This window comes from Neovison vison, chromosome 2, assembly GCF_020171115.1.
Source record: "Neovison vison isolate M4711 chromosome 2, ASM_NN_V1, whole genome shotgun sequence".
Lineage (NCBI taxonomy): Eukaryota > Metazoa > Chordata > Mammalia > Carnivora > Mustelidae > Neogale > Neogale vison.
Genome location: NC_058092.1, coordinates 31,240,501 through 31,384,679, shown reverse-complemented (window position 1 = coordinate 31,384,679; position 144,179 = coordinate 31,240,501). Strand labels below are relative to the sequence as shown.

Sequence of the window (144,179 nt, the reverse complement as noted above, 5' to 3'; positions counted from 1 at the left end):
GATGGATCCAAGCATAGTTTTATTTTTCTTCTTGCCAGAATCTTGTACAGCCCAACAATGAGGTCAGTAACAAAAGCTCTCTAGGAAAGAGTTTATATTTGCCCAGTACTGGAAATAATTTTATCTTCTACTCATCATCCTACTTCCACTTAAAGGAGGGAACAAAATAATTCATGAAACCCAGATTACATGCGCCCTGATATATTACAGTCAAAACTCCTTTGTTTTATTCCCTTATTTCCAGAGCAGACCATTGCACACTTCTTGCCACCTTGACCTACACATCAGCTCTTTTAAGGGGCCTCACATAATACTGGCAAAGAAACCCCTACTTCCTCTCTTCCTGTAGCTTTAAGTAGTTTGGGGTTTCTCAGATGAGAAAGGCATAGGCTTGGGAAAGGGAGATAAGATGGAATGGCAGAACTAAGTAGGACAAAATGAGGATTTCATGTAGGACATAAGAAAAACAGTTGAGCTGGCAAGTCCTATGATTAAATACCTAAAGAATTTCCTGCATGGCTGTCAAACTGATTTTTGAGGACAATTCTGAAAGAATGAGGTTCCAGAAATTTTTGGAACTGCAAGAGTGAAACCACCATGTAGCCTCCCGAAATACTTGGGGAGTGTTGAAGAAGATACTCAGGGACACTTGTTAAAGATGGCAAGGTGGACTTTATTCAGGACCATCGCAATAGGTATATGGACCACTGTAATGGGATTTTAGTCAGGTAGGGAGATTGGGCTCAACTGTGAATACAGCATGGCAAGTGGGAATTTATAGCAAAGGAGTGGGGAGGGGAGGAATGGTCAATTGATGGAAAATTACTAAGAGAAAACATCACAGGTAAGGAGGGTTCTGGCTAAATCCACCTAAAAGGAGTCCTTTCTTTTTAAAAGGTATTTATTTATTTATTTGAGAGTGAACATGCATGTGTGAGGAAGGAGAAGGAGGGAGTGCGTGCGTGTGTGAGCAAGAGCAGGGAAAGGGACAGAGGGAGAGGGAGAAGCAGACTCCCTGCTGAGCACAGAGCCCAACGTGGGGCTCTATCGCAGGACCCTGAGATCGTGGCTGGAGTGGAAGGCAGCCCCTTGACCTAACAGGAGTCTTGCTGAAGAAAGGCCAGGGTGATCAGACCTCACCTGATGGACTGTAGAGGGTGAAGAACTAGATCAGGTATCGGGGGTAGCAAATTCTGGTTAAATTGACTTAATGAGATTCTTGCTAAACCTAGATTTTATAAGAAAACAGAAGAGAAGGCCTAGGAGAAAGTTTGGGACCCTGACTAAAGTTTGGTGAAGCAAAGGACTTTTGTCAGTAGACATTATTTAATTCAGTTCCTTAAATTCTAATATTCTTGTTCAAAAAAGTACTATCATTCACTTATAGTCAATACACAATACGTTCTTCAAAAATGGCTAATGGAAGAAAAACAATGCAGAGTTGTAAATCAGCTTAAACTTGAAAAGGCTTGATTTCCAAATTCAGGTCCAGGTTGTTTTGTCACTGCTCAAGAAGGCATAAAGGTTTTTGACATTATCGAGGAACACTGTGGACAGCAATAAAAACTCTAGCCTGAATAAAAACTCTAGCAATAAAAACTCACCCTTTTAAGGGAATATGTGTAACTTACATAATGTCACATTCCAGAGTGAAGTCCCTAAGCAGAGAAACTTGCTCTTTTCAACTTGATTAATGCTCCCTGTGCTGTCACAGGAACAATTCCAGGTACCCCAAGAGCTAAACCTGTATCAATTTCTTACAAGAAAACAAATATAGACCCAAAAACTCACTCCCCCAAAGCTGCAAAGTATCAGGACACCCTATTTATTAAAATCCTATAGAGATGGTGCCCCTGTGGACACAGTCACATCTTATGTAGATGCACCAATGAAAAAGAACAGGAATATTTGAAGTGCAAATGTTTTATTTACCAACTTATTTCAATACTTATTCTCCCCAACTGAATACTTATTGTAATACAGAATACAACTGCTTTTCCCTCGCAAATCATGTCTTAAATTGTTTGTTTTGCTGTTTACATACATAAGGAAAACATCTCTGTAACAAGTTTTATAACTAAAAAGGAGACAGATCAATAACATTGTCTTGCCCATTAAAAGTGCCAGCAAATGGATAAAAGTATTACTGAAATGCATATTTCATATTAAACCACATTTTTTTCACTTGCATGTTGTTAGGATTGGAAGAAAAAATGATAGGTATCTCATTCTTGATATAATTTAATGTAATAAACATTTTATACTCACACTTGTGTAATTCTATAATATTATAAAAATAAAAATCAGAGATAATAAGTATAATTTTCATTGATTCCTTGACTAATTTATGCTTACTTTCTAAGCGCTGTTATTTATAAATGTTTTCTGTGACCTTTTTCTGTAAAAATTTTATTATCATTTCTAAAACATGGTGGCACTGATTCTTTTTTGTGGGACTCTACTCTTCCAAATCCATTCAAATTGGCGGATTTCTCCCCATGAATTCTGTTTTAATAACATTTATCTAATATTTAAGGCTTTGTCGTATTCAACATGAATATTATGTATGAATTTTCTGATGTACGATAAGATTTGACTTCTGGGAAAAGGCTTTCCCACATCTGTTACATTCATAGGGTTTCTCTCCTGTATGAGTTATCTGATGTCTAAGCAGATGAGACTTCTTGATGAAGGCTTTGCCACATTCGATGCACCCATATGGTTTCTCTCCTGTATGAATTCTCTGATGTGTAACAAGCACAGATGTGTTACCAAAGGCTTTGCCACATACAATACATTGGTAGGGTTTCTCTCCTGTATGAAATCGAGAATGTTTATAAAGGGATGAGCTATACCTGAAGGTTTTCCCACATTCCTTACATTCAAATGAGTTCTCAAGTGTATGGGATTTCACATGCTGGGTAAAGGAGGAGTTCCAAGTGAATGACTTCCCACACTGATGGCATTCGTAAGGTTTCTCTCCCGTGTGGAGTCTCTGATGGACCACCAGTTGTGCTTTATGCATAAATGCTTTCCCACAGTCATTGCACACAAAAGGTCTCTCTCCGTTATGGATTTTCTGATGAGTTGCAAGGTGTGCCTTCCTGCTATAGGCTTTCCCACAGTCACTGCATTCAAAAGGTTTTTTTCTTGTATGATTTTTTTCATGTCTAATGAAATGAAATTTCTTTTTGAAGGCTTTCCCACATTCAGTGCATTCATATGAGTTTTTTCCAGTATAAAATCTATCGTAACTAAGTAAGTCTAAAGTAGGTTGCAAACTCTTCCCATATAATTTACATTTATATGATTTTTTTCTTGTAGGATTAAGACTTGTGCTCATGTTATAACCATGGAGTCTGTCCATAGTCAGAATTTTATTGAATGTGAACAAAACTGAATTCAAAAAGTTGTCTTTGCTTTCCTGGTGCTTCTCTGATTCATCAACAAGTAGGCAATCAGCTTCTAAAAAGGAGTACAATAAAATATGTCTAGTTAATTTTTTCCAGGCCAGTTATAGAAAGAAACATTATTTCAAATCCAGTATCTAATTATGAAACAAATCCTATATTTGCTTTGCTTTTGAGCTTTAAGAATAAAACTGCTGAAGAGGAAATGGGAGCAGATGAATGACATTAAAGAGAACAGATGGCTTAACTTGGGACCTATGAAAAGACCGTGAAATAGGCACAAATTACATTGAACAGGGTACAGACATCGAGGCATGGTTACCTCACATGAAGACAGCCCACTGAGGAGATATGACCAGTGGATGAGGTGACCCAAGGAACAAGACACTGGGGAGCTAAGGGAAGATATCAGAGGAAAAACTAGATCTGGAGATGGCAGGTCTAGAGTCCCCATTACTCCAGTCCTAGGTTACCCTGGTGGAAGGGCTCCCCATTTCCCTCATTCACATCTCTTTTTCCTCTTCATCACCTGGCACAATGGCAGTTGCCTTCAGGAACATTCTTATGTGTCCAGTCCTCTAACTTCATCCATATCACAGGTGAGACGGGCCTGCAGCTACCACCGCTGGGATATATTCTCCCATGTTCTTGTAAGCCGAGCCACGGATTCTGCCCGTTTGCTATTATTGCTTTTATTCTGGCTGCATTTCTTTTTTTTTTAGGGCGAAGCCCTATATATGACCATTTGTTATATTTGTATTTGACAAGTACTGTTTTTACATTTTCTTTCAATCTACATAAAAATTTAATCCCCAGAAAGCTGGTGAAGTCACTTTTTTTTATCCTGAAATCACATTTTTTTTTTCATTCCTATCCTCAAAACCCTAAAATCTCCAATCCATTTCTCCATTAAAAAGGGGGCACCTGCTGGCTCAGAGGAGCATGAGGCTCTTGATCTCGAGGTCATGAGCTCAAGCCCCACACTGGGTGCAGAGATTGCTTAAATTAAAAGAAAGAAAGAAAGAAAACTCAGGAAAAGGGGCTATATTGCCATTCCTAAGGTTCCCTCCTTGTGGAATGTTAGTACCACACCCCAAATTCTTCCTTCATGCCTCATTCTTCTCTGTGGAGCTGCCCCGAGTACTGGGCTACAGCCATTAGTACACATCACTTTATAGGGATTAGAGTTCCTGTCTTTTTTCCTTTCTACTTCAACTAATGGGAAGCAGTATCCTGTGTTACCTCAACTAGCAGTAACCAACTGAAAAATGCAAGGCACTCAGCCTGGTGAACAAAACTATACATTATAATGAATTCGCTCATGGTATCTAAGCATGCATTCTTCTCGTCCTGAACAAATACCTTCTGTTCTAAGAATTCTAGACTCTAAATAACTACAATAGTTTGCTCATTTCTCTTTCCCCACCTTAACATCCCCTACCACATCCTATCTAGTCCTTAGATATTCTTTAGGGAAGAACCATTGTTTCATGATCTCAAAAAAAGACTCCTCTAATCTTCATATACTTTTAATTTTAAGCTCCATTTTCTCTGTATTTCCAAGATAGTCACCACTGCTCCCCAATACCATTCATTCTGACAATTAACTAGAACAGCAATGTTACTGTGCACTGAACAAATATTCCACACTCCTAAAACTTTAAAATGTTTTATATGGTTGTTTTGCCTTTTACACACCGAAAAACATGGCAATGGGTTGTTTTTTGTTTTTGTTTTTTGCTTTCTTTGAATCTTTCTCAGGAAACATAAAAAAGCCTCACTGAAAGAATAAGAAACACTGCCCACAATGCCTGACTTTACAACAGTGAATTAACAAAATGTTCACTAAATATCCATTGTGTGCTCAGCAATGGTAGAACAATAAAAAATGGTACAGGACTTTTTCTTCAGGGCATTATCATAAAAAATATGCTTTATAAGCCATAGGGTTAAAAAAAACCACAAAACTGGGACGCTTGGGTGGCGCAGTTGGTTGGACGACTGCCTCCGGCTCAGGGCGTGATCCTGGAGTCCCGGGATCGAGTCCCACATCAGGCTCCCAGCTCCATGGGGAGTCTGCTTCGCTCTCTGACCTTCTCCTCGCTCATTCTCTCTCTCACTCTCTCTCTCTCTCAAATAAATAAAATAAAATCTTGAAAAAAAAAAAAACCACAAAACTAAGAGAATATATGTCAAGTTTTCACGGTGGAGTCATAAGAGAGCTAGGATGGGAGTTCCAAGAAGATAGAGAGCAACTAGGCTGGAGTTACCATGAAAGAGGAGAATAAATGAATTCAGACTTACTGGCATGCTGGGCTTAGTTAGGCAGAGCACATCAGCTTCCAAAGAACTGAGGCACAGAAGAAAATCATGTACAAAGTTCACTAAAGAGCCCAACTGTCACGGCATAGGGAAAAGATGGACCATGCTGGGCAAATAAAATGGGATCACATTAAAGAGGGCCTTAAAAGCCTTTTAAATATCACAGTACAAGTTATGAAGAAATAATCTGTGTTTATCTGTCAGGAGAGTGACAAGGAAAATGTAATGATTTGGATACATCTTGCAGGAACATCTAAGATAAACCAGAAAATAGGATGAAATTGGCAATATAGAATCATGAACAGCCTAGACACAGTATTGGGAGTTCAAATTCACTTGGTTCATTAGGTTATTTGCTATGTCATTCAAATTTGGAGTCCTAGGGGATCTAAAAATACACTTAATTGGTGTCTCAATCATTTAAAGTCTTTTATGGGCTCTGTGAAAAAAGGAAATTTTATTTTAAATCAGCCTTGAATGAACTAATAATTGAAATCACAGGTAATAAGTCATAATAGTATTTAAGGAGACACTCTTGAGAGAAAAAAGCTAAGCTGCTTACCACAGTGTTGTGGAGATGGCCAAGCAGCAGGCCAGCCATTATCCTTTATTACAACGTAAACAGAAAGGTGAAGGCTAAAGAATACGACATAGTGGTTACTATGAGCAAACAGAGATGGAGGCCAGGTGGGAAAAACGGGGAGCTGGAGAACGGGGAGTTGGGAAAATGGGGATGGGGAGTTGGGAGACACACAGATGCCACAGATAGGACAAAGAAAATCAAATTAGTTCTTCAGAGGGATGCGGTTTCTGAAGGAGTTGCCATGAGAGAAGTTGTGAAGATGGACAGGAAAGCAAGCAGCCATGGTGGAGAAGCAGTAAGTGAGGGTGAGGACAGATTAGCAAGGAACCAACTCAAAGGAAGCTGGGGAACTTCCCAACGATGTCAGTATGACCAGGCGAAGCAGAGGGCTGCACGACAAGGTTAATACTGCCAGTTAGCAGTGAGAGTGCAGACGAGCAAGGTGGCACGCACAGGTGGGGGTATGCCACAAGAAAAGGAAGAGGTTTTTTTGAAAAGCGGAAATGATTAGAAAGAGCATAATGTTACCAAAAGTTTTTAAATAAATCAACCAACATATACTGAACACATACTCTATATCAACTATTTGAAAGATTTTATGTGGATTAACTCATATGATCTTTAAAAGAAACTTGAAGTGAGGATTAATATTATATCTGTTTTATAAATAAAGTTGTGCTACAAAATAATTAGGTTAGAGAATGACTGATGGAGTAAGACTTTAAATCCACACAATCTGAGTACCTTGTAAGAACTAGATATATGGAAGAGATGTGTGCCCATGCCAACGATAAAAGAATGAAGATTTTAGGAATTAAGAGCACAAAGCAAGGGCCTCCATGGAACAGGCAGTGCAGGGGGCCAGGGCAGAGAGGAGAGGGACCTCCCTCCAGACAAAAGCTGAGCAAAGAGAAAGAGAGCAAGGGGGTCAAGGTGTCATCTGGGGATCTGACGATGTTATGTCAAGGGCCCCAAAGCTGTGTGGCTTTTAAGAAGGCCTTCCTCTAAGAGCTGCTTCCAAGCTACCTGTCCCTCACTGAACTGAATCTCAACTCCAAAGACTTCCATCTGCCTGGTTTTCTTTCACTCACCTGGACAGCACAAGCGTGGGTTCTCTCCCTCCCCCAGCCATGGCTCTTGTCCTTGCTCTGCCTTGAAGATGCCTTTTGTTTTGGTACCGGGGCCCCCTGTTCATGGGAAACAACACAGAACTGGAGACAAAGTGCTGGAGACAAATGACTACCTCACAGTTCAGGCTGCCTCTGAGTCTCAGGGCCTGGAAAGGATGACAGACAGGCTTTCGAACAGAAAAGACCCTTCTCCTCCACCTGGGAGCTAGAAGCATAAACACTCTATCTGTTTATGCGTCATCTCAAAGGGGATGAAGAATCTGTGACCACTAACGTTCAGGGCCAAACTTAGGAATGCTTCAGAACGTCCACAGCTTCCACAAGTCCTAGAGGAAGGGCACTAAGAGTATATTCTTAGTTCCACTGAGGAGTCACCACCCACTGTCCTTACCCACTGAGATGAGGTTTCTAAAGTTCTCCAACATCACATTCCAATACAAGGTTCTCTGATCACAGTCAAGCAGCTGCCACTCCTCTGGGGTGAAGTCCACAGCCACATCCTGGAATGTCATTGATCCCTGTAACAGCACATTCATCTTCAAACTAAAGTGTGCATCATCTGGGGACTTGCAAGAGAATCAAGGCAGCCTCTTATGATCATATCATATTCATTGTTGAGTTTTCAGAAAATATAACTACGGTATGCTTGACTCAGAATTATATTTTGTGATAGAAACAAAAATCATATTAAAAATATTCACTAGTGTCAGGACAGTTCAATCGGGTACAGAATAGTCTTTTTAACAAATGGTGGTGTGACAGCTAAACATCCACATGCAAAAAAATGAGCTGGACTCCCTTCATGCCCACACAAACACCTTATATCATATGGAAAAATGAACTAAAAATGGATCAGAGACCTAAATGCAAGAGCTAAAACTATAAAATTCTTAGAATACATAGAAGTAAATCTTTCTGACCTTCGATTAGGCAGTGGTTTCTTAGATATGACAAGAAGTGTAAGTGACCAAAGGAAAAAAATAGATAAAATGGAAATCATCAAAATTTAAATTCTGTGCTTCAAAAGACACCATCAAGAAAATGAAAGATGGGGTGCCTGGGTGGTTCAGTCATTAAGTGTCTGCCTTCAGTTCAGGTCATGGTCCCGCGGTCCTGGGATCAAGTCCCGCTTTGGGCTCCCTGGTTGGCAGGAAGCCTGCTTCTCCCTCTCCCACTCCCCCTGCTTGCGTTCCCTCTCTCGCTGTGTCTCTCTCTGTCAAATAAATAAATAAAATCTTAAAAAAAAAAAGAAAGAAAATGAAAGACAACCCACAGAATGGGATAAAATATGTGCAAATCATACACCTTGATAAGAAACTTGTATCTAGAATATAAAAAGAATTCTTACAACCCAACTTAAAAATGGACAAAGAGGGGCGCCTGGGTGGCTCAGTGGGTTAAGCCGCTGCCTTCGGCTCAGGTCATGATCTCAGGGTCCTGGGATCGAGCCTCACATCGGGCTCTCTGCTCAGCAGGGAGCCTGCTTCCCCCTCTTTCTCTGCCTGCCTCTCTGCCTACTTGTGATCTAATTCTCAGTCAAACAAATAAATAAAATCTTTAAAAAAAAAAATGGACAAAGAATTTGGAGAGGCTTTCTCCAAAGACACACATGGTCCACAAGCCACGAAAAGATGATCAACAGCATTAGTAAATACAAATAAAAATTAAATGAGATATCACTTCGCACCCACTACGATGGTTAAAATCAAAGATAGACGATGATAAGAAGTGACAAAGATGTGGAAAAACTGGAACTCTCATATATTGCTACTGGGGTTGTAAAATGATGCAACAACTATGGAAAACTATGACCCAGCAATTCCTCCTAAGTATATACCCAAGAAAACCGAAAATATATGCCTACATAAAAACCTATACACAAATCTTCACAAGAAGTATTCACCCAAGAATGAAAACAGTAAGTACCCATTAGCTGATGAATAGATGGATAAACAAAATGAGGTATATCCATATAATGCAATATTTTTTGGCATACATGTAACATTGATGACCCTTGAAAAAGGTGGAAGAAGCTAGTCAAAGAAAATCACACACTGTATTGTCTTAGCTATATTAATTGTTCAGAAAAGGCAAATCCATAGAAACAGAAAACAAATTAGGGCTGGGAGATGAGAGGAATGGGGAATGACTGCTAATATGGGGTTTCTTTTAAGGTAATGAAAATATTCTAAAGTTAGATAATGGAGACAGTTTCAGTGACTAGACTGAAGACCACTGAGTTGTACATATTTTAAATGGGTCAATCTGTAATACCTGAATTATGTCTCAATAAAATAATTTAAAATACTGCTAATATGTCCTTCACTCACTCACTCATAAAATGTTTAATAAGGACCTACCAGACACTGTAGTAGTGATACAAAAAAGACTAAAGACTAAAGGTATTACTGGTCTCAGAGATCTTACAATATATTAGACGCAACAAAGTAAAAATATAGGTTAGAAGGCTAACATGTCAGACTCACATGACCATAATTAAATAGAAAATAAGGACTCTTTTTTACATGATAAAATATATCCTCTCAACTGTAAGGCCAAAATCATGGTTAACTAACTTAAGCTGAAATTTAAAAAGCATGTAGCTACATACATATTACAAAGAGATAGTTAAGACCATATAGAACAGGGGTCAGCAAACTACCCATACATTGGCCTGCTGTTTTGTAAATACAATGTTACTGGAACATTTACACCCATTCATTTACTTCAGCTGCAGAGTTGAGTAGTTGCACAGAGTCTGTATGGTTTCTAAGATTAAAATATTTCCATCTGGCCCTTTAAAAAGTTAGGAGACTAGCTAGGGTTTGTCCTATGAATGCATAGATAGTTCAGTATTAAAAAGTGTATTAGAAATTCTCTAAATTGAGGTACTAAAGATGACAAAATATATTATTTTATCAACAGGTATTTTTAAAAACACACAAGGGGAAAAGTTTTCAACTTGTGAAATTTTTTTTTTTAAAAGATTTTATTTATTTATTTGACAGAGAGAAATCACAAGTAGACAGAGAGGCAGGCAGAGAGAGAGAGAGAGGGAAGCAGGCTCCCTGCTGAGCAGAGAGCCCGATGTGGGACTCGATCCCAGGACCCTGAAATCATGACCTGAGCCGAAGGCAGCGGCTTAACCCACTGAGCCACCCAGGCGCCCTCAACTTGTGAAATTTTAACAAGCTAAAATTTCTTTTATTTTAACAAGCTAAAAGTCTTTAACTTGATTAAAAACAACAACAACAAAAACAAAAACAAAAAAACCCCCCACTATCTACTAAAATACAAGAGGAAACAATGAAACCCTGGAACCATCCCATTAAAATTGGAACAAAAAAGATATTGGCTAGTAATTACATTGAAAATTATAGTTCCTAGCAATCCTGTCCATTGCAATAAGACAAGAAAAAAAATTGAAGACATACATATTGACCAGTAAGGCATAATACTCCATTTGAAGAATATATGACTGTCTACTTAAAAAATCTAAAAACCAACTAAAAAATTCTTGTACTTAATAAGACTCCTGTAAGTTGACATAAAGTCAAATAGATAAATGCACATTTCCCAAACACCAAAATAGCCAATTAGAATATATAATGAAAAAAGATCCATCCCATTCTCAAGAGCAACCTAAATCATATGTAAGAATAAACATTACAAGAAATGTACAAGAATTAAAATAATAAACCTATAAAAATGTAAAGAAGGGGGAAAAAAAAAATGTAAAGAAGGGGGGACACCTGGGTGGCTCAGTGGGTTAAGCCTCTGCCTTTAGCTCAGGTCATGATCTCAGGGTCCTGGGATCGAGCCCCGCATCTGGCTCTCTGCTCAGTAGGGAGCCTGCTTCCCCCTCTCTCTGCCTGCTGCTCTGCCTATTTGTGATCTCTCTCTGTCAAATAAATAAATAAAATCTTTAAAAAAATGTAAAGAAGAATATGTATTCTGTGTTCAATAAGAAAAATTGAACACAGAATACATTACTGAAGTTAGGAATTCTATACAAGTCAGTGTAAAAGTATACTGCAATCACAATTAAAACACCTTATAGGGGCGCCTGGGTGGCTCAGTGGGTTAAAGCCTCTGCCTTCCACTCAGGTCATGATCCCGGAGTCCTGGGATCGAGCCCTGCATCAGGCTCCCTGCTCATTGGGGAGTCTGCTTCCCCCTCTCTCTCTCCCTGCCTCTCTGCCTACTTGTGATCTCTGTCTATCAAATAAATAAATAAAATCCTAAAAAAAAGAAAAATTAAAAAAAAAACACCTTATATACTCCTTTATAGAGTCTGACAAGTTGATTCTAAAATTCACATGGAAGAGAAAATGCTCAGGAGTACCAGGAGACTCTGGAAAAGGGTACAAGGTTTACTTATGGTTACAGAAGAATATTAGAAAGGCTATGTACTTGAACTTACAAATTGAGTTCATATAGTCCTGCTTACTGGCACTATGTTCTCTACTTACTATGGGAAACACCCTAAGAAAGTCATAGGAAATGTGATGTTATATTTATCACAGGGTTGTTGCTGTGAATGTTATTTCTAACATTATCTCTATGAAAATCCATTACAGTATTTTTTTTTCAGAGAACTGAATCAGGAATATATTTACTTATCTGAGGAATTATTTTGCTTCATCCTCACAGATAATACCAATACTTTAACTGGCTGGCTAGCCATTTTCTATGATTGCTATAAGGACTGGGTATACATATGCAGCTCAAATTTATTCCAATTACGTGCAGACCCTGTGACCTGGATATCAACTTACCAATTTTCTAAATTTTTTTGGACTTGACCTATTCAATCCACATTTTCCCTATCTATACATTTCCTTTTTATATGGATTTTCGAGAGATTTAAGTGACTGAATAAATGGATACCTTACCTGGAAGTTGATCATTTTCTGCAGCTCTTACACAGAGATCTATGAATGTAAAAATGGGAAAAGAAAAATAGAAAGGTATAAAAAAACAAGAAGCAATGTAGAAAAGAAAAGAGCACTATCAGAACAGAAGGACTCACATTCCAGCTTCAGTAAATGTCACCCAGTGGGAGAATGATTCTAGATGTCAGAAAAATCCATATTTTATAAGCACCAAACTCTACTGGTGGTTCTGTTATGAATATATGAAGGTTAGACAAGTATGTTCTACATTTCTGTCCTGCTGATCTAACAGCAAGTTGTTAATCTTTGAATCAGTGACATTTTTTTCTCCCAAAATTTATCCCAAGAAAATTTAAATGAATTAAAAGACTAACTAAAAGCCTGGTCTCTAAAACTCTGGAATATCTGCTCTGAAACTGGGATAAGAGAACTCAAACTTAAGTTGGGTTTTCTTGAGAAGGTTGGACCCAGGAATTTTTTTTTTTTTTTTTTAAGCTGGAGCACCCTTCAGTTTAAAGTCTAAATCAGCCTCTCTCTCTCTCTCTCTCTCGATCTCTCTGGAAATTCGCCATCTCCTATGAGCCCAGTATCGGTTTTTAAAAATTCCAACCAGCAAAGCTGGGGCCATAGAAAGGCTAAAATATGCAAAGGGGACTCACAGCTTTATTTACAGACTTCCCTGGAAGATCTGCAGTTTCAACAGAGAACCTTAAAAAAAAAAAAAAAAAAAAAAAAAAAAACTACAAATAGAAATTTACTCAGCAGTCACTGCTCAAATATTTCAAAAGGAGAATAAATTCAACTCTTTGTTTTTTTTTTCCACAGGATGCTATCTTGCAAAAAAAAAAAAAAGAAGAATAAAATTTGGGGCACAGCATAAGGAATACAGTCAATGATACTGTAACTGTCATATAAGGGGTACAAATGGTAACCATACTTGTGGTGAAATCGGCATAATGTCAAATCACTAAGCTGTACATCTGAAACTAATGTAACACTGTGTGTCAACTATACTCAGAATTAGAGGAGGATGAGGAGGAGAAAGAGAAGGAAGAAAAACTGGTGAAAACTCATCTGGGTTTGAATCTCAGCTCTTCCACTTTCTAAACTGTCAGTCTAAAGCAAATAACAAACCCCCTATCTCAGCTTCAGTTAATTCACATGCAAAATGGAGAGAATACTTACTTCAGATTATTGTTGTGAAAATACACTAAAAAGAGAACATAGCAGTTTCTCTAGAAATGCTTTCTTCCTAGATCCCTTTGAATGGTTTAATATTACCTTTTGCAGGCTCTGGTAGGGCCAATGGTGTTCTTGTAACCAGGAAAGGTACAGCTGATGCACATACTCCTACACCGAGATCTCCTACAAGAGCAGCAATGCAAACCGAGCCTGCCCCAGCCCCACCCGGAATCTGGGAACCCACTGAGGGGTAGTCAGACCCTTCTCTTGCTCTCTCTGAACTACTCCAGAATCGGACAGGACTCACACACCCAAAAACCAAATCACGCACGTAGGAGCTATGAAGTATTATCTTCTGCTGGGTATGCCAATAAACTGGTCCCGCCCGTCCCTTACGTCCCCAGGCTCCACAGAGTCATACCTACCAGCCTTTCACCGCCAAGCTCCCAGCTTTGCTTGTAAGAGATCAGGTTACAGAGCTCTCCTAGAGACTCCGGGCGAACGCCGCGCGCTCACTTCATTCGGCGCAGGTTGGAAGATTACGAATACCGGCTGGCGACCCACTGCGCGTGTGCGGAAGTAACTGACGCCCAGGTTCCCAGGTCCCTCCGCGATGCAGGCTGTTCATAGTGGACTACATTTCCCATAAGGCCTGTGGAGGTCGTTTCCGGAAGGCATAGGAAGCCTCTGCCTCTTTGGGGGTTGGTATCTCTGTGGCTTCCCTGAGAGCTGCGCCCGTTTGTAAAAAAAGAGGTGTAAAAATCATTTTCGTTAAAAAATATAAAAGACATCAGGATTTTTAAAAACTGGAAAATCCAAATCAGCGGTGTAAGATAATAATCTACCCTTAGTTCAGTTTCTTCTAGCAATGCGCCAGCTTAGGTCCCAGCAAAGGAGATGAAGAGGACCCAAGAAAGAAGACTAAGAGATAATGAGTGAGACAGACTTAAATGCAGAAGAGTTTGGACGTGCAAAATCAGGAGAAGAAAATGTTTCAAGACGTGGAGAATGATACACTGTATAAATGCTAATGAGAAGTAGGATGATAACTAAGAATTGATCATTGGATTTAGCATTGTGGAAGTTGTGAAAATATGCCATTTTGGTCTAGTGGTAGAAGTTTGATTAAATTTAACAGGAATTTGATAAGAGTGGGATGAAAGAATGGGAAGAGAGGAAGTGTAGAAAGCAAATAAAGACTGTACTTTTAAGAAATTTGGTTTTATAAAGATGAGTAGAAAAAGAAGATAGGGAAAATGTATTGGAGGTTTGAGGAGAGAAAAGGAATACTGTATTGCATTGATTCTAATACACTTTTTTGTATTTTAGCATCCTTGATTCCTTTTCCTTTCTCTTTGTCTCATGGTATGTTCTATGAAAGCACATATTTTTGTTTTTGCGATACTGTGACCTGTAATAAGAAATATATATTTAATCCTCAACCCCATTTCTGGCAGAGTTCCTAAAACTCTTGGAATTTCCTAAATTATAATGGTGTCCTTGTTATATTAATGAAGTGCTTTTGGACTGTACCTAAGGATGGGAGCTGGCTACCAGGAGAACCAGCCATATGGTAAGAAAGTTGGAACTTTGTCCCAACTCCCTTACTTCTGAGGAGGGGAGAGAGGCTGGTGGTTGAAATCAATTGCCAGTGACCATTAATTTAATCAATCATGCCTATGTAATGACATCTCCATAAGAACTCAAAGGATGGGATTCAGACACTTTCTGGGTTGGTGAATACATGGAGGTACAGGGAGAGTGATGACCCAGAAAGGGCATGGAAGCTCTTTACCCCTTTCCCATACTTTGCCTTATGCATCTCTTCCATCTGGATGTCCCTGAGTTGTAGATCCTTTTCTAATAAACTGGTAATCTAGAAAATAAAGTCATTTCTCCAAGTTCTATAAGCTGCATAGCAAGTTGGTCAAACCCAAGGAGGGGTTGTTGGAACCTCCAATCTATAGCCAGTAGGTCAAAAGCACAGGTGACAACCTGGACTTGTGATTGGCTTCTGAAGCTGGGGGAGAGGACCAAGCACGTCTATAGTTTTATCTCCATAAATAGGTTATGGAATGTGTGTTGTTTCCCATAACTATGAATCTGTTTCTGTTCTGATTGCTCCTTTGTTTTGTTTTTCAGATTCCACATTTAAGTGAAATCATATAGTATTTGTCTTTCTCTGGCTGATTTAACTTAGCATAATACTGTCTAGGTCCATTCATGTTGTCACAAATGGCAAGATTTCATTCTTTTTAATGACAAATATTCCATATTCCTCTGTGTGTGTGTGTGTGTGTACATGCACACAATACATTTTCTTTATCCATTCACCTGTTGGGCACTTAGGTTGCTTCCATATCTTGGCTATTGTAAACAATGTTGCAGTGAATCTTGGGGTGCATATGTCTCTTCAAATTGGGGTTTGTGTTTTGGTTTTTGTTTCAGGTAAGTACCTAGATGTAGTATTGCTGGATCACATAGTAGTTCTATTCTTAATTTTTGACGAATCTCCATATTGTTTTCCACTGTGGCTGCACCACTTTACATTCCCACCAATTGTGTATAAAGGTTCCATTTTCTCTGCATTCTTGCCAACACTTGTTATTTATTTTTTTAATAATATCTAATCCACAGGTGTGAGGTGATCTCATTGTGGTTTTGATTTGCATTTCTCTGATGATTGGTGATGTTGAGCCTATATTCATGTACTTGTTGGCCTCATGAGTTTGGAAATGTTCCTTCCTCTTTAATTTTTTGGAATAATCTGAAAAGGAGAAGTACTAACTTCTCTTTAAATGTTTGGTAGATTTCACCTATGAAGCTATTTGGTCCTAGAATTTTGGGGGGGTTTTTGGTGGGGGGTAAAAATAGTGATTCAATTACATTACTTATATTTGTCTATTCAGATTTTCTATTTATCCATGAATCAGTTTTGGAAAGTTTTATGTTCCTAGGAATTTATCTGTTTCTTCCAAGTTTTCCAATTTGTTGGCAATAATTGTTCTTGGTAAGTCCCTTATAATCCTTTGTATTTATGTACTGTCAGTTACAACTTCTTTTTCATTTCTGGTTTTATTTTGGCTCTCTCTTTTTTTTTTTTTTCTTGATGAGTCTGCATAGAGGTTTATCAATTATGTTTATCTTTTCAAAGAACCAGGTTTTCATTTCAGTGATCTTTGCTATTTTTTAATCTCTATTTCATTTATTTTGGCCCTTAGGTCCTTTATTCTTCTAAATTTGGGTTTTGCTTATTCTTCTTTTTCTAGTTCCTTTAGGTGTAAAGTTGTTTCAGATTTTTTGTTTCTTTGTTTCTTGAGGTATGCCTGTATCAACATGAACTCCCCTTTTAGAACAATTACCACATGTGTAAGGTTTTTCTCCAGTGTGGATTCTGATGTACATGATGATTTGCATTTTGGCTGAAGCTCTTACCATGCACAACATTCTTATTGGGTTCCTTTCTTTCCTGCACTCTGATGGATGTGAAGTTTTGAGTTATCACTAAAACCTTTACCTCTCTTCATACATTTAGAGGGCCTTTCTCCTATGTAATCTCTCTGAAGAACTTGAAAACCTATATTCTACCTGAGGCTCTTGTCACAGGTTTCTAACCATATGGATTCTCTGATGAATATGAAAATTTGAGTTAGCACTGAATCTTTTCTGCATCCCTCACCTTTAAATTTTTTTTTCTTCTCAGGAGAACATGAAGAATTATGTTACAACTGAAGCATTTACCATATGTATCATATTTCTAGTTTCTTCACTGTGTGAATTCTCTCATTATAGCAAAGATCTATGCCCTGTTTGAATCCCCAACATGTTAATCAGACTTTAAGGTTTCTGTGTGACCTTTCTAATGAGCTCAATACTCACTGAAGCATTTACCACATTTGCTACACTAATACCTATTCCCTGTGTGGAAAGAGGGGAAAATCAGAGAACAGCAAAATTGGGGGTGGGAATGAAAAATAAAATCACTGGGCAAAATGCTTCAGTGGCTACTTGAATAGCAGAAGAGAAGAGTGGGAAAATGCTAGGATCTCAGTTAATTAGATTACCAGGTCAAAGAAGTCTTAGAATGTAAAGATAGAAAACAAAAAGAGTGAAATATGGAAGAGAAGATAACAGATGTAGAAGGCAAGTCAAGGAAATTTTACACATAACAGGCACTCCAGAAGAAAATACTGGAATACTAAGCAAAGAAATCTTTCCAAGTTGAGCAGTCGAAGAAAAGCACAAAAATTATCTCAGTATTGAAAGAAAATAACAGAGAATAAAATAATGAGGAAAATTAGGGGAATCAGAGAGTGTATATAATAGAAATACATGTAACAGTTTCCAAAAAGAGAAAATAGAGAAGCAATAACCCAGAGAAGCAATAAATAAAGCAATAGTTGAAAAAATATTGGTGGAAGTCCTTTCTTCCTTTCATTTTAATGTATTTTATAATGAGCATGTATTATTTATTCAGAAAAATCCACCACAGAGGAAATTAAACAATATGCTGGCTTTTCAGATTTTAGAAGATTAAAATCCTCATTAAAAATGGGCAATGAATATAAGCAGTCATTTCTTAGAGGAAATACAAATTACCAATAAGTAACAGATACTCAGCTTCCCAGCTTATTGAATAGCGCAATTTAAAACAAAAGTAAAGTTGGGGCACCTGGACAGCTCCAACAGCTGATCGTCTGCCTTCAGCTCAGTTCATGATCCCAGGGTCCTGGGATCAATCCCTATATCTGGCTCCCTGCTCAATGGAGAGCCTTCTTCTCTACCTCGCTCTCTGCCCCTCCCCCACTCACTCTCACTCTAAAATAAATAATTTTTAAAATTTTATTCCTACTATTAAGTAGGAAGATACCTGTTGATGTTAAAGAAACAAGAGAGAAGAACTTAGGTTCCTGACACCATGGAGTACAACATCAAACCTAGACTAACTATTATTTAGGGTTTTTGTCATATAAGAAATAAATTTCTATTTTGTTTGGTTAAACAAAACAAAAATTGTTTTGGCAATTTCTACTATAAACAGTTGGAACTAGTCCTAATTAAAATATTCAACCTATTCTCTGGCCCAGGAAGCAAATTTTTAAATAATCAAGAAACAGCTTTGTTATGTCTCTTTTCATTTACCCACTCATGGGACAAATATCCAAGAGGTCCATAATTTAGAGTTCAGATAACTTTGAGCAGAATTTCCAAGGGAGAGATGACATTATTAACCATGTGGAAGCTGCAAACCAGGGAAGCATTTGCTGTAGAGAATAGCACCAGTGATCCTGGGGTGATCCCTAAAGATGTCTCAACTTATCTTGTGAGAAACCATAAGACGATGACAAGGAGATGTTAATGTAAGGATTTGAGAGCTCAGGGTATTACTGAATTACAGAACTATTGAATTCTGACAATGTCATTGTCTGAAACCAACTGATTTTTCCTTTTCCTCTTTTAAAACTTCTAGTATAACTAAAATGATGCCAACAGAACTCTGAGCAAGCTGTTTTCTTGAAGACTGTTAGCTTAATACTGTTTATCCCATAAAGTCCAGTTTTTTAACTATGACCCCAGTTTGATTCCAAACTTCCTAGGGCCTAGAATAAGATACAGTGTAGGAGGCTTAACAACAGCAAGAAATACGTAATAGCATAATGGTTGAGCTTAATAAGCACTGCAATCAGACATATCTAGCTTGGAGCCTACCATTTTCAAACTGTAGGATCTCAGACAAGTTTTAGAAGCCTCCTAAGCCTCAATTCCCTCATCAGGGATAATAATGGATATATAGATTTAATCAAAGTGCTTAGCTCAATACCTGGCACATAACACTCACTCAGTAAATGAGAAAAGAGTTATTATTAAGATTCCCATTGTCCATAAGAAAATTTTATGTGTAGCTTAGAACACCTCCAGAGGTAATCTACCATAACTCCAAAAAAATGTCCAGGTTTTACCAGTTCATGTAGAACATGGAGTCACATTTACAATATTCACCATTCTGCTGGTTCATATGGAAACCCCACCCCTGCCAACTCTTCTCCCCCTTCCATCTAATTATGCAAATTCTCTGGCAGTGTTTGCATAAACAAGCCTTTTCCTTCCAGATGATATCCATATCATTCTTCCCTCTGGCCTCTTTGGTGATGTTTGCAATTAAGGGCTCCACTGCCTTCTTAAATACATGGCGATTCCTCTCCATTATTTTCACATTTTCCTTAAAATGTATTTAATTTTTTGATTCTCCCTTTATAAAAAGGGCACCATACCGTATGTAAGCTGTGGGGACTTATCTTTTCACGTAATATTGTGCTAAGAGTCACCCAAGTTGCACGTCATTGTGGCTCATTTCTTTTGGCTGTTATACATTGTCCACACTCTTCTGATGATGGGCACCTGGATACTTTCTAGGTTTAGGTTTTGCTATTGTGAAAGTACTAGAAAGTATACTCTTCCTCAAATGTGTGAGAGCTTCTCTTGACCTATCCCTAGGAGTGGTATAGTTAGGTGTGAATGTTACATGTTACTTCATCTATCCTATTTTTTTATATCTAATGTTTTCATTTTTTAATGATCTCCTCTCCTGCTTCATTTTCCCTTATTTCAGCATATTTATCATGCTTATTTTAAATTCTTGGTGTGTTCATCCCACTAATTCTGCTTTAGAAATATGTTTATGTTATGTACTTAAAGGCTTGAATTACATACGCACAACTATTTATAGTGGTCATCTCTGAATGATTCAGATTATTAAAAAAAAAAAAATCAGTTCAACTGACCTGGACAGCATTTCATTTTATTTTATTATATAAAATGTAGAAAGCCTTGACCTAGAAAAAAAGGAGAAGAGACTTAATAGAAACTTTAGAATCTTCTTAAGAAAGCAATGATTGCTGAAAGATACCTTTTGCTCCAGCCACGCTGAGCACGTGTCTTCTGGGCAATTCGCAGCACAGTTCCAGAGATCATCTAATCCCAGATTTCTCCCACTCACCCCTGAATGATTTGAGTGGTAAGAATTTGAGGAAATATGGAAAGAACCAAAGTAAGAACATTCTCCATGAAAGCCAAGCTCAAAGACGGGTCCTCTTTCATTCTGCTGAGTACATTAGGAGCAGGAAGGCTCAAAGTTCCTGAAGAAGGCATACCCTTCTGTTCATTCCACTCTTTTGGCCTGGTGCTCTAGAACGGAGCTGGGCATCCCACCGCCCTTCCTCCACTCACAGATATCTGCATAGCTGCATGTCCGGCATTTCCAAGCCTCCTCCACATCAACCCCTTGAGGCTCTCGGTGGCCCATCCAGTAGGCCATATAGTGCTGCACTTTGCTTTTCACCTCGTTCTCTTCAAAAGCCACCATCTCTGTACCCAGCACAGTGGCAGTCTCTTGGTGGATATAGTCAATCTTCAGGATATCAATAACTGGGAGGTCAGACAGGGTTAGAGCCAAGAAGACTAACTCCATGAGGTCGCCCAGGGACTTCACAGAGAAGCCTCCCTGCCGGGCGTGCTTCAGCACTGACGGTCCCAGTGGCTTGTCTGGACATAATTTTGTATGGTGGATTAGGCTAGTGCTGGTCACTTTCCCTTGAACCATGGCATCAAAGATATATTTGTACAGGCTGACTTGAAAATAGTCTTTTCTTTTCTGGGCTTCCAGAGGGAGCATAGGGCGCCTGCGTGTCTTCAGTTCAGCCAGTTCCAGTTCCCCCTTGGCTGTATAGCGCAGCTCATCAATTACTCCAACGAGCAGCACACCTGCCACTTCTCCAAACACTGGAAACTCTCTGACACGTCCCTCTGACTGCAAGACAGGAATCATTGATAATATATTCAGAAATTTAACTGCCCAAGCATCTTCTTTAGTAGTGATGGGGAGAGTCACAAGATCGTGGACTTCTAGTTCTCTAGCTAGGTGGATGCTGGCACCAGTGTCCAAAACAGCTGCCTTCTCAGGAGCCAAGAAACCAGGAAGCTCCTTCTCATATACCATTTGCTGTTCACACCAATCCTGAGTAGACAGGTCAGTGACATACAAATATTTAAGGTGGAATCGCTCCATTGGTGATGAGACATCCAATCTTCTTTTCCACGTTGGTAAGCTTATGAGCTTGCTATCCTTCCCAGGGAGTTCGGAAGAAGGGCCAGGCTTGCTAAGTGAAGCACTTGACTCTTGAGTATCTTCCAGATCCAGATACTCTAGAAACTCTGAGTCACTCATGTCTGAGAACCCTGAGGCCTCTCCTGACCCCTCTTCCCCAGTCTCTGCCATGGCACAAAGTCCTGCATATCCTGTTAAAGAAATGTATTATCCAAATAAATAATTTCTCCAAAGTACTGTCAAATTCTAATAAGGTTAAAAGAATGTGGCTATTCACATTCTTTAAAGAAGCTTATCTTTTTTATAATTTAAATTCAATTAGCCAACATATAGTATATCAGTAGTTGCAGATGTAGTATTCAGTAACAGAAGGCTATCTATTTATGATCAACTAGTAATGTAACAGAGTTGCCTTGGCCTCAATTTCTTCACTTAAGAGATTTGAGGGGGCACCTGGGTGGCTCAGTGGGTTAAGCCTCTGCCTTCGGGCTCAGGTCCTGATCTCAAGGTCCTGGGATCAAACCCCGAATCAGGCTCTCTGCTCAGCAGGGAGCCTGCTTCCTACCTGCCTCTCTCTGCCTGCCTCTCTGCCTACTTGTGATCTGTCAAATAAATAAATAAAATCTTTAAAAAAAAAAAAAGAGGAGATTTGAGGTCTGCCTTTTCTGCTGCAAAATTCTACTGACTTGGGACATTATTTCATTATTTTAAGTGAGTATAGATCTTTGTATGTAAATGTTGGGGTAATGTTGGTAAAACCATATCCACTTCTTTGATTCCTTCGATACAAAGTCCTTGACTAGGAAACTCAATTAGAAACTGTTCTTTAAGAAAAATCAGCTCTTTTTAAATGTAGCTCTCAGGAACACAATATGGCAAAATTCAAAGATTAAGTATAGATAAATACAAATAGATCTGCTCACACACAATGACATGAAGTAATGAGAGAGGATGTTCACAGCAACATGTGGACATTAGTGGCTTTTTATATTTGAGATATATCAAGGAAATGGCAAAAAAGAAAATCTCTTGCTGGGTTCTACTTTACCCTACAGACTTTGTAAATTACCCTCCCAGCATCACAGAAATTGGTGTTTCCCACTAGGTTTATTTTTTACTTCCACAAGAAATTAGCTTATGATTAAAAATATCTGTCGGGCACCTGGGTGGCTCAGTGGGTTAAAGCCTCTGCCTTCAGCTCCAGTCATGGTCCCAGGGTCCTGGAATCGAGCCCCGCATCAGGCTCCCTGCTTCCCCCTCTCTCTCTGCCTGCCTCTCTGCCTACTTGTGATCTCTGTCTGTCAAATAAATAAATAAAATCTTTAAAAAAAAACCCATGTCAATAACCACTATACAATACCACTATATCTGCTATACCAGTGAATGTTTTATTGCACAGTTACTGAGCGCTAGCCACCGAGTGCTTTACATCCAAGGCCTCACTACTCTACTGTGGGACAGGTACTCTTTAAAAATTTGCTGCAAAGGGGGCACCTGGGTGGCTCAGTGGGTTAAAGCCTCTGCCTTCAGCTCAGGTCATGATCCCAGTGTCCTGGGATCGAGCCCCACATCGGGCTGTCTGCTCCGCAGAGAGCCTGCTTCCTCCTCTCTCTCTCTCTGCCTGTCTCTCTGCCTACTTGTGATCTCTGTCTGTCAAAAAAAAAAAAAAATTTTTGCTGCAAATAATTGCACATATACAGAGAAATAGAACAAGGGACACCTATACACATACCACGCAGACAAACAACTGTTGACATGTTGCTGTATTTGCATCTTTCATGTGTGCATTTTCTTTGGCGATTTTACTTTGGCTATTTTAAAGTAAATCGCAGATATCACAACATATCATTTATAGATATAAGTGCTTCAGCATACATTTCTAGACAAGGACAACCTCCTACATTAACTGCAATGTTGTTATCACATCTAACTAAATTATTAATTCCCTAATACTACCACCGATACTCAAATTTCCCCAACTGCCTTATAATGTCTTGGATAACTTTTCTTTAAACCAGGGAACAAAGAACACACATTATGTTTGATTTGCTTTGTCTCTCAAACATTTTTAATCTTAAGAAAGTAGGCAAATTACCTTGTAAAGATACTCTTCTTAAGCCTTATTCCCAACCTCACATATCTAATTTAGCACAGAGATAAGACAAAACAAAACGAGGTATGACCAGTCCACCAGTATTTGACTCTGGGTGCCAGTAAAATAATCTGACACAGAATTTAAACTGATTGAGGTAACTATGAGCTAAGTTTTCTCTTTGCTAATCTAATAAGCAATGAATAAACTGAATGCACCAATTCCCATATTAAAAGCTTAAGAACTGATACCTTGAAAATGGTATTATTAGTTATGGTTGTACCTAACTCATTTTTAAATAGTCGGAATGTCCCTAATGAAAGGAAACATAGATATAGCTGGAAGAGAAGTTATTTGCAATGAACAAAAGTAATACAATGTGAAGACTTCTGCTTCTATCCTATACAGTTATTGCTTTATAAGATACTTTAATAGAAATAAAACACAGAATCTACACATTTGTACAAGTGTCTTAAATTATAAATGTGCCTTAGGTGATGACTATTTCAAAATGAGTAATGTTAGTTGGACTATGAAGTCCCTGGAAGTTGGGAGAGAATCGACCCTCTGTCAAGAAACTGAAGTTAGGGCTCCTGGGTGGCTCAGTGGGTTAAGCCGCTGCCTTCGGCTCAGGTCATGATCTCAGGGTCCTGGGATCGAGGCCCGCATCGGGCTCTCTGCTCAGCAGGAAGCCTGCTTCCCTCTCTCTCTCTCTGCCTGCCTCTCCATCTACTTGTGATTTCTCTCTGTCAAATAAATAAATAAAATCTTAAAAAAAAAAAAAAAAAAAGAAACTGAAGTTAAATGGCAATTAACATGTACACCTGGGGTGTTTTCCTCCCTAGTGGGAGGGCACTAAATCCCAATCAACTAACCTTGAAAGGTTTTGTTTGTTTGTTTGTTTTTCAAATATTTAGACCTGGGCTGTCCAATATGTAGCCATCAGCCACATGTGGCTTTTTTTTTTTAATATTTTATTTACTTATTTGACAGAGATCATAAGTAGGCAGAGAGGCAGGCAGAGGGGAGGGAGGGAAGCAGGCTCCCTGCTGAGCAGAGAGCCTGATGCAGGGCTCAATCCCACGATCCTGAGCTCATGACCCGAGATCATGACCTGAGCCAAAGGCAGAAACTTAACCCACTGAGCCACCTAGGTGCCCCACATGTGGCTATTTAAATTAAGTAAAATAACATAAAGTTTATGTATTTATTTTTAAGACTTTATTTACTTATTTGACAGAGAGAGAGAACGAACACAAGCAGAGAGAGCAGCAGGCAGAGGAAGAGGGAGAAGCAGCCCTCCACTGAGCCCCATGTAGGACTCAACCTGAGCCGAAGGCAGCCACTTAACTGACTGAGCCACTCAGGTGTCCCTAAAATAAAATAAAATTTAAAACCCCATTTTTCTGTTGCATTAGGCACATCTCAAGTGCTCAAAAGCTACATGTGGCTAGTGGGTACTACATCATAAGGCAAAGATACACATTACCCTGACCACAGAAAGTTCTATTGAACAGTACTGTTGTAGATTAATTCATGTGTGAGTATTAACTGCCAAAGAGAGAGTAAGCTCCTGGAAGGTATGGACTTTGTATTTACTTTACATACTGAGAATAGGGTAGCCCTGAACAGGTTAAGCGAAATGTTTCGTAGAGAAGACACAAAAAGGGGGCATTCTCTGTGGAATTATTCATCTCAAAGAAGAAAACAATTCACTGGTGATGGACAATTTAGACTCAGATGTGTTGCCTGGACTTTCCTATGCAGAAAAAAATCCAGGCAATGCAGTACACTGTGTCCCTAATGTAAGTTTGTATCTTTCTGACATGAGATGATTTTACATGGCACAAAGGTCAACATTTTTAGACTTATCTCAGAATATAAAACTATTAGAGTTTCCATCAAATCATAATTTCATAGAGAGTATTTCTTAGGACAAATCTGGTTTTTAAATAAATGAAAGTATAAAATTTAAAATATGAAAATAACAATACAGGTAGTACATAGGAATGGTAACAATTATTAGGTGGTAAGTGAATGAAACGAAATGTTCAGGAAATAGAACAATGGCAAGAGTCTGGAGTCCTATGGATCTACATTCTAAATCCTATCCCGACTAGGTCAGTAGTATTTAGTAAGATGCTCTTGCCTTATGAGTATTCTTCGGCAAGTTTTTCCTTTTCCTGAAGCTACTGACACTTTGGAGCACTCCTTCTGACCCTACTCAGCTACCCAAAATAATGATAAAACATTATATACATACTAACATTCAACAAATGTGGAGCTCCCTTCCCTCCCCAAGGAAGAGATGATTATCTATTCCCTCTGACAAATAAAATTAAACTTTAGGAAAGAGGAAACTTCTACTACCCTGGGAGGTGGCTGATCTTTCTCCCCACCAGGAAGTGCAAAATGCTAAAATGACACGGCCAAGGGAGGAGAAAAGAGCTCTGAAAAACCAGGGCTGCATTGAAGAATCCAGATCAGCAACTCTGCGCATACTGTGGTAGAACGGAGACTTTTGGTCCTTTCTCACCTGACCAGTCCCTCACAGTGCGGCGTTTCCTCCTCTCTGATCTACTCGACACAGGCTGTTGCCCATCCCAGATGAGAGGTAACGCTTGCCTCTCTCCTGGATCAAATTCTCCATGACTTCGTTTTCCCCGCAACCCGGATGTAGTTACTTAATCCAATCTTTGCTCCCTGCAAGCAAGAGTCAAAAATAACCAAAGTCCCCCAACAGCTCCAAAATCAGGTCCCTCTTCCAGCCCCAAACCTCAGCCCAGGTGCTCCGCAGACCTCAGGTGAAAGGCTTTTCTTCTCTGATGGGTTCCTGGCTGCCTGAGGGGCTGCCACGACCTTCACCCTCAACATCCTGACTTGTGGGCTCCGAGAGTGCTTACCTTCAGCCCGGACCTTTCTAACAGCCCCAAACCACTGTCAGCCCAGGAATTCCACGCCTACCCTGAAGTTGACTGAGCACTCCCTACAATGTCTTGGGGGAGTCGGAAATGACAGCAAGGGGTCGCCGGCTTGGCAAGGGGTTCCAGTGGACCTCCATGAAAGGTCCAGAAGCCTGGCCTGCGAAGGCAAACACGACAAGCCGCTGCCCGGGCAGCTCCCAGCTGGGGGCCGCGGCGACAGACCCCTGCGCTCCACACCGCATCCCCTGAGTTCCCCACCCCCATTCCTCGGCCTTGTCCTATCCTTGTCTACTCCTCCGAACCCCGGACTCTTCCCGGCTCCTCCGCGGCCTCGGAACTGCTCCCGGGCGCTGCCCCTTACCTGCCCGCAGAGCTTGAGCAGCCGAGTACGCACAGCTCCCGGGAACAAGACACACCCAGAATGCTCAGCGGCCGCCCGAGACCCGCCCCCTCCCAGAGGCCTCAGCGGCGGCTCCTGGTTGTAGCGAGTGCCAGAGCGCCCCGGACTCCCTCTCGCGGCGGGGTAGAGTAGGGGGCTAAGGTGAGCGGCCGCTTTGGGGCGGGCGGTCCCCGCGCGCCGCTGGCTGTGCGTCTGGCTTAAATCCGGACGGAACGGCGCTGTCGTCTGACCCGGAAGCCCTCACTGCGGCGGGGCTCCCGGCTACCTCCTAGCCAGGGTCCGAGAGACGTATGCGCGCGTCCCTGTACCCCCGCGCACCGGCCTCTGTCCGTTCAGTGCTGCGGTCTTGGCTTTGTCTCCTGGGTTCCGCACCGCCTTTGCTCCTCGCGCCGGCGTTTCCTGCTGAGAACGGCCACGAGCTCCCTTTGCAAAGATGCTGGCGCCCATCTTGCAACCCTTTAACACAGCTATATTCTGAAATAGAAAATAAAGGTAAATATTAAGTATTGAAAAGATACGTCATCCTTAGATCAAAAATAGAAAAGTGACTGTTGCTTTCCAAATACACCCCCAACGCCCCTTCCTGAGGAAACGCACTAGTCTGACTTTTAGGACAGTCACTTCCTTGCTTTACAGTTTTATCACACGTGGGAAACTTGATTTACAATAAAGGTGGCATCGCATAGCAAAGGATAAAAAAGATGGTCTTTTCAATGAACGTTCTGTGACAATAGGGTATCCTTATTAAAAAATACATATGCAATGAGACCTCTTATCTTACTTCCTCACCAAAATCATTTCCAGGAGTATTAAAGTCCTAAATGTGAAAAACTAAACAAGAAAGCTTTTATTTTTTTCGGATCTTATTTATTTTATTTGAGGGAGAGACAGATTGAGAAAAGGAGTGAGAGGAGTGGCAGAGGGAGACAGACTCCCTGCTGAGCAGAGACAACCCCCCCTCCCCCGGGGACTGGATCCTAGTACCCTGGGATCAGGACCTGAGCCCAAGGGAGACGCTTAACCAACTAAGCTACCCAGGCACCCTAAAGCTTATATTATATTACAATATAATACAGTACACTATTGTTTGGACTTCAAAATAGGAAAGATTTCTTAAAAATAAAATAAAGAAGGGGCGTCTGGGGGGCTCAGCGGGTTAAAGCCTCTGACTTTGGCTCAGGACCGAACCTGCATCGGCATCGGGCTCTCTGCTCAGCGGCGAGCCTGCTTCCTCCTTTCTCCCTCTTTGCCTACTTGTGATCTCTGTCAAATAAATAAAATCTTTTTAAAAACTAAAAAATAAAGAATACTAGAAAGGACAGTTGGGTAAATTAAATGTGATTTGTATATTAGATAATAGTTATCTATCAATTATGAGTACCCTGGGTGTGATAATGATTTTGTGGTTGTGTAGAAAAACATCCTTGACCTCAGAAATGTGACAGTTGAGGACAATCTTTTTTTTTCTTAAAGATTTTATTTATTTATTTGTCAGAGACAGAGGGAGAGAGAGCAAGCGAGCACAGACAGAGAGGCAGGCAGAGGCAGAGGGAGAAGCAGGCTCCCTGCTGAGCAAGGATTCCCGATGTGGGACTCGATCCCATGATCCTGGGATCATGACCTGAGCCGAAGGCAGCTGCTTAACCAACTGAGCCACCCAGGCATCCTGAGGACAATCTTTTTAATCAAGTGAAATGAGCAGGTATTGCTGGGTTGAGGCTGGAGAAGGTTTTTGCCTCCTCCCCAGTATAATCTTCTGTAGCCAAAATGTAACTTCCAAAGTCAGGAAAGTCTCTCTCAACCCTTTCACACATGGATATATCTTCAAACGAAGTTTGCAGTGCAGGGTATGCTGCTTGGGGGAGTGAAGCAGAAGAGATTCCCAAGGCAGGAGGAACATGTTCCCCAAAGCTTTCATTCTCAGCACTGTGGGACTCAAATTTTAGAAAGTGATAACCTTTTCCCCAAAAGGCTATTCTAAGAAGTGTGGGCATTTAAGGCCCATTCCTATACAAAACTCACTGATACAGTTCATCCATCTCCAAGGATATCTGTAACCATGGGAATACTGTTAGACACAAATGATCTGTTTGTCTCTCTTTCAATCTCTCCTTCCTTCCTCTTTCAGAGCACAGGATTTGTACCTCTAACATTTGGTAGATTATAATCTACCAAATAAGAGTCTATGATAAAAGTGTTTCTCTGTATGGTTACTCTCTAGAGCTGCACTGTCAAGTGAAGTAACCACTAGCCACATGAGGTTCTCTTGAGCACTGGAAATGTGGCTAGCCCAGAAAGATCTACTCTAACTACAAAATACTAGATTTTGAAGACTTAGTACCAAAAAAAAAAGAGACAATAACATGATTTTTATATTAATTATATGTTGAAATTATAACATTTTTGATATATTGGGTCCAAATGAATATATTTTTAATTTTACTTATTTTTATTATATTAATGTAGCTGCCAGAAAATTTTAAATTACCTATGTGGTTCACATTTGTGTTGTGGCTCACACTGTATTTCTCTTGGACGTGCTGCTCTAGGGCATCAGAGCCTAAGGGCAGGGAATTTATTTTGCTCGTTTGTGTTCCTCACAGGTGCTAGAACAGTTATTAATATAATTTTTATATGCTCAAGAGAAGCCCATTGACAATATTCTGTATTTGAAAATCTTTTCTTCCACATATTAAGATCAGCCTCTCTTTGGCCAAACACCTATTTCTGGTAATTCAAAAGGGCATTGCTTGCTTGGAGAGCCAGAGGAGATGGCCCTAAGTAATGAGGTTTAGGGAGGTGGAAATGAGTTAAGGATGTCAGACTGCACTAAGGATGTAAGACTGAGGCATGGTTCTAAAAATAGGCAGCTTCTGATAAAGCCTGAATCAATTAGGACTTATTCATTTCTAAGAGATTGAAAACCCAGGGTTCTACCTTCAGGTGAGGCTTGATCTAGGGATCAAATAGTGTGACCAGAACTGAGTTGTCTGTCTCCATTTCTTGGATCTCCTATGTTTGCTTCATTTCCAAGTAGCCTCCCTCCTTTTCCACTGCCAATAGCTTCCAGGAATATAACCTTCCAGATTTGTGTCTAGTGGAAAAGAAGGAAGCCTCTTTCTCTGATATCTCAAAGATAAATCCAAAAATTGTCCCCTTGACCCTGATTAATCGAACCAGGGTTATAACCTTACCTTAGCCAGAGTCTTCCAGAAAACAGAGCCTAGAGCGAAGATTAGATGTTTTATTTTTTTTTCTTTTTCTTTTTGGAAGTGCAAGCCCACAGTAGCAAAAATAAGAAAAGGAAGTGAAACAAGCAACAACTTAAAGTAAATTGAAGTGGTGCACTATTTATGGCTCTTGCTTCATGTTGATCCCATGGTCTTATATGCTGATTCCAGAGTAATATTATAAAATTAAAACTCCATGTTGTCAGTCTTTGATTTTAAAAATCCTGTAAGATAAGGCCTATCTCTTTATTTAGTAAATTCAGCCAAAAATTCAAGTGTTGATCCGAGAAGGCATAAATTGTGTGCAGTATTCCCTGATGATATAACACAAATTTAATCTGGGAGGATAAGTAGGAGCTAACTGAACAAAGAAATTAGGCAGAAGGAAGAAAAATAGCATAATTGAGGACCAGAAACCATGTAATTATTGAATGGAATATTTATAGGACTATAAGATCTTAATAACTGGAGCAAAGTATGCTTGAGGGGAAATTCGGGAGCCACTGCCAGAAAAATAGGTAATGCTCTATGCCAGGTGTTCTGTATTAAGAATACAGAAGGAGCATCTGGGTCACTCAACTGGTTGAGTGTAAGCCTTTGGCTCAGGTCATGATGCTCCTGGGATGGAGCCCTGCATCCAGCTCCCTGCTCTGCAGGAAGCCTGTTCTCCCTCTCCCACTCCCCTTGCTTGTGTTCCCCCTCTTGCTGTGTCTCTCACTATCAAATAAATAAGTAAAATCTTGGGAAAAAAAGAATACAGAAGATGAAGTTTATCTTCAAGTTGTGAGAACTCATTGAGGGATTTTAAGCAATGTGATGCAATTAGATTAAGTTTGATTCAATATGTGTTTTGGAATGATCACTCTAGCAGCAGTGGGGAGGAGAGGAAAGTGAGTCCAAGTCTGGAAGTGAGGCAGAACTCTGGGAAGGTGGTATGCTGTGGCTGACATGCAAAATCTGGTAGAAAGAATGGAGGGCAGTGGACCTCCTGGAGGCAGAATCCCATGGCTCTGACGTGCACTATGGGTACGGAGGCAGTTCTCCCAAAGCAGAAGCCACTCCATATGTGCAACTATTTGACTCACTGCCTGCCAGGTCTGTGGCGGAGTACCTGTGGATCAGTAAAGAAACTGGGGGAGATGTGTAGAAACACGCAGAGATGGTCCACACAGGGCTGAAGTTGGAGCAGACTCTCTTGGTCACAGTCTATCAGCACCAGCAGCCGGCAGGCAATAAGCTTTCTGATTTGTTGGCACCCAGCTCAGAGCAGATCCAGGAACCTTTCTGGAGATGAACCAAGGCAGCAAGTTGTTAATCACCTGTCAGCCATCAGGAAAAATATCCAGGCTCTAGGTTGGGTGGCTGTGGCTCCCAAGCCTGGTCCCTACGTGAAAGAAATGAATGATGCAGCCATATTTTATACAAACCTGGTCCTCAAGGAGTACAAAGATGTCAATGAGAAGCATGTGCACTGGATCAAATCTTACTTGAGGATATGGACAGAGCTACAGGCTTACATTAAGGAGTTATGTCCCACTGGACTGGCCTGGACCAAAACAGAGCCTGTGACAGAAGAACTGAGTGGATTGCCATCTGGCCCCTCTGCTGGATTGGCTCTTCCTCCTCCCCCACAAGATCCTCTACCACCCAGTTCCCCCAGTTCAGGCTCAGATGAGTCTGCTTCCCACTCAGCAAACAAGGGGGAGAGCATCACACATTCCTTGAAAGCTGTACCTGATGACACAAAGACACAGGAACAGAATCCTGTGTACAGATGACAGGAACCCTGCCCTGAAGGCTCACAGTGGTCCAGTACTAAATGGCCCCAAACTGTTCTCTGCACCTAAACCAGGAGTCAGCCCATTCCCCCAGACCAACCACAAAGAAGGAGCCAGCTGTACTGGAACTGAAGGGCAAGAAGTGGAGAGTGGAAAATCACGAGAACATTCCCAACCTGGTGACTGATGACACAGAGCTGAAACAGGTGTCTTACATATACAAGTGTGTCAACACGACATTGCAAATCAAGGGCAAACTAAACTCCATTACAGTAGATAACTAAGAAACTTGGTCTGGTGTTTGAGGACTTGGCAGGCATTATGGGTACAATCAATAGTAGGATGTCAAAGTTCAGGTAATGCGTAAAGGGCCAACAATTTTCATCAACAAAACAGATGACTGCCCATTTACCTGAGCAAGGATTCCCTGGATTGCAAGATAGTTATTGCCAAACCTTCTTTTTCAAAGATTGATTTTATTTATTTATTTATTTATCTATTTAAGAGACAGAAGAGGAGAGAGAGAGGAGGGAATGAGCAGGGGATTGGGGCAGAGAGAGAGGGAGAAGCAGGCTCCCCACTGGGCAGGACCCTGGGATCATGACCTGAGCTGAAGATAGATGCTTAACTGACTGAGCCACCCAGGCACGCCCCAGTGCCAAATCTTCAGAGATGAATGTCCTCATTCCTGCAGAAGGCCATGACTTTAATAAATTCCCAGTCCCTGAGCAGTTCAAGACCCTATGGAATGGGCAGAAGTTGTTCACCACAGTGACAAATTGCTGGATAAGCGAAGTGCACCATCTTCTTTGCCCTCTCCCTCACACCATGGGATAAACATGTATCAAGACGGTTCTTTTCTAGGTTTCCTCTACCTTTCTGCTCTTAAACTGCTTCTCTGCTTTGAGAAGCACAGCTACCTGCCTTCACTGAAATATACCTCAGGCTGAGATTTGGGGCGGGGAGAGCAGGTCAGTTCATCTTCTGCAGGAAGGTGCGGCTTTTCCCTATCGGCTCAACCACACCGCCAGTCCCTCCTTAAGGAACCGCACACCAGCACTGGTGTGTCTAAGCTCTCGGCCTTTGCAGGCTATTTGACCAACAGTCTTTGGGAAGACTAAAGCAGTCCCCGGGGATTAACAGATCAGAATGTTCACACAAGTTCACCTTTTTCTAACAGTGAGCGTGAAGGTAGTAGAGGCAGTGTGATTCTGGCAGATTCTTCTAACCAAACTAATTTTTTACTATTGACGAGTGAGGTAGGGGTTACATCAGACCAAAGGCTGAAGCTGGTCAGCTAGCATTCCAAGCAGAATTGTTTCCCATAAGCATTCCTTTCATTCTGCATTCCATCCTGGCTCTGCCTGAACCTGGGAGAGTAGGTTCTCCCTGTCAGCTGCTGTGGCAGTGCCCCGCACCCAGGCCAGTTAAGGGAGTCTTGGCCCCTTCCTTTCACTGGGATCCCTGCCCAGCACCTTCCTACAGAGACAATTTAAACAAGAAAAAACCAAAAAGCAAAACAAAACAAAACAAAACAAAACAAAACAAAAAAACCACACACACACAAAAAACAGAAAACACACCATTCCAAGGGATCTGGAATTCCTTCCTCTTTCTGTGCTGGGTGCCTGTCCTCCACCTTCACTGCCTCCTTTGCCCTGTCATGCTCAACTGCTTCTGGCTTCTGCCTGGGCACCTGAATGAAGGACTAAAATCTCTACCACAGCCTGGTTTTAGGCCTTATGTAAGAATCTTGCACAGCACCGCTAATGTAAATTACAGTTTTTCTCTCTAGACACTTACCAAAATACGCAACTTTTTTGGTGGGAAGATAGATTGTCCTGTGACTTCTACCCATTTCCTGAGGCCTGTGGAAATAAACCTTTACGTACTTAAAGTTATACAGAAAATTGAATAAAATTAATACCAACCTTGAAAAAAAATGATGAGTCCAGATTATAGAAAAACCAGTTGAAATCCCATTTAAGCAGTTAGGACATGCTAACAGCCTAATTAGAGAAATGACAATGGGAACAGAGAGGAAGATGGTGAAGAGATCCCAAATAGAATATATAGGACTTAGTGACTGAGAGAGGTGATGGATGAGGAGGAAGTTTAAACTGGAGAACTGGAAAGAGGGTGGTACCACTCACTGGACTGAGGATACAGATTTTATTGAGATTATGAGTTGGGTTTTGGACATACTTTGAGGGGACTATGGGATATCCAAATGGAGATATTCAGTAGGATGAGGACTATGATGTTCTGGAGTTCAGGAGACATTCCTAAGATACAGATGTAGATTTAAAAAGTGTTGAGATGTTAACAAAATCAGTTAGACAAAATGTTTAGCTTGGGGGAAAGAACATGACTAAAGGACTCAGGCCCAGGGAAGAGCATTTATGTGATCAGCCTGTAAGATAACCAGAAAGGAAGACAGGCAAAAATAGGCAAAACCAATGGACAGGCTCTAAAGTTATTAAGATCTCCTGAAGCAGTAGCAGATCTAAGAAATAAAACTCAGAATGGCAAAGAACAGTTTCGTATAGCCATTAAGGGTGGGTGTTTGGAAAGCTAGGCTAAACCTGGAGAAAAAATGCTCAAAACACAAGTAAAGGACATGAATAATTAAAGGACACTCTCTGTTTCTTCATCTATAAAGTGGGTTTTTTTTTAAAAGATTTTATTTATTTGTGTGAAAGAGGGAGCACAAGCAGGGGGAGTGGCAGGCAGAGGAAGAAGCAGGATCCCTGCTGAGCAAGGAGTAAATCAAGGATTCAATCTCAGGACCCTGGGACCATGACCTATGCCAAAAGCAGACACTTAAACTGCCTGAACCACCCAGGCATCCCTAAAGTGAGGAGTTCTAATTAAGTGAATTCCTAGACCCTTCCCAGGTCTAAAAATCTGATCCTATGTACTGGTATCAAAGAGTGAGTTAGGATCTGGAATTCTATGAACAGTAACCCTTTCCGCTCTCTTGCCCCTCCAGACAACCCCCCCCAAACCACCCACCCAATTCACACCATCCACACGGTTCCCATAGAAGTTCTCTGCCTACCTAGAGGTGGGCACCTGACCTGGCTGGGCCAATACGAGACTTTCCCTAGGATTTTAAAGTTGGAAAGAAGAAAAAGAAGACAGTTATCTTTTTTCTGGATGATGGAAACAATATATATAAAATCTGGAGCTGATGGTAACTGTGATTTGCTACAGGTGTTTAAAAAAAAAAAAAAGACATAAAAAGCTCCTGTGAGAGGTGGAGAGAAAGCTGCCTCGGTTTTCTCAAGTGCTTCAGGTCCTAGTTCAAGTCTGCTGTTAGAATGTGTTGCAGCCCATGAATTACAGGATACCCCAATAGCTTTCTAACAATACTCTCACTTTAAGACTTAAATCACCCCCAAATGATGTGTTATTTGATCAAAGAGTCTCAAGTAATCTGTTTAGCCAGAGCCCACATGGGAAAGAGGAAAATAGGAGATGGAACTATAAAGTAGCACTAGTTACAAAGGAGGGCCCAAGTGCCAGGCTTTGGTTTATCACGAGTAGTGGCAGTGGGATGGAGATAAGGGGAACTTCATTACTATTTCACAGAATCACTGAAACTGTAATACATTTGGTAAACGTTTACCAAATTGAAAAATGAACATGTACAAAACCATGTGGTCCTAATCTTGGTGCTCAGTTTTCTCGGACATTAGCAATGTTAATTAATGCTCTCATTCATTCATTAATGCTTATTAGAAAGTCACACCCTACCTCTTTCCTGTCTTCCTCCGTGTGTTAACTGTAACTTGCTAACATAACCATCCTGTAAAAGGGTGTGGTTGATCATCCGTGGTACACCCTGCCATCCTGAGTACCCTGACTCAATTGTCCGTGTTCCTCCATCCCATCAGAAGGGCTGCAGCCACAATTTTACTTGCTATGACAAATGTATTGGCCTCCTCAAAGGGACTCTCACTGATCAGGCAGATCCAGCCTCAGAATTAGGGACTGGAATAGTTGGTGGAGAAAGGTTTCTCCTCCAGCTGAGATTTTGGTGGGCTTGGCTTCAGGAAGATGCAGATTCTTCTCTGGCTCCAGGAATGGCAAGCACCACTCTCCCTGGGGCTGCAGCTCAGCTGGTACTTCTGGGCTAAGTTACTGAGACAAACGGTTACTTCTTTGACGATTAAAAGGGCAGATGGTCCAGGACATGCTTCAGCATCAAGTGGGTCCTACAGTTCTCTATCTTGCTGGTAGGAAAATAGATCAGTCCAACCTCTCTATGAAGGCCAGTTTGGCAATATCATCATAAAAATGCACATGCCCTCTAGTAAGAGATTCCAGTTCTCAAAATTTACCCTACATGTCTACTTATGTGTCTGAGAAATTTAAAAAATGTTTAAGACTATTCATTGCAATAAAAGAATGGAAATCCAAAAGTCCATCCATAGTGGACTGGCTAAATAAAGTATATCCAAACCACAGAATACTAAGCAGTTGTAAAAAGGAACTGTTAGGCACTTTATCCACTAATATGGAATGACTTTCGTGATAAATGGTTAAATGATCAAAGTAAAGTGCAGATGTGTTATGCTTAAAAAGAAAAACTCTTCATTTGTATTCTCTTGGATACAAATACAAAAATCTCTGGAAGGGTGCACAAAAAAAAAATTAGTTATAAAAAATGGTTGCCTCTATAAAAAATTTGGGGATGTAGGAAAAGGACTTCCCTTATATGACTGTCTATGCCTTTTGAGCCTTACCCCATTTTTAAGTTTCCCCATTGAAAAAATAAAAGCTTACTTAAAAAATAGGGGTGGTGACATTTTCAACAGTTCATCCCAATTGTTAGTCTATAAATCAGTGAATGGCCATGGAGAACAACTGATCCACCATGAAATCAGTAAGATAACAATTATGTGTGCACTCTCCATAATGCTGAATTTAATTTGAAGGACATCCTTTATTCTTGATTAAGTACTTTGTATGGAGGGGTTAGTAGATAGTAGTTATTGGTGTACTGTTTATTTACATAATGGGCAAAATTAAAAGCTGGCATCATGATACCAATTACTCAAATTCAGAATCCTGGAATTTAAAAACACAGAATCATTGATTTAGAGCTGGCTTTTGTTCTCATGTTGAGTAATCTATTTTCACACGTTATTTCGAAAGGCATTCCTCCTGTGTATCTCATGGTGTCGGCTAAGTGATGAGTTATAGCTGAAGGCTTTTCCACACTCATTACACTCATAAGGTTTTTCTCCAGTGTGGTGTCTCTGATGTTTCTTAAAGGAGGAATCATGCCGGTAGGCTTTCCCACAGCGGCTGCATTCATATGCTTTCACTCCTGTATGAACAGTTTTATGGTTGCTAAGGTGTATCCTCTGCCTAAAGGCTTTCCCACATTCCTTGCATTTGTAGGGTCTCTCCCCAGTATGGATTCTCTGGTGATGTGTGAGATACGCTCTATGACTAAAGGTTTTACAACACGCGGTGCATGCGTAGGGCTTCTCCCCAGTGTGAATTCTTATGTGTTCACTAAGGTGCCTGACCTGCCGGAAGGTTTTCCCACATTCATTGCACGTAAAGGGTTTCTCTCCAGAATGAGTTCTCAGATGCTGGATCAAGCTGATGTTCTGGCTGAAAGCTTTCTGACATTTATCGCACACGTAGGGTTTCTCTCCAGTGTGAGTTCTGTGATGCTGATTAAGAGATGAGCGATGTCGGAAAGCTTTGCCACATTCTTCACATTCAAAGGGTTTCTCACCAGTATGGATCCTCTGGTGCGTAGTCAGGGATGCACTTTGACTGAAGGCCCTTCCACACTCCTTACACCTGAAAGGCTTTTCACCAGTATGAATTCTCATGTGTTCAGTGAGATGAATGGGTTGTTTGAAGTTTTTTTCACATATATTACATTCATAGGTTTTTGTTCTTATGTAACTCGGATGACTGATCAGGTCTAACTTGTATTTGTTCCTCTTTCTAGGTGTATCACATTTACGGTGCCTCTGCTCTATAATAACGTTTGAACTGACAATATTTTCCCCAAATTTGTTAGTTTCTTGGCCACTATTCTTGTGGGTCAGGATGGCTTGTCTTCCATCTCTCCCATGGGTTTCCTGGTGGCTTTCTAAGTCACCAGCATATTTAGAGACTTTTCTCAGTTTGGAATAAATGCCATCATCTCTCAGGAACCCTTCCATCATAATGCCATGATAAAACTGTTCCTGTAAAATGCTGTTCTTTGCAGTTGATGCATCGGTTTCTGTTTTAGTCCTCGAGTCTGAAAGAAAGGGAAAGAAATGCAAGTAACCCCTATTCATTATGCTTTGAAAAATCAATTATTGCAATGAGTAGGAAATAGAAATTAGGGTAACTACAATATTACGTACGAGGTTCTGATTACACTTGACCCTTAAACAACATGGGGGTTGGGATACCTACCCCAACACAGTAAAAAAAAATCCAAGTATAACTCTTGACTCCCCCCCCAGAACTTAACAACTAATAGTCTACTGTTGCCTAGAAGCCTTACTGATAAGTCAATTAATAAATTTTTTTATGTTATATGTATCATACACTACAGTCTTACAATAAGGAGAAAATGTTAAATTATAAGGAAGAAAAAATACATTTACAGTGCTGTGAAAAATCCACATAAAAGTGGACCCACGTAGTATAAACCAGTGTTGTTCAAGGGTCAACTGCACAATTGAATATGGTGATGCAATCATGGAAGGTAATGGGAAGTTAAGAAACAGTAAATATGAAAAATGTGTGATTTAATATACAGAGTAAAATTTGAGCACATTAGACCTATTCTTTCTAATATTAAATTATGAAATTTCAGAGTGATGGCTTGTGAGTATCTTTTTCATTGACAACTACTGTTAGAAAACCATCTCCCCACATGAGCAGCAGCAGGAGAAGCTCGTTCAAAAAATAAGGTCTGAACTAAGAACTTTCATAAAAACATTAAGCTTTTAGTGAATTGTATTAATATTTACATTGTTCTACTTTCTGTGGTTATTAGTCTGTCCCTAGAAAGGAGATTTGTAAGAAACCCTGACTATGTTGCTATTATTGCTATGTTCTATGAAAACATCTTTTATCTTTTTTGAGGGGGGAGGGGAGTAACAGAGGGGGAGGGAGAGACAGAATCTTAAGAAGGCTCTACTCCATGCCCAGCGGAACTCAACCTCACAACCCTGAGATCATGACCTAAGCCAAAATCAAGAGTCAAACACTTAACTGAACCACCCAGGTTCCCCTGAAAGTATCTTTTAACCTTAAAATTCTGCCTAGCTTTTTTACCTGATAATTTGTTTATATTACCAATGTTTCAACTGACAGATCTGTATCCTGAAAGGTATAACTTCTTTTAAGATTTTTTTGTTCAACACAAAAGGATCATTAGTACTTCCAAATTCTTTTTTAAAAGATTTTATTTATTTGAGAGAGAGAGAGAGTAAGAGAGCATGAGAGGGGAGAAGGTCAGAGGGAGAAGTACACTCCCCATGGAGCTGGGAGCCCAATGCGGGATTCAATCCCGGGACTCCAGGATCATGACCTGAGCCAAAGGGAGTCACTTAACCAACTGAGCCACCCAGGCGCCCCAGTACTTCCAAATTCTTAATGACTAAAGGCAATAATAGAGTCTATGTTCTGTAGGCTTCTTTTTTTTTTTTTTTAAGATTTTATTTATTTGACAGAGATCAGTGATCTCTGTCACTGAGCCACCCAGGTGCCCTTCTGTAGGCTTCTTATTCTAGTCCTGAATATGGGAGGCAGAAGAGAAGAGGACAGGGAAAGAGAGACGTTGAAAAAAAGAAAACCCAAGAGAATATATAAACAAATTATTAGAATTAATAATGGAGGAAAACAAGGTGGCTAGCTATAAGATCAATATATAACATCAAATATGCTATTACACACCAACAACAAACAGAAAACATAATTTAAAAATATACTATCAGGGCACCTTGGTGGCTCAGTTGTTCAAGCATCTGCCTTCGGCTCAGGTCCTGATCCCAGGGTTCTGGGACAGAGCCCACATCGGATTCCCTGCTCGGCAGAGAGCCTGTTTCTACCTCTCCCACTGTCTGCCACTCCACCTCCTTGTGCTCTCTTTACCTCTCTATCAAATAAGCAAATAAAATACTTAAAATAAGTAAATATATTTTAAAAATATAATATACACATTATCTATGATAGCAAAATATAAGGTCTTCAAGATGAACCCAAAAGATGTAATTTGAAGGAAAACCTTCATAGGGAAAATACTGAAACTTTATTTTTAAAAACGTTAGGAAATACCAATAAATGGAGCAATATACCATGTTTCTGGAATAATAAAACTCAGTTATCATAATATTAATTCCCCCCAAAGTTGATCTATAAATCCACTTCTATTCCAATCAAAATACCACTGGAGTATTTGTGCACATGCACATACTGTGTGTGTGTGTGTGAAATCTGATGCACTCATTTATATGGAAAAAGCAAGAGGCTAAGAATAACCTGGACAACTTTGAAGAACAAAATGGGAGAACTAATTCTATCAAATATGCAATTTCACAATGAAATACAGTAATTAGCTTGCCATTAGAGTAGGGCTAGGATAGAAAAACAGAACAGAATACAGAGTGCCTACAACAGAACCAAGTATATAAGGAAGCTTGAGAGGTAACAGAGTGTCATTAACTATTAAATAAATAGTTCCTGGACTGACCATCCATGTGGAAAAAGTCAAAGAAGATCCTCACCTCATACTACATATAAAATGATTCCAGGTGAATTAATTCCGAATATGAATATCCAAATTTTTAAAATTTAAGACAATAAATATTACATCATTTTTCTATGATCCAGAAAAGAGATAATAATAGAACAATTGGCAAAGGACATAAACAATTTACATACGAGAATTCTGGATGGTCAATAAACATGAAAAGTAAGCTCCTCTTACTAGTAATCAGGAAAATGAAAGACACAACAAGATACCATACTCATCTGTAAATTCACAATAATTTTATTTATTTATTTATTTTTAAAAAACTACTTATTTGAGGGGTGCGGTCAGAGGGGAGAAAGAATCTGGAGCAGATTCCACGCTGAGTGTTGAGTCTGGGATGGGCCTGATTCCACGGCCCTGAGATCCTGACCTGAGCTGAAATCAAGAGTCGGATGTTCAACTGACTGAGCCGCCCAGGCACCCTTACGATAATTTTTAAATTTGCTCTGGAAACTCTTAAAGCTTGCTGATGGGAGTACAAATTGATGCAGCTGCTTTGTAGCGCAACAAAATGAAGGTGCATATATACCATGACCCAACCATTTTGCTCCCATCAGACATCTCAGAAATCCTTGCCTATGTACACAGGAAGACACTGCATCTTGGTAACCCTCAATCTCAGAAACAATATAAATGCATATTAATAGGAAAATGGCTAAATAAATTGTGGTTTAGTGATTCAACGGAAAAAAAGAACTAGAGCAACACAAATAGTAACCATGTTGAATGAGAGAAGTAAGTAGAAGTATATACACGATTCATTGAAAGAATAAGAACATGCAAAACAAAATTATATATTGTTTTGGGATATACACATGTAATAAAAGTATGAAGACACGTGTGAAAATGACTGTATTTAAACTCTGAAGAGCTAGTTATTTGAAAAGGTAGGAGGGTCACAGCAGGGCTTCAACTCTTTTTTATCTTAATCTAGTTGGAAGCTACATAGAAGTTTGTTACAATGTTCTCTATCCCTTACTGAACACCTAAAATATTTCATAGTAAAACAAAATTTAAGGAGATGGTTAAGGACCACTGAATTTGGGGAGAAAGTATCCTACGGGAATTTCCCTTGCAAGAATTTTCATACAGTAGTTACAAAAATACAAAAGATACATGAGTTTAAAAGAGAGTGAGAATCAAAGCTGAAATTGTAAAATGGAAGTTAGCAAAAAGTGGAAATAGAATGCAAGAGAGAAAATTAAAGAACTGTCAAATGCAGTGAGACTACTGAAAAGAGGTGTTTCCTGTGAGGAGAGACCATGCACAATTTACTGCTTAGAAAAAGGAGATTTCAATTCAGAGGTCAGGATACTAAAGAAAAGAGGGAAAGTCAATTTAACCTTAATGAAGACAAGATTCCCTTCCCTCCAACTGCGAAGAGACTGTTGCAAGGTCAGGGGAAGGAAACGGAGGGCGGGGTGAAGTCAGGTTTAGCGCATGTCCTGTCCAGGGGCTGTGGGAAGAATTCAGAGAGTTGGGCCTACATATTAAAATGTACTACCTGTCTTAGTCTCAGCAGAACTGGGATCTTCTGGGCCTTCTTTCTCTGTCATCCATGGTTCTTGTCCTTTCTCCAACTGGGATATCACACTAGGTTTGGAAAGTTGATATCCTGCTTATAAAGTAAAAAAAAGAAGAAGAAGCATGAATGCTTATGTTGGGTTCTAAGAACCATCCCCAGAATGTCATTCTAGTCCTCTGATATTCAGGGTCTCTAAAGATGGAAAGGGGCACCACAGAATGTCTTTCTATTCTAGCTCTACCAAGTAAAGTTGTTTCCCCAAGGAATGAGACATCTCTAATACAAAACCCAAGGCCAGGGGCTCCTGGGTGGCTCAGTGGTTTGGAGCCTCTGCCTTCGGCTCAGGTCATGATCCCTGGGATCAAGCCCCACATTGGGCTCTCTGGTCAGCGGGGATCCTGCTTCCTCTCTCTCTCTCTGCCCACTTCTCTGCCTACTTGTGATCTCTGCCTGTCAAATAAATAAATAAAATATTTTTAAAAAAAAGAAAAGAAAGAAACCCAAGGCCAAACTCCAGGGAATCCACAACATTTGATAATTTAGAAATAATGACTCTCCTATAATGGGCAGGTTTTCTGGGTGACTGTCTCACCCGTCCTTACCCACTGAGACCAAGTTCCCATAGTTCTCCAGCATCACCTCCCGGTACAGATTCCGGTGAGCAAGGGGCAGTTGTCCCCATTCCTCCTGGGTGAAGTCCACGGATATGTCCTTGAAGGTCAACAGTTCCTAGAATATTGAATATATTCCTTTTCAGAGTCCATCTCCATCAAGGTCCAAGGAGTTCTCAGAGAATTCTAAGTTCTGAGAGATTCTAAACTAGTTCTACTGAAAGCCTCCTCTGGAAGTGGTTGAAAATCCTCTAGAGATTATCATCAATAAATACTTAGAAAAACAGATGGTCATACGTGCCTTCGAAAAAAATTAAGCAGGATAAGGGAGGAACATGGAGAACATGGTGAGGGGAGAGGACGATTTTCTATGCAGGATGGTAGGGGAAAGTCTCTCAAAAAAGGTGGTATCTGATCAGAGACATGAATTCAGTGAGGGAGAGCTCTGTGGAGATCTGAGGGGACAGCATTCCAGGCAGGTACAAAGGACCTAAAATGAGAGCATCCTTGGCTTGTCTCAGGAATAGGAGAGTGAGCATCAATGGCGGAGGGTGGTGAAGGAAGGATTTGGAGATGAGATTAGAGAGGCTTCGGAGGGGGGAGGGAAGGAGAGAGAGGCTTTCAACCCTTATTGTCATGAAACCAATGCATTCCTACTGAGCTTACATTCTGGGGCCCCACTGGAGTTTATGCAAAGATGAACAAAGCCATCTGGAACTGCGGTCTGACCCCTTCCTAGCTCAAATACTCGAAGATCTAAAAAAGATCAGTGCCCCTCCACCCCAGCTGTGGTGGCATGGGCTTTTATAGTTGGGGTTAATCGGAAGCGAGCTCACCAAATAAAAGTTATCTCAGCCAGAGCTCTAGGGGGAATATGAATAATCAGGCCCTCACCTTAACCACCAGACAGAGGAAAGGGCTTAGTCTCCTGGAAATAAACAGAACTAAACAAACTATATTTCATCCCCCACTGTCCTTTAGTACCCAATATCTGAACTACTAAAAAAAAACAAAAAACAAAACAAAAAAAACCTGTTACACATGTGAAGGAGGAAGAAATCTGATCTAGAATCAAGAAAACAAAAATCAATAGAAGTAAACTCACAGGTGACCAAGTCATTGGAATTAGCAGACAAGAAGTTTAAAGCAATTATTAAAATATATGTTAAAAATTTACAGTAAAGTATGGATAGAGGGGCACCTGGGTGGCTCAGTTGGTTAAACATCCGACTCTTGATTTTATTTTTATTTTTATTTTTTTTTTAAAGATTTTATTTATTTATTTGAGAGAGAGAGCATGAGCGAGGAGAAGGTCAGAGAGCGAAGCAGACTCCCCATGGAGCTGGGAGCCTGATGTGGGACTCGATCCCGGGACTCCAGGATCACGCCCTGAGCCGAAGGCAGTCGTCCAGCCAACTGCGCCACCCAGGCGTCCCCCGACTCTTGATTTTAGTTCATCATGATCTCAGGGTCGTGAGATCATGCCCAATGTCAGGCTCTGTGCTGGGCGTGGAGCCTGCCTGAGAGCCTCTGAGATCTCTCCCTTTTCCTCTGCCCCTTCCTGCCCCTGCTTGCTCTCTCACTCAAAATAAATAAATGAATAAATAAAGGTTAGAATAGCTGAAAACACAGGAAATTGAGGAAGAGAAAGAAATGCTAAAGAATTAAATGAAAATTCTACAAATGAGAAAAATCCACTGAATGGACTTAGTGGCAGACTGAACCCTGACAAAGACGAGATCTGTGAAACTTGAAACTCAAGAGGTCAATAGATATTATCCAAACTGAAGCAAGAGGAAAAAACAAATAACCCAGGATAATACCAAGTGGTTTAATATACATGTAATTAGAACCTCAGGAGACAAAAGAATGGGCAGAAAAAATACTAAGAAACAAAGGCTGAAAATTTTCCAAATTTGACAGAAAAAAAAAAATCTAGCCACAGATCCAAGAAGTTCAGAAAACCCCCAAAAGAATAAATTCAAAGAAAATCATCCCTAGGCACATCGTAGAAAAACTGCTGAAAGGCAAAGACAAAAGGGAAGATCAGAAGAAGGCAGGAAAGGAGGAACAGAAAAACAAGAGAAGTTGGTATAAACGAACAGAAAGGCATGTCACCTAAAGGGAGAGAATAGTAACAGCTGACTTTTTATTCAAAACAATATAAGCTAAAGGATCGTGGAACACTTTTAAGTGCTGAAAAGAAAAAAAAAGGCACCCTAGAGTTCTATATCCAGCAAAATATTCTCAAGGAGGAAGACAACAGGAAAAGACAACCGGGCTTTTTTTCCCTTTACTTAATTTCTTTTTCCTTTAAAGATTTTATTTATTTGAGAGAGAGAGAGTGAGTGCACGTGAGCATGAGTGCGGAGGAAGTGCAGAGAGCAAGGGAGAAGCAGACTCCCTGCAGAGCAAGAAGCGCAACATGGGGCTCAATCCCAGGATCCTGGGTCCATGACCTGTGCTGAGGGCAGACGCTTAACTGACTGAGCTACCCAGGCACCCCTTCTTTTCTTAATATCTTAAGAACAATTTACTATTAAAAATAAAAATAAGAGGGGAATGTGCTCTCAGTGGGGAGCCTACCTGATTCTCTCTCTCCCTCTGCCCCTCCTCTCCGCTTGCATGCACACGTGTAATCTCTAACATAAAAAAATAAATCTTTTTGGGCGCCTGGGTGGCTCAGTGGGTTAAGCCGCTGCCTTCGGCTCAGGTCATGATCTCAGGGTCCTGGGATCGAGTCCCGCATTGGGCTCTTTGCTCAGCGGGGAGCCTGTTTCCCTCTACCTCTCTTTCTGCCTGTCTCTCTGTCTACTTGTGATCTCTCTCTGTCAAATAAATAAATAAAATCTTTAAATAAATAAATAAATAAATCTTTTTTAAAAATAAAAATAAGAACAATGTACTGTGGAGCTTATAACATATGAAGTGAAATGTATAACAATATACAAAGAATGGGAACGAGTAATTGGAAATACGAGGTTTTCATACCGTATGTGAAATAGTGTAATAGTAATTCAACTGTGACATGTTAATAATGTGTATTGCAATGGCCAGGACAACCACTAAACGCAAATCAAACAAGTATAGCTAAAAAGCATTCAGAGGACATAAAGTGGAATACTAAAAAACTATGCAATCCAAGAGGATGCAGAAGAGGATCAAAGAAACAAAGATGCGTGAACAGCAAACGAAGACCAAGAATAACACTTAAATCCAACCATATCAAGGATTATGGTAACTGTAAATGCATGAAACAAGCAAGACATGGCTATGTGGAAGGTCGCACTCTAAATAATAAGATGCAGATAAGGTTAAAAGCAAAAGAATTGAAAAAGCTATGCCCTACAAGCAGTAACTAAAGGAACACTGGAGGAAGTATAGTTAAATTAGACAAAGCGGACTTAGGAGAAGGAATATTATGAGCCATACAGAAGACACAGCTTATAAACTGTCAGTTCATCAAGGAGGCAACCATTGGGGCACCTGGGTGGCTCAATGGGTTAAGACTCTACCTTCGGCTCAGGTCATGATCTCAGGGTCCTGGGATCAAACCCCATATCAGGCTCTCTGCTCAGCAGGGAGCCTGCTTCCCCCACCCCTGCCTGCCTCTCTGCCTACTTGTGATCTTTCTCTGTCAAATAAATAAATAAAATTAAAAAAAAAAAGGCAACCATCCTAGGCATTAATGCATCTGATAACAGAACCCAAAACAGAGCTGACAGAACTAAAGGGAGATAGAGACAAAACCACAATATAGATTTTTTTTTTAAGATTTATTTATTTATTTGACAGAGAGAGAGAGATCATAAGCAGACAGGGAGGCAGGCAGAGAGAGGAGGAAGCAGACTCTCTGCAGAGCAGAGAGCCCGATGCGGGGCTCGATCCCAGGACGCTGGGATCATGACCTGAGCCGAAGGCAGAGGCTTTAACCCACTGAGCCACCCAGGCGCCCCCACAATATAGATTTTAATACTCCTTTCTCAGTAACTGATACAAGTGGGCAGAAATGTATCAAGGATTCAGATTGGAACAACCTATTTAGCCAACTTAAACTAACAGACATTTATAGAACACTATAACTATCAACCGCACAATATAAATTCTTTTTTAAACTTTTTATTTTGAGATATAGATTCCCATAGAGTTGTAAGAAATAACACAGACACACATAGTGAAAAGAAGGGGAACAAGAACGCCAATGTTCATAGCAGCAATGTCCACAATAGCCAAACTGTGGAAGGAGCTGAGATGCCCTTCAACAGATGAATGGATAGAGAAGATGTGGTCCATATACACACTAGAATATTACTCTGTCATTAGAAAGGATGAATACCTACCATTTGTATCAACATGGATGGAACTGGAGGGTATTATGCTAAGTGAATGAGTCAAGCCAAGAAAGACAGTTATCATATGGTTGAACTCATATGTGGAACATAAGGAATAGCACAGAGGACAACAGGGGAAGGGAGAGAAAACTGAATGGGAAGAAATCAGAGAGGGAGACAAACCATGAAAGACTCTGGACTCTGGGAAACAAGCTGAGGGTTGCAGAAGGGACGGAGGGGTGGGGGATGGTGTAAGGTGATGGGCATGAAGAAAGGCACGTGATCTGATGAGCAATGGCTGTTATACACAACTAATGAATCAGTGAACACTACATCAAAAACTAGTGATGTACTATACGTTGGCTAATCGAACTTAATAAAAAATAAATAAATAAATAAATAAAAATATAAAATATATATATATATATTATTCTGGGTGAAAAAAAAAACACAGAGATCCCATGTACTCTCTACTCAGAATGAAGCAAAGGTTTGATTGGAAAGGGGCATGAGGGAACTTCCTGAGATGATGGAAATGGTCTATATTTTGGTTACAGGGTATATACATATGCCCAAATAGAACTATACACTTTCTTAACTATATTTTCCTATACTTAAATTGTAGCTCAATTTTTTAAAAATTTCATCTTTTCCTAGCACTAAGAATCCCATCAGTTTTTTGATAAATGTCAAGAGGCAAGGAATTTCAGACTGTACAATGTAAAGATACTCTTTAAACAATTAGATTATTGTAACTTCTTCCTTATTGCTGTAAATAACTCTGAAATGCATTTCAATCCTAGAAGGAATCAGCATCTGAATCAATTGAGGAAACTGGGAATGTAAACAGCTAGAAAAAATTGCTCCTGATCGCCAAGCAAATAAATACAAGAGAAAAGTTCAAATCCTGTACCATCTAACTTCAGAACCCAAGTTCTTTCCACTTAAAACTCTTCTGTCATTGAAAAACATCTGATCTTTAACAGTCTTCCTTTCTCATTCATTCTACAATTTTCCTCCTGTTTCTCCTATCCTTCCAGGAGGCAGTGAGGACAGCCCCATGAGAACTGCCCATCCTGTCTAAAGTGTGCGCTGTGTGGCCAGACCACTTCTTCCCCATTCACTTCTCCTTTGGTTGAAGTCTGACCTCTGTTCCTAATAATCAAGTTCACCAGTGACATGTGTTTGGCACTTAAGAATGTCAGAACCTGTTTCTCCCTTAGCAAAGTTTGTTTCTGAATAAATACTCAAAATACTCCAAAAACACTGAATATGAAATATTGAATATTAAATACTCAAAAAAATTGATGTACATCTTAGACTCCAAGTAATATCTGTTCTTTTTTTTTTTTAAAGATTTTATTTATTTATTTGACAGAGATAGATCACAAGTAGGCAGAGGCAGGCAGAGAGAGAGAGGAGGAAGCAGGCTCCCTGCTTAGCAGAGAGCCCGATGCGGGACTCGATCCCAGGACCCTGAGATCATGACCCGAGCCGAAGGCAGCGGCTTAACCCACTGAGCCACCCAGGCGCCCCAATATCTGTTCATTTTTAGGGGCTAGAATTTTATCACTCATTTTGCTTTCTCTACAGAAATCAGCACAGCGTTAAATCTAGATGTTGGTCACAAACAAGAGTTAATAGGAGGGAAGTGGGGCGCCTGGGTGGCTCAGTGGGTTAAAGCCTCTGCCTTCGGCTCGGCTCAGGTCATAATCCCAGGTCCTGGGATCTAGCCCAGTGTTGGGCTCTCTGCTCAGCAGGGAGCCTGTTTCCTCCTCTCTCTCTGCCTGCCTCTGTGCTTACTTGTGATCTGTCAAATAAATGAATAAAATCTTAAAAAAAAAAAATAGGGGGCACCTGGGTGGCTCAGTGGGTTAAGCCTCTACCTTCGGCTCAGGTCATGATCTCAGGGTCCTGGGATCGAGTCCCACATCGGGCTCTCTGCTCAGCAGGGAGCCTGCTTCCCTCTCTCTCTCTCTCTCTGCCTGCCTCTCTGCCTACTTGTGATCTCTTTCTGTCAAATAAATAAAAATAAAATCTTTAAAAAAAAAAAAAAAGGAGGGAACCTACCATGAGTAGGGGAATGGCCACCATTGCAGCCCAATTTTCTGTATAAGAGCTCCCTATGTTGAATCTGTTAGCCTCAACACCCTCTCACACTCAAAAAAAAAAAAAAAAAAAAGTGGCAAGTTAAAGCCCTAAAAACCAAACAGCATGTCAAGAAAATGAAAGGAAACCAACCCACCTGGGATTCTGTTGCTCGGGACCCAGATGTGACTTCATCCTTCAAACTTTCTTCCTGGGTCTCATCGGCATCCTGAGACAGCAGCGCTAAAGAAGGGAAGGAGCTATGAGGCATGCATCTCCCCATAGCTCCCAAATAGAAAAACTGCCTCCAGATCTGCTGAACATGGCTTTTCTCTCAAAACATTCACAAAGAGGGACACTTAGGGCAACTCAGAGCAGTTGGAGCCTCCTTAACGAGGAGGGTCCACAGTGCGTTGCTTTGGGCATTAACATGTCTCAGTGGTCAACGCTGGTCCCAAAAGCACAGATCTATCAGGCCACTCCTGTTTCAAAGGTTTCTGACAAGAAAGAAAAATCCAAACACTTCCCATCGCCTTTAAGGTGCTCTACGACTCACCAGAAGCATCCTTTCCCAGCGTGTTTCTGCTATCCACCATCCTTCATCCACCATACACATACGCTGACCACATTCTTGGCCCTCAGTCAGACTAGGACAGTACCCACTCTCTGAACCACTCTTTAAGGCAGTCATTTCTGTACCCTTCCCCAAATCGTCCACAAGAAATTTAGACATCTTTCAAGGCCCAAGTCAATTCTACCTGCTTTGTGAAAATTTCTCCAATAAATACAATCAAAAGTATGTTTCCCATCTCTTGTCTTCCAAAAGAAGTTTACCATAGCACTTTCTTAGGCTACTTTCTATTATTTTGACCTGGATATATGTCCATCTCCATCAATTAATAATAAGCATTGGAAATCATTATTCATTTTGCCATCGGTCAAGATCCTTAGCAAGGTCCCTGCCTGCTGCAGCGAGAATCGGTATCAGTTGGACTTGAAGTGTTAAAGGCATGAACTAGGAGACCACGTGAGACACATAAATTCCTGTGTCCATGTATCTGTCCTGACCAGACCACCAGATAATGTGTAACCTTGGACTTGTTTCCCACTGACCTCCTATAAATTGAGAATCATCAAGCATGTCATTCCTTCCTCTCAGAAGAAAAGAAAGGCTCCTTTTGAAAAACATTGGCTTTGGGCCAGAATGACCAAAACTTATGAAGGAAGACTTTGGGAGGGCATTAGGGAGTGGAAACCTTTGACCCCACTGTCTGGGAATCCTATATACTTGGGAGCCACTGTTGTGTGCTGGATCTGAGGACTGGAGACGGGAGCAGCATGGAGCACATGGAACAAGGAGCCCATGCTGAGAGCCCCACATTTCCTCTCATAGTGATCCCCTTCCCAAAAGTCACAAGCATGAACCCCAAAGACCTGCTTTCCCCCAATTTTCTCCCCAAGAGACCACCTCAGCGAAGTGTGTACCTATCTTTTCACACACAAAATGTGAATTCTTCTTTCCCCATTCCCCTCCATCAGTCTATTCTCACCTTCTCCTTCAAACATCTTAGTCACGTCCTCCCACAAGGGTGCCACCTCCTTGGCCTTCTTTGGATGGCGCAGCTTCACCCAGGTGCTGGCCTCTGTGGGCAGGGTGATCAGGAGCTGCTGTAGCATGATGCTGCCCACCCGACAGAACTTGTCCACTTCTGGTGAGAAAAACCGCCAGAACCTCTACTGAAAGGCTTCACAGGTGTGTCATCTCCTCTGAGCACAATCTCCTGCCCTTGGAACTTTGGTGTGTCCCTGTGGCACCAGAGGCTGTGGGCTCCTAGAGGCTCAGGTGACTTTAACTCTGAAAAACTGACTTCTCTCTTAGATTAAGTACAGCCACCCTAGGAGGCAGCCATTTGAGTAGGTTTGAGTGCATGCCTCTATATTCTTCGAGAGGAGCAAAAGGCAGAAGAGGAATCCAGAAGCACCCAACACACAGTCAGAATTCCAGAACGTGCGAAAATATATTTCAAACTGCAAAAGATCCAAAAACAAAGATTTGGCATCAATGTGGGAATAAGTATGATCAATGCTCTTGGATGCGGCTGTCTCCCAGTTCCATATGCACATACAAGCGTAGACGCTGCCTTGACGTCCCTCTTTGTGAGCTGCATGCATCTTCTGCCTGGATACAGGTTTTGGAGTTAAGAGAGCAAGCTTTGAAATCAGACAGCGTGGGCTAGCATCCTGACACTTGGACTTAAAAGCTCTAAGGCATTTCAACTCTCTGAGCTTCAGTTTCTTCATCTATAAAATGGGGATAACAATTCTACTTTATAGCGCTGTAATACTAATTGTAACAATGTCAGGCATGCAGAAAACCCGTAATAAATATTACTATAAACCTTTTGTTTTAATACTGCATCACAGCATTATCTTTTCAAGCTACATTTTAAAAACAACTAGAGACTTCAATTTAAAGTTCAAGTGTGATAAGGCTGGAATAATCACACAGCTGCATGTTCACATGCCCAAAAAGCGCCAGACATATCCCCACCCACGCAGATGGCCCGCAGCTGGCAAGTCCTTCTAACCTGTTAAGATGCCTCCTGGTTTCAGACATGTTAAAATGGGGGAGGGGGATGTGTTCAGACGGAGGAAGTACAGTACACTGAATATCATGAGGACTACTGCAGAACTGTTTGCAACAGGAAAATCTGGAAACAACTCAAATCTATCATCCCAACCAACGCCCCGTGGTTCGAGCAGATGCCTCCGCAGCGACCTGGTCCAGCACATTTGGCTCCCCACACAGTCCGAGTTCCGAGCAAAGGGAGCCGGCCCAACTTTTTGAAGTTTGTGAGGAAGGGTACGTACTTTACGGGCCCCCCCACTCGGCCCCAAGCTGAGCCCGCTCGATGCACAGAAAGGAGCTGCATCCCGCGGGCTGGAGCACGTGGAAATATCCTGCCCCGAATACAGAAAAGTAAACGTCTAGTTACCGAAGTGGGGAAACTTTCCAAGCATCATTTGGAAGCTGGCCCTCCTCACTGCTCCTGGCCGTGTCTCCCCGGGACAGAGGCTGCGGCCCCGCGAAGCCTCAGCAGCTCGGTCCTGGACGCTGCTGGGATCAGGGACACAGCCGCAAGAGCGCTCTCTCCCGAAGCTTTCCGCGCCACAGGGTGTCTCTTCGGTGGATCCCGAGGTAGCAGATTTTGTTCTTCCCCAGCCCTCCTAGACCACATGTCCCCGCTCACCAACGATTCTCCAAAACACGCCCCCACGTTCCCGCGGGCTCCCAAAGGAAGCCCGCGGGACCTCGGCCTCCGCCCCGGACGCGGGGTTTCTCCCGGCTGCCCGCGGAGCCTGCCTAAGGCCGGCCGCCGCACCGCATCGCGCCGCCGCCCTCCCAGGAGGCCTTCCGCGGCCGCGCGCCGGGGAGCGGGGCTCCGCGGGCCGCAGTGGGAGGGCTGCCCGGACCCGGCTTCTCCCAGATGCGGGCGAGGTTACACCTCGCGGGCTGTCGCTCTGACGCCGGGCCGGTGGCGGCCGACTCCACCCGCCGCCCCGCCTCGTGGGCCGCAGCCCCGGGTGGCCGGGCGCCTTCGTCCTCCCGCCGCGCCCTGCCGTCGCCAGCGGACCAATTGCCCCCGCGCCGCCCCGCTCGCCCCGGGTCCGGCCACCACAAGCAGCTGCGCAGCCACCCTCTCTGTGCGCGCGTCTTCCGGCGGCTCTGCACGCCCCACCGCGGGCTCCGCCCACGAGGGGCCGCCCCGAGACCGCCCTCTCCCGGGAAGCCGGCGCGCCCGAAAACACGGAGCCGGAGCGACGGAGCGCGCCCGGGGAACCCAGACCCAAGGGCTATCGCCAGCCCTCCCACTGTGGGCGGGGCCAGCCGGCAGCCGGAGGGACCACGTGGCCCGCCCGCTCCTCCGGTGGGCGGAATCCCTTCTTTGTCATTCTGTCATTCATTCGTTCAGCAACTATCTGGAGTGTCTACCATCCGCCCCGCATTGTCACGGGTTCTGAGCATAGCGCAGTTATCAAAATGGTCCCTGTTCTCTTGGTTCTTCATTCGTGAGGAGTTAAATAGATAATAATGTTGAGCAGAAATTCAACCCAGTGCAGCTGAAGATCTAACTGGCTTTATTGATTCGTGATGGGGTAGCATCCCATCTAGCAAGTAGAGGGGAGCACTATGAGTTGTATGAAATAGAAGGTTTTTGGTGGGGGGGAGGGGAACACAAGGAAGTTATTAGCAAAAGAAAAGAAAGGATATTTCCAGGTAAGGTCACCTTCTTTTAAGGGTTAGAGCTGGGGGTCTAATTAGGTGTATTACCTCATTTACCTTTGGGGGTTGGAGAGGGCCCATGTGTCATATTAGCTCAGTGGTGCCCCGTCACAAAATTCCTGGATGACTTGTTAAAACTATATTTGGGGGGGGGTGATTGGAATTGAAATTAGCTTAGCTATTAAGTCCTGGTTTAATGACTTGACCTCAGTGGCCCCATTTTGAGCCTGTGGTTTTCTTTTTAACAATAAAAACTAGAAAAATCAATATCATCCCAGCTGATGGTAAGGGCTATGAGGGAGCAGCCTGTGGAAATAGGATAATGAGGACTTTGTCTTTCTGATAATAGTGGAGCTAGAATATTTATATTAACCCATCTCAGAAAACAATAACATAAAAACTGAAGTCTGGGGGCGCCTAGGTGGCTCACTCAATTAAACATCCGATTCAAGGTTTTGGCTCTGGTCATGATCTCAGGGTTGTGAGATCAAGCCCCACATCAGGCTTGGAATCTGCTTGACTCTCTCTCTCTCTCTCTCGTTGTCTCTCTCCCTCTCAGAAAAAAAAAAAAGAAAAAGAAAGTAAAAGCCTGGAATACATATTTTTAAATGTTCTTAAAGGAGTGCACTGGTTTACTAGGACTGCCACAACAAAATACCACAGACTGGGTGGCTTTAAACAACAGACATGTATTTTCTCACAGTTCTGGAGGCTTGAAGTCCAGGATCCAGGTGTCAGCAGAGATAAGGAAACTGAAGGGGCTCCATTTTAGGAAGGCTCTATCTCTGATGTTTCTTTGCTAGGCCCCATGTACTCGTGGTTTCATATTTCACCTTGCATCTGAGTAAACCAAAGAAGCTACATGTTCCCACTCCGAGGGGGAGAAGCGAGAAAGTTAATCATTCCCTGAGTTTCATCCTAGGCTCCCACATACCTGATAACATCAAAGAAGAACCGGATCCTGAGCTCCACGACATTAGGCTTTGAACAAATCTCTGCCAACACTGGCACCCATACCCCCTATTTTCAGTGATGTATAGGACAACGGCTATTGTTCACCTGACACCTTTAATCAAACCTGGATTCCTAAAGGAACACACATCCTGGACCTCTTTCCAGTATAAACACTTAACTGCAAGCAACACAGAGACTTGCTTCTCCTTTTCTGAGTCTCCCAGACACTCCGTCTACTACGCTCTATCACTTCCATTATTCAATAAACTCTGCTCTCCCTTCCTCCTGGCTTGAGTCTGATTTCTATCCTGTGCAAAGCGGAAGGCTCTCTTGGCTGGTCCTGCAAGGACCCCTCTGGGTCCTCAGACCAGGCCTGCCTACGTCAGCAGAGTAGGTTTCTCCTGAGGCCTTGGCTGCAGATGGCAGCAGATGCAGATGGCAGCCTCACTCTGTGTCCTCACATGGTCTTTCCTCTGTGTGCTTACAGGCCCCTGGTGTCTCTCCGTGTGTCCAAATTTGCTCTTATAAGGACCCAGGTCAGGTTGGATTACAGCATACCCTAATGACTCACTTTCTCTTAATCACGTATTTAAAGTGATTAATACATTTAATCAGTTACATTCTAACGTACTAGAGATTAGGGTTTCAGCATATGAATTTGACAGGCGTGGGGGAGGACACAGTTCTACCCATAACAAGGTGTCTAAGGGATGGGGAAAAAGAGAAAGTCAGGATCCAGGAGGTAATCCAACTTGTGAAATGATCTTTTACCCTGAGGAAAGTTGTTAACGACATATGTATATGGAGTGGAGGGTGTTTGCAGCTGCATGACTAAAAGCTGGGTAGAGGGGTGCCTGGGTGGCTCAGTGGGTTAAAGCCTCTGCCTTCGGCTCAGGTCATGATCCCAGGGTTCCTGGGATCGAGCCCCGCATCCGGCTCTCTGCTCAGCAGAGAGTCTGCTTCCCCTCCTTCTCTCTCTGCCTGCCTCTCTGTCTGCTTGTGATGTCTGTCTGTCAAATAAATAAATAAAATCTTTAAAAAATAAAAATAAAAGCTGGGTAGCGAGGGACAGAAGGACGTGACCAGTAAAGGTCAGTGAAGAAGTGATATATCATTGGTACAACTGGGTTGGAAGAATTTTTCCAACTGTGTACAAGAGTGTTTCCACTGGGAAAACACACACACACACACACACACACACACACACACACACACACACACAAATGTTGGGGGGGGTGTAAAAAACACATAACATAAAACTTACCATCTTAACCACTTTTAAGTGTACAGTTCCATAGCATTAACTATACTCATATTGCAAAACAGACGTCCAGAACTTTTTCAGACTTTTGAAAATCCAAAACTCTATACCCATTACACAAGAACTCCCCCTGTCTCCCTTCCCCTAGTCTCTGGGGATGTCCATTGCACCTTATGTTTCTATGAACTGGGCTACTTTTGATATGTTATATAAACAAAATCATATGATGTTGTCTTTTTTAAAGACTTATTTATTTTAGACAGAGAAAAAGAGAAAAATCATGGTGAGTGGAGTGGGGAGAAGTGGAGGGGGAAGAAGAGAGAGAAAGAATCACAAGCAGACTCTCCACTGAGCACGGATCCCAACGCAGGGCTCGGTCCTATGACCCTGAGATCAGGACATGAGCCAAAACAAAGAGTCAGACACTTAACCGACTCGGCCACCCAGGCACCCCACAATGCTGTCTTTTTACATCAACGTTTTAATATTGGTGTATCTGTCTGGGTTCTGTCATGTTTGTTTTCTTTATACATCTCTATGATTTCATAAATGAGCATTTTTTTAATAAGAAGCAGAAAAACCATAAAATGCAATATGAATAGTTTCTGGGCTTGAGCGGTTACGTGTACCTAGCATAATAAACCTGTTGTGTAGTGTCTATTACAAATGCCTCTTGACAGATGAAAAAATAGGATGAAGTTTGACTAAGATCACAAAGCTAGGGATGGTAGAGCTGGAATTTAAATACATATTTTTAGGATTCCTGAAAACAAACTCTACCACTCTGCTATGAAGGCTTAGGATCTGAGCACAACATAATTCTGGTGAAAAACAATTCCAGTTCCAAAGGCAGGTAAACCACGATTCTAATTACATAAAAGCACACACAAAGAAGACTCAAGATAACAAAAATAATCCTCCATGTTATCCCTGTAATGAAGGAGGGTGAAACATTATTTGAGCTCTATAGTATTACATATTGAGTGGTCCAGGTTGGTGCTCCCCCCACAACCTCCAAACACCAACCATGAGTAAATATTACATTTTCAGTATTCTGAGTAAATATTACATTTTCAGTATTCTGAGAAAATTAGTGAAACCTGTAACCAATGTGTTAATGGGACTAATTGTAGCTGCAGATTTATGTGTGCAACTGCAACTTTTTACCCTTTTTGTTTGCCTTTAAATTTTCTGGACTCTCCTGGGAGAGGCAGATTTGAAATGTGCCTCTCATTCTGCCCCCTCTAGAATAACCCTTTTCTCACTGCATACTCAATGCCTGATTGTCTTTGCTATCCATTAGGTGGATGAACTTGGGCTTGGTTACAAATTTGGCGAGGAGCTATTTGTGTATGTTTCATTGGCCCTCAGCCTGTAACATGATGAGTCCTAGCCCTTACCTAAGTTCTTTGTCCTGGGGAACACCCCCAGGCACTCCCCGCCCCCACGGGGCACCTCCTGCTTAATTTAACTCATGTGGCAAGGAGACAGTTTGGGGTTTGGTTTGGACAGAGGGGTGAGTATTATATGGAGGGCATGTGAGCTTCTTTCTTTCTCCCATTTGGTTTAAATCTTAGATCTCTTCCTCCCATTCAGATGCCTCCAAACAGGGTGTTTGGGCTCTCTTGGCCTCCTTTTCTAAAATGTTGATGAGGAAGCTGTTTGGTTGGGTCGGTGAAGCCCTGACTTTTGGGGAGGAACCAACGTTCACAGAGGTTGGGCCTCATTTGTTTGGTTTGTTGTTGCATATTTTGGTGTCTTTGGATAACACTTGCTATGTTCTCATTGGAAAATGGGAAATGACAATTTGACCCCACATGCAGACCTCTGGTCTGTATTCTCCAAAACTGGGCATTTTTTCGTAATGCTGCTTGGCTACATACAGAGAAAAATGACCAATGAATGGATCTATCCATTATAATCTCGTCTTACCACTAGATTTGTTTTGCAAAAAGGAGACATCTGGAAATTAGGCCTTTAAGATTTTGCTTGCATCTTGTGTACTTGTGTGTCCATGAATACTATAAATGTGAGATATTTTCTCTACCCCAGGGTGGTATTGCTAAAATTAACTTATAAAAGAGCTTTATTTAGCTGGCTTAAAGTAAGTGCTTGTAGGAGTTGGGCATTCTAAAACTCAAAGATAAAAACTAACCCAAATGTTTTATAAGTTCAAATGATTTCGGAAAATATTCAGTATTTTTTAAAAAAATTTATTTTTTTAAATTTCTTTTCAGTGTTCCAGAGTTCATTGTGTATGCACCATACCCACTGCTCCCTGCAATATGTACCCTCCACAATACCCACCTCCAGGCTCATCCCACCTCCCACCCTTCTCCCCTCCAAAACCCTTAGTTAGTTCCTCAGAGTCCACACCCCAATGTTCATAGTAGCAATGGCCACAGTTGCCAAACTGTGGAAAGAACCAAGAGGCCCTTCAACGGACGAATGGATAAAGAAGATGTGGTCCATATATACTATGGAGTATTATGCCTCCATCAGAAAGGATGAATACCCAACCTTTGTATCAACATGGATGGGTCTGGAAGAAATTATGCTGAGTAAAAATATTCAGTATTAAAGCTAATTTAAGGTTGTTAGCTTAATCAAATGGACATGTCTTTAGAATTATCAGCATTATATATTATATACAATTTCCATTCTGCCTGTGTTTACTGAAATTCAAATAAGTTCATGTTATCTGCATTGCAAAATGTGTCAAGAAAGGGGAAAAAAGACTTGGAACTTCGTCTGATGCCTCATGAAGTTTTATGGGTGATTTAAGAACAAATAAACAGATGTGATGCAAGGAAAGTGAGACTGGTTATTTAAAAAGAGAGGAAACTTAGGATAAATATCTGAACATAAAAAGTTAAGTTGTATGTTTGTGAGAAGGGACTCTGGAAAGGAATTTTGCATGTGGTCAGGACTAAGATTGTGGAGATTAAAATGTAAGAAAGTTTACTAGGGAGTGATCACCACGTGGAGAAGAGAAGGGGGAGTAGGAGAGCAAGATGAGGCAGAAGTTGAGTGGTCATACAATATCAACGAAGCCTTCACTGGCGCTGAGGAGTTCTAAAAGTTGGATCACCCTTCAGAACCATCCTGAATTGGGGCCAAGGAGCTGGACTTTTATAATACTCATTGGATATAACAACCTGGGCAAAGGGTATTATTCCCTTTGACAAGGCAGGTGTCTTCAGTTAAGTAAACCCCCCCTTTTTTAAAAAAGATTTCATTTATTTGACATACAGAGATCACAAGTAGGCAGGGAGGCAGGCAGAGAGAGAGAGAGGAGGAAGCAGGCTCCCCACTGAGCAGAGAGCCCAATGCGGGGCTCAATCCCAGGACCCTGGGATCATGACCTGAGCCGAAGGCAGAGGCTTTAACCCACGGAGCCACCCAGCCACCCCCAGTTAAGGCAACCCCTGATGGTCTGTGAGAGCTGAGGTCTATCAACCACATTCCCTGCAGCAGAGTCCTTCAGTCCTAATGGGGATTCTGGCCTGCACATCACAGGACCCACTACAAAATCTCAGATCCATGCAGCACCCTGCATGTCCTTGTCTCAGTAAGTATATATCGACATGGGAGATGACAAGAAGAAGGAAGATCTGCATGATTTTTTTAAAAGATCATCTGGTTGGGGCATGTGGGCAGTTCAGCCAGTTAAGCATTGGCTTTCAGCTAGGGCATGATCTCAGGGTCCTGGGATCAAGCCCCGGGTTGGACTTCCTGCTCAGCAGGGAGTCTGTTCTCCCTCTCCCCTTTTCCCCTCTGCTCCTGCTCTCTCTCTCAAATAAATATATATTTTTTAAAGTTCCTCTTGAGTTTTTTTTTTAATTTTTTTATTGATTTATTTGACAGAGAGAGATCACAAGCAGGCAGAGAGGCAGGCAGAGAGAGAGAGGAGGAAGCAGGCTCCCTGCTGAGCAGAGAGCCCGACGCGGGACTCGACCCCAGGATCTTGGGATCATGACCTGAGCCGAAGGCAGCGGCTCAACCCACTGAGCCACCCAGGCGCCCCTCCTCTTGAGTTTTAATATTGGAAGTACACTAGTTTAAGATTGGAATTTGGTTTTTCTCTGTTAAAAATGGCAGTTTTCTTAGGTTATTAGTATAAGTTGTAAACAAAGATTATTCTGTATTTTGAAACAGCCTATAAAAACAATGTTTCCATGTTTTGTCTTTAAAATAGAATCAACATTAAATTTTATTAACAATGATGTAATCCTCTGCATTTATCTTTAGAATCTTATTGCCACCTTAGCTAACAATCTATCTTATTTATTTTTTCTAAGATTTGAGAGCGAGTGAGCAATGGGAGAACTGGCAGAGGGAGAGTGAGAGAGAACCTCAAGCAGACTCTCCACTGAGCATGGATCCTGACACAGGGCTTGATCTCATGACCCTGAGGTCATGACCTGAGCTGAAACCAAAAGTCAGACACTCAACCAACTGAGCCACTCAGGTGCCCCAGTTAGTAAGTTTTTTTTTTAAAAATAAATTTATTTATTACAAGTAGGCAGAGAGGCAGGCAGAGAGAGAGAGGAGGAAGCAGGCTCCCTGCTGAGCAGAGAGCCCGATGCGGGACTCGATCCCAGGACCCCGAGATCAAGAACCGAGCCGAAGGCAGCGGCCCAACCCACTGAGCCACCCAGGTGCCCAGTTAGTAAGTTTTTAAATGATGTATAATCTTACTTAGGAATGTACTTTAAAATCTGATATTTCAGACAAACTTCCCTAAATTCGACTTCTAAATGAAGTCTTTTTGACTAATTAGGCTTATTTGGTACATCAAATCACATGGGGAGATTTGTCAAATAAGTGATGAGAAGCCTCCTCAGGTTATAATATACGGTTGAATACTAGAACTATTCCAGGAATTATATGAAATTACTAAGGTTTTAATATGACCTTATAGCAGGACATACCAAAAGTTCCAGCAAAACACATTAAAAAACAAACACCCCTATTTGAGCAATCACTATTGCTGTGCTTCCTCGGGGTAAGGGGGGAAAGTTATTTGCATACTGTGTAGCAGGAACGGTTAACTGCAGCTCTTGGGCTAAACGCAACCAAACACTGGTTTTTTACACAACCTTTATTGTTTATTTGAACAGAGCTACACCCATTCATTTAGGTCAGTGGTTTTCAAATACTTCATGAGTACAATCTTGACCCCCAGAGCACATCTTGTGACATCTGGAGACATATTTGGTTGGTACAGTGGGGGGTGGGGGGAGCTATTGGCATCTATGACTGGCAACTTGTGGCCAGATAGACTGCTAAACCCACTGCAGGGCGCAGGACAGCTGCCCAAAACATCTGGCCTAAAATATCAGCAGGGTCATGGCTGAGATATCCTGGTTCATGTGTTTCTCTGGATGTTTTTGCACTGACATGGTGAGATGAATGGTCTGACAGAGCTCATATGGCCCACAAGACTTAATATATTTACTCTCTGGCCCCTTATAAAAAGTTTGCCCATTCTCTACAAGAAACCATAAAATATACTTAAGTATTTCATGTGTAGTAGGTTGTCTATAAATTCTAGAAAGATTCCTTTAACACTATTTATTCTAGAAATGAGCCAATCAGTATTTTTATTCATACCTCTTCTAGCCGTATAAAGGGCTATAGTAAAAAATTATACTTCATGTTTTATTCTGATTATTTAAGGACTATTTAAAACAGTGATTCTCAAAAGCCAATCCAAGTATCAGTAATTGCCATAATGAACTTTTCACTGGCCCATAATGAAATGAGAAAAATAAAGACAAATTTGGGAGATTTTCATAGTTAACTTAATTCAATGATTACATCCTTCCTATATTTAAAAATATTAAAATGCCCTTTCTTTTCTGTATCAATGTTAGTAAAAGATAGTTTCTTTAACATAGCAAAACTGAAAGTTGTAAATTGGGTCAAATCCTTAGAGAAAATCATTGCTTCTTAAAATCCAAAAGTCAGAAAACCTGATTTAGAGGCTTTCGTTCCATTATGAGGATTCTTTGATGTTGAAAATATATCACATATCACTGCTGAAGGTACTTCTTAAATGTGTTTTGCAATGTCTAATAAGTGATGAACTACAGCTGAAGGCTTTTCCACATTCATTACAGTCGTAAGGTTTTTCTCCAGTATGAGTTCTCTGATGTTTAGCAAAGGATGAATCATGCCTAAAGGCTTTCCCACAATGACTGCATTTATAAGGTTTCACTCCTGTGTGGACTCTCTGATGAATAGAAAGATGAATTCTCTGGCTAAAGGCTTTCCCACATTCCTTACATTTATAGGGTCTTTCCCCAGTATGAGTTCTCTGGTGTTGAGTTAGGTAGGTGCTATGGCTGAAGGTTTTACTGCATACATTACAAATGTAGGGTTTCACACCCGTATGAATAATCTCATGTTGTCTAAGGTGTCTAATCTGGAAAAATGCTTTTCCACAGTCTTTGCAGGTGAAAGGTTTCTCTCTAACATGAGTTCTCAGATGCTGGATCAGCCCAATGCTCTGGCTGAATGCTTTCTCACATACGCCACATTCATAGGGCTTCTCCCCAGTGTGGATTCTAACATGTTGAGTAAGAGATGATGGATGTCTGAAGGTTTTCCCACATTCCTTACATTCATAGGGTTTCTCACCAGTATGGATTCTCTGATGTGGAATAAGGGATGAACTTTGGCTAAAGGCTTTTCCACATTCTTTACATTGGAAAGGTTTCTCTCCAGTATGAATTCTCATGTGTTCTGTAAGGTGAATGAGCTGTTTGAAGATTTTTTCACAAATATTACATTCAAAGGTTTTCATTCTTGTGTAACTCCTTGAATGATTGATCAAATCTAAATTGTATCTACTTCTCTTTCTAGATATATCATACTTATGGTCTTTTATTCTTGGAGGACCTTCTGGTCTGGGAATAACTTTTGAGCTCATGTTAATACTTTTCTCAAATCTGTTAGATTCTCGGCCTCTCTCCTGAGTGAGTATTTTCTTGTGGGTCAAGGGGATTTTCCCATCACCCATTCCTTGGTTTTCCTGGTGGCTTTCTAACTTATCACATTTGGAGACTCTTCCCAGTGTTGAATATAAGGTGCCTCCTCTTGTGGACTGTTCCTTCATTAGGCCATGGTGTAATTCTTCCCATGAAATATCATTCTTTAAGGCTGACTCCCTGGTTTCTGTTTTATTCTCCAAGTCTGAAAGAAATCCCAAAATAGAAATGATCCATATTCAGTGCACTTTAAAAAATAAATGGCCATAGTGAGAATAGGAGGGGTGGAAATGAAAATGTACTAAGCATAGAAACCTCGGACTATCTTCAAAGGTAGTTCTGCCTCCTAGAAAGTGAATATAAAAGGAAATAAAGAAATGGTCAAAAGAAAGAAGCTTTCAGAGTATGTAAGGTGATTTCTAGGAATTGGGAGGAGTTCATCCGTGTGAATTCCAGAAGGAAGTGCACTAAGAAGAGAACATCGTTGTAAGGGTAAATATAAGAGATAAGATTAAGGAACACAGGATTCTAGCACCATATCAACTCAAGTCCATATTTCTATGACAAAATATTCTCTATTTAAAAATGGGGTTTTTTTCATGTATTTATCTCATACTTTCTACATAAAACATTAAATAATATAGGAGGAATAGCCTCTCTCAATTTCCTCTCCATTTCCTTAGTCTCTTAGGATTTTTGGGATATGTCCATTTAGATATTCCCAACAGTATGTAGATATGAGTGTGTGCATTTTTATATATGTATGGTCACAAACATACATTTGTACAAAAAGGGATCATGGTATGGGGGTGTATGTGTGTGCACATGCACGTGCATTTATTTATTTATTTATTTATGCATCTGTTTTTTAATTCAACTATATCTTATGGGGCCCCTTCCATGTCTATACATTTAAATTCATCTCATTTTTTTTAAACAAGTGCAATGCATTCAATGCATTCCACTGATGGACATAGCATAATTTGACTTTTCTTTACCAAAAAATATTGAGGTTGTCTCTACTTTTTCATGTCATCATTATACAGACATTTGTTTACACTCCTGTCAATATTCATAGGATTTACTATAGAGGAATTACTGGGTTCTGGGTATGTGCTCTCAGTAGACGCAGGTGCCCTTCCCAGTAAGTTCATTTGATTTTTACTACTCTTCATAATTTTTGCCTACACCCAAATGAGATGAAAAATGGGCTTCTTTTTTTTTTTTTAAAGATTTTATTTATTTATTTGAGAGAGAGACAGTGAGAGAGAGCATGAGCGAGGAGAAGGTCAGAGGGAGAAGCAGACTCCCTGTGGAGCTGGGAGCCCGATGTGGGACTCGATCCCGGGACTCCGGGATCATGACCTGAGCCGAAGGCAGTCGTCCAACCAACTGAGCCACCCAGGCATCCCGAAAAATGGGCTTCTTAATTTGTGACACATTACTAACTTACCATAAAATCTTTTTTGTAAAGATTTTATTTATATGTCAGAGAGAGAGGGAAAGAGCACAAGCAGGGAGAGTGATAGGCAGAGGGAGAGGGAGAAGCAGGTTCCCTGCTGAGCAAGAAGCCCGATGTGGGACTCGATCCCAGCACCCTGGGATCATGACCTGAGCCGAAGGCAGATGCTTAACTGACTAATCTACCCACACATCCTTATACTGTAAAATCTTGAAGGATAGAGACTATATAGTTTATCCATAGTGTATATGGGACAATATTTTTGGAAGAGGGAGTTTCTATTGTTTTTATTCTCTTTCTATTCCCTTTCATCCATTCTGGACCCTGCCATCTTAAACCACCAATATTTCCTATTTACAACAAATTCTTATTCCCCAGGATTTCTAACCTCACCTTAGTAATAGCACATACAAAGTGCTTGGGAATAGCTGGGTAAATCTTGGAGTGGACTGAAAAAGCAAATAGAGAGAGGGGTGCCTGGGTGACTCAGCTGGTGAAGCATGTGACTCCTGGTTTCAGCTCAGGTCATGATCTCAGGGTTGTGAAATCGAGCCCCGTGTCAGGCTCCATGCTTAGCACGGAGTCTGCTTGAGATTCTCTCTCTCCTTCTTTCTCTGCCCCTCCAACCCCCCAGCTTGCACTCACATTCCCTCTCTCAGATAAATAAATAAAATCTTTTTTAAAAAAGCAAGTAGAGATGTTTATATTACCTCTTACAGGGAATAAGAAGTCACTTAACTTTTCAGGAAAAGAATAAGATAAATGTATTTCAAGAGGTCAAACCTGACAGTAACATTTAAATTGATTCAGAAAAATAATAAAACATTAGAAATACAACTGAAAATCTTAGTAATAGGCATGAGATGATGGGAACTTGGCTTGGCACTGCATCAACAAAGATGAAGAGAGGAAGGGACGCCTAGGGGGTTCAGTTAGTTAAGCCACTGCCTTCGACTCAGGTCATTATCCCAGGGTCCTCGGATTAAGTCCTGCATTGGACTTCTTGCTCAGCTGGGCACCTGCTTCTCCCTCTGCCTGCTGTGTTCTTTCTCCCCCCTCTCCAATAAATAAATAAATAAAATCTTTAAAAATAAAGAAAACTTTTAAAGAAGAGGAAAAATGGATCTAGCAGGTAGTATCAGAGAAGCGTGAGAAATGAGCAAGCATTGAGAGTAGAAAAACACGATACATTCTTGCTGTTACCATGACTTTTGGTCTTTCAGACTAGAAGAACTGGAGGAGTCAGGATGAGAAACTTGCTTGGGAGAGAAGATGGTCTCTGTTTTTGAATGAACTGGGCTTGAAGTGACAATGGTGCGTCTAGATAGAGATGTCCGAAATACCAGGGATATGTGGGAATAGAGTTCATATGGATATATGAGACAAAGATGAAAATATGGAAAATATAGGTGTCAAGGAACAACTAAAACCACCATGATGTATCTGTGGGCATCTGTGCAGATATAGAATAGCAGCGTAAAAGACAGAGGCCCCTCAGGGATTGTGGCAGACACTGCTGGATATCCATCAAAATCTGTTCTTCCCTTTTCTGGACACACAACTACACTATATTTCCCCAATCTTCCTTGATTCTTATTTGAGTGAAGGGACAAAGGTTTCTCCCGTAAGTGACTCAGAGTGAAAGTCATGTGAACCACTTCAGGCTGGCCCATAAAAACCTCCCAGGTGGGCTCCTGTGTGCTCTTACTCTGCTGCTGGCTATGTTTAGATGAGGAGCAGGCCCTTGGGGATGGTGCAGCCCCATGTGGAAGACATCTCAATCCCAGATTTGCTAGGTCCAAAAGAAATGTCCATGGGCTTACCCAGTTACCCCAGACCAGTGTATGAGCCAGAAACTCCTATTTCATTGAAGCCACATTTTAGAGTCTATCTGCTACAGCAGTTTAGCCTATCCTAACAGCGGTGGAAATGATGTATCTGCATTAAAAAGGATATTGATGAGAAACACTGAAAAGGCAATGGGAGAGACAGAGGAGATAAAAATTATTAAACTGGCTGGTAGAGGAAAGGACAGATATCAAGAAGGTGGTGAGATCTATGAACCCAAAGCTGCTGTGGAGAATAGAGTCATAAGAACTAGACTGTGGAGTCAGGAGGATTCAAATTCAAATACCAATTTCACTGACCAGTAGCTAAGGACGCTGGACACATTTCTTAACCTGTGGGCCTTCTTTTCCTCCTCTGTAAGATGCGGCTAACGTATGCGCAGGACTCATGGAGGCCAGCTGGATGAACAGCTGTCGTTATTACTGTTCTTAGATGAAGAAGCCTGTTAAAAGGTATTTGATTTGGTAGGAAGACCTTCTATGGGGATTTTCCCCAGAGTCCTGAGTTATCTGAAATAAAAAGTTAAACTACACAAATTAAAAAGAGAATCAGAATTGAAACTATGATTACAGAGTAAGATTCAGGAAAAAATTTTAAATGGAATTGTGAGATCTACGATAAAATGACATGAGAATCTGGTGAAAGGTGCTGTACTTAATGAGAGGAGATCTATGAATCCCGGAACAGACAGGAGAAGGAAGCTATGATCCTGGCAAGGTCTGGAATGCTGGAGAAAGCAAGAAAACCATGAACATTGGGTCAGGAGAATTACTCAAGCAACCCAACCCTGATGAGAAAGGCATCTCTTTCCTCCCCTACTCTAGAGAAATTAATAAGAAGAGGCAAGTGCAGATGGTAATCAGGTTTCTTGTGGGTCCCATCCAGATGGCATGGTCTCCCCCACAGCCTGGAGAAGGCTTCAAGTGGAGCTCTCTAGCAAACATGACAAGGCCCCATCTCCCTTGCTCTTACCTGAACTTGGACTTCCTGATATCTCTCTCTCAATCAGCCACGGCTCTTCTCCCTTCTCCAACTGGGAAATCACACCAGGTTTGGAGAACTGATATCCTGCTCATGAAGAAGAAAACACTGCATGTGCTGAGGTCAAAGAGCCATCCCAAGAATTTAAAGACAGCTCTTTGGTATTCAGGCCTGCTGAGAGGGTAGAGTAGAAAGACCAAGGCAGAAAAGACCAGAGCAATCCTGACTTGCTGTTTAAAAGGAACAAGAAACTTATATCACAACCCAAAGCCCAAGCATAGCAGTTTGGTTAGAAACAAAGATTTTCTTCCAACGGGCAAGTTCTAGTGATAAGGGGAATTCATCCTTACCCACTGAGACCAGGTTCCCATAGTTCTCCAGCATCACCTCCCGGTACAGATTCCGGTGAGCAGGGGCCAGTTGCCCCCACTCCTCCTGGGTGAAGTCCACCGATATGTCCTTGAAGGTCAACAGTCCCTAGAACATCCAATATGTTCTTTTCAGTTCAAATATTGCCTATACACTAAAAGATTCTAGCCAAGTTTTCTTGGACACTCTTCTGAAACTTGGTTTGCTGACTCTCTGTGGGAAGTTAAAACACAATGCAGCAAGCTTATAAATTGTCTTCTGCAACTTATCATTTGGCTGAAGGAGAAATACTCGTGAACTATTAACGAAGGTCTCAGAGCAGTATATGATCATTTGGATTAAGGACAATAAAGATCAGGAATATTTGAGGAAGGGGAGAGTTCAAAAGAGGCTGAGGTCACAAAAGAAGACAGGGACCTTCGGTGGGCCGAGAGAATTGGTTAAAATGAGAACATTTCAGCATGGGTAAAATATCATTAGCTGGGTATTTCTGTTAGTAAGAAAAGTATGTGAGAACAGCACATTTCTGGAGGGAGCATGAATTCTACCTAGTAAGGAAGACTTGACCAAAGTAGATACCATGTTGTAAAGTACAAGAGCCTCTCATGTACAATCTATACAAATTAACCATTTTATGGTTATTTTAAAAAATATTATCAAATGCAAAGAGAATCCAGAAGGCAAAGATAATAACATATTCCTTAAGTATAACAATGACTCCAATGCTTTTTATGTATTATAAGTAAGTCTGGAAGGCAGTTGAGGCTTCTTGGGCTGGCAACAGCATGCATACCGAACAAATTAGAAAGCTAAATTTGAAGAATGTTGAAGATATGGGATTAAACCCTATACCAAGTTATTTTGGAAACTAAGATCATAACATACATAAAAGTCTTTTGTTCTCTAAGAATGTCTCCTTCTATATCGATTTTTTTCTGATTAATCTCTAATTTTTCTTGAGTTTCCCTACGATTCTGGGGTTTGACAGCAGAGAACTGTGCCCATGGCCAGTGCCAATCATTCTCTGATCAGCTTGTTTATGATACACAGATACTCCTCAACTGCTCTTAGAAGTTTTCCTTCCTTTTCTGGTCACCTATGTAGTGTGCGCCCTTCATGACCTGCCAATAACTTCTCTACTCATTTCCCTTTTCATCTACAATTCTGCTCCAAAACATGACCAGAAATCCTCTTTTAAAGGTCATTATTGAAGAGTACACATCTCCAAGAATGTCAGAACTGCATTCTGTTAATTTTTAGATGTTACTTAAAATGTTTTATATCTGTGGACTCTGAAAAACAGTCTGAGGGGTTTGAAGTGGCGGGGGGGTGGGAGGTTGGGGTACCAGGTGGTGGGTATTATAGAGGGCACGGCTTGCATGGAGCACTGGGTGTGGTGAAAAAATAATGAATAATGTTTTTCTGAAAATAAATAAATTGGAAAAAAAATGTTTTATATCTGAAACTAACAATGTACTATATGTTGGCTAATTGAACTTAATTTTTTTTATTTTTTTAAAAGATTTTATTTATTTATTTGACAGAGATCACAAGTAGGCAGAGAGGTAGGCAGAGAGAGAGAGAGAGAGAGGAGGAAATAGGCTCCGAGCTGAGCAGAGAACCCAACTCGGGGCTCAATCCCAGGACCCTGAGATTATGACTGAGCCGAAGGCAGAGGCTTAACCAACTGAGCCACCCAGCTGCCCCAAGGCTAATTGAATTTAAATTAAAAAATGTTTTACAATGTTTGTCTTTCCCCTGGATGACACCTGTGAGGTTTCAGGGCAAGAACTACATTACATAATTTTACACACACATTTTAGGGCAAGAGATACGTTACCTTTATACACACACACACACACACACACACACACCCCAACATGATTTTTATTTTTTATTTTCATTTTTCAAATTTTTATTTAAATTCTAGTTAGAATATAGTCGAATATAGTGTAATATTGGTTTCAGGAATAGAATTTAATGATTGCTTACTTACAAATAACACCCAATGTTCATCATAACAAGTGCCCTCCTTAATCCCCAACCCCCATCTAGCCCATCCCCCATGACTTTTAAATGTGTTGGATAAATGACAAGAGGTTTGCTTGAAACAAGGTTCCTGAGGAACTTTCTATTATGATGAACCTCCTATTATGAGGAACCTTCTACTATTGGTGGGAAAATTACCTGTGAAATCGATCAATGTGGCCTGGTTTAGAACATGCTAAGAAAATCCAATCCAGCAAGTTGAGCCAAAGAAAATCAAAGTCCAGGGCTCTTAAAAGCTGAGAAACAATTTCAAGAAAGTGACAGGAAAATCCAACCCACCTGAGATTCCACTGTCGAAGGCCTGGAGGTGACTTGATCCTCGAAACTTTCTCCCTGGGTCTCATCAGCGTCCTGAGAGAGCAAAACTGAGCAAGGAAAAGAGTCGTGAGGTTTACTTCTCCCCAAATAGAAAAACAGCTTGCAGACATGCTGAACGTGGCTCTTCTCCCAAAACATTCACAGGGAGGGACATTTACAGCAACTCAGAGCAGGCTGGAGCCTCCTTAATGAAAAGGAGCTACAGTGCATGGCTTTGGGCATTAATACTCCCCAATGGCCAACACTGGTCCGAAAGCACAGATCTCCTTGGCCACTCCTCTGCTCAAAAATCCTCAAAGTTTCCCTACTGATAAGAAAGAAAAATCCAAACACTTTGCCGTAGATTTCAAGATCCTCCACAACCAGTCCATGGTTGCTTCTCTACCCTTCTTCATCCACTGGACACCCCTGCCCCTAGAGCCCCAATCACTGTTCTTTGAACATACCTCTTACTTGGTGAAAAACTGAGACATCCTTCTAGACCGATTCAGGTGAAGTTTTCTCAAACACTCTTAATGTGAAGAAAGCTTCCTCTTCCCTAAACTACTCCAAAGTTCGTTTTTATCTCTACTTGGATATCCATCTCCGATACCTGTTTTATTTATTTATATAATTATCTCCCTCAATTGGATATTAGTATGAATATATGGGTAGAAAATATCTGATTTTCTATTTTTTTCCCTATCTGCTAACGTGTTAAGCGTAACACACTGCCAGGTTGCTAGACTTCCAATACTGACTGCATTTGAGGTACTAGAAATATGAACTAGGAATTAAGGCAAATGAATTGCTGTCCTTGTATTTTTTCCCCACTTTTTATCATCAAGATTGAACATCCATATAACCACCACCTGTATTCAATGATTGTCAACACCTGCTATATTTGCTTCATTTATCTATATAATTTTTGAACCATTTCAAAGTTGCAGACATCATGATACATCATCCCTAAATACTTCAAATAAGGATCTTCTGCATAACCGTAATACCATTCATCATACCTAAGCAAGTTAACAATTCATATTCCAATTTCCTCAACTCTTCTCAAAATATCTTTTATTCTGTATTGATTCCAACCCAGGAGCCAACCAAGGGTCATACATTCAAAGTGGTTATTACCTGTAGTCTCCTTAGAATAGGACTTCCGCCTTCGTTCTTGACATTGGCTTTTTGAGAGACCAGCAGTCTGACTGTGCTAGTGTTTACCTTACTTCTCTATCCCCTGTATTTTCTTTAAAACAGAAGTTCAGGCTTTAAACTCAATTTAGGATCAGGTTAAATATTTTGGCAGGAATTCTTCGTGAGTGATACCATGTGCTTTATATTACACTACCCAGAAGACACAAAATGTGAGGTTATCCCATCATTGACACACTTAGTTAAGGACAGTGACCACCATGGGCACCTGGGTGGCTCAGTGGGTTAAACAATTGCCTTTGGCTCAGGTCACGACCCCAGGGTCCTGGGATCGAGCCCCGCTCCTTATTCCTGCTTCTTCCTCTTCCTCCCAAGTAAATAAATAAAAATCTTAAAAAACAAAACAAAACCAGTAACCACCAGATATCACCATTGGAAAAGAATATTCTTTCCTTCAGCAAGTAATTTATGGGGGCAGTACTTTGGCATCCTGGGAATGCCCTGTTCCCCATTAGCTTTTCAATTATTTCATTTATAGCAAAATAGTCTATCGTTCCTTCTACTCTTTTTATTGGCAGGTATTTTCAGTAAAAAGTTTTTCCTCAGCAACTGAAAATGATCTAAAATCCAAGGTAAATGCATTCTTCATTCCCATAACAATTTATTTTCAAAGTAAGAGATCAATGTATGAATCACGACCACTGTTGGTAAATGAGTCTTTTCCCTTTCTCTATTTTAAGATTCATCATGAACTTATGGCATTTTATTTATTCAAGGTATTACAATCAATCTGGATACTGAACAGTCCTAAGTTTGTCCAAACTTGCCATCCTGCTGATACACGTCCATTAGTCTTTGCCCTCTTCCTCGCTTTCTAGCACAAGATACTCCAGGCTCACCTGGTACTTTCCCTGCTGCCTTCTACTTCTGACCAAGCCACCAAGAGCCTGGACAGGTCTCATTTGATTCAAATTTCCCCACTGTAAAATAAAGAACATTAGGCAAGTCTTGCCTGCCTCATACCCCCATGGGGAAAATGAAAATAAATAACATACACAGTCATGACACTTAGATCATGGGGTCAGGTTGAACTAACCACTACTATTCAGGAAAACCCCAGGCCAGGAGCCATAATCAAGAACTTCAGAGACCTTTTACCCAATTGCCTCCCCAAAGAATGCTTCTGCTCAGCTCTCTACCTTCCTTCTCACACTAGAGGGCGCTGCCTTTCCTCCTTCCCACCAAACAGTCTCTTCTCACCTTCTCCTTCCAACATCTTAGTCACGTCCTCCCACAGGGACGCCCCCTCCTTGGCCTTCTTTGGATGGCGCAACTTCACCCAGGTGCTGGCCTCCATGGGCAGGGTGATCAGGAGCTGCTGTAGCATGATGACTTCAGCACTCCTTTCTGGGGCTCTCTGCCTCAGCCCACAAGGCAGAAGGTTCTATCTGGTTTTGGCCACTTTGGGTAAGCAAACTGCTGGGACCTCGGGCTTCACAGTTGTGCTGGAGTCCTCCACTCTCGCACACCCAGGGAATATACAGTACCAAAATCCGGAGTCTGGACCTTTTAATGTCTAGGCTCGCAAGGACCTTCTCGTCTTGAGCTCCATCCCTCTCCTCTGCAGGCAGCTGGAGGCTCCAGGTTTCTAAGCAGCCCCCTGGGGATACTGGACAGAAAATATCAGTCAGCAAAAGCATCTAGAAAGCCGTGTCGCACAGTCAGAATTCTAGAACTTACACCAATCTGCGAATATTTTTCACAAAAGATACAGGGATACAGGGTCTACGCAGCCCACGCGGTCCAACCCCTGTGCTGGTGTTGTGAAGCACAAAGAGATGACGAAAGCCCAGTTCTTTGTCGTAGGTAGTACTATGTTTAAACTAGTCTTGAGATTTAGAATCCCAAAGGCGCTAGGTTTGAATCTCAGCTCCTTCGCCTCGCTTGGCCGTGGCAAATCACGGAACCCCGCAATCCCATCTTCTCCTCCCGCAACGAAGAGAATAAGCCTTTCTCCAAGCCTGGACCTCGAAGCCTTTGAGAGCGATCCCGGGCCGCTGGGCCCACCACGCGCCACGGGGGACCGCAGGCGGGGCGGAGCCGGCGCTTCCGTGACCCCCGCCCCAGACCCCGCACAATCCCCCCGCTCACCCCCTGGTTCTCTCGCCCCGCTTGCCCGTGCTCCCTCGCCCTAGGCCGGCAGCCCTCCGCACAGCTCGGAGATGCTCCCACGTAGCGCAGCCGTGGCCGGTGCGCATGCGCGGCAGCAGCCTCCGTGCGTGGTTCCCAGCGTCCTCCGGAGCAGCCTGCGGCTCGCGGCGCCTCCCAGGACGCTCGCCCGGCGGCGGGGTTGCTCCGTCACTCTCGGCGCGCTGCTGCTCTGCATCCCCACCGCGAGGGACGCAGCCCCACTCCTGCGGCAGGAGAGCGGGAGCCGGTGCTCCTGTCCCCACCCAATCTACTGAATAGAGCCGTCTGCCCTCGGCCGGCAGGAAGCAAGTGAATGTTTCCATGGGGAGATTGGAAACCTTTGACGAAAGGGAAACGTCTGTATCACTTTTTCGTCCGAACAACGTTGAGATAAACAAATCCACAGTACTTTTACTTCATATGTACGTGGAAAAGACTGAGAATGGAATGGAATCCCGTGTCTTACTAAAAGAATACCATGATCAGGTCGTTTGTGCTGCCATCAATACATTCTTATGTTAATTGCTTTCCTTGTAGTTCTGAAATGCCAGAAAATACACAAAAGAAAAACAATTATTACTTAGAATCTCATCAAGCAGAGATAAGCATTGCTAACATTTGGTGCAGACTTACACACACACACACACACACACACACCCATTTTTTTGCATGCATTTTTATGTATTCTCTAAAAAATGATTATACTCTAATGCACTTTTATTGGTGAGTTTTGTCTCCTCGACAAAATAGGAGTACATCACTCCCAAAACACTTCTACATCAATAGTTTACAAAAAATTTAGAAAATAAAGTGAAACTATGTACTTGCTAGCTGTTGTGAACTGAATCTTTGTGTCTCCCCACCCACCTCTGCAATTTCACATGTTGAAGCCCTAAACCCCTCGTGTAGTTGTAGGTGGAGTGAGGAAATAATTATGATTAAATGGAGCAATAAGGGTGGGGCCCGTGTCCCACAGGATTAGTGTCCTTATAAGAAGAGGCACCAGGGGCACCTGGATGGCTCAGTCGTTAAGCGTCTGCCTTCAGCTCAGGTCATGGTCCCAGTGTTCTGGGATGAGCCCCACATCAGGCTGTTTGCTCGGTGGGAAGCCTGCTTCTCCCTCTCTCACTACCACTGCTTGTGTTCCTTCTCTCGCTGTGCCTGTCTCTCTGACAGATAAATAAATAAAAACAATAAATAAAATAATAAATATATAGATTTATATTATAAATATTTTATATTATTATAAATTATTTATATTTATTATATTTATACACATAAATATAAATAAATAAATAATAATTTTTTTTTTTCCTTTTTTAAGACGAAGAAGAGGCACCAGAGGACTCACTCTCTGGAGTTGTAGGCACTGAGGAAAGATCATGTGAGGATTTAGTAAGAAGGTGCCATCTACAGGCCAGAAAGAGTTCTCACCCTAAACTGACCCCGCCAGACTTTGATCTAGAACTTCTAGCCTCACAAATGTAAGAAAATAAATTTCTGTCACTTAAATCACCAGGTCTATGATATTTAGTTATAATGGCCCAAGGAGTTTAATGCACTTGGTATACAGTATTTACAGAGCAAGAGGCTTTGTTCTCAGTGCATTATGTATTTAACCTATTTAGTCCGCATAAGACCCCCTGAGGCAATTCTCAGTTGGCAGATAAGAAAAGTTAAGTAATTTGCCCTGCATGATACCTTTGGCAGGTGGTGAATTGAGGCAGTCTATGCTTCCATTCACTACCTAACAAAAACACCACATAAAATAGAGTAAAATGTTAATGGTAGGTAGTGATACATGAATCCACACTGTAAAATTACTTCAACTTTTCTGTATGTTTGAATATTTTCATAATAAAACATTGGAAAATATGGCAAAGAATAGTAATTATGTGGAACATTATAAATAAAACTACAAAAGTTACTGATTTAGATAGACTATGACAGGCACCACATTCATGGATTGAAATAGAGCATTCTAAGTATGTTACTTTTCCTCCACTTTAATGCTCTTCCACTAAATCTCAACTTTTCTTTTTACTCAGTTAAATGATGCTGAAGTTTACTTGGAATGGTAGATATTCTAGAATGTCCAATAAAATTGTGCAGCCATAATAAATTCAAACTTGCCCTACCAATATGATGTAAGATATAATCTTGTATTATAGAGGGACAATAATCAAGATAAAACTAGTGTCAAAATAACTCATAAATTAGTGACATGGTTTTGGAAGCCCAGAAACAGACTTGATAATTTATTTAAACTTAATATATTATAAAAGTGATATTTCAAATTGGTGGGGTAATGATAGATGGTTCAAGAAGTGACATTAGATCACTAGTTGGTCATTTGAGGGAATTGTGTTAGTCTGCTTGGGCTGCTGCAATAAAATACTACAGACAGGATGACTTAAACAGCAGAAATTTATTCTCTCACAGTTTGGGAGTTGGGAGGTCCAAAGTCAAAGTGCTGGCAATATAGGTTGCAATCTGAGACCTCTTCTCTTATAGGTGGGAGCCATCTCACTGTGTGCTCACATGACCTCTTCTTGTGTGTATGTGGGAAGAAAGAAGGAGCTCTTTGGTATTTCTTCTAATAAAGACACTAACCCTATCCTTATGACCTCATTCAACCTTAAATACTAGAAGACTAGAAGGAAAATACTTGAATATTTAAAAAAAATATTTACAAAAGACCATAGCAAATAGTATTCTAAAATGATGCAACACTAAAACCATTTTGATTAAAATCAGAAATCTGCCAGAGCATTATTTTTAAACATTGTCTTGGAGGATTTATCAAATACAATAATATAAGAAAGCTAGCAAATATATTGGAAAAGAACAGTTAGAGCTATATGTGTCCTTTTGCTGATAATACAATATATGACAGACCATCTAGAAAAACCCAAATCTTGAATAAAAACTAAAATAAAGAGACTTTCATGTGAGGGACTTGCCTCATAAGAAATACACACAAAATAAATATCTTTCTCACTCTAGAAATGAGCATACAGGAGTGCCCGGATGGCTCAGTTGGTTAAATGACTGACTCTTGATTTCGGCTCAGGTCATGATCTCCGGGTCCTGGGATGGAGACCCACGTCCAGTACCTTGCTCAGGCAAAGCCTGCTTATTCCTCCCCTTCTGCTCCTCCCCCTGTAATGTTCTCTCTCTCTCTAAAATAAATAAATAAGTAAAATCTTGAAAGAAAGAAAGAAGCATCTAGGATGAAATGTAGATGAGAGCAGTAAAAACAAGCATTCTTTAAAGTCATAAAACAAGATCTGAATAAATGTAAAAAAGAATATTACACTTGAGGGAGATTTGTTCATAACTGTCAAGTAATATAAAACTTCATTGCAATTCCTCTTAGAATTCCAACAGGGTTTCACTTTGACTTCTGAACTAGATAATAAGATCTTAAGAATAAGGTCCAAGAAGAGACAAAAATTCTCTTTTTTGGAAAGAGAAAAGGAAACAAACGGTGATGGAGGACTTGCCTTCCAGATATTACAACATACCGAAAACTCATTATGGCCATATAACTATGATACTGGTGAGAAATGACCAAAAAAACCCAATGTAACAGACTTGGGAATCCAAAAATTTGTTCTGGTTTATATGAAATTTTAGTAAGTGACAAATATGGTAGTTTAATAAATGAAGCTTATAGAATTTTAATATTTAGCAATCTAAAAGAAAACAAAAATAGATCTCTATCTTCACCCATATTAAGAAATAATGCCAGTTGCATTAAACCCTTACATGTAAAAACAGAACAAAAATCTTACAAGAAAAAAAAACCTTGCAAGAAAAATCCAAGAAAGAACATATATAATTTAACAGTGAGAGAAATGCTTTTAACCAAGTCTGGGAACCTAACTAACGTGCTTGACTGTATACAAATTAAAAACCTTTGTAAGCAAAAGATGTCTGAAGCAGTCAATATGACATGAAATACATGTGTAATCCAGATGACAGACAACACAGGTATTTGATTGACTCTAAAATACCATTTATGGTAAAATACACCATTATGTATGTAGCACTAATACAAAAAATCCTGCAATTAAATTAATGCACAATGCTTTCTTTAGCTTAGAATTTTATGTTACACTTAATGATAGAGCTCTTTAGATTTTTTTACACATCAGTTTTTTCTTAAAGATTTTATTTATTTATTTGATAGAGATCACAAGTAGGCAGAAAGACAGGCAGAGAGAGAGGGAGGAAGCAGGCTCCCCTCTGAGCAGGTAGCCCGATGCGGGGCTCGATGCGGGGCTTGATCCCCGGACCCTGAGATCATGACCTGAGCCGAAGGCAGAGGCTTTAACCCACTGAGCCACCCAGGCGCACATCAATTTTTATCACATCTCATGTTGCTGGGCTTCTGTTTCTTTCTGAACATAACAGCTTTTTCATTTTAATGCCAAATCACTCTCTATTAAGATATTTTAAATAGCAATTAAACTCAACACATCTAGAACCAACAGTGCACATAACTGATGCCTGGGCAATCACAGTCGATAACAATATTTCAACTACCGATTTCAGATTAGCTTCAGCCACGTAAAAGGGGGTAGGAGCAGAGGAAGAAAAAAATAACTCCACAGTACAATGGGCAAAGGATATAATTAGATAAACCAAAGAAGATAAATCCAAATAGCAAGCATATGAAAAATAGCCAAACATGGAAAGTAAAAGTAATAATGAGATACTGCTTTCTACCCAGATTGGTCAAAAATAAGAAGTATAACAGCTATTGCAAATGGGAATGCAGAGAGAGATTATTCCCATACATTGCTAATAGAAGTTGCACCAGGGTGCCTGAGTGGCTCAGTTGATTAAATGCTGGATTCTTGATTTTGGCTCAGGTCATGATCTCAGGGTCCTGGGATCAAGCCCCACATGGGAATCTGCTTGAAGAGTCTTTCTTTCTCCCTCTTCCTTTCCCTCTACCCCTTCCCTTGCTCATGCATGCTCTCTCTCTCTCTCTCAAATAAATATATCTTTAAAAAAGAGAGAGAGAGAGATAGGGGCGCCTGGGTGGCTCAATAGGTTAAAGCCTGTGCCTTCGGCTCAGGTCAGGATCCCAGGGTCCTGGATGGGGCTCTCTGCTCAGCAGGGAGCCTGCTTCCCTATCTCTCTCTGCCTGCCTCTCTGCCTACTTGTGATCTCTGTCTGTCAAATAAATAAATAAAATCTTAAAAAATTAAAATGAAAAAAGAGAGAAAGTATGCACCAGCCTTTTGGAAATCAATCTGGCAATAGCTCTTAAAATAAAAAATATATACTTCTTTGACAAAGCGTTCACACTCCCTTGGAAACAAAAACACTGTTACAAAGGACAAATGTAGGAGGGTGGTTACTGCAGAACATTTCTACCAGCAGAAAATGTGAAGGTAAATACCCAAGAGTACAGAAACTGCTGAATAAATCATGATATACCCACACACCAAGGCCTTGTAAAAGAATTAGAGCTATACATCACTTGGCAGGATTTCCATGGGATTTTTAAAAAGATTTATTTATTTATTTGAGAGACAGTGCACACGTGAAGAGGAGGGTAGAGAGAGGAAGAGGCAGAGAGAGACTCTCAAGCAGACTCTCTGCTGAGTGCAGAAGCCCCTGCAGCGCTTGATTCCAAGACCCTGAGATCATGACCGAAGCCAAAATCAAGGGTTGGCCACTTTACTGACAGAGCCACCCAGGCACCCCTCCACGAGATATTTTTAAGTGAGAAAATATTAGATTAAACCATATAAGCTTCCTGGTATGTAATCAATTTCAACATACAAAAAAGGCAATTTTGTATGATTAAGCCTAATAATTATCCCATCAATATGTAATTGTCTGTGTATATGCACACATATATATGCATACACAATAGTGAGGATTATGTGAATATAGGGTATAAAGAAAAATACATACTAGGTTGTTGACATGTACAATGAAACAAAAGGAATATAACATGATCTAAAAGCAGGCTATTATAACCGTAAGCTCGAATTGGGGATTTATCCCAAATGATGTTAGCTGTATCCCACTGAAGCTCTCAAATCCCTTTTTTATTTCAACAAATGTACTCAACAAGAGAATGATTTGTCTACTGTAAATAGGAAAGCAGCAATGCCATAAAATATAAAAACATTAAATCCAAGAAATTAAACTTCTAAATATTTTAAGATTTTGTTTGTTTATTTGAGAGAGAGAGAGAGCACGAATGGAGGGGTAGGGGCGGAGAGAGAGAGAGAGAGAGAAGAGAGGGCAGAGAGAGAGAGAGAAGCTTCTTGCTCAGCAGGGAGCCCAATGCCCAGTGCTGAATCCCAGGATGCAGGGATCACAGACTGAGCCAAAGGCAGATGCCCAGCTGACTGAGCCACCCAGAAGAAATTAAACTTTTCAGTAAATAAAATAATTACTAAATCCAGTCAATTTTTAAAAAGATTTTATTTTATTTTTATAAGATTTTTCTTAATTATCAGAGAGAGAGAGAGCACAAGCAAGGGGAGATGCAGGGAAAGGGAGAAGCAGCAGACTCCCCGCTGAGCAGGGAGCCTGATGCAGGACTTGATCCCAAGGCCCCAGGATCATGACCTGAGCTAAAGGCAAATGCTTAACTGACTGAGCCACCCAGGTGTCCCCTAAACCCAGTCAATTTTTAAAGTACATATCTGAAAATAAATTTCTCAATGCAAAGAATAGAATTGTTTATCAATTCAAAGGGGATGAGAGATTTAGGTTCATGTCCCTTACTTTAAAAAAAAAAGAAAGAAAGAAATGAGCTTCTATATTAATAAGTTTCTATTTTTCCGTTTTGATATGAGCCAGCGCTGGAAATCCACGCATAGTGTATTATGGCAAGATACTTAACTGTATTCTCTCATGGAGCTAGAAAGACACCAAAATTATCCCAATAGGACATCTAATTCAATATCTAGTATACATTCTTCAAAAAATTTGCTTATGTCTACAAAGATGTTGGGGAAAATCTCCTCACCTAGTCCATTAGATCAGAAAACCCTTATGAAGACATTTTATCAAGTCTTTCATATGTCTCTTCATAATCTTCAAAATATAGACCCAGGGACTAGTTCAGTTGAGATATTAACCATATCATCCAAAGAAAAGGTCCCAGCTCCCTCTTAAAGAGGCATGCCCCCAACTCTAGTTACACAATATTGAATTTAATGCACTCCATCCTTAAAGTGGAAAACAGGTATAAACCTTGCCTTGCAGGCCTGAATTTAGATTGTTCAAGCTGTCAACATTTTGAAAGAGAAAACTAGGTAATTCAGCTGGCAAAATCAAGTTTATTCGGAATAACAGAGAAATTGCAATTCAGGATAAGCAAAGAAGAACAGGTCTGAAGAACAGGCGGGTCCAAAGAACAAAGGAGGAGAGCATCCTTTTATAGAGGAAAGAAGGAAGTTGGGAGGGGCTGTTTTGAACCAAAATGCATTGAAGGAAAGTGAGAGTTCAGGTGGTGGTAGCTTCTCACTGGCTTGCAGGAGGTGGAAGTGGTGGCGGCCTCTCACGGGCTGTTGCTAGGCACCTCGTCTTCCTGTTGGACATCTCCCTTCTTCCTGTTGGACTAGGCAAGCTATGACTAGTGATGCTAGTGAGAGCCCTCCCTTCATGGCTTCCCAAATCCATTTTGAGTTAGGTTTCCTTCACACATTTTCACAAAGTGATAACTATATCCTGAGCCAGTGCCTCTTAGGCACATGCTCCCACAAAGTACATGTGTTCCAGAAACAGGAAGTCATTTTATCATCTTGAAGAGACAAATGGGGGTTCTTCTGTGGGAGAACCAATGAGCTTCTGAATGAAACAGAAGCTGTTTCGAAATCATTGTCCATCTCTTCACGGAACTGAGAGAAAGTGAGACTTCAGGACGCACTCTCAGATGACTGACGATCTTAACAGCTTCAGTAGGTACTTGTCATATACATTCATCCCCAGGTTCTCCTTGGGCATAAACACTGTATTTCATTCAAGACACCACAACTGTTCATATTTTCATTAAAATTTTTAGTCTTATCTCTTAGAAATGCCATTTTTTTAAACCACTGATTTATGATCGGGTTAAAAGGAAATTAATGTTATCAATAGAGAGTCAGGCCCAATTCCAATTTACAATGATACAGTCTTCCACACAGTTTCTCTAACAAGTGATTGTCAACTTCTAACAGATGAATGCTGAAGAGAACACAGAAGAAATCCAGGCTAGCACTCAGGATCATCTATATTATCCATGTTTCCAAGCATGTTGGATGGAAAATGTAGTTACGGTAGCTAATGCTATCTGTGTCCTGTGCCATATCCTTCAGACCTTCCAGTGTGCTCCAGTGGATGTCAGTTGCCAGTGTCTGCACCTCTCTGCCTGAAGCTGGGCTGTCTCCAATGTCTAGGAATTAATACTGACTACCCTCCCACCACCACAACCACCAGCCCGCCTACACCAATGACTCTTGGCGTTGGTAAGAGAATGCCCAGTCTGGTCACCACTAGGTGACATAATTCTGAGGTCTGTATTTTGCAGTTTCCCAGAGTTTTGGTGAGACTAATCTGTCTCTGACAGTGGCAACTAGTTTAACAGTATGCGCTTTACTGGCTGTCTATCTTTGCCTGTCTTATTTCCCCCACTTCCTGATTGGTATTTCCCGTGTTTCCCAAATCCACTACTTGCAATTCATCCTTGTCTCAGAATCCGCTTCGAAGAGAACCCAGATCAGTCACTGAAAGCGTAAACAATGATTCTGTAAGTTACACATTCCTTGTAGGGTGAGTTATCATGCCTTACCAGGTGGCATTACCCTCATCCCAAGCAATAACCTTGAAATTACAATTTTAATGTACCAGTTCTAATTCTTCTAGTACATATTAAAATGAATACATAGACCATTTATCAAGCTATACAATTATAATTTGTGTACTTTCCTATATGTAGGGTACACTTTAATTAAACAATTAAAAAGACAAATATGTAACAAAGTTGTCTTTCAAAGCCACAGTCACCCCTGGTTCTGAACTTCCTCTAGTGAATTCATTCAGCTTATAAATCATCTTGCTGCTTCACTTAAATAATCCAGAATTTTGCTAGAGTCCTCCTTTCTTTTCAGGGGACAACTACACTAATACATGAGAGTAAACAGAAGTTATTCTCTCTTCTCTGATCTTCTCTGGAACAATCTTCAGACTTTTATGTTTGCAGCTACCCATTTCCCTTCTCCATCCTTGGACACAATGGGACAGAACAAAGCCATCTTCATCTTGCTTTGCTTAAGTCCCCACAAAATGAATAAACCAGACACTATAGTTTTGTGACACATTTTATGGAACAGTCAGGGAAATTCAGAATTCAATTTGTAAATAACTCTCTCTCTCTCTCTTTTTTAAAGATTTTATCCATCCACTTGACAGAGAGAGAAAGAGAGAGAGAGAATCACAAGTAGACAGAGAGGCAGGCAGAGAGTTGGGGGGGAAGGACCCTGAGATCATGACCTGAGCTGAAGGCAGAGGCTTAACCCACTGAGCCACCCAGGCGCCCCTAACTTGAACTCTCTTAAAAAGAAAGTACTGAACCATGAGAGACTATGGACTCTGAAAAACAGTCTGAGGGGTTTGAAGTGGCGGGGGGGTGGGAGGTTGGGGTACCAGGTGGTGGGTATTATAGAGGGCACAGCTTGCATGGAGCACTGGGTGTGGTGAAAAAATAATGAATACTGCTTTTCTGAAAATAAATAAATTGGGAAAAAAAATTAAAAAAAAATAGAAATTTGAAAAAAAAAAAAAAAAAGAAAGTACTGGACAACATGGTACTTCTCAAGGACTGTGGTCACAACCCCCATCCCATTGGTACACTTTGCTTTGAGGTTCTAAGTCTGCAATTCCCTCCTGTGGGAAAACAACACGCCCTCACAAAAAAAGGGTCTCATCCCCTGGCCATTCTGCCTTCCCAGTCTTTATCTTGTGATCTTACAGTCTAACCAACGGAAACAGATGCAATGCATGTATTTGGCTCCACTCCCTCACAAGATCCCATAATAACACAGAGAAAGGGATTTGAACCCAAAGCCATAAACTCACAGGGACAAACTGAATGGAGAAGAGGGGGAAAAAAAACCAAAAACTTTGTAAACTAGAAAATGGATGGATGAATGATGACAGACTTAAGAGTTCTGAAAAGGTTGGATCTGAGGCAAGCAGTGGAGAAAGCCAAGAAGCAATCCAATTTACATTGCAGAATCCCAAAAAGCAAAGCAATGAATTGCCTTGGGTACCTCTAAAAATGGGGAAAGTGATGTTAAAAAAAGAATATTGATTACAAATTTGTTGCAGAAGTAGTTAGATTTCCAACACCTCTACACTACGTAGTCAAAGAGACTATCCTTTTACTTCTCTGCAGGAGACTGGAAAAGTAGTCTCAGAGGAGGATAAAATAGAAGAGTCTCTGAACTGCAGGACACCAGGCACACTTGAAGCAGTGGAAGAGACAATGGGGCAAGGTTAAAGGAAAATGTACACATTGAACTCAAGATTCCCAATCTTCTTTCTAGAATGCTTCCACTCAGGTCTATCTATATTCCCTGGGCAACAAATTAGAAAAAAATTCTCCAATGACTCCAATTGGCCTATGAGAAAAAGATCTAAGTATTACTGATACTGGGTGTTCCCCAAGGATATGGCCCAGGCAGACCACCGCCCACTTCATGATGGGTAACCTTGGTCTCAAGGCACCTAAGTCTCATGATCTGGGATTCAATCCCCACCAGGGCCAAGTGGGGAAATAGTTACTTGCCAAAGAGGGCATAGCTTCAAAATCTATAGTTGCCTCCTTGCTGGTTCTTTAATTGGGACTGTAAGAGTCTCCATTCAGTATCCTGATCTGCTACTAATGTAAGAAATCATAAGGGCTGAAGGCAGAGCTGCCCGTAGCCTGAACTAGAAGAAACCTTTTTCTGGGCTCTACTTGAAGTAGACTGCCTTTCAGGTCAGTGCAATAATTGGCTGGACCAACACACCCATCAACAATACATGTTCTTAACAAATCCAAAGAGACTACAAGTACTGTACTTCTCTTTTAATACAGAGGGTATAGAGTTCAGGAATTTTAAGGGGTTATCCCAACATGCCTAAAATAATTCATTGATGTGGCTGGATTCCCTATAGGTTGGATTATGGTACAGATTGCCTATTACTTCCTGCTTAAAACAACAAGAGTCATTTACAACCTTTCATAGATTCCATGAATCAAGAATTTAGACAGGGCACAGAGCAGACAGTTTGCCTTTGCTCTATGACATTGGGAGCCTAACTGAAAAACTCAAAGGCAAAAAGCTGGAATCATCTGAAGGTTTATTCATCACCAAATGTGGTAGCTGAGTTTGAAGGGCAAGAAACCCGAGGTGGATGGGGAATGGTAAACCATATTTCCCTTTCATAACCTAGCCTCGGAGGTCACACTGGGTCGTATCTGCTGCATTCTATTGGTCAAGGCAGTTATGAAGTTCTACTTATTCAAGGGGAGAGAAAATGATCCCACCTTTCAGTGGAAGAATGCCAATGTCATCTTATAAGATGAACATGTGTGATGGGATATACATCGGTGAGCCATCTCTGGAAAATAAAATCTACCATAGTGATGCAGTCAAGGCCTCTATAGACTAAGTGTGAGAGCTGGCATATTCTCCAGAAGGAAGGGTAAACTCATACTGCTGTTCTATCAGGTGGGGCCAAACAGCTTCTGATATTTTTATCAAAATATATACAAAAGGGATAGATGCCCCTTCACAAATTTTCATGGTATTGGTTGTCTATCAAGTGTAATGCACTATCCTGGTTTGATTCAATAAGGAAATGAGTTCTGGAATAGCAGCTGCAGTGGGTATCACTCAGTCTGGAGCTCTTAGTATGACTAAGTTAATGATAATCTGTCTTCTCCCAAACCCATCCATCTGCTGTACCAGCTAGACAGACAAGTTAAATGGACATGTGATGGGAATCATCACAATGCATCTGTTATGTCTCTCTGGTCACAGTAATCTCTACTATTTCCCCAGAGAAGTAGTACTGTTACTGACTCATTAGTTTGGCATGGAAGAGCTCCTCTTCCCATTCATTTCTAGGAGCTTCCTCTTCTCCATTCATTTCTTAGGAGTTCTTACTTCACAGGTCAACAAACCAATGTGGGAATTCCATCAGTTGCTAAAGACAGATTTCCCAACTAAACACGCAGGAACTTAAGGGCTTAAGGTTCTACCAGCCCTATGGTGAGGCTGAATTGGGTCAAAACTCCATTACCGATTTCTACAAGCTCCCACCCAAACTTATGGACAGTAACATTTTGGGTACTAAGGAATTAGTGATATCTAACAGCTAGTATCCAAATGTTGCCCAACTGTTTGCATAGTTGCCCTGGTGTAGTTACCCAGATAAAATGGTAATGGGTCCCTTTGGGGAGAGCTAGGAGTATGTGCTTTTACAGGGGTCTTACTGAGCTCCCCCTTCAAGGATACCTGGCCTCCACATTATTCAGTCAGCTTTAGATCTGTGAACTAGTGCTGGTCTAACAACAGAATGCAAGGCTGCATTTCTATCTTGATGACATCTCTCTCTAGGCCTGGAGAAATTTTTGCTATACAGTCAAATAAGACTTTAGTGTACAGCCATTTATCTGGGACTCTATCCCAATTAATCACCTCTAAAGATCTTAGTATCCAATCTGATTATCATAAATTGCACGCAGGTCACTGTTAAAGACTTCTATTTTGGAATATCCCAACTTTCCCGAAAATAGGAAGTACATGTCACTAGCATTCTTGACCTACAGGGAACAACTGCTAAGTCAAGTTTTAATTATTCTAGTACTTTTTTTAAAGATTTTATTTATTTATTTCACAGACAGAAATCACAAGTAGGCAGAGAGGCAGGCAGAAAGAGGGGGGAGGCAGGCCCCTGCCGAGCAGAGAGCCCGATGCGGGGCTCAATCCCAGGACCCTGGGATCATCACCTGAGTCGAAGGCAGAGGCCTTAACCCACTGAGCCACCCAGGTGCCCCTATTCTAGTACTTCTATAACAAAAGATCCCTCAAGCCTTTGGTAAAGGTAATATCTACAGGGTTCTTCTAGGGATAGGTTGGAAAAAGGGTTGACATATTTGGTAATTCATTCCAGAATTCCCTGAGTCTTGGATAAATTTTCTCCACATTAGACAAAGGACTTCCATCATCTCAGGTTCCTGGATTGGTCATTATTGTGTTTAGTTTTGTCTATAAAGCATGCCCAGATGCTAGATCCATGACATTAAATCTAAACTCTGTGGTAGGTGCATCCATATTAATAAATACCATTATACTATAAATTATATCTTTCTCTTCTTGATCGAATACCCTCAATATTTTCATATGAATGCAACTTCTTTTTGCCAGTGACTGTATTAAGCCTCTTCCTCCGGGTATTATTTGCTGTTTGGTGTGATATGATGTACCCAAAATAAACTATGAGATATTCCTGCCAACATATTTAACCTGAATCTAATTGGGACTCTAGGCCTAATTTTCAGTTTCCAGGTAGATCAAAAATGTAGAACTTTCTACCAGTTGGCTTGAGCCCTTCAAAAAGCCAATGGCAAACCAAACTATGGAAAGAACCTAGATGTCCATCAACAGATGAATGGATCAAGAAGATGTGGTATATATACACAATGGAATACTATGCAGCCATCAAAAGAAATGAAATCTTGCCATTTGCGACAACATGGATGGAACTAGAATGTATCATGCTTAGCGAAATAAGTCAAGCGGAGAAAGACAACTATCATATGATCTCCCTGATATGAGGAAGTGGTGATGCAACATGGGGGCTTAAGTGGGTAGGAGAAGAATAAATGAAACAAGATGGGATTGGGAGGGAGACAAACCATAAGTGACTCTTAATCCCACAAAACAAACTGAGGGCTGCTGGGGGGAGGGGCGTTGGGAGAAGGGGGTGGGGTTATGGACATTGGGGAGGGTATGTGCTTTGGTGAGTGCTGTGAAGTGTGTAAGCCTGGCGATTCACAGACCTGTACCCCTGGGGATAAAAATATATGTTTATAAAAAATTAAAAATTAAAAAAAAAGCCAATGGCATGAGGAAAAAAGATGGCACTGTTCCAAACAAAAAGAAATCAAGTAGACATAGCAACCAACTATAGCGCCTAAACCGAGATTGAACCTTGGCTTTAAAAAAAAAAAGCAATAAAACACATTCTTGGGATAAGCGGCAAAAATTCAAAATGGACTGAATTTTGGGTGATATGAAATTATTAATTTACAATAGTATGAAAATGGTATTGTGGTTATATAGGAGACTGTTATCATTCTTAGGAAGGGCATGCTCAAATATTTACGGGTAAAACAATGATACGGTGAAAAATGTGTTCAACATTAAGCTTGTGAGGTTCCTCTGTGTGGTTGTATAGAACTATAGTTTGATCATTTCCATTGCTGTTTAGTATTCTGTTGTATCAATATATCACAGTTTATTCATTTTTCTGCTGATGGACATTTGGGTACTTGCATCTATTTATACCCCCACCAGTTGTGTAGGAGAGTTCCCATTGCTCCTACATTCTTGTCAACACTTGGATCATTTTTTTCCATTCTAGCCATCTGGTAGGTGTTTAGTAATGTCTCGCTGTGGTTTTATTTGTACTTCACTAATTACTAATGAGCTTGGGCATGTCTTCATGTAATTGTTAGTCATTTGGGTCACCCCCTGAAGTGACCAGTCAGGCCTCTATTGCCTACTTTTCACTATGTTGGCTGTCTCTTATTTTGCAGGAGTTCTACATGTATTCTGGATGTAAGCCCTTTATCATGTGTTTCAGATATATTCTCTAATTCTGTGGCAAGCCTTTCCACTGTCTTAATGGAATCTTTTGATAAACAGTTCTTATTTTTAATCTAGCCAACTTTATAAATCTCTTCATGATTAGTGCTTTTAAAGTCCTGTTTCAGTGTTTTTCCTTCTGCCAGGAATGAGATATTCTCTATTATGTCTTAGGAGCTTTACCATTTTGATTTTACATTCAGATGTGCAGTCCATCTCGAATTCATTTTCATTATGGTGTGAGGTAGAGAGTCGACTTTCACTTTTTTCCCATCTGTATGTCTAATGTTCCAGCATCCTTTATTTGGATAACTGTTCTTTTCACTGCTCTGCATTGCCACTTTCATAAATCAATGTGTATTGGGTTCTGTATTCTATTCTGTTGGTCTATGTCTATTTTGTACCAGTTCTACAGTCTTACTCTAGTTTCATAACAAATCTTAAAATCTGGTAGTATTGTCTCTCCAAATGTTTGTTTCTTCCAAAATCATCATGCTCTCATGCTCTTTTAAGTCCTTTGCATTAGACTCTACTGGAAGTCTACCAAAAAAAGCCTGGTGGAGCTTGTTTTATGCACTGATGGTAGATTGTCTCTTTCTCCTTGAAATTCTATAAATTTTTGCTTTTCTTTGAGGCTTTAAAAATGCATACTGGTTTAGAATAATATTTTCCTTTTGAATTGAACCTTTAATTATTACATAAATAAACTGATCCCTGCTGACTTTTGATTATTTGCCTGCTCTTTCTTTTTCCATTCTTTTATTTTAAACATTTTCCTATCCTTATACTTCAGGCAAGACTCAAAGAGACCTTCACTAAAGGAACTTCAAAGAATATACTTCAGTTGAAGGAAAGTGGCCTTAGAAGAAAGGTCTAGGATGCCAGAGAATGGATTTCAATTATCCAATCTATCTCAATATCTTTAATAGCCCATTTATTGCATTTTTATTTCTATTTGTCCCACTTTTCTATGCTTACTTTTTAAGAAAGATTTGAGAGCGAGAAAGCATGCATGTGCAAGCGTGTGTGAGTGGGCAGAGGGACAGAGGGAAGAAAGGGAAAGAATCTCAAGCAGACTCCATGCTGAGCACGGAGCCAACCTGGGGCTCAATCTCATGATCCTGAGATCAAGACCTGATTTGAAACCAAGGGTTGGATGCTTAACCAACTGAGCCACCCAGGCACCTCTCTATGCTTATTTTTTCTTCTTACTGTCTGAAGCTTGAGGGAGAGGCTTGATATTTTTGTTTATTTGCATTGTCTTATTCTAAGGTTCCCTCTTCATTGATTGGTGATTTACACTCTATTTCTATTCTTGAGTAACCCTTAAAACCTAGCATGTATATTTAACTGAATAGAGCCTGTTTCTCTACTTTTTCAACTCCTTCAATGCACTGTTCAACCTACCATTCCACTAAAACTGCTCCTGCAGAAGTTTCCAAATGCTGAATTCAGTAGTCCTTTTATCAGTCTGTATCTCAATGGATTTTCCTACTAACCTGATATTTGTGATCATCCCTCCCTGATGTTCTAGTCCCTAGGGTTCCTTGACATTGCCCTTTCTTGGAGTTTTCTGTTTTGCTTTGCTTTCCTTAATTGCTCCTCCTCCTCATTCCCATACCACGTCTTCTTCTTGGGGATTTCCTCCTTAACCCTGATTAGAAATTAGTACTTTCCCCCAAGATACTGTGCCCATCGTATATGATCCCCTCCACTCCCATGGCGTCAATTACCACCTCCATGGGGCTGACTCTCAAGTTCATTTCTCCATCTTAGCTTCTTCCTTCAACAAACCTCAGACTCAAATCCATTTCTAGCTGGTCAACCAAACCTGGATATATTACATTGCAAATTCAACATGCCTAAAACCAAACTTCTAATTTCCTACATCTACCCTCTGAGAGGGGAAAGTCAGCTTCTCCTCCTATAAATTCTTTCTCACCCATGTTAGGAACATGGGAGATTTGATTCCTTTCTCTCCCTCCATCCCACATCTCATCCCCATTCTACTTCCTAAAATACTTTTTCTGGTTGTTTTTCCCAAATAATATTCCATGGTTATGAGGTATTCCAGAAAAAAATGAATTTCATGGAAAAATAAATCTTGGTAAGTGCTAGAAAACCACCAAAAAAAAAAAAAGGGTCTTTACTCAAGAGAATGAGAAGACAAGCCACAGTCTGGGAGAAACTATTTCAAAACAAAACACACCTCTGAAAAAGGACTTACCTAAAATACAGAAATAACTTTTATAACTCAACACTAAGAAAACAACCTGATTTTTAAAATAAGCAAAGACCTCAACAGACACCTCACTAAGGAAGGTATACAGATGCAAAGAAAGCATCTGAAAATATGTTCAACATATTTGAACTAGGGGACTGCACACTAAACAATGACATACCACTATGCACTTATTAGAATGGCCAAAATTAAAAATACTGACAGCACTAGATGCTGACCAGGCTGCAGAGCAATAGGAACTCTCATTCATTGTTGATGGGAATGCAACATAGTTCAGCCACTTTAGAAGAGAGGTTGGCAGCTTCTTACAAAAGTAATCATACTCTTGATATATGATCCAGTGATCATACTCCATACTATTTACCCCAATGACTGGGAAAGTTGTGCCCACACAAAAACCTGCACTTGAATGTTTACACCAACTTTACAATTGCCAAAACTTGGAAGCAACCAAGACGTCTGTCAGTAATTGATAAAACATGGTATATCCAGACAATGAAATACTATTCATTGCTCCAAAGAAATGAGCTCTCAAACCACAAAGAGACATGGAAGACTCTTAAATGCATATTTCTAAGTGAAAGAAGCCAATCTGAAAACGCTACATATTCCATGACTCCAATTACATGACATTCTGAAAAAACTATGGAGACAGTTAAAAAAACAAAACAAAACAAAGTATATATGTGTGTGTGTGTGTGTGTGTGTGTGTGTGTGTATCTCAGTGATTGCCAGGGGCTAGAGAAGAGGGAGGGATGAATAGGCAGAGCACAGAGGATTTGTACCACTGTGGCACAGAATACCAATAGTGAAGGAAGCTGTGGGAATGGGGAACAGGGGGCATATGGGAACTCTCTGTACTTTCCACTCCATTTTGCTGTGAGCCTAAAACTGCCTTAAATAAAATCTATTTTTTTTTTGAAGTCTTTACCATGGGACTTTCCAGAGCCATTACTATGTGGATATTATATTCGAGATGCACAAGAGGTGACAGAACACGCAGTCTTTCCCAGACTCATTTCAACATTTTTGTGGAATGGAGCATCTCCCATGCCTCATAAGCAGCTCAAAAACCTGCTTTGAGCCACTCCATCCCTCCTCCCCCCACCTGCCATGGCCTAGTTCAGCTTTTCCCATTTTTCTGCTCCCCTAAGTCTGGTCTTGTTCACTCAAACACACTGTTCGCCGCAATGCAAGGGTGAGCTGCCTAAAACTCAACTCTGACCATGTCCCTCCACCATTCATAACACTAAGGCCAAACTCCCTCCGAGGGTATAGGACGCGCCCATGGTCTTGGCGGGCCACACCTCAGTCTCCTCTCTCCCCATACCATCTCATGCCAGACCTTACAAACATTGCATTGCTTGTGCTTCCCCAAATGAGCTGTGCTCTTGTAGGTGTCTTGGTTTTTGTTCACAGGGTACTACTGCCTGAGATGTTCTTCTCCCTATTCCCATCCAACCTGGTGGTTAACTACTACCTCTCCTTTGGGACTCAACTCAATGCCCTTATCCTTAGAGAGGTTCCCCTGACTGGGCTAGAGGCCCCTTGGCTCCCATAACACGCCATCTAAGCAATTCTCCGTCTGTTGCCCCATGAGACTGTGAGCTTCTTAAGAGCAGGAACTATGTCAGATCCATTTTTCCTCAACTGTTTTCCCAAATTCTAAAAGCTGATGGGCCCCCAAGGCAGAGTCCTCTTCTCCCTATGCTTTCTCTTTAGGTATTTCATCTGATCTCATGGCTTTATATAGCATCCACACCCTGATGACTCCCAGACTGATTCCTCCAGCCAAACAATTTCCAGAGAAAACATTTACACTTGCTCTATTCTTTTTCCAGATCTCCACACAAGTGGCTGCTTAGTCAGGTCTCAGTTCAAATGTAATTTCCTGACTACTCCATCTATTAGAGAGGTCCCACACCCACACTCTCCCCTTTACTCATCTTATCTTGTATCTGAAATTAAACAGTTTATTTGTTTATTGTCTGTCCTACCCATACATCCCATGAAATTGGTAAGTATTGATTCACTGCTTTATTCCAGAGCCTGTGACAGTGTTTGGCAGACTGTAAAAACACTTATTAAATATTTGTTGAATGAATGCCCAACACAGGTCTCGCACATGATACTTGTTAATAGTCAAATGCTAAGGGTCTGATACTGTGCAGAATGTACCACAGGAATTGCTTCATTTGACCTTAAATATGACCATTAGGCTCCATTTTATACTGAAACCCAAGGGTTCAGTAGCTTGCACAGAAAGGGACATGAATTTTGGCAGCCAGATCCAGAGCTTACTTCCTTTGTCACTGAGCTATCCTCTCATTTACCTCTGAAATATTTAAAAGGTGTACTCAAAGGAAAGAAGGGAGGGAGGGAGGAAAGGAGGTGGGTCTCAGCTTCTCTATCTGGTGGGGGAGAAAAGGACTTCTAGTTTCGATGTTCTGTGGCTCTAGCAGGAGCAGATATCCACAGTTTCCTCAGCTCACAACTCCAGACACCACTGGGCAAAGGACAAAGATCCCGTCTCTGACTGCTTGAGCCTGGGCCTGGTCCTTGGGCATTCCCAGTATAAAATTTTTTAAAATCTAGGAAGTGAGGGAACTACGATTGGAAAGCAGGAAACCAAGATGCAACTCACCCTCCTCCATGAGTGATACACATTAACAGCCAAGCAAAGGGTCCTTCCCTGCAATATTTATTAAGGAATTTACACATACACAGGAGAAAGGCAACCAGGAATTGTGGTTCCCACAGGTGAAATCTCTTAAGCAAAGTTTTCTTGTTTTAATTTTCAAGTAGGGTGAACAATGACTGACAGGAAAGCTGTCCAGGCTCTCTGCTTCACACACTTGGAGGAGGTGGGGAAACAGAGAGGCCTGGGATACACAGGCATGAAAGGGTGATTGGCAGATCAGGAGGGTGGGGGAGGAGGAAGGGAGCTGTGCATGAGATTGCAATTTTTTTTTTAAACTATACGAAAAAGTGGCAACAGTTTCAGGCTGTTGATAAATTAACTCCTCTCTGTGTAAACCTCAAACAAAAACAAAAACACCCAGAGCAGATGGGGAAAGAGTGGGAGGTGAAATACACACACACACACACACACACACACACAAGCAGTACACACATTAAGCTCTGCATTCCCACTGGAGGGGGCTGGTCCTCCAGCCATAGAGCCAGATCCCACTGCATGTAGGATGGAGGTGGGGCAGGGGTGTGTTCTTGTATGGGACCTTTGTGAAGTCTTTGGTGCTTATAAAGGCTGACTGAAGCAGTAAGTCCTGAAGCCTCAGATCCAGAAAGCAATTCAGGGCAAAGTAGAGTAATATTTTTGCTCATCCCCACAGGAGGGGGTTTGCCTCAGCCCAGGACTAGGGCCAATGTGATCTAAGACCCAAGGAGTATTTAATTTGATTTCAGTACTTTCTTCATTCCCATAAATTATGGGAGCATGATATCTCCCTCTTCAACCAAAATTTCAAACATGTAGAAACAGCCTAGCAACACATACAGAAGTACCTCTAAACCCTCCCCTCTTTGCCTAAAAGACAAGACCTCCAGACCTTTCTGAGGTTTAACCTCAGGGGAAAGGTACTCAAAGGTGTGCACCTTTCTCCCACAGTTTAAGTGCCTTCTGCCAACAATTCCTAAGGTACCGGTGCCAGGAGAGGACTGGGGTTGAGGCTGCAGAGGAAGTCGGGATGGCGAGCAGACACATACAACATAAAGCAACAGAGAGGTCTGCGTGCCCGGCAAGTGGCTGGGCTGGGCAGAATGCCAAACCCCAAATGACAGATTGAGCAATTTCTAAACCAAACAGAGAGGTAGGAAAAAGGGATGGGATGGGGGAGTTGGGGAAAGAGGAAAGCCAGGAGGGAGAGGGCTGAGGAGAGTGGTAGCCATACAGGTGTTTTGTTTTTATTTCCACATCTGAGGGCTGAGAGTCTGATTTGCTGCCTGTCCATTTCCGCCGCTCATCGACTGTCCATAGGTCAGCATGCCGTGGGCTCCACAGAAGTTCATCCCAGCCATCTGCTGGGTCATCTGAAAGGGAGAGAGGAGACTTTCAGACCCAGCTGTGGGCATGCAGCCAATTACTGCAAAAAGGCAGGGTAGGAGTCCTTCCGTCTACAGGGAGGGGTTGAATGAGACAAAGGGAAATTGTTATGGTACAGATCTGCCCTGAGCCTTAATAGACCATTTTGAGGGCTCCAGACCATGTAAATAAGGACTTCCCAGAAGGGAGATGCTGACAGAGATTAATGCTCAGAGAGGGAAAGCAGTCCTGGAGCTAGCCAACACAAAAGCAGCACGAGACGTTATTCTCTTTTTCCTTTCTAGTCTCTCATCCTAAAAAGAAGGGGCCTATTGTGAACTTGCCAGCCTGAGAGTATGCAGCCGAGCCCCCGCAGCGGCGCTCCTGTCTTATCTCCAGCAGAGTCATGACTGTCAGTGCCAGGGAAAGTGCTTGTGTGTGCTCAAGCCGAGAGAAAAGGAAAAAGGAACTGGACTGTTTAGAATGAACAAAGGCAGGCAAGAAAAAACAAAAAAGAAAGAAAGAGAGAGAGAGAGAAAGGAAGGAAGGAAGGAAGGAAGGAAGGAAGGAAGAAGAAAAGAAAAAGAAAAGGCCAATGGGTCTTCAATGTGTGAGGGGGAAGTTGCTGCGAGAAAAGAACCAGTGGAATAAGGTTTGGGCGGGGCTAGGACCTCTTTATGAATGAGACTGAAAGACTGGCCTCGGCAGTGAAGAGAGAAAACTATTTATCGAGGAAACTATTTATCAAGAAAAATGCCTTAAATCTCCCAAGACTGGTACATTTTTGTGTAAGTTCTTTTCTTGAGGAGAAGGGCTATTTTCCTGCCACCAACTTAAAAAAAAAAACAAAAACCTCAAGTTTATAGAAAAGTTGAAAGAACAATATAATGGAACATATTCTTCCTTAAATTCACAATTGTTAACACCTTGTTCTATTTTCTGAGATCTGCATATCTTGTATAGGACCTTTGTACATATATATATGTGTACATTTTTAAAATTTTTTGTTTAAAAAAATTTTTTTTAGGTTTTTTATTTATTTATTTGAGAGGGAGAGAGAGAGAGAGAGCATGTGAGACGGGAGAAGGTCAAAGGAAGAAGCAGATTCCCCTCGGAGCTGGGAGTCTGATGCGGGACTTGATCCCGGGACTCTGGTATCATGACCTGTGCTGAAGGCAGATGTTTAACCAGCTGAGCCACCCAGGTGCCCTACGTGTACATTTTTGATGAGCACTGAAAACCACAGATGTCCTGACATTTCACCAATTAGTAAGTCAGGAGGAGAAATAAGAAAGAACACTTTCCTAAACCCACAATACAAAAATTTAATATGATCACAATACTCTAACATAGGTTACATTTCTTTTTTTTTTTTTTAAAGATTTTATTTATTTATTTATTTGACAGAGAGAAATCACAAGTAGATGGAGAGGCAGGCAGAGAGAGAGAGAGGGAAGCGGGCTCCCTGCTGAGCAGAGGGCCCGATGCGGGACTCGATCCCAGGACCCTGAGATCATGTCCTGAGCCGAGGGCAGCGGTTCAACCCACTGAGCCACCCAGGCGCCCCATAGGTTACATTTCATTTTCATATCTCTGTAGTCTCCTTTAATATAGTACAGTTCCCCCACCACTTTTTCTTTCCTGACGTTGTTTTCGAAATCCAGGCCAGTTACTTTGCAGAAAATCCTTCAACTTGGTTTTACCTCACATTTTCTTATGATTGGATCCAAGTTAAACATTTTTGGCAAAAAATTCTATGGAAGTGATATCATGTCCTTCTCAGTACAAGACACCAAGAAGCACATAATGTTCATTTGTCCCACTGTTGGTAATCTTATGTTTGAGCACTCTACTAGGGTATTATCCACCGTGAGGTTTGGGGGTTTTTTGTTGTTGTTGTAATTAGTAAGTAATCTAAAGGGTATTTCTTTGAGAATATGTGAATATCCCATTCCTCCTACAATTACTAGTTGCCATTCTTCTCTGTAAAGAAGGCTTTCCTTCCCTCTTTCCCACACCCATTTCAAAAAATATATCACTATAGATCCATGGATTTCTTTTTCTTTAGTGTTATAATCCATCAGTGTCATTCTTTTTGATGTTCAAACTGTTCCATATTTGGACAGTTGGAACCTCTACAAGTTGGCTCATGTGTCCTGACATATTCTCAACAGTTTCATAGCACTTCATTACTTATACAAATAAACATGAAGGACTGAAAATAGTGAATTAAAATCCCAACTATGAAAGCTAGAAAAAGAAGATCAGAGTAAGTCAAAAGGCAGCATATAAAAGGAAATAATAAAGATAAACCATAAATTGAAGTCAAAAACAAGAAAGAAAAAATTTAGACTAAATAAAACAAAATCCTGTGGGTTTTAAAAATATATGTATATGTATAATTAACAAAATAGACCACTAGTTAGCCTAATAGAAATGGCAAGAGGGAAGGAAACCACAAACATACCAAATAAGACATGACAAGGGAGAAAGAAATAACCATTGAAAGAGGAAACTTTAAAAAAAATCATGAAACAGACTGCTTGGCTTAACCTTTGATAAATAAATTTGAAATCCCAGATCCAGTTAATCTAGATAGGTAATTACCCCTAATCTAGGTAAACAGAGTTTTCCAAAACTGACTTTTAAAGAACAAAGAGAGAATCTATTAAATTACTACACAAAGGTCCACACAATTGCATGTGGGAATTCTACCCAATCTCCAAAGACCTATATAAACAATTCCAGACTACAGAGAAAGGAAAACAAGAAAGTAGTTCTTATACAGCAGGTAAACACTGTCACCCAAACCTGAGAAAGACAGTGTGTGCACGCATACGTGTGGCACACATGCTGCTCCAGTAATACCTCTTTTTGCCCATCTCTTTGTTTTCAGACTTTGAATCACTTTGTTTCAGTGGATATTTTTGTATCCAGTGTAAAATTAGGCTTGCTTTGTAAGCCAAACATCTTTTTCTTTTCATAAAAGAGCTACCTGTTGATATGACTGATGTTTGGTCTTAATTCTATCATGTTACATTTTTACTGTGTTTTGCTGTACTTCATAGTCTACGTACTCCATTTTGTTGTAGAGTATTCCTCTGGTATTTATAAACTTTCATTTTTTTGTTCTAGTGGTTAACTTTATACTAATAACTTCTATCTTTTGCTTCCTTTATTCTGTACTCAAGCTTCTTCCATTTGACATGTCAGCTTATTACACCCTTCAACTTCCACCTATTTCCTATGCAAAAATCAATTTATCCTACCTCCTCCTTTTTACCTTCTCCTCCTGTTACCATTGTTTGTTCTGAGTAAAACATATATTCACCATCAGTCCTTTTGCCAAAATGTCCCCACTCATCTCTCAGATGGATGAAGCTTATCTTCTGGTACATTCCACAAGAAAGACTTATACGTATGATATTCTCTGATTTCTTGCATATTCAAGATTTTTTTTAAATAGCCTCAATCCTTGAAGGATTGCTTGTCTGGCTGTGAAATGCTTGTCTCACATGTATGCATCTTGAAAATACTACTCCCATCGTTGTCTTTTTTTAATGTTGCAGTTAGAAGTCTCATGTCAAGCTGAGTGTTCTTTTTGTCTTTAAAAAATGGCAGATCTAAGGTCCTGAGTCAGTCTCACAAAAAATGGCAGATCTGGGGGGATGGGAGGTAAAGAGAGTGTTGGAGCCCTGAGAATTTTTCTTGTTCCATAAAATCTGAAAGTTTACCGGAATATATGTTAGAGTTGACCATTCTGGGTCAACTTTTACACAGTGGGTTCTTTCAATATTGTGTTCTTTTATTTATAGGACGTTTTCTTGTATTATAGATTTAAATATATTAATTTTGCTCCACTATTTAGTTTTTCTTCTTTGGCGTCTCCAAATATATTTATGTTAGGCCTTCTTTGCTTAGTTTCTATTTTACCTTCTCTTAGATTTATTTTCCTGCTTCCTATATTTAGTTTCCATTCTCTGACCTGCGTCATGCCTTTCTTCAATGCCAAGTATATTTTCAGTTGAATCTATTCTCCTTTGGTTAACTTGTAATTCAGACTTTATTTCTAAGTTTTTGTCCATTTTGGTTCTGAGTTTTTATATTTCTGATTCAAGCTGTTTTGTCTTCAAGTGTTAAAGGACATCTCATTCAGGCTGGTGGTTTGTTAACAGTTTTCTTCTGTTCATGGTTGTTTTGAGGGGAGAATTTTCATTTCTTGGTATGTTTCGATTTTCATTTTCTATTTTCTTCTAGTAATAGTTTGTATAAATGTGACCTGCCACTTTCTATTTATTTTGTAGTGCCTTATTTTTCTGAAATCAGGAATAATAAATGGGTGTGAGAGTTCAGGGAGGCTTACTAGGTTTCTTAGTTCAAGAGTGCCCTCTTCTGTTGGTATAGTGAAATTATTTGGAAGGAACGGAGAAGATGGTTTATCTTCTCATTTTGTGATTCCCTTTTTCCGCTTCTCATTTCTTAGTTTCCCTTCACTACCAGGTCCCCAAAGAGTGCCTCTCCTTTCTAAGTCACCCCCACAGGGGATTCCTGGGTGGCTCAGTCTGTTAAGCATCGAATTCTCAGTTTTGGCTCAGGTCATGATCTGAGGGTTGTAAGATCAAGCCCTGAGTCAGGCTCCACACTGGCTGGGCATGGAGCCTGCTTAAGATTCTAAGTCAACCCCATTACTTAAAAGAAATGCTTTTCCAGAGCTACCACCTTTAACCTTATATATTTCAAGACCCACATAACCAGAGTTCTAATTGGCATCATCCCTCTAATCTCATAAGTCTTCCTTCCAGGGGGTGATTTGTCTATGTTCTGTCACCTCCAGCCCTCTGCTCCCTCCCCTCTTTCCACATAGCCTCTCTGATGCTGGCTCTGCTGGATTTGGGTGTTTATTGCCATGTAATGTGAAGTTTGCAGTATACCATCTCCTAGTGTTATGAGTGGTTTTATTTGCATTCCTTATTTACCTATACAGGTTTTTAAAAAATTCTTGTTTTGAGGAGTTGTGTGGAGAAATTTAGACTGAGGCAATTATCCTCATTCTACAATAACCCAGAACTCCTCAGAAAGTCTGATGTTAGGTAGACCTTCTAGGAATAAAAAGGGTGGGGGAGGGTGGCAAACCTAAGAATGTCTCGCATTATCTCGTTCACGTTGTAAGGGTTCAAAGGGAGGGTTCAAAGGGTTCATAAGGGAGAGGTGACGTGAGACAGCCCTGAGAGAGGATCCAAACTCTTGTCCCAAGGAAAATGGGGTAGCTTACCTGAGTCAGGTTCCACTGCAGCTGCTGAGCGGGCTGAACCCCATACATAGTCTGGGGCACAGCTGCCATGCCTGCCATGTAGCCGGCCTGCTGGGGGGTCATCATTCCATTTGGCACGCCCATCATTGAAGCCTGCATGCCGCCCATATAGCCTGCAGGCACGGCCATGGGGGCAACCATCCCAGAAGCTCCTGGCTGCGCTACCATGCCTACTGGTGGGGGCATCATGCTCCCCATGATGCTGCTGGGAGGGGTGACCCCAGGGAAGCTGGGGTAGGCTGTGGGATATGCCATCTGAGCCGGAGCCATGAACATTGCTGCCAAGAAAACATAAACAGAGAACCGTTTAAGAGCAAAGTACACCAAGTCAGTGCAAGCTCACTAGCTACTTCCTCCTTGCCAGCTAAAATTTCTGAGTAGCATTTCTACTCAACTCAGAATGCTCTTTTACACAGCAGAACAGTGAGATTCCCTACAAGACTTGCGATGGCTTACCAGCAGACTGCTGACCTAGCCACTTTCCTTTCAGGGTCCAGCTCCAGACCCTGAGTCAGACTTTACAGCAGTGGGACTCCAGACCCCACAAAAGTATGGTTCTGAGTTACATTAATATTTACCCGCTGACACTTTGTAACCTCACAAGGAATGTCATGTTCAGGCCTGTTTAGGGTATAATGTCCTGTGCCCCCAAGGCAACTACACCCTATTACAACAAATAATTTCTGTGTGTAAGTCCTCATGTCTCTGTCTGGCATAATGCCATCATCCCCGTGAAATCTACCTTGGGCAGGCAGCTGAGGTGTCTGGGATCCATACAGTGAAAGGATGGAGTCTTTAGAGAGCTGTTTCTTGCCTGTTTCTTCTGATTTGCTCCCTGGCTCTGGAAACAGGTTCAGGTTTTCAGGAACAGAGCCGGCACTCCCTGCAGTTGGCATGGAACCTACAACCTTAGGGCAAAGAGAGAGCAGGGGAAGAGGGGAGAATTGGAATGGTCCTCACAGAAGTCTCGGTAAGGACCGCCCTCATTTCTCTGCTGCTTCCACATCTGCAATAAGAATTCATGGGCAAGTTAATAGCCTCCTAACGTTTCTACCACACAAATATTGAAAACACCTGATAGTTAAGCTCTGGTGCAACTCTTTATTCCACAGTTGAACAAGTGATTCGGTGAAAAACAAACAAAAATCAACCTACAAATGACGCAGCCATGGAGAACTGAGTTTAGATCCCAGCGCAGCCACTTACTAGTTGCATAACGAGAGGCTAGTCATAAATTTTCTGAATTAATGTTTCCTCATCTATAAAATACCCATTTTGCAGGGCTGTGGTAAATATTTTAAGTTATAAAAGAAATACGCAAACGGGTATACAAAATCACTTAGCACTGTGCCTGGTCATAAGCAGGTAGTCCACCAATAGTAGCCATTAACAGTTTCAAGTCTTCCACACCTACCAATTCTCTGGCAGTAATCCCGATGCTGGGGAGCTGACCTGAAGTATCAGCCTTTACAGTGAGACACACATTCAACAGAAGCCCACTCAAAGAACCCACTTTTTTGGGGCAGGAGACAAAAGGGAATGAGTAGTAATTCTAGGCTGTAACAGAGATGACACAAGGTTTAAGGGAAGAATCGAGAATTAAGAAAGCTAATTAATTAATTAACTAATTAATTAAGTCCAACTCCACCAAAGAAATATGACTTGGTTCCATTTTATCAAAATTATCCTTTTCAGAATGTTCCTTAATCCTAAGGCATCCATATGACTCACCTTTCTGGAAACTGAAGAAGAGGGTGATGGAACAGAAGCCAGAAGATCTAAATCCTTCTCTAGGGTATTGCTGGTCTTACTATTTGCCATGGAGGAGGACACAGGAGCATCTGGAAAGAGATAGCAAAGCACAACTGTAGCATTGCTCATTAAGCCCATGACTTCCTTCTACTCTAGACACAAAGTGCACAGAGAAAACCTATATGCTCCATCAGGGACCTGGAAATCTAGGCTTTGGACACCATCTAGTTTGGATGTAGCATTTCAAAAAAGGCCTCACCTTACCTTCCCCGGAGCACACTGGAGAAGGCTGGAGCCCAGCTATCTGGGATGGGGCAGCAGAAACCCAGACCTGAAGGCTTTATTAGCCCCCTAGCAAAGGGGCTGGCTGGCTCCCTTCTGGCTATTTGAGGGGAACAGCTGCGTAGCTTTTCTCTCTTTTTCAGAGATAAATGGAAGGTATAGAAATTATAAACCTAAATAGCCCATAATCTAAATTAGCAGAAATGCACTGGAACCAAAGTACAGCCATGAGATCTGTGAAGGGTAAAGAATGGGTTCTATTTCTGAAAGGGGCAGACCACTAGTTCAGGGTTTCAAAGGTTTGGAGAAAAATACCCACAAGGCTAATAGGCCATCTCAGAAACACACTGCACCTGAAAGTGAGAGGGATGGGGCCATGGCTCATGGGTGCTGGTTTAGTGAAACTTGCTAACGTTTACGGAATACTTAGTTCATGCCAGGCAAGGGGCGAAGAGCTTGAGAGGAACGATCTCATTGAATCCTCCCAACAACACTTGTGAAATAGAGACGGTTATCATCCTTATGACACAGATTAGGAAATTAATGTTCAGAGGTTAAGTAAACTACCCAGGGTCACACATATAGTAAGTTGCAGAGATGGGACTCCGACTCCAACCCACTATGCTATACTCTTGCTCTGAAAAGTGTAAACACTTCTTAGAATGACTGCTGAGAGGTGAAACAACAGGAAAAACATGAAAGAACCATCTTAGCGATGAAGACACAAAGTAAAGAATCCCATCACTATCTATCTTCCCAGGGTGACAGAGAATTCATCATAATGAGTAAGAGCATGGGAGTGGGAAAGTCTGACTCTTACCAAGGCCCAACAAATCCATGACAGGGGCTGAGGATTTCGGGGAGCTTTTCCGAGGTAGCTGTGGATCTTCTTTTTTCTGTGGCTAAGGTGAAAATATGTTAAAGAAAGAAATAAGCAGGTGTTTTTGAACGCTTTTTTCCCTTCGTCACTGTAAAGCCACAGGTGTTCTTGTGGTACGGCTGCCCTTATTCAGAGTTCCAAAGAAAGAAAACTCAGGAAGTGTCAGGTGAAAGAATCAAGTCAGGAAGTATAGGTGCATAAACCAAACCTAAAGTGAAAAAGATATCATCTGTGCTTGTCTGGCTTTCTGAAACCAAGACAACCACAGATCAGAAGATCCTACAAAAATAGCAGGTTTGGGCCCCAGAAAAAGCCAAGAATAAAGGTAGGTGTCTGAGGGTATAAAAGCCCAGAGCCAACAAATCTCCCAGTGATTAGAAAAACTTTAATACCAAAAGGGAGATCAGTTTAAAGATTACCTAATTCACTCTGCCCGTATCATTAATGACTGTGTTCTGCAGACACTGCGATTCAGAATGACAATCAAAGACTCTTCCTTAAGCAAACAGTAAAAAGTCCTCTCTCCCAAGATTCCAAGCTCTTACATTAGAGTATCCACTACTATAGCCACAATGTCCTGTGAAAAAAAGAAAGGTGTCTACTTCAAGATGATAGAGCAAGAACACAGGAAGGATTAAAATGGATCGGTACAGCCCAGCTTCTGGACTGTTCTTAATCGCAACAGGAAAATGAGGTAGAGAGTGTCTAATGAGAGAGGATGCAGAGAGCATCTGCTCGGGAGGTATCACACATGGAACGTGCCTCTAGCTCAGATGGGGCAGATGCCGTCCCAAACCCCTCACTGGCCCCAAAGAGAAAAGGCACAGAGCAGATTAGGCAACAAGGCAATGGGAAAGCATCAGAAATGGCACCAGGCAATCTAATCTAAATGTGGAACCCTCTGGTTCCAAGTAAAATGGTGCAGTATGCTCTTAATCCCACCCCACCCACCAGAAGGCCTCCTTCCCCTCCCCTCCACATATACACAAACCCCAGGCCATCCCAGTGCGAAGACTTTCCCACTTACCATTTTAACTTTCTCAAAAACAACAGGTTCCATTTTTTTCTCCGGAGCTGGTTCACTTCCTCTTTTCCACTTGTCATCTTTTTCTTTCTGTAATGATTTAACAAAACAAGACAAAGAACACAGGCCCCACGGTGACCAACAGTTAGACAAATTGTAATTCCAAATGTGCAAAAAGGACAGAAAAAATTCCTGTTGAATCTGAAGCAGGAGTCTGACAAACATGGGGGTTTCTTTGTACCACAGTAGCCTCAATGCTGTAAGAGACATCTTTCACTAAGTGCCTCCTTGTTCTGTCTAACTCACCTATGACTCCTGAAATGCGAGTCCAGGCTACCTACAGAAGTTAAAAACGTTTCACCAGTTTGTTGCCCCTTTGTGACCCAAGTTTAACTTACTCATGCTTTGAGGGGTCCCCCTCATTTTGGTACACCAGTAAATAAATTCGTGTTCATCTTACCTAACATACATCCTTTGTGATTTTTTTTTAAAGATTTTATGTATTTATTTGACAGAGAGAGACCAAGCAGGAAGAGAGGCAGGCAGAGAGAGAGGAGGAAGCAGGCTCCCTGCCAAGCAGAGAGCCTGATGTGGGACTCGATCCCAGGACCCTGAGATCATGACCTGAGCCAAAGGCAGAGGCTTAACCCACTGAGCCACCCAGGTGCCCCATCCTTTGTGATTCTAATTCAATCATAAATCCTCTCAATGTTACTCTCCTCTTTTTAAAATCAGAAAATAAACTGTAATTTCAAGCTTAAATATTAGGAAAACAAAAAATTAAGGATATAAGGGCAAAGGGGGAAAAAAAGAGCAAAAGGATTAAAGTATCCCTTTTAGGGGGTCCTGAAAGAGTTGCCTGGAAAAAAAAAAAAGCACATCAAAAATAAGAGGTTAGAGGGGCACCTGGGTGGCTCAGTGGGTTAAAGCCTCTGCCTTCAGCTCAGGTCATGATTCCAGGGTCCTGGATCGAGAGCCCCGCATAGGGCTCTCTGCTCAGCAGGGAGCCTGCCTCTACCCCCACCCCGCACCCCGCCTGCCTCTCTGCCTACTTGTGATCTCTGTCTGTCAAATAAATAAATAAAATAAAATACTTTCTTGAGGGGCGCCTGGGTGGCTCAGTGGGTTAAGTCGCTGCCTTCGGCTCAGGTCATGATCTCAGGGTCCTGGGATCGAATCCCGCATCAGGCTCTCTGCTCGGCAGGGAGCCTGCTTCCTCCTCTCTCTCTCTGCCTGCCTCTCTGCCTACTTGTAATCTCTCTCTGTCAAATAAATAAATAAAATCTTTAAAAAATAAAATAAAATAAAATAAAATACTTTCTTGAGGGGAGAAAGATCTCAAAAATAATAGTGTTGATAGTGTCTTCTAAGACAGCATAAAACAGTGCAACTTCTGTAAAGTATATTGGCAAAACTAAAAAGAGACAAATACTGAAGCCCTTTGACCTAGATAATACCATATCTTGTAATGTATCTTAAGAAAATAATCCAAAATGTGGAAATATAACCTTATGCAGAAGTTCATCCCAGAATTATTTATGCTGAAGAAACACTTAAACAACCTTTCTTGTCTTCTACATTGTCTGTGATATAGAATATACTGATCTAGTAACTCACTGAAGGATGTAACAATTAAGTTATGAACATTATATAAGTAACATAAAAATACATAATATGCTACACTGAATGAAAATAGTAGACAATTTATATAACTATTATAATTGTGCCTCCTAAAAGTAACTACAAAAAAGAGGGAACACACCAAGGTGATCATCACTGGTAAAGATGATAAAGGTAGGCATGGATTTTCTACTTTAATTTTCTTATTATCTGTAATATGATATTATAGCCACAAAGAACACATGTGGCTATGTCTGTTTCATGCATGATGTAGTGCTTTAATACAGAACACTTTATTTCTTGAAGTGAAAAATACTTTATCTGTCCATTTAAAAATAATACTCTAACAGAGCCACTTTTTTTTCAATTTGATTATTACCTGCCTTCACTTAGCAAATATTAATTCTTGGCATATAAATCTTCACAAGAATATTTTCAAAAACTAAGTACATCAAATAAAAATTCTTGGAAGAGCTTTTTGGTAAACAGAAGGTATTTCTTTCCTAAGTGAAAACATTCAGTGAGTAAAACAGGCTGTTTGCATGGGTATGGTACACCAGCAATGTAAGTCTGAATGAACACTATCTTCATATAGCAACTCTTCCCTCCTCCCCCATTGTCTGGATTATCTCAGATACTCAGCTCTGACCTCATCTGATTTCATATCTTTCGGTACAATGAACAGTACTGAGCAGACAGACCAGTTTTCTACATATCAAAGGAAATGTGTGTGCTTTGGTTCCAAACTCTTTTTGATGATGCCATCCAAGCTGTGGCTCTACACTGGGCTGATTCTTTCACAGAACAGTTATGACAGATTCTGGATGACTATGAAGTAAGAGTCCCTCATACTAAGTTGAGAAGGAATTATCTTTGCCTAACTAAATAGATTACCCTGCACTTACTTGCCTACATTGAAACTCACCTGCTAGTTGATGCCCCTTTTCACAAAACCCAAAAGATCAATCTGGAGCAGATTCCAATTAGTTTGACTTTAAATTACCCAGAAGGGCTTAGAGTCCTGTATATCCTCCATTAAAATACAAAACTGGAAGATGATATATTGGACTTATGTTAGAGCTGGAGAATCCCATACTCTATACTTCTGAAGCTAAAGAAATAGTCAATTATTCCTAAGCAAATTTACTATAGAGTTTATCAAAGGCTTTTTTAGGTTGTCATACTGGTTCCTCTTTAGTTGTCACTAGTCAGGCACCTTTCCTTCTTCCAGAAACCTTTTGTATTTCACCAGTATGTTATTCTTGTCCTAGTTACACTGTGCTTCAGATTCTAACCAAATGCCTAGGATGGAAAGTGAGCTTGGCAACTGGTAGTCTCCTTCTAAAACCCTTTTCGGGAACAGGGTCCCACTGTGTCCATCAACACACTGGTAATACACACTTGTCACACTGAAGAAAACTTTGGTGATTTAGTTAATTTTGTTGACTTCATTTACAGAAAAAAATACATATATACACAGACATTTATACACATAGATACACAGACATATTACTAGTATGCCCAACATCTCCATCTGAAGGAATAATTTGGAACTGGGAATCATTGACACCTAAATACAGATCAAGGCAAAGAACTCACTGATGGTTTGCCCTGTCTGTCCCTGACATGGAAGTCTGCTCCATGATATCTTGTGGCCTTGATTCAATAATTAGCTTTTTTCTATTATTTTTTTTTATGATTTTGGAGTATTTCAGTAGCTCTTAAATTCTTCCCTGGCCTGATTTATAAGCAAATTACTTATTTTGAACAAAGCTTGAAAGATTTATAACCAACCCTAAAGGCATTGATGTCCAAACTTCGGTCCATGTATTTCTTCTTCTCGTATTTATCTCGAATAAATCCCTCGACAGCTCTGCAAAAGCTTATTAAGGTTAAATCAAACAAATCTTTCCCATTGTATGACTCTAACAGGTCGATCTGTATTCAACAGAATGTTGTCCTCCTCTTTCCCTCCTGCCTTGTTTCTCCATATGGCTCCTGTTTCTTCACATGCAGTTTCCCTGACCACAACCTTAAAATGCTTCCTTCATGGTTACTGCAGGTAATCACCATTTTCTATGATTTTCCTTCAGGATAATGATAGCAGCAAATGGGATTAATCTTCATACTGACATCAGAGGAACCTGAGGCTCTTCTAGAATACAGGTAAAGCAGCCAATTATCTATTTTAAAGCCCCTGGGTCAAAGGCCTTATACAAAGGCACCTGGAGTGCCCCTTAAAACTATAAGCCCTTGTGTGCCATGACCAGATTCTGATTAGTGTCTCTTCTGCAGGGCCCCAAATCTGCATTTTAACAGGTTCCACCCACACCCAGCAAAAAGCAAACTCTAAAAAGACAGTCTACAAACCACATTTTGAGAAGCACTGCCTTTATGACATTTGGTTTTGTGAGTGAGTGCTACGCCCTGTTGAGGGGATGGGGGAAGAAAGTTATTGATTAACTGGTTAATAACAGTTCATTCTTTCACAGAGGACACAGAAAAGGCATTAAGAATGAATGGTAGTTTTGCTGATTCAATACAGCACAGTAATCTATTCTTTTTGGCACACAATAGTTTCAAAGATTCAAAAACTATCAGAGATGTCACTTTATGGGAGAATTCACAGTGAGCCACTGCAGTCTTTTTTTTTTTTTTTTTTTTTTAAGATTTTATTTTATTTATTTGAGAGAGAGAGACAGTGAGAGAGAGAATGAGCGAGGAGAAGGTCAGAGAGCGAAGCAGACTCCCCATGGAGCTGGGAGCCTGATGTGGGACTGGATCCCGGGACTCCAGGATCACGCCCTGAGCCAGAGGCAGTCGTTTAACCAACTGCGCCACCCAGGCGTCCCGAGCCACTGCAGTCTTAATTCCCAAATGAGTCTTCTCCATGTGACAGCACCATTCTGATATTAGAAAGTATAAATATGTTTTTTGTATGTGTTGGTGGCAGGAGAGAAAAAAGCAAGACTTTGACTACACCACATAGAGATGGCCCAGTCAGATCAAGGGGCTTGAGTCTTGTGTGACTCTCCCAAAACACCAAAATACCAGTCAGCCTTCTAAGTCACTCCAGAAAAGATACGGGTCTATTTGAGGTCGCCGAAAAGTCTCAGGAAGGTAGGCTTCATAAAGTCGGTTTGCCTTTCCATTTCCCATCTCCTGCATGCACTGCAATAAAAAAGATGTAGAAACATGGAATGTCAGATGAGGAAAGACTTGAAAAACTTCTTGCCCAACTGCAGCATTTTACAACTGAAGAATCAACCCGATGGTGGCAGAACAAGATCCATGCTCATACCCTGATTTCCCATCCACGATTCTCTCCATACCAGTGCCGATCATTTGCCTCCATGATTGTCCATCACAAACACACCCCTTCGTGCTTTTTATTGAAAAATCTGACAAGATATATTTAATTCAATAATAATTCAAGACCCCATTTGAAATCTCAAGACACGCAACTACCAATTAAAATGTCTACTTGATAAGCAATAATCAGTATGTAATCAGGCAGGCAATAATTGAGTAATAACTAGAATTCTGAGTTTATATGTTAATTAACCTATTCAGCTTTATTACCAAGACATGTGCTTCCCATTAGGCCTTTTAAATAGATTCCTTAACACTTGTGAGGGGTAAATCCCTGAATTTTTTATCTTCAAATTCCCAAATACCTCAATGGCATGTAATTTCCTTCATTAGATATAGTAAAGTGGAACTGAAAAATACAAATAATCTTTTAGACTTTGATGACTCTATAAAAGCAGTCTAAAGTAATTTCTAAAGCCTTTTCTGGTTAAGAAAACCTCTTATTTCCACCACCAACTGTAACAACTATTTTTTGGATCCTTTCTTCCCACTCCCACCCCCCTAAAAAAAGGAAAAAAGTTTTAATTACTTCTAAAAGTTTTGATGTGGGAAGAGAACAGAGAAGAATGAAGCTACATAGAGCTGCAGATCTTAAGCCAGCGAGACTCACCAACATAAGTGTCTTACTCCCAGCCCACCAACATAACAGCAAGCAAGATTCACACACATATTTTAGCAATAAAATATGTCTGTAAATTGGAGTATCTGTGTGTGTGTGCGCGCGCACACGCGCGCACACGCAGGTGCACATGACTATCTAAAACTACAAATGTTAGATCTGCACATCCCAGGGGCCTTAGAAAATAATCCAAAGATCCCCCTTTATACCTTGCGGGCATATCCATGGGGTCCTAGACCATAGACTTTGGGTTTTGAAGGAGGTAAAATATGGGTAGAATAACTTATATCTTAAATAGAAAGAGTAAGAATGTTCTCTTAAGGTATAAGAATCTGACATAAGTGTTTCACAACTAATTTTTCTTTATCTTCACCCTTGTGCCCCGTATGATTGAAATTCATATGGAACTACTCTTACATGTAAATATGGGAACAGCTGACTCACTGTTGGGCTATGTAAGTACCTGAATCTGTTCTTGAGTCCACTGGTCGAGGTTAACTGATTTTACCCTGGATATGTGCACCCCCAGATTCCTGTGGATTCCAGCACATCGAATGCAGATGAAGACACCAATGTTCCAGGAGGCCCATCGTGGCCCTATGAAGGTCAGGAACAGGGCAATAAAACATAAATTAAAACAATATTCAAGGCCCAAGTGGGAATACTTAGATTATCAGACAACATTTCTGCTAGAACATAAAGGAGGGAACCGTTACCACATTCACCCTTTTTTAATGGTTTTGTTCACTCCCCCAAGGATCAGTGCCTTTTTTTTTTTAAGTTTAGTTTAAATTTAAAGATACCATACTGTGGTTTTTTTAGTATATTCACACAGTTGTGCAAACATTATCACTATTTAACTGCAAAACATTTTCATCTCCCCCAAAAGAAATCACAAACCCATTAAAAGTAACCCACTATTTCCTCTCAATTCCTCCCCACCAGACCCTGGCAATCACATATCTCTCTGTCTCTATAGATTTGCCAATTCTGGATATTTCATGTGAGTGGAATTATATAGTATGTGGTATGTATGTATGGAGCAGCTTTTTACAGTATTTGAGAATATGATTGCTAAAATGCAGATATTATAACACTGTTACTCATATAAAAAAGTATCCCAGGAGAACAGTGCAAAGTCACATCACATTCCATTTAGTATCTTGCATGAATAGCCTTCTCTCAAGAAGCTTTTCAATGATTGTCAGGCCTGGATTCAGTTTTCCTACCAGGAAAAAAGATACAGACATGCCATGCCAGCCCAAGTCTCAGCCTGAAATTTAAAACTTTGTTTATCTTCCCCTCCCACCAGGCCTATAAAATATGCATCCTGATTAACTTAATAGGATCTTCTCCCCTTGAGCTGATGTCCCCACTTTACCCAACTACAGAACTCTCTCGATTCAAGACTGTCAAATAACAAAGATGCTTACTTCAATAAAAAAGAAATCTCAGGTATACATTTTAATAAAACACTTATATAATCTCCTACCCCTTGCCAACTTTGCTCATTCTATTAATCACTCTGGAAAATCATCAAACTCCTCTCCATAGTTTTTAAGCAGGAAAAAAACAACTTGCTTTTATATGATACCTGCCAAAAAATTACTGAAAAGTCACTAATGTTTCCTTCTCCATCATTCCACTAGGCAGAGGTTTACCATATAAAATAAGCATGATATCAAAGTTAGAGGTTGCAATAAAGAATGAAAAGACACCAAATGATTCTTTACAGAGATAAACAGGATCTGTTAGAAGAGCCAAGGGCACTGGACTTCAATTCTGCCAGACACAATTACTTGGTTAGTCTGCAGGTTCTGAGAGCCACTTTAATGAAACAATGCTAGAACTGTATGGCAAAAAATTATTCTTAGAAATCTGAATTCACAATTATTATAAATAAGAATGTAATTTTCTTAATATTCAGATACTATGGCAAATACTAAAAATACAGAAAGCTCCAATCCTCCCTATAACCACCAGGTGGTGTTCTCTGCCTGAAATTTTATCCCAGTACCTTCTTATTGCAACTATCTTGATAGGCTCAGATTTATCTTCTGAAAAGAACTTCAGCCGCTTGAAATCCCTAAATGGATTTGCACAGAGGGTCTGCCACACAGCTAATACACGCAAATGATGAACACACATCTTTCACTAGTGGGGAACTATATAAAAACAAAATGAAAGGCCTCAACAGATAGAAATGAGGTTTCTCTGGGTTTGTGTGTCTACACTGGGCTACAGTTTTCATAAAGAAATATAGGTGTATGATTTAAGTTATAGGGGATTAAAAACGGGACCAAAAGCTAATATTTTGTGTTTCTTTACCATTTTATCTTTGCTCCAGATTCTAGAACGCATAACGAGATAGTTAAAATATATTTGTTTACTAACACAACCAGAAGCCACTAACTAAAAGTTAGCTGTGGAATGCTACGCTGTTTGCTTCCAGGCCCTAAGTCCACACATGCCGATCCCCAATCCTCTAAGCCACTGTCACAGCTGTGGAATTTCTCCAGATCCCATTATAGAGTATGTAAAGTCTCTTTGCCCCTGAGGAACACAAGGCCAAGACCTGATACTATGAAGCCACTAACAAGGCCTCAGTACAGAAATGCAGGCAATACTACTTTCATGAAAAGTCAGACCACCTCCTCTGATCCCCTCCCACATCTGTCCCCAACCTTTTCCCAGTGGAATAGTGACAGTTGTAGCTCACTCAGCCTCCTTTAGTTTTAAGCCACTAGATTGATTAGTCAGTAACTATATGCACCATAAAGATTATGAAACTGGAGAAGAGGAAAACACAAAAGATGAAGGTTACTTTATATATCTGAAAATGCAGGAAAATGCTGTTATTAAAAGTACAAATTTGGGGGCACCTGGGTGGCTCAGTGGGTTGGGCCTCTGCCTTCAGCTCAGATCATGATCTCAGGGACCTGGGATCGAGCCCGCATCCAACTCTCTGCTCAGCAAGGAGCCTGCTTCCCCCGTCCCCCACCCTGCTTCCTGCCTCTCTGCCTACTTGTGATCTCTCTCTGTCAAATAAATAAATAAAATCTATTTTTTAAGTACAATTTTTGCAGCCAGAAAAAGCTTAGATTTAAATGTTAGCTCCATTAATAATTAGCTGCATGACCTTCAGAGAGATACTTAAACTTGCTAAGCCTCAGTTTCATCATCTATAAAATGTGTACCTCACAGAATACAGAGGGATGATAATATAAGAGAGCTACAAGTAATAACATGGTATAGAATGAGATTTCCAGTACCCATTTCCCATTCATCATCTCCCTGTAAAGGCTGGTTAACTCATTAATATGCATATACCAACACTCTATGCAACACCACAGAACGCTTCTTTTTAGACAGAAATATGAGTTCTAGTCTTAAAATGTCAGAACCAAAACTGACTGACTAAACATCTGAAAGAAAAAATTTACCCTGGATCCAATTTCAAATATTCTACAAAACATGAAATTTTATAAGCAGATTCCTTTATCTCCCTGAAAATATTCCTTGAAAATATACTATCTAAACTTCCACCTATTCCCCTTCTCTGCTGTACTCCCCCACCCTGCCTTTGTGCCCACACATGTATTTACCACACATACAAAGGCCCCAAACTGTCAACCTGACAGACTTGGATTCCACAGTACCTGGGGTTGCTGCAACAAGGCCAGCCTACTTAAATCTGGTAAACTTCCAAAGATAAAAACAATTGTTCAGTACACATTGGTCATGGCAACAAAGCAGGAAATAACAAAAGATACCCCTTTCCAAGTTGAAAATGGAAAGGGACTCTGAGAGGCAATACTATCAACCATTTTGAAAGCAAACAGGATAGAGAAGCGATATAAACTGGTAGTAGTTAGCACAACACAAGAACAAGGTCATGGCTAAGTGAACATATTCCACAGGCCCCGAAGAGCAGGTTCCAGAAGCATTAAGTAGTATTAAAACTAACATGTAATCACTCTGCAATAAGCAATCAATGAAAAATTTTAAAGTATATGGATTTGGTTGATCTGTCAAGAATTTGACTGTGGTAAGCACCACCTCAGGATCAGGGAAATCTGGGCTTACAATGAGTAGTTGCATATGTTCTGACAAGTCTTTTTAGGGCTTATGTTTCCATTTGTAAAATGGAAAGCATGTAAGTAAATCCTATTTACATTCAACTATTGGAAAGCTTTCTACATACCAGCTACTGCTATAAATTTCCTTTGCTGCTACAACTTCCCCCACCACCAGAGCTGCTAGCTTTTAGAGGGTTCTGGGCTTGAGAAGTTAGCAGAGAGAGAGAAAAAAACTACAGTTACAGATAGCTTGAAGCTAGTATTATAATAATTACAGCTTGCTGATCTCTAACCTATGGAGTTCTAAACAAATAAATACTGAGCGAAAGAAAAACATACTGATACATTGATGGCTACACATACTGAGACTTGCTAGCATCCTGGAGCAACTGAAAAGCTCTTCAACACCAAGGGCCAAAGAAGAAAAAAAAATTTTTCCATCTTTACATCCAAGCCCTGTTGAGTCTACCCTGGAAACTCCCAAGTCTATCAATCTCTACTTAAACCTATCTCACCTATAAGCACTTGTTCTTCGAACATTATTTACTGAGTACCTACTATATGCCAACACTCTGCTTCGGTACAGGGATACAAAGGCAGACACAGTACAGGTAAGATTCCCTGACTCAAAAAGCTCACAGACTAACTGGTCTCTAGCCTCCAACCAGAATAATCTTTCTAAAACTCAAATCTGTACAGATCAGAACCCTGAATACAAACATGACACAGGTCTCACATAGAAATGTGAAAATGTAAACTGGAGTGAATTTTCTGAATGGCATATTCCAAACTAAGCTCTCAATCCTTTGCCACAAAACCTGTTCTTTCTCCATTCTTCTTAGGATCTTAGTGAATTACAATTCCATCCATTCAACTGTATCAGTCAGAAATGTACACCTTTCTCCCTCAATCCCCCATATCTACGCTATGACCAAGACCACAATATCTCTCAGATCACAATCCCTTCTCTCTGTTGGCAATGCTATTTCTCTAATATGAAGTCTCCGGATCTCCTGGACTAGCGCAATAACATCCTGATGTCTCTCCACTTTTATTTTTATGTTCTCTTCCCCTCTAGCCCCAAACCAAAACCATTTTCCACAAAACAGCCAGCTTGAACTCTCAGAGAAGCAAAAGCAACCTTATCTTTCAGCTGCGTAAAACAGTGAAAGACTTTCTACTATCACTGTTGGATTAAAGAACAAAATACTTAACATAGTCTCCAAAGTCTATGTGATCTAGCCCATGCCCACTTCCCCGGCCTCCCAACTCCAATACCAGTCTTCTTTCATTTCCTCAAAAAACCAACATGCTCCTTACATAGAGCTTTTGGCCTTTGTACACGTGGACCCTACTGCCTAAAAAGCTCTTTCCCTGACCCCTATCCACCACTTGCAGCCTGGTCGACTCCTATATATACATCAAAGGTCATAGCTGTAAAGTTTCTTCCTCAAAGGAACCTTTCGTTGGCCCCCCAATCTAAACCAGATGTTAATCTTTCTTCTGGCTTTAGCATTTTACTATAGAAAATTTCAAACACAAAAGCAGAGTATAATTAACTACCACCTTCTGCAATTACAAACCTCTGGCCAATGGTTTTTCGGCTATACTCCCACACACTTTCTCTTTCTCCCAACCTTGGAACATTTTGAGGCAAATCTCAAATATCATACCATTTGATCTGTACATAATTTGGTGTACATCAGTAAAAGACAGGACTTTTTAAAGGTTACAAAATTTCATTTACCTTTTGCTTTTTCCTAAGTCGTACCACACTTTATCATATTTTTATTTGTGTAATGGTTTAACACGTCTTCTCCACTAACCAATGCCACAAGAGCAGACAGCAGACCTGTGATGTTTGCTGTCATGTTCCCAGGACACACATGCCATAGTTCCTCAGAGAGCAAGAATTATTTAAAAGTAAATAAATTCTTTGACTCCCCCTTCCCAACCCATTCAATTCATCAGGAAAAGAACAGGTAAGAATTCATCAAGGAAACAATAGGTCAAGAACACATATATTAAGAACGTTCATTAATATATTTAGAATTATTTAATAAAAATTAGAAATAACAGATTACATAAATGTTGTGACTCTCTAATATATAAATATTTCCATGTTACACTAATTTTTAAACAGACTTTATTTTTAAGTAATCTCTACATCCAACATGAGGCTCGAAGCCACAACCCCCAGATCAAGGGTTGCATGCTCCATTGACTTAGCCAGCCAGATGCCCCCACAGTATACTAATCTTAAAATTGAATTTCAAAACAGTATATGCAGAATAATTCCGTTTTTAAGAGTATGAATAAATATATGCATATGCACAGAAAAAATGTCTAGAAGAACATATATAAAATATTAATATTAAAAGCTATTCTTTCTGGATAGTAGGGCTGTGAAACACTTATTTTCTTCTCTATATTTTTATGTACTCACTGAATTGTTTGCAATGAACTTCTATTATTTTGTAATCAGAAAAAAACAGTACAGATATTTGGAAAACAACACAGCCATCCATGACTCCTTATTGGCTGCAGGCGAGGCTGAAACACCTTAACGTGACATATAAAACCCTCTAGGAGCTTGTGCTTTACACATGCTGGGCAAATCATCATTCTGAAACTTACCATGTACTCACACCTGTTTACCTATACTATTCTTCCTACCTGGAATGGCTTTCTCCCCATCTCCTGCTTCCCAAACTTCAAAACCCAGTCCAACGTCACCTCCTCTCTGAGGCCCTCTAATGGAATAAACCTTGATCTTCTTCATGGTTAGTAGTCAGTGTATGCTTTGCTCTTCTAATACTTAATATCTTATTATACTTAGTTACTTACAAGTCTCTCTTGCCCTAAATAGACTGGGAGCTCTAGAAGGCAAAGACCACACTCCATCATTTATCTCAAATATTTAGTCCAATGCTTGCAAACATCCAAAATTAATATTTGTTAAGTGAAGTCATCAATAAAATTATATATGATTTTTTTCCTGTTTTGCAAAATGAATGTTTTCAAACACCTTAAAGGTGAAGCTACCACACAGAAAAGGGATTGGTTACTTTGGTGAGGCTCCAAAGGCAGAACTAGCACCAATGAGTAGAAGTTAATTTTAGCACACTCTGGGGAAGAAATTTGTAACAATTAAGGCTGTGTGAAAACAAATGCAGCCTATCCAGAAATGGTAGAATCCAGTTAAGTGCAGGTGTTCAAGCAGGGGCTGGATGAACATCTCTCAGGGACAGCAGAGAAACCTGCACAGTGGATGGCAAACCACGAGCCCCAAGGTGACTTCTACACCACAGTTCTACTAGCTGATCTGTAGGTAATTTGGGAGTCTCTTTCTGTTGACCTTCAATGGCTCTGAGAATGCAGCATGAGATAATCAATTTATGAAGATGTTAGGTCTTGATGCATCCAAGGAACTGAATCAAATTCAGTGTGTGGAGCCTGTGACTGGCACTGAAAAATGGCCTGAAAGTGACAGACTCATGAGTAAGAAGCTAAATCAACAAACTCTGGTTTGAGAACAGGGGTTACTTGACTTGGTCCGTCATTAAATCCCAACACAAAATTTAGGAGTCAAAGTGATACATAAGCAGTGATTATTTAAAGAACAATTCTAATGTTACCTCAGTTCCACTCATCATGTCCCTTCACCCCCCGATTTACCTACAAAGAATGCGCAGAAACACCATAGTCATCTTGGAGAAATTAAGGAAGGCTGCTGAGAGGTAGGTTTACCAGCCAATTTTCATCTACACAAAAGAAAACTCACTTAGTTCCCTTTTCTAAAATAACAATAAGCAGTAACTTTGAATGTCTGTATGCACGAACATTTTAAGGAACCACCAGATCAAAATAAGGGCTTACTCAATCAACCTCTGCTCTCAGAATGTTCTGCAAGAGAAGTTCCTTTCCATCCGGTCTGACTTACAAAAATGCTGTTTCCTTTTACAAAAAAGAGACACTGTCCATGTTCACGTATTTGAGAAAAGCAGAAGTTAAGCTTTTTGAATCTTTGAAACAAAGCAAACTGAAACTTTTCTGAGAGTGATTAGAGAATAAAGGTAAATACTACATGAAGGAATTTTAAATTGGGAAATCAGAGGTAGAAAGAACTTTAGCAGTCACTGAGTCTAATCCCTCACTGAATGCGGGCTATCCTTCTACAGGAGACCATTTGGGTCTTCCTTGAACAGCTCCAGTGCTAAGTGAGTTATGTACCATTTCAAAAGGTGGTTACACTCACTGTTAGATGACAATCACTATTAGAGATGCCTTCCTAATACTGAATCCCATTATTCTGCATTTTTATCTTCTGGTGCTTCTTCTAGACTCCTCCCATATTTATATAAAATAACAAGATATGCAAGATAAAGATGGAACTTAAGATAGTGTCTACTCAGGGCCGCTTGGGTGGTTCAGTCGGTTAAGCATCCAACTCTTGGTTTCAGCTCAGGTCATGATTTCGGGGTCCTGAGATAGAGCCCCACATGGGGCTGCACACTTGGTGCAGAGTCTGCTTGTCCCTCATCCTCCCCCTCTTCTTTTCCCCACTCTCTCTCCCTCTCCAATAAGTAAATAAAGTCTTAAAAAAAAGAAAAAAAAAAGAAAGCATATACCCATACACACAACCAAGTATGAAACAGATGAGCCAACTCAATCCAGGAGGTCAGTGATAGAACAGAGACAGCAACCAGATTGCTATGACATCCGTGGAGATGAAGCGAAGAAACATATCCTCCTACCAGGTAACCCAAAAAAAGGTTAGTGAAGTACAATGCTTCCAAGCACTCACTGATGAAATGATTAGTCAATCTACATCTAAACCTATTCCAGCAGTTAACTTAAAATGTCTTTTCTCTGAAGACATTAAAACTCAGAAATCAACAGGGAAGCAGACATTCTTCATCTTTCTATAGGTGTTAGCAGGGCTTACAGACCTGGATTTGCCTTGACTTTGCTCAGCCCTTGGGTAAGGGAGAATCAAAAAATTAAATACAACTGAAAAGGGGCCTAAAGGAATCACTCCAAAATAGTAACACAGCCAAAAGGCCAGGGGCCAAAACAAGGCACATGTCTACAGCTGCATGGAGCAGCTTTGCTCAGCAACTTTACACAGTGGCTATTGACCTCCTTGATATCCTAGCAAAAGCAGTGCTTGCTTTGAACTAGTCAGAAACATGCCTGTACAGACCTCCTGATATTTACTTAGCCCCCACTGCCACACCGTTAAGGACAGGGGTTATCTAAGCTGTGCCACTCATCAGCTGTTTGACTTCAGGCAAGGCAATTCACTTCTCCAAGAGTCAATTTCCTTACCTAGATAAGATTACCTCTGAAACCTAACTTTTCTCAAAGGTAGTAACATTATCTCTAAAATTCATTGAGCTACTCTGAAAAGACTCAAGGGAAGTTAACTTTTAGTAAATTTAGGGCCTCACCGGTCTTACTTTCCTGGTTAGTAGTAGGTGAGGATTCACTGTAGGTTGGGCTGTAACTATTCCTTCCCATCTGTCCCAGCAGTGGATAACTAGTGCATACTTAGGTGATGTTTCTAGTAATAAAAAAAAAAAAAAAAACTACCCAATCAACCAACCTGTACCATTATTACTCAACTCTTCAGAACACTTCAGAAGGGGAAGGGCAGGTCCAGTATGTCCTCCCCCCCACCCCCGTTTCTGAAAAGGTCGTTCTAGCAAGGTATGCTCTGATGATGTTATCACCCCATTCAAAGACATGTAACTGGACCCCCATGGTCTAGTGAACTTCAAACTCCTAAGTGTGGCTTAAATTCTTGCCTGATCCAGGCCCTTCTAGAATTAATTCTTATTACTCCTCTCTTTACCTCTATATACCAATAAAGATATCAATTCCCCCTTAAAACTGTGTGTACAATACTAGCTGCTATGCTCCAGCTACAGAGAAATGTCTGAAGGTAAATCCTCCCCACAGACACCCAGAGGACTTTTTCACATTCAGGAAAGGGGCACAGACAGAGGGACTCTTAGGCGAGGTAAGTCCCTGATTCCAACCACAGAGCCTCCAGCAAGTCCTGGAATGGCTATGCAGTATTCTTGGTGGTGCTGTCTGAAAGCCCGAGACAAGGTCCAAATCTCTTGGGGTTTCCCTGGGAAGTTCTGGTATGTGCTGCTATGATTGTTTTTACAGTAAAGAGCCAACATATTTTAAGGAGGGAAAAAGAGCTAGTCAAAAGATTTTTTGGCCAGGGTTGAAGAATCTCATAAAGTCAGTAAGAAGGTTCAGCTGATTACTCAAGCTGATGCCTCCAATGGAGGCCAGTCCTCTGATGTTATGAACATAGAATACCGCAAAAAATACAAATCTGAACATGGCCACCTGTTTGTTTGAAGACACAATAGGCTTTCTTGAAAAAGTACAGAAAAGTGAGGCCCCTAAGCTTTCCTTTCATGCAGTAATGATGGCTTGTCTTCAAGGACGCACACATGGCCACTCAAAGAGACATCAAAATCTCTCCTATTCCTACTCACTGGCGCCAAAAACACTAAAAGCATCTCGGAAGAATGTAGAACAACTTCGGAGGAAACGAAACGAATGGATGGTATGGTTGAAAATACTTACCTTCAGGAAAGCCTAGAGCTGCTTTCCCAAGAAGCCACAGGGTGGAAGCAAAGAGTGTGGGAACTGGAGGGGAAAAAATGCTTGAAAATTCTAAGACACACATGAAATAGGCTGTAAATGATAAACGGACAGCCAGCTAAAAATCTCCGACCAAGACTGTGCTGGAGATGACATGCCTGCCTGCTCTCTTTAGAGATACATGACTGATGGCAGTTGGGATTATACAAAAAGAATGGATCAGAAAATGGAGACCACCTAGACTATGAGTCCAAAGTCAATTGAAGAAACTCATTCGTGACTTAAACATCTCCTTAAAAAGTCCCGAAGGGAAAACGCTAGGAACATTTTAAAAATTATGTGAAGAAAATCTAATGAAAAAATAGCTTACAGGCCCAATGAGAAATTTCCAAACTGAGCAAGTATCATTGCAGTTTGAAGATTCACAGCTTACAAGTGACATTCAAGAGCTTCAGCTGAAACTTCTAACACTGACCCAGCTACAGCAAGAACATATAAAGAAACGTGCAGAAAGCTAATCAACAAGGTAATGTACTGCTTAGAAATGAAGAAACTTCCCAAAGTGTACGAAAGCATCAGCGGTATACACCAGCAGTGCAGCTTCTATGGAGAGAGGGCCAAAGACCTAGAGAGAGAACTGGAAAGAAACACTTCCTCTGCCAAAGATGGATTATGTCCCATGAGAAAAAAGCTCAACAAAGTTGGTTGGCTTCCCTGTCGACTGAGAGGAAAGCTCAATGAGCTAAGAAAAGAAGCTGGTCATAGCAGACAAAAATTGGCTAAAAAGAGAGTTTAAATTCCAACTTCCCCCCCACTGGCTATTCAACAAGCCGAGGCTTAAAAGGGCCAGGGCATCCCTCTCCTTCATCAGGTTCCCCAGAAAGGAGGAGGGTTAAACCATGAGGCTCGAGGGACCCAGGGGCACATGTAGGTTTGATTTAGCTTCTACAGCAGCTGCGCCCTGAACATCCACATCCAACCATGGGACATTTGCCTATTTCTCTCTTTAAAAGTAATTTTGATTTATCTCTTTTTAGGAAATGGCTGTTATTTAATGGATGCTGCATTTGCTTTCATTGTAATCCCTAAGAAATTGCTTATGTCATTCTTAGGAACATGTTATTTCCAGTTCATTGGACTCTCCAGAATTGGACCGTACAATTATTGCACTTTGATGTAAATAAAATATTCACTATTACTTAAACCATTAATTGAAATCTGACATGATTACATAGAGATATTTAAAACAATACAGGAAATGCTATGAGCTGTTAATTCAAAATTTACGAAAGTAACAACGTTTATCTCAATAAATTTTTATTAGTTTTAAAAACAATGCAACACAGGGCCACCCGGGGGGCTCAGTCAGTTAAGCATCTGACTCCTGATTTCGGCTCTGGTCATGATCTCAGGGTCGTGAGATCGAGCCCCATCTGCTGGAGATTCTCTCTCCCTTTCCCTCTGACATGCCCCCAAAAAACAAATATACAAACAAAAACAATTCAACTCAAACAAAAAGCAAATGACACCCCCAGCTAAACTTAGTAATATTTATATTCATTTAGCCCTAAATTCATAGATAAATTTAGTGGAATTAACATTTTGCAATTATTTCTTAATTTTTAAATTTCCTTTTAACCATTGTTACTTCATTTAGAATGTGCTTTGCTATTAAAAAAATGTGCTTTGCTGTTTAACTGTTTTTAAATTTTAAGGCAGTCAAAATATAAGTCTTCCCCTCTAAAAAAAAAACAAAAACAAAAAAACCCAGTTCTTGTTAAATAAATGCTCCCATGAGAGAGCAGTATACAAGCTGTAGTACATGCGCTGGGCCTCCAAGTGGAAAGCCCCACTCTTTCTGGAGAACTTTCAGGTCCACCTGGAAGATGAGGTCTCTTATTGTGTCAACCACCTCAGGAAGAAACCTGGATGCCTAACTACAGAGAAATGAGTAAAAGAGCCCTATGTGAGCAGCAGCACTAAAAGGCTAATTTGGATTTTACCTCAGGTCAAGTTCTCTGGAGAGTAAACTTCTGGATGATGGATCCTTAGATAGTACCTTTCTCATGGAAGAGAGCATGGTGCTCAGCAAAAAAAAAAATCAAGCCAAGTAAGCAGAAAGCTACACTGGTCCCATAAAGCTAAGGCATGGAGACCTCAGGATCAGGAAGTAGAACAGGGACTAGGAACAAACCAAGGGAGGATCAGCAATTAAATTTTGAAAGGGTGATTATTTTTTAGTCCAAAAATAGTGGATTATTTTTTAGGGGTGTATATTTCGTAATAAATTCCCTTTTTTGTTTTCCCTTTGTACTCAGAGTTCTAAACAGTCTTAACAGGACTAAGGGGAAAGAATCAAAGGAAGTGATTTGTGTCTCTACACCAGCCAAAGCTTTGGAACAGAGATGGCAATATGAGGAAAGCATTGATAATCCAGGAGAAGCAACCCCAAGTGAGAAAGAAAAGCAGGCAGGACACACTGGAGCTTCCTGGGCACCTATCATTTCTACTTTGGACACTCCTTCCTGAATTCATATTTTGGAGGCTCTAAATTTTGGTCAATAAGGAAAACTGGACTACTTACACTTTCCTGATTAACTCTGGATTTCTCACAAATAGCTGTACCTGGGCTATTATTTCTATTTGCAAAACATCATTTTGTTAAAATCTTGCTCTATCCACTTTCCCAATCACGCCTCTTCTCCTTCCCGCCCTGATTCCCAGAGCATCTTGTTGTTGTCTTGTGGCACTCATCTATGGCTATTTTGTTGTTGGGTTTTATTTTTATCTTTGTTTATTTCTGTAAGCTCCTTTATGTAACAACTAATTTAGTATACTTTTTAAAAAACCTAGTATCCTTCTTATGCAGACTTGAGGTTTAAACTGTTTATTTACTCAGAAAATCACACAAAGATAATACATATCATCCTACATATAAAGTTAGGGAAAGGGTATCCTTAATGCTCTATGTCTCCTGGGTAGCCCATGATATTTTAGCTCCAGCCAATTTCCTCTGAACAAAGACTCTGCTTAAAGCATTTATGAATAAGATAGAAGAGTGTCGGGTGAGACATGGCATCTCCAAAAAGGGAGGGAGGAAATAAAAAAATAGCTGCTTTCATAGGGGGCAGGAAGGAGATTGTTTCATTACGAGCTAAACAGTGAGACTATCTCAGTACGAACAATTGTTTGGCTTGAAGGCTTTATGTGGGCAATTACTCCAGCAAAGGCTCAGCTGGGATGGAACACAGAGCCTGCAAGGTTGGAGGGATAGGGACTGACACAGGCTTAAGTGTCTCAGTCATGGCTTTGGAATCCCAAAGCATCCCAGCAAGGATGCTCACAAAACGTACTCTACACAGTTGACAAACAGTACCTAACGCAGTCAAGATTATGGATTTGCAAGAAATGAGGAAAAGATGGCATGGGATGAAAAGTCATTCAACCTAAAATCAACATATTACAGCAAAAGTAACAAGTATTAAAAATAGATCTCATAAGAGAACTAGTACATTTCAATCACTACCTCAATGGCTAACAGCAGGCTGTGGGAAGGAGGTGTACAGGGAGGGATCACTGAGCTAAAAGCTGAGCAATCTTTTTTTTAAAAAGATTTTATTTATTTGACAGAGAGAGACACAGTGAGAGAGGGAACAGAAGCAGGGCGAGCGGGAGAGGGAGAAGCAGGGCGAGAGGGAGAAGCAGGCTTCCCACTGAGGAGGCAGCCCGTTATGGGGCTCGATTCCAGGACCCTGGGATCATGACCTGAGCTGAAGACAGACGCTTAACAACTGAGCCACCCAGGCGCCCCTAGGCAATCATTTCAAAGTTGGCCAAGTGGACCTGATGTTTCAAAACTTCAAACTATTATAATTGAAAGAATTTCTTATCACTCATGACCTCATTTCAGGTAACAAAAGCTCATCTAATTCACCTGAAGTCATTGTCTTCACCCTCTAAGGACATTTACTTCTGTACATTTTTTAGGTTCTTTCAGGTTAAAGCCTTAATTTTCTCTTGGCAACAACCAGTATCTACTCATATTGTGAAAAAATACTGAAGATGCAAAGGGAGCCCACCCCATTAGGAAAGGCATATCTTGAAAAGAAGCCACTAAAGAAGAATGATACAGCCCTTGACCTATGAGGTTGCTCTTCATTCTCCATCCCCAGGATCAGTAATAAGCAAAAGAGGAACAATATGAAAACACATATTAAAAATAGCCTACCTTCAAACAGTATCCCTCTTCTCTTCCTGGAGCAATGCAACTGAATCAATTTCCCCCAAGGGGCAATGTCAATGTCTGGAGACATTTTTAATTGTCACAACTGGCTGGGGGGGTAGGAGCAGGGACAAAGAATGCTACTGGCATCTGGTAAACATCCTACCAGGCACAGGATAACCTCTCAACAAAGAAGCATCCAAAATATCAACAGTGCTGAGGTTCAGAAGTCCTTCTCTACAGGCATCATTCCTAGGCCATTTAGTTTGAAGCATGTGAGATGAAGAACTACAATTCTGTGAAAAGTCCCTTCTCTTGTTCTGTAACATACAGATAAACATTTAGACACAGAATTCCCAAACTGGCAAGAACCTTAAGGATTATCTAGTCAAGCACAGTTGGAGAAACTAAGGTCCAGAGTGGTCAAGTCATTTACCCAAGTTCATAGAAGAAATCAGCAGCTGGGCTGGAATTAGAATCATCTTTATACACCTGACTATGGGTTATACACGGATGCTCAATGATGGTCGCTAAACTGATACCCTGTTCTTTAGGTGGTCTTTTCTCACTGGGAAGCCCAACATCTAAGACTGTGTATGAAGGTTCGTTTACATCCCTTCCTACCCACATTCTTCTTCCTCAAAGGAAGCCCACAAGTGAAGATACTAGAGCTCAAGAACAAGAGGCCAGGGGGTGCCTGGGTGGCTCAGTGGGTTAAAGCCTCTGCCTTCGGCTCAGGTCATGATCCCAGGGTCCTGGGATTGAGCCCCACATCGGGCTCTCTCCTCACCGGGGAGCCTGCTTCCCCCTCTGTCTCTCTGCCTGCCTCTCTGCCTACTTGTCATCTGTCAAATAAATAAAATCTTAAAAAAAAAAAAAAGAACAAGTGGGCAGGCAGAATATGCTGTTCAATTATTTGAAGGGAGGCTCATGCCTTTCCAGCAAAAGGAAGCTTTACACAAAACCTGAGTCCACAAACAAAGCCTTGTGCAAGACCATGGACACACGACCTTGTCTCCCCAATGGTGTGCAGCAGCTTTCCTAACACATCGGAGGAACGTCAACCAATGGCAAACAGATGGAAAATCAGTGCCAGTTTAACTGAATCACAACTGTATTCAAATAAGCTAGAGAACTTTCATTTCCAAACAAACAGCAGACAACAAATTAATTCTGGGATCAAAGTACAAATGGTCAGTCCAGTGGCAAGCTAAATGTTAGTCATCAAAACAGCCTTGGTTTAAGGGAGGAGAACAAAGGGTGAAGATTTGGCCCTTTCAAAAAGAAAACACTACCACGTCTCAAAACTAGATGTTTCAGAATTGGGTGTAATGAGATTCAGGTCAGGTGTGGTGCAAGGGGGTGGGGCAGATGTCAGCCGTATGTGGATAGAAAGGTCCTTCGAAAAAAACATTGTGTAGAAGAACCCAGTGCAGGTCTCTAGGAAAAAAAAATCACAGCCTCAAAAGAGCTAAAGCGAGGTTCTTCAAATTAAACAAACCTATTCCAGGGGATACAAGAAGAGCTTTTAAAACTGCTGCAAGGTTATTATTAATTTCTGCAGTACCTGAGAACAGTGTCTAAATATTTACTCCCATCCCACAAAAAGGCTAAAGGAGTGCTTTTCCAGCCTCCTGTTTCACACCCCATGCTACCGTTCTCCCAAGATGCAAGATGATGCATCACACCAAAACCTCCCACTGAGAGGGCAGAGTACTAGCTTCGTGACTGGCTCCAGCTTTCAATGCAGCACGGATGCCAAAAGCACAAAAAAGAAATGGCACAAAGAAGTAACTACAACAAAGCAGCCATGATATTCACCTGCTCAGATTCCTGGAATATCACAGATCTTCAAATATCTGAGTTAACAGCATGAGGCTGACTTTCAGAAGACAAAACAGAAAAAGAATATGATCCAAACACACCTTAACAGAATAAGAGAGCTCACAATGGAGGCACAGACCCTGTGTGTCTGATGTTGCATCAGACATACATATATACACGGGACACAGTCCCTGTCCTGACGGAATTTCTAGTCCTAGGAAAGCTCTGATTTAAAACAAACAAACAAACAAACAAACAGAGGTGCCTGGCTGGCTTAGTCGGTTAAACGCCTGACTCCTGGTGATCTCAGGGTCCTGAGACTGAGCCCCACACCGGGCTCCGCACTCAAGTGCTGAATCTGCTTAAGACTTCCTCTCCTTCTCCCTCTTTCCCTGCTCTCTCTCTCTCTCTCAAATAAATAATCTTTTAAAAAAAGAACAAAACAAAAACAAAAACAAAAACAAAAACGTGGTAGTGTTAACCCCTTTCTACCAATGTAGAACCTCTACTCCACCTTCCCAGTGCCCTGGTTAAGTGAAGGAGGACTGTATGAACAACACAAGATGCTGATCAAAACCCAACAATATCTCCATGTATTAAGCATATAATGTGGAAGACGGTGCATGAGATAAGAATATATCTTGGGGGGGGGGGCGCCTGGGTGGCTCAGTGGGTTGGTTAAGCCTCTGCCTTCAGCTCAGGTCCTGATCCCAGGGTCCTGGGATAGAGCCCCACATCAGGCTCTCTGCTCAGCAGGGAGCCTGCTTCCCCTGCACCCTCTGTGTGCTGCTCTGCCTACTTGTGATCTCTCTCTCTGTGTGTCAAAGACATAAATAAAATCTTAAAAAAAAAAAAAAAGAATATATCTTGGCCCATCTCTCTGTGATCATGTTCCATAAATCTGTTCCTTATGGTCAAGTCAGGATTCTCTGCAGCTCTCCACTCCTTGCCTCAACAGATGTCCACTACAGTGAAGCAGTTCAGAATGACGACCCCACAGCAGGGCTGTCTCTGCATGGGCTCAGCCCAGGGGACATCCTGAAACTTTTTTTTTAAATTAGAGGGCCCCCGTGACCACTCACCTCTGAACACATAAATAATCCATTAGTCTAACAGCAACAGAAAAATTTACATTGTAGCATTATTTATAATACTGAAAATCTAAAAATTCAAATGTCTAACAATTGGGCAGGAGTTAAGTGAGTAATGACATATTCAAATGATGGAATATAATAAAGGTATTTAAATGTTTTTAATGTCATGAAAAATGCTTATGATAAATGTTAAGCAAAACAATAATGACATAAAATTATTATGGAATAAGTGCAAGTAAAAAAAATGGATGATAGGGATTATGTGAAATATCTTCTCCAACATTATATTTTTTCACATCCCAAAGATTTTCTCCCCAAATCTTTTCACAAAGATTGTTTTCACAAAAAGCGTGCACTTTTTTTAAAGATTTTATTTATCTATTTATTTATGAGAGAGAGGTCGGAGGTGGGAGGAGGGGATAGGGACAAGCAGATTTTGCTGAGCACCGTGCACAGGGCCCGAAGGGGTGACGGGGTAGGGTCAGGGGGTGAGGGGTGTTTGATCCCACACCTGAGATCATGACCTGAGCCAAAATCAAGAGTCAGCTGCCCAACCTACCGAGCCACCCAAGCACCACAAAGTCCTTTTATTTTTTTAAGATTTTATTTATTTATTTGACACAGAGAGAGAACACAAGCAGGGGGAGCGAGAGAGGGAGAAGCAGGCTTCCGGCCAAGTAGGGAGCCCGATGCAGGGCTGGATGTGGGACTCGATCCCAGGACACTGGGATCCCAGGACACCAAGCTAAAGGCAGACGCTTAACTGACTGAGCCATCTGGGCGCACCCCGAAGTGTTTTTTAAAGAAATAGCATTTAATAACGTTTAGCTAATAAGCGTATGGGCGCTCACACCTCCCCACTCACCAATATCCCACAAGACAAAAGAAATAACTGGTCTATGGTAATGAATCTTTTCTCTTCCTTCAATGCATTAAGAAGCCTAATGAAACTGAGCCCTATTTTTACTCTGCCCACAGCATGATCCCTTGATCTGAGTCACTTGTGTCAGACTCCTGTGCAGAAACTAGGCTCAGAACAAAGTCAGAAAGCTCAGAGGAACTGCTTTGGAATCTTCCTTCCAGTGCTTCTTTAATAATTCTTCCCTTCTCTCACCTACAAGCTGGATGTTAACACAGCACTCACACTTCAGGAAAGTTTTTCCCACAATTTTCCTCACTCTGAAACAGTTCCTATAACCAAACTTCTCAGGCCTACCTTCAGAGAGACAGGGTCTCCGGTTCCAAATAGCTGTTCTTTCAACAAATATGTTTTCAACATAGCAGAAGTGCCTGAATCTTTTCACTTTTTCCTTCTCAATCAGCTGTCACACTTAAATTTGTTTCCGTTAACTGTGCTGTTTATTGCTATTTTGAATAAAAGCATCATGGTAAGAACAGGGGATTTCCTTCCTATTTCTCACTGAAGGGCTTGTGCAGGCTATGACCCAAGTGGTAAAGTATCCATAAGAAGCAGACAGCACCCTCTCCTCTCTGAGCTTCAGAATGCAGCCTAAGATGTTACCGGCTCACACAGGAAATTCTGTAAGAAATTATTTTTTGAAAGCATAAGAAGGAAAGCAACCATCCAAACAATATTAAGACAAAATGTTTAACTCAAGGCTTGAAACACCAGAGAACTCATTTCTAAATCTACACATGGGGGGACTTCCAGTAAGGCAAGGAAAGAGGAAGAAGTTGAACAACAAAATGTACTTTCAGTGCACTTCAGGAAGTAACGCTGTAGGATTAGTATCAATAAACCCCAGTCTAAAGATGTAAGCTCTGTGGTAGAGGGGGATTTTACGGTCTTCCCAACACTAGCTGTGAAAGACAGCATGTTAGTTTGGAAAAAAAAGAAAAGGTGCTCTATTTCCTCAAATCACGCTAGGCCAGGCTTATCGACTACAGCTGAGAAGAGGACTGTATTACTCCTGTATCTGCCTTATTATTTTCGACACATCATAAAAAGAGAACATTACACATTTATTTTTTGGGTGAGGAGAAAGGACATGGAGCCTGAGGGATCCAATTCTCATTGTTTCAGATTAAGAAATTTCTTTTTGAAAGTCCTGACTTGAAACTTTTGAAAAACCAACATTCTCCAGTTGGGCTTATGAAATCCAAAACTTCCTAAATAAACTCTATCCTACATGCATTTAAAAGCACCCAGAACACACACAGGAAATATGCAGACTTGGAGGGGGAGCAGGGCTATGGTCGACAAAAATGGTTGGAGAACTACTTAACATTACTTGAAGATGAAAAGCAGCAGCAATATTAAAATCTTATTACTACCCACTGATATGTTACAAAGGTGGGATTCCAGAGCAAGTTTTGGCCACACATGAGGGAGGGTGAGGGGAAGGCGCGGGGCAGAGGAATGTTGGACAAACTAAAGACAACCGCCTGGGCAGCCTTACACTGATGGATGGCCACAGCTGAAGGCAGATTTGGCTCATCTCTGGGGTTTTCCACTGGGAAGTGGCCTGCAGTTCAGCCATCAATGGACCAGCATCCACAACGCCTGTGAGGAAATACAGGAGCCAGAAAAGTGGGGTAGGGAAGGAGAAAGTTTGGAAAACGGAAGAGTCAAATACAGTAGCAAAATGTAATTATTAAACATGAGGCTTCAAAAATGCAGATGTACCTCTTAAATTGAAATGAACTGGCTGAAAAGAACTGGTACTCTGGGAAGCAGTCTGATATGTTTTTTAGAACCAAATTACTTTTTAATTACATCTGTGAATTATACCTGCCAAGAAGAAATTAATTTTTAGAGGAAAGAGGAAAAACAATGAAACCTATGCAATTTTTACAGATGGTAACTTTACTCAGAGTCCCCTACCCATGGCCTCTGTGGAAAATAACAGCCTAAGAAAAAACATGCTCACACTCCACTGAAAACCTTCGCTGGCCTAGTTCCACCAATTCCATTAATGTAACAGGGGCCCAAAGGCAGGTGACCTGATTGACAAAAAAAATGCCCTTCGAGAAAGTGCCAAACTTCTATCATGTAACTCATTAAACACTTTATAATGAAAAAGAAAACTACCAGCAATAACTTGGGAAGCTTGGCCTTTAAATGGAGCAGCAGCAACCTTCCTTATAAAACAAAAAATACTTTTCAGGTCCAGAAGAAAGTTATCAGTGGTCTCAACTCCCTGCCCTAGTGCTAACCTCTCTGAAGCCATGGGGGAAAAACCCCAGACAAACCAATAAGACCAGTTAAAATGGTATGTGGCATAAGAAAAATTAGCTCTACTATAATTTCTGTAACTGTCAAGGCAAGTCTAATCTGTACCATGAGGCTAGCATCCTCAAAACTCTCTTTGTACATCTTACGTGTTGATTCAAGTCTTTCAGTTGTAGATGGGACAAGCTCAATGTATGTGTGTACATACACATATGTACACGTGTACACACACACACACACACACAATCATGCCCAAGGCATCCCAGGTCAACAGGGTGGGAAACTTATTTCCTGAGTAACCAAATTGATAAACTGCTCCTGGAAGATTCAACAGAAGCCAATTTTCCTAGACACACATCCTAATTATTTAGGCAATGACTGAGTCGTTACATTACTTCCTCAGACTAATTATTACTTCAGCAACAGTTAAGATTCCTTAGAAGCACAAAGGTTGTATCTGCCTAAAAACCCTTATCTCTCATTCAAAATAACTCAACTATTTACCTACAAGGAAGAAGAATTACATCTTGGGAGATTTTTTTAAGTGCCTTTGTGCCTCAGCCTGTCTCCACTTGGATCCTACCATCATTCCATCAGTGGGAGCTACAGCTCCCAGGCTCTCTTGCCAACCAATTTTTGGGTAAGTTCCATCAACAGGAGGTGACAGATAAGGATAAGATAGAGGAGGAGGAGGAGAAGGGAAGCCAGGGTAATGCTCCCTTAATAAATAGAGTCACAGCTCCTGCTGCCACCAAACAGCTTTTCTTTCCATGCTTCTAGCTCGTACCAGATAGCTCAGACTTCTAGCCTTTGGTGACATCAACACCTTCTAATTTCCTTAAAAGCACACTAGCTCCCAGGTGTTGCTAATCTCTGGGTTGCCTCACCAGGCCATTTACCTTCTAAGTTCTTACATCATCCATGTAACCTAGTCTGTATATTAAATCCCTCTGCTTGGGGCACCTGGGTGGCTCAGTCAGTTAAGCATCTGCCTTCAGCTCAGGTCATGATCCCAGGTTCTGGGAAGGAGCCCCACATCAGGCTCCCTGTTCAATGGGGAGCCTGCTTCTCCCTCTCCTCCCCACTCCTGCTCGCACTCTCTCTCTCTCTTTCAAATAAATAAATAAACAAAATCTTTTTTTTTTTTAATTCCCTCTGCTTGTACTATCTACAGTGGGGGGTTTGTTTCTCGGCTAGGTCCCTGACTTGAAAATATGTTTTAAAACTTTGGTTTCTTAAGAATTAAACAAATATTCAGATAACCTGTTTAAGATTTCTTCTTATAAAAAACAAACGATTTATAGATGGCAAGATCAATTCATTCATTCAAACACATATTTACTAAGAGCTCCATCTATACCAAGCACTACTCTTAAGTGTTGGGAATCCTTTGGTGAATTAAAACAGGCACAATCACCCTATCCTCATGGAGCTTACATTCTAGTAGACACGTTAACAGTGGCACAGTATAATTTTTCAAAAATTTATCAATATAGGAATATTTCTTTAACAATAGAGGAATTTGGTAAAAAGTGAATTAACCTTAAGGTGTTCTACTCTACATAGATTTGGTTCCTACCTTTTCAGTGTGGTAAGCTGAACTGTCACATTCCAGAGGCCAATACAGAACTTCTTCAAAATTAGTATCTACTTAAACTGGCCACTTGCTCAAACAGAAGTACAACTGTGATAAGGATTTAAGCAGACACAATAACAGAAGTTAGGCACTGTATGCTTAGAATGTAAAACATACGTCTGTTCTATGCAGATTACTGCTTGGCATCTTTTCTAAAGGGGATATTTGGAAGAGTTGAGTCTGAGTCCATTTAACAAGTCAGTTTGTCCCTTGGCTGTGGCATAGGTGGCATCCATCAACATAACATACAGAGCCAGCTGCAATGTGCATCATGAGTAAAGTGCAACAGTCACTAATTGCATGACATCATTTTTAAGACGGAATTTTCAGGCAGAAGAATAGAAACAGACAATGACTCATATGGTGAACAGTTAGTTATATAGACAACTGTGCCCAAGAAAGCTGCCACCTACATGTCATAATGACATCAGATGAAAAATGCAGAAAGTCGTTTTCTGATTTATTGAAAAGCAATAGGTTTGCTGAAAAGGATACCGAGAGATCAGGCTGCAGCTACCTGCTTACACTTCCTGAGCACCAAGCAACCGAGAGCACACATCAAATATTCAGCATTCTTAGACCACTAGAGTATATAAGCGCGCTCAGCCTCAAAAAACTCAGTGTCAACTCAGAAATGACATAATATCTACTGCTGGCATTTCACTAGACTTTTGTAAGATAATTTAATGTACTCATGTACATTTCCATGTTGGTCTTATGGGCACAATACTGAGATCTTTCTTCTACTCATCAGTTAGGAAACATTTCATGTCTGCAATGGTTATAATTTCATTTGAGTAGCAGGTAGACTTCGAATAGTATGGGGTTCTTACACAACATAGAATCTAAAGCATATTCATAATCTCAGTAATACACAGGAAATGAATGACAGGGCTAGGATTTTAACCTTATTGGTCCCTGCCTAACTTTATCCCTTGCCGCGCCCCAAGATGTAGTTAAAATACAGAGAGAATCCCACCCCCCAACACACACATTCAATACCTTAGAGGCTTTGCACATTCTGTTTCCTCTGCTTAGAAAGCCAAGTTCCCTAAATTCACCTGGCAAAGTCATGCTTATCATTCAAGACAGCCTACTTGTCTCTTTGAAGCCATAACTTCCTGAGGCAGACTTGTTTGCTTTCTCCAGAGCTTTCAATTCTCCCTGCACACAAGGCCATCATGATAATACCACATTGCATCATTTATCAGTTTACACATCTGCTTCCCCATTCAATTGTATGATCCTTTGGACCAAAGACAGGGTCTCTGAATCTACTACATATCCTCATACGGTGTCTGACACAAAGTAAGTGCTTAATATTTTCAGAATGAATATATATAGTGTGGGATTGCAGGCTTGCAGAGCTCCCCCTAGATGATAAGGCATTTTTTATTCTCTATTCCACTGCCACAGAATGATATTTAAAGGACAAGGAGAACAAACAGGAAGGTATCTCCCAGGGAACAGGCTTAACAAGTTGATATTAAAAGACAATCTAATGAGGACTTTGATAAATTACTTTCAGTGTAACTGTGTCAACCTAACCATGACTGTTTGAGTTAAGGTGCATTAGCTGTAAAAACCCAGAAAAGCTATTTAATCTTCGTTGGAGAAGGGTGTTTAACAACTAGAGATGGACACAAAACTTCTGTTGTCCAAATCTGATGAAATTTTTTATTTAACCTGTCAAGAGGTGCCACAGATAGAGGTAAAATAATTAAAAATTGACAGGAAAGTTCATGTTCTAAGGAATACTATTTAACAAGCAATGAGTTAGCTATCTATCAACACGAAACAAATATAAAGCAAAGCTAGAGATTAATTTACTGGAGTTAAAATTTAGGACTACTGTAGAAAATTTCTACACAAAGATTCCCTGGCCGAATATTTCATACAAGTTTAAAGAGTGAGGAAGCATCCAGAGTCCATCCTCAAGGGTACTATAAAGTCCATTTGCAAAAATGCCAGAACCCCCATATACAGGAGATGGTTTTGGCTTAAAGACTAGGGAATTATTGGGTGAGTCATTCTAACCATGGCTTCCAGTAACCAGAGTATTTAAGGGAATAGAGTCAGAAAGTGAAACAAATAAAACCAAGACAGAATAAATAAGACCAGCAATGGTGGTAATAAGCAATGCTTACATGTGTGTAACACTTTAGTTCCCAGGCACTTTCATTTTTCAAATGAGGAAAATTTAACTGAGAAAGTTCAGTGCAGTGCTGAAGGTCGCAAAGCTAAAATAAACAGAGTGAAGGAGTTTAACTGGATGTTTCAACATCAAGTCGAAGGCACCTTCCATTATTTTGCTTCTTTGCCACCTCAAAAGTGGGTTCATATGAGCTATGGATGAGCCTAGGACACTAAGATTCCTTCAACAAGAGCAGATGTTTCCAAATCACTTAGGCATATTTTTCAACTTAATCAAGATAACCTAGATAGAGCCTTAGAAAATCCCTTGAAAGAATGAAGAAAGCTCAACATGCATGGGGAGAGCACTTTCATGCTTTCCACGTTATACTGCTGATTGAAAAATGCAAGGTGCCACGGATTGTGAATAATACACTACGTCTTGCATAAAAGCACTGCAAAAGAATATATTTAAATGTAGTTGTTTGCCTGCACATATATTCTTTCTTAAAAGTCCCCTAAGAAATTATCAAAAGTGGTTACTTCTAGGAAGGGAAAATGGTGGCTAAGGGATCAGGAATAAGAACACAACTCTTCATTGTATTTACCTTGGGACATTTTATATATTTTTTAAGATTTTATTTATTCATCTGACAGAGAAAGAGATCACAAGTAGGCCGATAGGCAGGCAGAGAGAGAGGGGGAAGCAGGCTCCCTGCCGAGCAGCCAGCCTGATGTGGGGCTCGATCCCAGGACCCTGAGATCATGATCTGAGCTGAAGGCAGAGGCTTAACCCACTGAGCCAGCCAGGTGCCCCAACCTTTTATATTTTGAACACATGAAAGTGTTACCTTTTCCAAAAAGCAAATTTAAATCTTAGAGTATATAATGGAAACTGGAACAGAGGCAATGGTTTGGTAATTCAAGGTAAAACATTTCAGAGATAGGATGCAGCAGAAGGGAAAAGTACAAAATATTACAAAGCTTCTGCCAAGCTCCAGAATTCCAGGTGGGGTTTCACAGACCAAAGTAAATATTCCACAAGACCATCAAATCTCTTCTATTTTAATTCTTTGCTCATTAAAAAGCTCTCAATTTTTTTAAAATTTTTTATTTATTTATTTAAATTTTTTTAACCAACTTTGGTACTAAGAAAGTAATATCCCAGTAGTGGACACAGGTATTCGGGTCATCAGAAAGATAGATCCTTACATGGTAAATAAGAGTGCCTAGTTTAAACCGGTCTCTGAAGAGGCTGATTAGGAGTTATTCCAGGCACACTGACAGAATATGCAACCGCAGAGCTGATGATTAAGCCTTGAACTAGTACAGCCTCACAAGGGTCTATCCAAAAATGAGACCCAATCTAAACTAGGTAGAGTTACCACTTGACGTATCCAGAATTTTTAGTATGTTTGTCCTTTGTTCTATCACTACTTAAGTCAGTCCAAAAATTTACTCTAAAGGTCACAGTGTCTTTGGGTGATGAGGAAACCGTATCTTTGGGCCTAAAACTAAATCAAAGCACTTTTTCAAGGCAGTATCTAAGCAGCTTTCTTTGCCACACAGGAGTTATTTCAATGCCTTAGGGGTCCCAGAAACTAGTGTGTCTTACACTCAAAAGAGTTAAAAATCCCAGAATCAACAAAACTCATACTACGTAAAGACACGTGCTTGTTCTCTACTCTTGATGTTCACATCACATATTCAAAGATAGTAAGATCCTTAAACAAGTATAAGATTTTAAAAGAAGAGCCACTGCCAAAGGGTTATTTTAGAACATCAGAAAAATACTGCTCATATAGTCCTTGGTCCAGGGCCTTATCATCTGATTTAATATTAATAGATTAGCAATCACTCATCACATCCTGTACGATTAGCTCTTTCTCTTTTTTTCTTTTCTTTTTTTTTTTAAAGATTTTATTTATTTATCTGACAGAGAGAGATCACAGTAGACAGAGAGGCAGGCAGAGAGAGAGAGAGGGAAGCAGGCTCCCTGCTGAGCAGAGAGCCCGATGTGGGACTCGATCCCAAGACCCTGAGATCATGACCGGAGCCAAAGGCAGCAGCTTAATCCACTGAGCCACCCAGGCGCCTCAGCTCTCAATTTTCAAAGAAACAACATGAGACACAGGGATAAACTCAGATCCAAATCTCATTTTCCAAACCCAATAGTTTTTAAATACATTCTCCCACTACATGTATTTTTTACAAGAGCTAATAAGTAACTTAATCTGATAAGAGTGTCTTTTCCTTCTGTATGATCCAGTAGTTGTCTGTGTGATCATCACGACGACCAAAATTAGGGAAAAGGAGGAGGAAAATTAGTAAGAAGGGCTGAAAGTGTGGAAGGAGCTAGATAATATACAAACTGGATAAACTAAGGCCTAAACAACATGTTATTTAACTGAACTGAAAGATGACTGATACCTTACCATTTCATGTTTAATACAATGGCAGATTCACTGAAGCCACCAAGCCAAAATGTAAAACTAATTTTTGAAAAATCGTTTCAAGAACCAGGATTCTACCATTGACAGGGGTTAACAAAGTTTACAACCCAACAGTTACTAGTTCTCATCAAGAACTAACTAATATTTCATTATCTGATCCCCACTAATGCTATTGATAAAGAGCAATGGAAAATTTGGGGGAAGAAGTGATGAATCAAGCTCTCTCTTCCATATGCTGTATTTCACTGAAATATGAGTAAGTATGAGTGGTAGGAGAAACAGAGAGTTGGGGGTAGTACTAATCATCAAAATGGCATCTGACTCCCCAAATGTAGCAATGTTCACTCCAGTGGGATGCTTCACTGTGACTCAAGATCTGTCAACTGAGGTCAAAGGAAATTTAAGTAAAGCCAGGAAATATACTCCTAAACTTTAAACTGAATCTTCCAAAAAGTCTAGGATGAGATTTAACAAGACTCAACTATAAGAAATTAAACCTACTCAACATAAATGGATTCTAAAATATTTTTAAAGCAATTTCTCACTAAGGCAAAAATGCAGGAAAGAAGTCTGGAGACATGCTTTCCTAAAAGTACATGCCACTTATTTATTGGCAGAGGACATTAAAACTACTAGATGTTTAAACCAATGCATCATTCCCCTGTTCTCCTTACATAATCTTTTTTTTTCCAAAATAAAAGGTAAGTACCCAAAGGCATCAATTAGACATGTACTTCCTTTCCCAATATTGATAAACACAAATACATTTGAATCTTTAGTGTATACTATGCACCCAACATGCTACATGGCAAATGACTGTGGCAAATCCACTGCATTATGAACAGAAGCAAACTAACAATAGCTCCCAAAATATAACTATCCCCTTCTCTCCAAAGCGAAAAGAATTTTCCCAACTTCTCCAATTACATTCCAAAGAATTCAGAAAGAAAATAAGGAGACAAAATATTTACAGAAGTTTGTATCTATAAATTTTGAGTGCTAATAACCAAGCTTTCACTTATAACCCAGCTTTCCTATACTACTGATTTTTAATCAGATCAAATCCTGCATCTTGGAGGGCACAGCAAACAAAGACTAAATGGTTCTAACAATATACAGTGATCATTTTTCACCTTTGGAAGGGTAATGACCACGGAAGCAACAAATTTGAAGCATCCCCTGCTTCCTTCTCTCCAATGATTAAACGAATCCTGCACTACAGCCACAATCTGCTAATTTCTGCCACCGCACAAGGGCGCGCGCGCGCACACACACACACACACACACACGCGCGCGCGCGCACACACACACACGGCCTCCAACACACTCCACGGCCAGGGCTAGGCTGTCTAGAAATCCGCACTGTGTCACTGCATAAGGCAGGTTCCCACTTCACACATCCAGGAAGAAGAAAGCCACCTATGCACTCTGTCAGATCTCAGCAAGACTGTAAAATGACAGAGGGAGCTGCTAAGCAGATAGCGGGCAGCAACAATCACCACCTCAAAAAATTATTTAAGCGGTTTTCCTGCCGTCATCTCACTTCCCTCCTCCCCCTCCCTCCTTCTCTTCCTCCCCCTCTCTCAGCCTCTTCCCGCGCCCCCCCCCGCCTACACACACACACACACACACACACACACACTGCAGTTCATCCCCCCCCCCGTTTTGCAAGTGTAAGGCGGTGAGCTCTGGGCTGCCTCGGGAAAGACAATCGGCCCGGAACCCATTCGGAGCCCTAACATACAGACATTCTCACCTGCACACACCACGCCACTGCCACCCCCCCCCCCCAACCACTCTCCCGTCCCCCACCCCTCCCGCCAAGCACTCACACTCTCCCTCGCAGCCTCTCCCCACGCCGACCCCGGCGCCGCAGAACACCCAGCAGCCTCCTCAGTCAGAGGAGCACGCCTTACCATTTACCAGGGTTCGGGCGGCCTAAGCTCCAGAAGCCCCCTTCCCACACAGGTCACCTCCCAGGCGCGGCGGGAGGCTGGACCCCTCGCCCGCCGGAAGGGATGCGCTACCTTTGGACTGGCAGTCCGCGCAGAACTTGTTATCCTCCTCCAGCAGCAGGTTGGCCAGGACCGCCTGGTACCGATCCACGTCCTTCACCGACTTGCCCGTCATGGCCAGGGTGCCGGCGGGGGCAGAGGGCGAAGCGCCCTGCCCGCCCCTAGGAACCTCTGCCTCAGTCGGGAGGTGAGGACTCCCGGTCCCCCGCCCAGGGGCACCTCCTGAGCGGGGCGGCGGGGGGGGGGGGAACCCCTCCTCTCGGTCCCGGCCCCGCGCCCCTTCTCTTGTCAGCCGCGCTCGCCCCCCACTCTGCAGCCCCTCAGTGTGGCGCCCCCTGGCGGGCTTAGGGAAAGGCCCGAGTCCAGAGGAGGGTACCGGACTAGAGACCCTCAGCCCAGGCAAACGGAGCGCGCAGGGACTACCGCCCCGCCGGCCTGTCTGCGGGCCGTGCGTCCCGCGCCTCGGTTTCCCTGGCAGCTGCCGCCTGCTCAGCCACCACCTCGGCCGCCTACTTCCGGCAGCTCTTCCTCTCCACCTCCACCCAGCCCAGCCCGCGCATGCGCCCCGTCCCTACCGCGTCGCACAGGACTCTTCCCTCGGTTCCGCCTCTCAGGAGCCAATCCGGGCCGAAATGAGGGGCGGAGCCTCCTGCGTGTCCTTGGAAAAGAATGAATGGAGTGGAGCAAAGTTAAGGAAAACAACAATTAACATTCGCTGAGTTCTTACTAGGTGCCAGGCTCTGTGTTAAGCACTTTATTAGAATTATCCCAATATAATCCTCAAAATGTCTCTATGAGTTAAATATTTATCGTTCTTACGTAACCTGAGGGTTGCAGCTACTCCAAAGTCATCCGCTTATTCTTTTCTTCAACAACCAAATGCAAGGCCAAACCCCCTAATCCAGGATAAGGGGGACAGCACGTCCTCCCCAAGTTTTCAGAGGATTCTGGTTACCTCTTGCTGCTCCCACTGAATTCTGGGTTCCTCTGTTCATTAGATTTTCTGCCGTCTTTGGACATTGTTTACCTGGTGCCTGGATACTTTCTTTCATTTCTTAAATCCTCCCCAAACAGTGCAGTTTTGTGTAGCAGACTTTCACTGAAGGTTATTTGGAGGGTTGTGGTGAAGAGTTATGGTGATTACAGCAAAACACACAATAGAGAACTACTTAATTGACTAACATCAGTGTCCGGGGACTCCTGGATGGCTCAGTCAGTTAAGTGGCTGCCTTCGTTTAGGTCATGATCCCAGGATTCCGGGATCCAGTCTGGCATGGGACTCCTTGCTCAATGAGGAACCTGCTTCCCCTCTGCTTTCTGCTCCCCCTGCTTGTGCTCTCTCTCTCTCCTAAATAAATGAATAAATCTTTTAAAAAATAAAACTAAAAAATATAAACATCCCCAAACCACCCTCACTACACAGAACTCCTCCACAAAAGTCCTTTTCTTGGGGCACCTGGGTGGCTCAGTTGGTTAAGTAGCTGACTTTTGATTTCAGCTCAGGTCATGATCTCAAGAGTCCTGAGATCAGCCTGACATGGGGCTCAGCAGGGAGTCTGCCTGCTGTTTCTCTTTCTGCCCTTGCTCTCATTCACCCTCTCTCACTCTCTCTCTCTAAAATAAATAAGTAAATTTATTTAAATAGTTTATTTAAATAATTTAAATAAATCTTTTTTTTAAAAAGTCATTTTCTTTGGGGATTCACCTGCTCCCTGGCAAATGTTTTCATTCATTCATTCGTTCACTCAACAAATTGTTACTGAGAAACTCCTAAATCTCAGGCACTGGGAAAGGGAACAACATAATCTAATTAATGGTGTTAAAAAGCTTACTCTGGCTGCCAGGGGAAGAATGGATCAGGGAAACTGATTAAGACCAGATGCTCATAGTTCTCTCCAGTGAAAACTTCCCCTCCATCTTTACTTTTTCCCAAGCCCAGGTTTCCCTCAAAACTTTCATCTCACCAGGGGAAAACCAAAATTTTCTATTACTTTATTAATCAAAATTATTTAATTCTCTGGTCTAAATCTCTTCCCTTATTGTCATGCCTCAGAGACTTGACTTTCGTAAACACATAAGGTCATTAAGGTATTTTTCCTAAACAAAATCGCAGTTATTTTTCTAGAAGGAATTCTGCATTTCTCTTGAGCTAATTTTCTCAACCTGCAACCAGTTTGTAATCATTTTTCTTATTTTAACTTATTTAACGTTTCTGACCTAAACACGTGTTTTATAAATGAACAAACTGAGACTTAAACTAATGATCTAGTGAGTAGTAGAGCTGGGATTTTTAATTCAAATGTCTGTAATTTCAGAGCCATAGAACTGTCAGGTTTTGCTTATGTTATTTTTATAATCCTCAGAAAAACCCACTAAGATAGGTATTACCATAATCATATTTCAAGAAATGATGAAACGGAGGCTCAAGCTGATGCAATGGAGGCTCAAGATTATTCAGTTAATTGTAGTAAATGTGCCTTAGTTTAATCCTCCTCATCTCCATCCCTTCACTCTGCAAATAGACTTCCTGCCTAAGTTTAACCCTAGTTCAATTCGATTTTTCACTCTACTCTCTGGAGAGAGCTTTCTCAGTAGCAAATCTGATTAAATCATACCTTCCTGTTTAAAAATCCTTTAGTGACTCTCCATCACCTCTGACTGTGCCTCTCAAATTTTCCCATCTAGTGACAGACTCTATAGTCCTGTTACAGGACCAGAATGACTGGGTTTAAGTATTCATTCAGCTTCACCTTTATTGTCTGTGTGATTTTGATCAAGTTACTTAACCTATCTGTACCTCAGTTATTTCATCTATAAAAGGAGATGATGATGATATTAATGGGACCTATTTCATAGACTTGTTATGAGGCTTAACTGAGTTAATGACTGTAATATATTTAGAACAGCTCTTGCTGCAAAGTAAGTGATAGACTATTAATTCTCTTCAGTAAATATTACTGACTTTCTGCCTTCTGGCCACATGGTAGGATTTTATTTCTTGGCCCTCTTATGTGGTCTATGAGTTTAAGCAGAAAGGACATGTGTCGTTTCACACCCAAATCACTTATTTGCTACTTTGAGACTCCCCTGATTCTCTTTCCCTCTGTCATGGCAACCATCAACATTCAAAATGGTGGTTTTTCTTAGTTCAGAATGCCATAATGATAGACTCGGTGGGTTATAAACAACAGAATGTATTTCTCAAAATTCTAGAGACTGGAAGGCCAAGATCAATGTAGCAAATGATTTCATGTCTGGTGAAAGCCCACTTCCTAGTGCATAGGCTGTCAATGTCCATAGCCTGACACTCTTGGAAGAGCCTTGATTTTCCATTGCTGATGGAGCCCACTACGAAAAAGCTGGTGTCTGTGTCAACAGTGCTATTTCTTAACGTTCATAGCACCAGGGCTCTTCCGGATTCCAGGCAATCCCTTGCCGAGGATTGAATGGCCTCTCCCCAACTCTGTGTCACACATTGTCGTTTGGGTCCTAGATGACTTGTGTGCCATCTCACAGTCTTTGTTAAAGATAGCTTGGCTGGCTTTTGAACCTCTCCCTCTAATCTAGGGCCTCAGGCCCTACACCAGGGACCAGAGGAGCCTGATGGGAACAGACTCCAGAACATACCAACCTATCACTTTCTTCAAAAGAGTTTGTGCCTCCTACTCCTACCAAATATCTCCCTCTTCCCTCCTCACCCTTAGTTTTACAGTATCATCGCCCATTACCGTCAACCAGCACAGATTCTGGGAGAGGGAGGAGGCAGAATTGTCTATAGTAGTGCCCGAATCCCAGCCTCACTCCCCACCATGGCAATCTTGCTGTATTGTCCACAGGTGCCTAATAATGACCAGACATCATACATGAGCAGTTGCATTGCAGCTACTGATGCAGGAGAGTGGGCACCTAACATCTATATTTCTGGCCTTTTCAGGGCCTTCAATGGACTGAGGAAGTGTACCTGATCTGGGCCTACTCTGGGGACCCTGTTGTATAATGAGAGAAACTCACCCCTCACCACATTGGAGAACGCTGGGGGAAAAGACAAGATCTTAAGTTTCCAGGAAGGCAAAAACAAGTCACATGAAAAGGATCAGGAGTCAGAATGGCACAGAGTTCTCAACAGCCACTCTGGAAGCCAGGAGACAATGGAACATTGCCTTTAAAATTCTGAGGAAAACAAGAATCACCAACCCAGAATTCCACACGAGCCACACCATTTCTCTAGAGGCAATGTGTTGAGTAGAGACAGTTTTAGATACACTAGATTTCAAACTTTTACCTCCTGTGCTGGCTGTGCTCTGTTGCCTCTCTACTTCCATTCCACTCTTGTGGAAGCTCTGTGCCCCCAGAGGCTACCTCTGGGTAAGACATCCACTGGCTTCTGATTTGGTTTCAGCCAATGGGAGGCATGACTGGGAAGTCAGAGGCAGAGGTGGGAAGAGGTAGAGCTATTTTCTCTGCTCGCTCCCTGCTGACAGAAACATCACATCCCTAAATGACAGCTAGAGTCCTGTGAGTGTGGCGTTCTCCTACAGCCGAGGCTGTTCTGGGAATACCCTCTCCTCTCACCCTTTCAGGCTTTGGAGATAACAGCTTTTTTGCTGTTGCTAGCCCCAACGTACATCATGCTGTTTGTTGGTGTTTTTAACCTTGCCGATATTTTTTTAAATGGTCCTTTCTTTAGGGTCACCTGGGTGGCTCTGTCAGTTAAGTATCTGACTCTTGATTTCAGCTTAGGTCTTAGTCTCAGAGTCATGAATTCAAGCCCTGCATTGGGCTCCATACTGGGCATGGAGACTACTTAAAAAAAGAAAAAATCCTGGGGCCCCTGGGTGGTTCAGATGGTTAAGCATCTGCCTTAGGCTCAGGTCATGATCCTAGGGTCCTGGGATCCAGCCCCGCATCAGGGTCTCTGCTCAGCTCCCTCCGGCTCTGCCCTCTCTCCCTGATGTGCTCGCTCCCTCTCTCTGTCAAATAAATAATAAAATCTTTAAAAAAAAAAAAAAAAGGCCTTTCTTCAAACTCTTCAATTTCCTCTTTAGTATCAAGCTACATGCTTCCTCTTGGAACTCTAATCAGGTCACCTCCCCTGCATATCAGAGTAAACAAAACAAAACAAAACAAAACAAAGGAAAACATCAAATCCAGAAAAAAGAGCACTTAACACAGGAAAAGACAAAGGTCATTCCCAGTGTGCTGGTGAGGGGAGGTTCCTGGGTGATGGTTCTGCAGAATGCCTACTCCTACTTGGACCTGCAGGGCAGAAACTTTAAAACAGATGGCGCCAAGAAAATGGAAACGTATAGGTGAGCCAATATGCTGGAACTAAAAGGTCTCCTCTGTCAGAGGATACGTGGATGGATTCATCAGAGATTCATAAAAATGAAGCGAATAAAAATATGGGGTGATTATTGACAAGTCTAACCAAAAAAGAGGTGTAATTAAGGTTCATCTGCCAATACTATTTAGTCATAACATCACAGACCTCAAGCGTTAATGTAACAAAATGTTGGGTGCCTGGGTAGCTCAGTGGGTTAAGCCCCTGTCTTCGGCTCAGGTCATGATCTCAGGGTCCTGGGTTGGAGTCCCGTGTTGGGCTCTCTGCTCAGCAGGGAGCCTGCTTCCCTTC

General features: G+C 41.1%; 5 protein-coding genes and 1 pseudogene across 13 annotated transcripts; 1 reads left to right on the top strand and 5 right to left on the bottom strand.

Moving 5' to 3' along the window:
* Positions 1-1,907: 1,907 nt before the first annotated feature.
* ZNF684 (zinc finger protein 684) lies at positions 1,908-14,243 on the bottom strand. 5 transcript variants are annotated; one of them, XM_044237935.1, is made up of 5 exons: positions 13,944-14,243; positions 12,341-12,379; positions 7,837-8,011; positions 7,407-7,502; positions 1,908-3,465 (listed from the first exon to the last, which is right to left on the bottom strand). In XM_044237935.1, the coding sequence occupies exons 2-5, from the start codon at positions 12,353-12,355 to the stop codon at positions 2,561-2,563; spliced, it is 1,191 nt and encodes a 396-aa protein (XP_044093870.1). In that variant the 5' UTR covers positions 12,356-12,379; positions 13,944-14,243; the 3' UTR covers positions 1,908-2,560. The 5 variants fall into 5 exon arrangements, with proteins under 5 accessions (XP_044093870.1, XP_044093871.1, XP_044093869.1 ...); XM_044237936.1 differs by having other exon boundaries at positions 7,837-8,004; XM_044237934.1 differs by having other exon boundaries at positions 13,948-14,243.
* Positions 14,244-20,311: 6,068 nt separating this feature from the next.
* Positions 20,312-27,427, bottom strand: EXO5 (exonuclease 5). Of its 3 annotated transcripts, none has more exons than XM_044237931.1 (3): positions 27,361-27,427; positions 26,255-26,421; positions 20,312-21,817 (listed from the first exon to the last, which is right to left on the bottom strand). In XM_044237931.1, exon 3 carries the CDS (start codon positions 21,795-21,797, stop codon positions 20,682-20,684), a length of 1,116 nt encoding a protein of 371 aa, XP_044093866.1. In that variant the 5' UTR covers positions 21,798-21,817; positions 26,255-26,421; positions 27,361-27,427; the 3' UTR covers positions 20,312-20,681. The 3 variants fall into 3 exon arrangements, with proteins under 3 accessions (XP_044093866.1, XP_044093867.1, XP_044093868.1); XM_044237932.1 differs by lacking the exon at positions 27,361-27,427 and adding an exon at positions 27,004-27,091; XM_044237933.1 differs by lacking the exons at positions 26,255-26,421; positions 27,361-27,427 and adding an exon at positions 27,004-27,053.
* Positions 27,428-31,416: 3,989 nt separating this feature from the next.
* LOC122899103 lies at positions 31,417-32,887 on the top strand (annotated as a pseudogene).
* A 4,090-nt stretch (positions 32,888-36,977) lies between these two features.
* On the bottom strand, positions 36,978-52,970 carry ZFP69 (ZFP69 zinc finger protein). 3 transcript variants are annotated; one of them, XM_044237928.1, is made up of 6 exons: positions 52,390-52,970; positions 50,944-51,572; positions 49,551-49,636; positions 42,966-43,092; positions 42,343-42,456; positions 36,978-38,327 (listed from the first exon to the last, which is right to left on the bottom strand). In XM_044237928.1, the coding sequence occupies exons 2-6, from the start codon at positions 51,068-51,070 to the stop codon at positions 37,195-37,197; spliced, it is 1,587 nt and encodes a 528-aa protein (XP_044093863.1). In that variant the 5' UTR covers positions 51,071-51,572; positions 52,390-52,970; the 3' UTR covers positions 36,978-37,194. The 3 variants fall into 3 exon arrangements, with proteins under 3 accessions (XP_044093863.1, XP_044093862.1, XP_044093864.1); XM_044237927.1 differs by having other exon boundaries at positions 50,944-51,421; XM_044237929.1 differs by having other exon boundaries at positions 42,343-42,453; positions 50,944-51,421; positions 52,390-52,969.
* A 7,950-nt stretch (positions 52,971-60,920) lies between these two features.
* Positions 60,921-73,274, bottom strand: ZFP69B (ZFP69 zinc finger protein B). The gene is made up of 6 exons (XM_044237926.1): positions 73,204-73,274; positions 72,313-72,721; positions 69,877-69,962; positions 67,530-67,656; positions 67,171-67,266; positions 60,921-63,093 (listed from the first exon to the last, which is right to left on the bottom strand). The coding sequence occupies exons 2-6, from the start codon at positions 72,437-72,439 to the stop codon at positions 61,925-61,927; spliced, it is 1,605 nt and encodes a 534-aa protein (XP_044093861.1). The 5' UTR covers positions 72,440-72,721; positions 73,204-73,274; the 3' UTR covers positions 60,921-61,924.
* A 19,777-nt stretch (positions 73,275-93,051) lies between these two features.
* SMAP2 (small ArfGAP2) lies at positions 93,052-139,018 on the bottom strand. Its single transcript, XM_044237925.1, has 10 exons — positions 138,560-139,018; positions 109,732-109,865; positions 108,363-108,448; positions 107,072-107,150; positions 103,661-103,747; positions 102,574-102,655; positions 101,451-101,560; positions 100,462-100,627; positions 99,681-99,997; positions 93,052-94,416 (listed from the first exon to the last, which is right to left on the bottom strand). The coding sequence occupies exons 1-10, from the start codon at positions 138,660-138,662 to the stop codon at positions 94,291-94,293; spliced, it is 1,290 nt and encodes a 429-aa protein (XP_044093860.1). The 5' UTR covers positions 138,663-139,018; the 3' UTR covers positions 93,052-94,290.
* Between the last annotated feature and the right edge of the window lie 5,161 nt (positions 139,019-144,179).

What these genes read in the sequence shown, in the direction of transcription:
- ZNF684 (XM_044237935.1), bottom strand. An exon ending in TAGAAACCTCATCTCAGTGG is followed by an intron (nt 7,503 to 7,836) that starts GTAAGGACAGTG and finishes TCCCATGAACAG; the next exon opens with GGGGCCCCGGTACCAAAACA. An exon ending in CCCACGCTTGTGCTGTCCAG is followed by an intron (nt 3,466 to 7,406) that starts GTGAGTGAAAGA and finishes ACTCCTTTTTAG; the next exon opens with AAGCTGATTGCCTACTTGTT.
- EXO5 (XM_044237931.1), bottom strand. Translation starts at nt 21,797, where the DNA reads ATGGCAGAGACTGGGGAAGAGGGGTCAGGAGAGGCCTCAGGGTTCTCA.
- ZFP69 (XM_044237928.1), bottom strand. Translation starts at nt 51,070, where the DNA reads ATGCTACAGCAGCTCCTGATCACCCTGCCCACAGAGGCCAGCACCTGG. An exon ending in CCCGAGCAACAGAATCCCAG is followed by an intron (nt 43,093 to 49,550) that starts GTGGGTTGGTTT and finishes TCAATATTCTAG; the next exon opens with GAACTGTTGACCTTCAAGGA. An exon ending in TGGGAACTTGGTCTCAGTGG is followed by an intron (nt 42,457 to 42,965) that starts GTAAGGACGGGT and finishes TTACTTTATAAG; the next exon opens with CAGGATATCAACTTTCCAAA.
- ZFP69B (XM_044237926.1), bottom strand. Translation starts at nt 72,439, where the DNA reads ATGCTACAGCAGCTCCTGATCACCCTGCCCATGGAGGCCAGCACCTGG. An exon ending in CTTCGACAGTGGAATCTCAG is followed by an intron (nt 67,657 to 69,876) that starts GTGGGTTGGATT and finishes TGGATGTTCTAG; the next exon opens with GGACTGTTGACCTTCAAGGA. An exon ending in TGGGAACCTGGTCTCAGTGG is followed by an intron (nt 67,267 to 67,529) that starts GTAAGGATGAAT and finishes CTTCATGAGCAG; the next exon opens with GATATCAGTTCTCCAAACCT.
- SMAP2 (XM_044237925.1), bottom strand. Translation starts at nt 138,662, where the DNA reads ATGACGGGCAAGTCGGTGAAGGACGTGGATCGGTACCAGGCGGTCCTG. An exon ending in CGGCGACCTCAAATAGACCC is followed by an intron (nt 107,151 to 108,362) that starts GTATCTTTTCTG and finishes AAGCTTTTGCAG; the next exon opens with AGCTGTCGAGGGATTTATTC. An exon ending in TTTTTGAGAAAGTTAAAATG is followed by an intron (nt 102,656 to 103,660) that starts GTAAGTGGGAAA and finishes TTTTCACCTTAG; the next exon opens with CCACAGAAAAAAGAAGATCC.